The 123,209-nt window shown below is 48.3% G+C and overlaps 2 protein-coding genes and 1 long non-coding RNA gene across 4 annotated transcripts; 2 read left to right on the top strand and 1 right to left on the bottom strand.

Annotated features, from left to right (window-relative positions):
* Nucleotides 1–2,229: 2,229 nt before the first annotated feature.
* RGMA (repulsive guidance molecule BMP co-receptor a) lies at nt 2,230–45,621 on the bottom strand. The gene is made up of 4 exons (XM_084765686.1): nt 45,268–45,621; nt 27,506–27,621; nt 12,363–12,877; nt 2,230–4,695 (listed from the first exon to the last, which is right to left on the bottom strand). Exons 1-4 carry the CDS (start codon nt 45,279–45,281, stop codon nt 3,994–3,996), a joined length of 1,347 nt encoding a protein of 448 aa, XP_084621812.1. The 5' UTR covers nt 45,282–45,621; the 3' UTR covers nt 2,230–3,993.
* On the top strand, nt 45,454–87,573 carry LOC311578217 (uncharacterized protein; the record flags this gene model as incomplete). Its single annotated transcript, XM_084748017.1, has 3 exons — nt 45,454–45,644; nt 81,722–81,846; nt 87,428–87,573. The coding sequence occupies 3 exons, from the start codon at nt 45,454–45,456 to the stop codon at nt 87,571–87,573; spliced, it is 462 nt and encodes a 153-aa protein (XP_084604143.1).
* A 1,711-nt stretch (nt 87,574–89,284) lies between these two features.
* Nucleotides 89,285–98,555, top strand: LOC311588526. Of its 2 annotated transcripts, XR_014776235.1 has the most exons (4): nt 89,285–90,340; nt 91,544–91,843; nt 92,463–93,485; nt 98,371–98,555. It is a non-coding gene; the product is annotated as an uncharacterized lncRNA (long non-coding RNA). The 2 variants fall into 2 exon arrangements; XR_014776236.1 differs by lacking the exon at nt 89,285–90,340 and having other exon boundaries at nt 91,205–91,843.
* Nucleotides 98,556–123,209: the final 24,654 nt, after the last annotated feature.

Genomic DNA, 123,209 nt, shown 5'->3' with positions numbered 1-123,209 from the left:
TCAGCTGCTGCCCAAGCCCACACGCCACCCCTGCTCTGAGCCATGCTTGGGCACACGACAGATGGGCTCTAGTGCTGCCTGGCTCTCCTGGGCCTCCATGAGAGAGTTCAGATAATGATCCCCTCCAAACTTTCCCAGTCGGTTATCAGATTTCATTTATCAGCCCTTTTCTGTTTTGCACCCTTGCAAATTCTGGCTTGTCAAGTGAGAACTCTTTATAAGAATTCTTTCGCTTATTTGTTTTTGATTGGGGGCTGAACCCAGGGACCTGAGGTGTCTCACACCATAGGCAAGTGCCCTAACATTGAGCCACAACACCCACTGCACCCCATCTGTGTTCTAGTAACACAGGCAATTTGGGATGGGCCCGGAGAGGCTGTGCTAAACCCCTTGTGTAGACAGGCTGACTGGGACTGGCCTTGACCAGGTCTGCAGACCTAGACTGCCATGCACAATGACAAAATACTAAGCCTAAGGTGTGGGGCCCATACTCTTGAGATGCAAATTCCCCCCGTTCATGAAGGCAACTGAGTGGTGCAGTATTTAGGAAAGAATTCTTGTGGGTTAAATTTAGGGGCCTGAAAATTTTCCAAGCCAAAAATATTTTCTGGCAAGCGTCATATAGCGTTTTCATCTGATGGAGAATGAAAGACTTTTTCCCTGTGTGCCCGACTTTTCCACACTCTGTCCTGTGTGTGTGGCTGGTGCCAGTGGCCCTGCCACCTCTGTGCTGCTCTGCTTTTTACTTACTTATTTTTAACATATCCAACGGACCGCTGAGGGTGAGGCCTTCCAGGACTGACAATGCAGGAGGATGGGTGTATTAAAACCCTTCAGTGTTTCTTTAGAAGTTTTTGCTAAAATTAAAAATTTAAGGAGGGTACTTGACGGTCCTCCCCTCACATCTGGTGTTGGGGTTGTGTGTGGGGTGGGCACAAAAGCTCTAGATTTCTCCTCTTGCTGGCCTTTTCCTTTCATCTCCTTCCCCAGCTGTGTGGAGCCCTCCCCTATGGGGAACAGATAAAAGTCCTGAGTGAACGCATGACATTGCATGCACATAGCCATGCCAAGGACCCCAATGCCTTCGACTCACTGGCCTGGCAAAGCCTTTCAGGGTCCCCTGCAGAAGTCGTCAGTGTGTCCAGAAAGCCTCTGCTGCAGCTTGCTCCTCCCAGATGTTTACTGCGCCACTACTGAGATTAGCTAGCGTCCTTGCTCAGCCAGATGTAATAAACCTGCTTCTGACTCCGATCTATGAAACCCTCACCTGAGCACACAGCCCACCTGAGCCCATGTTTTCTGTACATGCGTCTGTAGTCTCCTCAGGCACTATTTCCCTAATGAAATCATCCCTTAATGAGGCAGGTCAGACACTCCAGTCTCTAACCTCCCAGTCTCTCTTGTACTACTGCTCAGACCCCCAAGTCACTTTGCAAGCATGAACTCACTGACCCCAAATAACCCCATGGGATAGGTACTTTCCAGCTGGTAAAATTGGGGATGGGTTTTTAGAGGAGTTTGATGACTTGCTCAAGATCACTTACCTGGGACATCAGCCTGGCTTGTAGTACCAGGAGCAGACTAGTTGGAGCAAAACAGACCTAGGTATGTGCCTTGACTCTGCCCTTGCTAAGGCACAGTGCAGGTGGGTGCATCTCACCTGGTTCTTAATCTGTTAAATGCTTTGAGTCCCTTGACACTGACCCACTGGGTAGCTTTTTTGTTTTGTGTTGTTTTTAGGGGGATGACCTATGACCATAGTCAGCAGTGAACCTGGCTTTACACAGGTCTGGACAGTGGTCCTACTATGTACTAGGACCCTGGGTTGGGTACAGAAGGGATGCTGAGGGTTGACTTGTGGCTGGGGCTCCTGGGCAACACTGGCTTGGATGAAGCCATTATGGGCCTCAGACCAGCCTGTGGGCCTCTCCAACTTTGTCCTAGAAGATAGACCACAGCCTTCCACCATTCCAGCGTCAGTGTGCACCAATACCTCTAAAGCAAGGGAAACCAGACCAACCAAGTCTTTCTAAGTGCTCAAGGTAAGGAGGACAACTAATCTCAGAGGGCTATGGTGATCAGACAGCTGCCGTGTCACAGGTCAGGACAACTGAGCACACATTTGCCCAAAGCACAGCCCGTCTCGACCCACTCCGCTGCGGGACACATCCACCTCACCTTTCCACCCCACAAGGACCAAACTCTGTTTAGAAAATAAACTCCAACATCTCCTCTAAAAGAAAATAACAAAACAAAACAAACTTTACTTGCATTTAGCCATTAATAAATAATTTACAGTATGTACACGCAGTGACACTCCGCACAGGTCGCAGACATGTGGACGCAGTGAGGGGTCCCCACTTCCAAGCAGACCGTGATCAAACACAACCAAAATAAAGTGCTTCAACTTTCTTTTTTCTTTTTTCTTTTTACTTCCAACATAGGGATTAGCTAAAAAACCAGCAGGGAGAAGGAGGGGCTGAGCTGACCTCTCCCAGCTACCCATGTGGTTTTGGCAGGGGGTCAGGACCTCCGGGAGGGAGAGGCAGGCTCTGCAGCCTCCTGGCCAGTGTATGAGAGGTCCCTAGGGAGCAGCAGAGGGCTGCTAAAAACATTGAGTATGGAGGGCTGTGGGGCTGCTGGCTGGGGAGCCCATGGGGCCAAGCTGCACCACTGTGCTGGTACCTTGGGGGGCCTCTGGAACAGCAGCAGAGATGGGAATGGCTCTGGGCTTTGTGGATGGATGCTCACTTTAGCTGAAGGAAAGCCAGGCTCCCATTGGCAGGCCTTCGGCCATGTGGCCCAAGAGTTTAAAGAAGGTTCTAGTGGGAAGAGACGCTGCCAGGGTACACGGTGCAGGAAGGTCTCTTAGATACTGCCCGTCCCCGCTCCCCCCACTTGAAGAAATCCAGACAAGAGGGCTCGGGGTGGAGCTGCTGACCAGCAGCCAGGGAAGTCTAGGAGGCAGGTGAAGAGAGAGCAGGGGATGGGGCAGGCCAGCTGGCCCTATCCACTGGATCTGCTGCTCACATGGAAGCCTCGGAGCTCCTTCTGGGAGACTCTTACCTTTGTTGGCAGGGTGTGGGTGGGGTGTGGGTGTGGGTGTGGGTGTGGGTGGGGGTGGAGCAAGAGATAGGGGGGGATCCAAGCCCACGAGTGGCACCGCTTAGATCTCAGGCAACAACACACCCTCCCTTCAACTGTGGGGCACCTCGAACTCACATCCGTGGTAGGTGGATGCACAAGGGCAGTGTCTGTGTAGCACCGGGTAGGAAGGTACCAGGAGGGCACTGCCTGCTGGCTACAATGTGACATCCGTTTGCTAAAGATGCTGAGCAGGTCCCTCTGGCCGGTGTCACACTGCTAAGGAGGCCCTGCCAGGGGAAAGAACCATGGAGATGTTTCAGTCTTGGGGTGTCCCGATGGGCTCAATGTGTGCGAGTGTGCTTGTGTAACAGTGTGTGCGCGTGTGTGGGAGGGCACAGGAGGCCCCAGAGTAGGTGTGCAGCAGTCAGCCGGGCCTGTCTCAGTGCATTGTGAGGGTGTGGAAGGAGCCGACTTTCCCAGTGTCTCTCTGGTGGTGGGGGTGGGACTTCAGCTTAGGGGGGGGCTCTGGTTTGCACATTCACACGGTGGGGTCGGGGGTAGAGGGAGCTTCTCTCCCTCTCGTATAACTCTACTGTCACAAAAACACGGCATCAAACACCACAAGCTTGTCGCGTGCACTAAGAGAGAGGGGAGGGCTGTCCCAGGCCCCGAGCCCTGGCCAAAACAGATGATGACATTTCTGAGGGAACTGTGTCTAGGCCATCAGCCAGAGGCCACCTCTGCTGCTGAAGGGTGCAGAGAACACTGGGTCACAGGGAACCCACCTGCTGGGCCACACCCTGATGCTGACTTGGGCCCTCAGACAAAGGAGAAGCCAAGGGCAGCAGCTGCCGAAGGCCGGGGGCAGAGTCTATGCCCTCTTACGTACCCTACACGGTCAACCATCTAGCACAACAGAGGCAGCAGGGCCAGGAGTGTGAGGGTGCCAATGAACACCTGGGGCGCCAAGGGAGATGCTGCTGCGGCCACAGCACCCGGCAGTGCCCGAGTCCTTTCAAACAGGTGCAGCTTGTCCTTGTTGGAATGGAGCATCCTGCCATCCTCCAAGGCATAGTAGGCGGCCAGCGTGAAGTTCACATCGCCGGTTGTGAGGAGGTCGAAGACACAGGCCTGGTAGTACAGGTCTTCCACGGGCAGCTTCTCCTTGCACTTGGCTACAGCTGTCTCATACGGGAATGTCTCGGGGACCACAGGAGAGGGGCTGGCAGCTGCCGGCCTACGAGGGCTTTCGGCGTCGGCACGGAAAGCCTGGAAGTCGATCTGCTGGTTGAGCGGGCAGCCCCGCAGGCAGAGGTAGAGGCCTTGGCTGTCACGGTCCTCCACAGCGTTGACTACCTCCTCGGGCATGCGGACGGCAAAGGTGAGGTAACGGCCCACCTGGCGGACCACGATGGTGGTGCCTATGTACTTGGCCTGGATCTCCACATGCTGGCCGGACACCTTCTCTGTGATCTTCAGGCTGTTGGCTCCGTGTTTGTCTCCACCGTTCTTGGAGCCATCGGCAAAGGCAGACGGAAGTTCGTCCATCTCAGCTTGGTACACTTTCTGGTCCACACACTCTTGGAAGTTCTTGAAGATGATGGTGAGCTGTGGAGGAGGGGACAGAAGAGGATGGGTCAGGATGTGAGGAGACTCGCCTTAGAGGTTTCAGGGACCCCGGAGGTGGCTCCATGTTGCTGTGGACCCTCCCTTCTCCATAGTGGTCACAGCTTAATACCATCTGTACTGTGGTATACTTAATATTTTTCTTTGTAACTTTTTTGCTTGTTTTTTTTTTAACATATTAAAATTACTTAGAAAAACTTCAGTTCAGTACTGTAATTAAAAACAACAACAACAACTCATTCACTATAGAGAGAGGTGAACCATAATGATAAAATTAAAATAAAAGTAAATGGTCCAATTAAAAATAAAAGTTGGTATATGCCTAGCACTCGAGAGGCAGGTGGATCTCTGAGTTTGATGTGGATTTCTAAGTTTGATGCCAGCCTGGTCTACAGAGTGAGTTCTAGGGTAGCCAGGGAGACACAGAAAATCCCTCTCTTGGAACTCCCCCCCCCCCCAAAATCCTTAGTCCACCACAGTCAGGATAAAAACTGCTCCTCAAACATTGGACCCCGATTCATTTGCCTCATGGGTACCCCCTGATATGGCAAAAGGGGCTCACGAGATGTGACTGTTAAGGACAGTCAGATGGAGACATACTGGTCACCTGTGTGGGCCCAAGGACAACCACAAGTGTCTACAGGAAGGTGGCAGCCAACCAAAGAAAGCCAGAGACTTTAGGCTATGGGTGCAGCCTCCGTGCAGGCCTGAGCAGGGAGGTCACTTCCAAACGCAGCCCACAGGTCTTCAGGCTGTCCTGGCAGTCAGACCCTCCCTGTGTTTGGCATTCCAGGGACTGCAGTTCCTATCCCTAGAGCAGGTGACATCGGCAATTCTACAGCTGCTCAGAGCACTGCAAGCAGCTTGCCGAAGGCTACCCAAGCCCTGAAAGGCAGAAGCAGGATTTTAGTTTTGGGTTTCTAACCTCCAGGGCAGCGGTTCTCAACCTGTGGTTCACGACCACTTTGGCAAACCTCTACCTCCAAAAATATTTACATTATGATTCATAACAGTAGCAAAATGACAGTTATGAGGTAGCAACGAAAATTATTTTATGGTTGGGGGGGGTCACCACAACATGAGGAGCTGTATGAAAGCGCTGTAGCATGAGGGGGATTGAGAAGACCACTGCTCTAGGGTCTTATAGCCACTAGTCCACAGGGTAGGAGACTGGGGAGTCCGGGAAAGGACCCAATGTGACTGTCATCCTGGGGGAGGTGTCTGGCTGTTTTCCAGGGATGACGATGCAAGGCCGGAGACTGGAAGAAGGCTATGCGAAGAATGGCCCCCTCCTCCAGCTGCTGCTCAGGGGCCAGCTGTTTGGCTGGGGGAAAGGTTGGGGCAGGAACCTCTCTGGGCACCATCAAGGCACTGCCCATGGGAGGGCAGCAAGAATCTGGCAACCCAGCCTGACGCCAGGAAGGGAGGCAGCATATGGGAGAGGTGACCCCTAGAGTCACCCCTCCAGCCCTTGTGCTGTCCCTTCCCAGGCTCAGTTACCACGGCCCTCTCTGTAGAACAAGCGATCTGGCTAGCTAGCTGCTGGGGCCTCCAGGGGGATGCTGCTCCTACTTCTACATCAGAGGATCCTCCAGGAATAAGGGACCCCGGCTGCTGATGGCACGTGGGCCTGGTTGAGGCTGGGTGCTCTGCCTGGCTGCTCAGTAGGTATGTGTAGCAGCAGAGAGGGCCATGACAGCCTGAGAAGGCTCACAGCATCATGGGGCAATACTGAAGTGCTAAAGGGAATCTCTGGTCCAACAAGTATTAAGGACGAAACCAGGAAAATCATGCGCATGGTCAGGGGTAAGAGTCAAAACACCTGGGTTTGGGAGGGTGGCAGAACAGTCATCCAGGAAGGCCAGATGTGAGGACTGGGGATTGACAGATAGTGCCTGGCTGCTGGTCTAGGCTCCAAGGAACCTAGGAGGCCTCAGGCCGGGGCAGTGGAGCCCGGAGTCTTCTGCCCACCACACACTGAGCAGGCTGACAAGTGCTCAGAACTTTGGGTGGAGTTCCTCGGCTCAGTACCATCTTGTTCTGGGGGGGGCCCCCCCCATGCTAACCAGGTAGGAAGTGGTGGCATCCAGGGGTCCTGGGACCCGAGAAGACCAGGATCCCTGTCGGACCACAGGCCCAGAGGCAGGAGGGGTGGCCGGACATCAGCAACGGCAGGCTGCATGCGTCTTAGAGGAGCTAGGGTATTCTGGATTTTGTTTTGTTTTGGGTGGGTTCCTTCCTCTTTAGAAATATTAAAAACCAACCCAAATATATAACAACCTCCTCCCGAAGCCCAAAACAAAACAAAAACCCCTGCTTCAAGGTCTTTTAGATTCTACGTGTATAAAAACAAATACAGGCCAGGCGGTGGTGGGCACACACCTTTAATCTCAGTACGTGGGAAGCAGAGGTAAGCAGATTCCTGAATTTAAGGCTAGCCTGGTCTACAGAGCAAGTTCTAGGACAGCCAGAGCGGCATAGAGAAACCCTGCCTTGAAAAGCAAACAAAAAAACCAAAACCACCACCATCACAACAACACAAGCACAGTCTGGGCTAGACCATACTAATATTTTCCTTCTGGCTTTAAAAAGAAACAAGCACCTTCCCATGGTGTGCACTTTATGTGATGAGTGACCAGCCCCATGTATTGCTTTGTAGAGAGAAAGGCTGGGGAGGGCTGTGTCCCCAGCATCTGAGCTCTGAAGGCACTCTTCACTGGCCATCCAGCTTTCTAAGCATGGGACTCCATTTCCTGGTTTCCTCTCAAGGCCTCCCATGGGATGTCAACAGAGCCTGTCTCCGCTTCAGAGCCATAAGCCCAGGGCCACATGAAAGTGCAGCTACTACTTACTCTCTGGTCCCTGACCTATGAAAACGGCGACTTCATATGGTTTGGCTTCCCCTTTTCTTCCCAGCCAACAGCTTGCCCACCGTGTTATGGAGGCACCTGCAGGAATAGAGGTGGCTCAGCTAGGGTGGTCTGGGAAGGCATGGCAAAGGGAGAGACGCCAGTGTTCATCTTGTGTACAGAGCCACACAGACATGGGGAAGGGGGCTCTCGCTTTCCAAGTGTCATCAGTCTCCTCAGAACAGGAAAGGCTGGTTTGGCTCGAACCGCCATCTCTCGTGGAGACAGCCTCCTGGAAGGCTGACAGGCTGCCTGACTCCTTGGCACTTGTGCCAGGGACGAAGCCACAAGTAACAACATGAAGGGGGCCTGCCGAAAGCCTGGCGGCCTGCTGCCAACCCACCATGGATGGATGTCTCTCAGCCTTTGGTACCCTCCTTTTCAAAGGGGCCCTCGGATCTCTCAGTGGGTGGGGTGGGAAGGGGGGGAGGGATGAAGGGATGGAGGGAGGAGAGGATGTCAGTGATGTCATCTGAAGCCAGGGGCTGGGGGATACAGGAGGGGGCAAGAGTCTATAACCCCTAGAGGCCACTGAAGTGTTGTAATAGGCCTCTGAGTGCTAGGGGTGGGGAGAGATGAGTTCCTTCCCTTGGAGCCTCAGTTTCTTTGCCTGTAAAGTGGGCACATCAAGCCAAACTGGGAGGAGGCATTGGAGTGGGAAGCTGGCTGACAAGTCCACCCTTCTGTAGGTGGGGCCATTGAAGGCAGAGGGGGGGGGGCCTGGAGGGCTAATGGTAGCATCCTGGGCTTGACCAAAGCCCCTGGGTGAGGCCCTGTCCGTATGGGGCTGGACTTCCTGTACGTGGCTTCCATAACTGTGGGTGGGCAAGGCTACCAGGTGGTGGTGAGGTCAGAGTAAGGACCAGGCTGGGGCTAAATCTGGCAAGTGGGGTGGGGGGTTAGGGTGGGGTGTGAGAGCTAGAGTCTGGGCTCTGGTGGGAGGAGGTCTCCAGAGATTACACCACTTGGGGATCAAAGTCTCTTCCGCCCCTTGCTTCCCTGGGGGCACTATGTCTTCCTATTCCTCCACTGGGGACTCTCATTGTCATCAGGGATCAGCTCAGTGGCAGGCCCTACGGGTTCCCTGGGCGGAGCCAGGAGCTGCCGGCAGGGAGGGCAGCTGGCAGGGAGGGCACAGCATGGCGGTAAGGGGCTGGCATAAAGGGGGAGTCCAGGCTGCTAAATCAGAGAGCACACATACACGTGGGGAGCAACAGGCTCCAAGAACGGCAGAATGCCAAGGCGCTGGGAATTGGCCACTGAGGGGGGTAGCTCACCTGGGGACCACAAGGCTCCCGGTCTGGTTTAAGCTTTGAGTTTGGCTTGGCTACGGACAGCAGTACTGTCACTGTCTGGTCTGTAGCAGAGCCAAGCTGATGGGGTCTGAGAGTTTTCTGCCCCCTGAGTTCAAAGGTCTGGGTCACAGAGGAAGGGCTGACCTGGTCAAGCTCTGCCACACAACCCCATAACCACTCTGGCAGCCTCCATGCTGGCCTGAGTCGGGGAAGGCATCCCATTCTTTTCAGGCAGTTCTTGGGTGCCCAGGGCCCTGCATAGAGCCTGAATTCGAGTGGACATCTGAAAGGTAGGCGGAAGGAGGGAATGAAGGCCAGAAACAAGCGACCAATTAGCCCAACCTGGTTTGTGGACAGCATTACTTGCTTAGGACTGGGTTCTAGGTGTGCCTCAGCTGTCCAGGTGTTTTAAGGACAGGCACATTGCCTCTGGTACACAGCCTAAGTGTGCCCAAGGAGGCATAGGTCCAGGTCTCCCTGGTCACCTCCAGCTCTGTATTTGGGCTCTGTTGTCACATTTGGTGATCACGCTTTCCTAGGTCAAAAAGAGCATCAGCCAGTTGGGGTCCCCAGCCCTTTTGTATCCTTAGGCCTCCCTGGGTGCCCAGATGCTGGCCCTCAGGAGGAGCCCACAGCATGGGGTGGGCGGGGAGGCTGGGTCTCTTCCAGAGCCGTGTTTGTTGCTGCATTTAGAATCCACCGCCTCAGGCTTCCAGGACTCATTTATCTTGGCTCTGGGGAAGGAGGGTGGTGAGCAGCTGAAAGCGGCAGGAAGGTGTTTGGATGCATGCCTGGGGTACCCTGAAGTCTTCTGAGGGCCAGGACGGGGAGGAGACTGTTCTGGCCACAGATCTCCTGCCATGACCTGGTACTATGAACCTGGGAGGGCAACCATGGTGAAGACCCATTTGTTTCCTACTCAGTAGGAGGGTCCAGAAAGAAAACACCTTTGGTAGGTCATGGCCACCAGAGCAGAAGGAAGTGGCAGCAATGGAGCATTTTTTTTTCTGGCTGCCAGGTCACCCCACTATCCTCTCCTAGGGTGTGGCAGGGAGAGAAGGGAACAGAAACAGCCTTGTGGGCCAGCCTGGCACTGCCTGACATGTGGTCTTCCAACACATTCCTCCTGGGGGAAATAGACCCACTGTCTCCTAGCCAGCCCGAAGCCCCAGGGGGCTCTGGTGACAGGGTTGGCAGCACACAGAAGCCAGGCACTAAGGAGGGCAGACATGTCCCCACTGCCTGACAGCACTGCCCCTTCACCTGGATACTGGACCTCCTGGCAAGTCTGAAGCCCCTGGAGACCTTCCCTTTTCCCTTCCCAGGCAGAAGAGAGCAGGGGGAACCTGGGGCAGGCAGGAAGGAGTATTGCCCTTGCCTGAGAAATGGGGCTATGTCACTTAGCTGTCCCTGGCACTGGTTAGTGTGCAGGACTTGAGCTCTGGCCCCCAGACACTGATCCCACCTAGGAAGGGAGAATGAATGGCCCTCAGCTGACTCCGTGGCAATGGAGATCTTGCCTGGCTCCAGAGTTGTCCTGGCTGAAGTCAAAGTCTAGCTTGGGGTTCCCCACCAAGTGCATTTTGGGTGGGGAACCTCCTGTTTGGTCGAGTGGAACTATACTAGGCAGACAGGGCTGGCCCTGTGGAGGAGGAGTGAGGGTTTCTGGACGGCCTCTAGGGTACTTGTAAAGTGCCTCCGTATTCTATTCTATCTTCCCCCGTTTCAGGTGTTCAAGGCTCCGTCTGCCCGATCTCAGTGTCCAGGTAAGTCACGGAGACACAGGGCACCTTAACTACTGAATGATTTGTTTGTTTGCTCGTTTGTTTTATTTGTTTTGAGACAAGGTCTGACTTAGTCCAGGCTTCCATAGTCACTTGTCTAGGCAAGGATAACCGTGAACTGACTCCTGCCCCACTCCCTAAGTCGTGGGATTACAGGGATGAGCCACCATGTCCAGCTTTATGTGGTACTGGGGACTAAATGCTAGGCAAGCAATCTAACAACTGAATCACATCCCCAGACTCCAGTGAGGGCTTTAAAAAAAATACCCCATGTCCAGCCTCATCCCAGATGTGCAGTGGTGAAATCAGCCAGGAGGAGTGTGTGCATCCTGGAGTGGGGACACAGACAACGCCTTCCACAACTGCTGCCTTTATACGTGCAGCTGGAGAGGCAGGTAAGGCCACTGGTCCAGAGAGAGGAACGCAGACCACAGACTCAATATGCTTCTACCAAGACAGAGTCTGGGGCGGTGAGACCATGCCAAAGGCTTGAGAGTGAGTGTTTTGAGAGCATTTCTGAATTCTGTACTTTGTGTGTGTGTGTGTGTGTGTGTGTGTGTGTTTGTATGTATGTATGTAAAGTGTCCCTAGGTCCATGGACACGTGGAGGTCAGAGAGCAGAGATCAATATAGGTGTCTTCTTCAATTCTCTGCTATCTTTTCTGAGGCGCTTCCCGTTGAACTGGGAGCTCACCAATTCAGCCAGGCAGGATGGTCAGCGAGCCCCAGGGGCTTTCTGTCTCTGCTGCCCGGAGGCTGGGATTGCAGGCACCTGCCACTGCATGGCTTCCCGAGTGGGCGCTGCTGATCTAAACTCCGTCCTCACACTTGCGTGGCAAGCACTTTATAGACTGGGCCATTTTCCCAGCATCCTCTGAACTTCTGTTTTTGTAGAACTATAAGGAAATTGGTTTCCCATCTTTGCCTGTGCCGCACGTTTGGACAAATGTAAGCACACACAGTAGAATCTAAGTTTCCCAAACACTGTACCCAGCCCACTCACAGAGGCCGTCTTGCATCTGTGCCGTGCTAGGCTAATTCTTTTTCCTGTTTTGCCCAGTTGAAAAGCACACGTGTTCTGGCTGACCACGTGGGACTGCATAACCTATCAGGGGGCTCATTTCTGGAGAAGACTGACTCTCCATCTCTCAGCAGCTATTGGTGGACTATATACACAAGTGACATTAAAGGGCCTTGGTAGGTTGTGTATATGTATCACATAACATAAAACATACGTGTTGATGTCACAACAATTAAACAGGGGTCAATAAATTGAGAGGGAGTGGGAAGGACACATGAGTTGTCATGGGGAGAGAGAGAGGGGTAGAAATGGCGTGAAAACAGTCTCTGTGTATTTACTCCTGTGTTTTCGAAATGCGTAAAACAAATTAAACAAGAAAATAGACTTATATATTGTATATGCTGGTTTCCAACACCGGAATAGGGTCTCACGGCTGTCTCATGAGCAGTATCTATAAGTCTGAGAAATCCACACTAGAGGAAAATACAGACATAACTGCTAGTTGGTTTATCTCCCGACAAGGGATCTTTAGAGCAGTCCTTTGTGAACCATTTGCCTCTTTACTGACCCTGGTGCCAGCACAGCCTGAACAGCGTGACCCTGCAGGCCTGGCCCAGCCTCCCCAGACCCCGGTCCGTACCTTGCTGGTGGCCGTGGCGGCAGAGCCCGGCAGCACAGGTGTGTTGGTGACTTGCACGTTCAGGTAATTATTGTCGATGAGAGGCCAGGCGCCTTGCACCTTGCACGTCTGGAAGTGGTCTGTGAAAGTCCTGAGGTGCGGGTCCCCAAAAAGGCCGCAGTGAGTGTAGTTGGGGGTAGCTGAGTGTTTGTGGAAACTCTTCTCATAGTGGCAGATTTCGGGGCTATCTGAGCGCTCTTGGCTGTCCCCAGCTGGCGGGAGAGTGCGCAGGCGTGGCTGTGAGGTGGGGCCATCCTTGGAACAGTTGTGCTGGCTCATGAGGTCATCTATGCCATGGACAGCCGAGTGGTAAGCCAGGTCGCCCCGGCAGGTGCGGGCTGTCCGCCGCGTGCACAGGGCGTAGGTGCGCAGGGCCGCACAGAACTCTGGCACGTCGTCAGAGGCAGGGGCGTGGCTGCCTGACGTGGCACTCCAGAACTCAGAGTTGCACTTGAGGATCTTGCAGGGGGAGATGGCTACGGAGAAAAACAGGCATGCCATCACACTGGGACCCTCGTCTATGGACCTCTGTGGGCTGGAGATGCAGGGAGACCGCACCTAAACTGTAATCACCTATAATATATGCTCATTGATAAGTGATCTGTGGAGTAACTTGCCCTGTTTAGCCTTCCAGATTCTTTTGCGCGGCCTGCTATGGCGAGGGTCTAGATACATGGACTAAATTGCAGGAAAGGGCCAGCATTTGCATTTAGTGGGATGGTGATTGGTGACCAACCATCTTTTTGCATTAAAAAAAAAAAAAAAGGCAATACATAAGAAAGAAAACAAAACAAGTGAACAAGTGAACAAGCAAGATACTTATACCTCTTGGCTATCACCAGGAATTCTTGCAAAAAAGCAACATGAATTTGATAGGAATTTAACCCCTGTTTATACGTGCGTCTGTTCCTGCAACTGTGAGACCTTGCAACTCTCCACATGTTTATAATACGCATTTGAAATGAGGCATAACCGTGAGATCCACAGTGTGAATTTGAGTGTTAAGCGATTTACCTCACACAGCTGTGCGGCCAAGGGCTCCCCTGCTCACAGCAGTTCCAAGGGTGGAGGCAACCTTATCAATCAACGCATTCCCCAGTCCCTCCACCAGGGGTCAATGACATAATACCACATTGACTTCAACCTTTCCTATGACACCGAGGTCCCGCCTCTAGCTGACTAGCTCCAAGGGACTGTTTCTTAGGGTGGGCAGGGAACACTAACAAATTCAGTCAGTGTCGGCTGCTATGACCGGCTTCCTGGATCATTTCTCTCTTGCAATCCGAGAAGCTAATAGTTACCTCAAATCTGCTCTAGTTATTCTTATTGGTTTTGAGGGTGTATGTGTGTACGAGTGTGCTTGCCATGGCTTACATGTGGAAGGAGGGCATCTTTGGGGAGCTGGTTCTTGCATCCTACCTCTCTGGTTGTTCCTGCTATGCGTGCTGCTTCAGGCTAGCTGGTCCATGAGATTCTGGCAGCCTCCCCTTCCCCCACCCCATCCCCCCATCTCTCTGTCGTGGTGCACTGGCATTGACAATCTGTGTGACTGTGGAGCTTCCTGTGTGGACTCTGGGGAATCGAACCCGTGTTCTCAGGCTTGCATGTCGCTGAGCCACCTTGCTGGCAAATGAAAAGTTACAAACCCTGAGCCATTAAGAGACGGCCACGCCTGAGAACTGAGCCTTCAACATGCCTTCATCTTTATTTGGACAAGCAATCTACTCTTTCCTGGTCTTCTAGACTTCTCCATACACCCTACAGTGACTAGGAATGGCCAGGCATATCCCGCTGTAGCAGAATAAACGTTTCTATGCAGGTCGCAGGATAAAGGAGCTGGAAGTCCAGTTAGAAGACTGAGGGGCCTTGCTCCAGCTACTCCAGGCCAATAACTTGGCTTCTAACTGTGGAAAATCCAGTGTGTTTCTCTGCCGTCAGAAATCCTTATAAAATCCAGCTTCACATCAAAACAAGAAGAAAACTCTTTGAGGGTTAAGGCGGATGGGAACAGGGTCCCCTGGGGATACCCTGGCCTGTGACATCATCTCCCATGGAGCTGTGACCTACTTTGGGGCTAGGGGTGCTTGCACCCTGCTGGCAAAGGCAGTCTCTGCCAGGCCACACACCTGTGTGCTCTACACCACAATGCTCCAGCCTTGCCTCACTTGAAGTTAAACCCTTTCTTCCTCTTCCCTGCTCCCAGAGGCCTGAGCTGTCATCCCAGGGTTCTGTGGATGGATCCTCATCCTAATCCTGACCCCTACATCACCCCAATTGGGCAGCTCCTTCAGTCCACTGATGGCTTGTACTTTTTCTAAAGCACTGCGGGGGTGGGGGTGGGGCACCTACGCAAGGGCCACACTTTCCTCAGGCACTGGTGGGGTGGGCTCACTGCCTCATGTTCCACCTCCTTTTCACCAGGCTGCTTGCTAGGAATCGAACTCCACCTCTCTGTGCAAATGAGCCCCATTCCCCCAGATAACAGCATTTGGATTGTGGCCTTTGAGACATGACTAGGCTTAGATGCGCTTATGATGGTAAAGTCCCTTACAAGAAACGCCAGACCTTGCTCTCTCTCTCTGCACTCTGAGAAGATGCTAGTGAAGATGCTGAAGTCAGCCATCTGCAAGCCAGGAAGAGCCCCTCATGGAACTGAAGCCGACTGTGTTGGCCCTACTTTCCAAAACCATGGAAGTAAATGAAATTGTGTATGACTACTGCCCTATGGTGCTGTTCCACAGCCTGCACTGACTGACACAGAGATAGAAACCTCACCCAACCCTCCCTCAGTTCCCTCCCGGGCCTTCTTTACGCAGCCCATGGCAATGGAGCTACATCCGGCCAGGTATCAAAGGTCTAGGCAGATTTAACTTCATAGAATCTGTTCTTCCATCACTGGTTCCATGGTGATCTAGGCCTGGCTTGATCCTATTTGCAAAAAGACAGGGTATGGATCAAGAAGTGGCAAGTAAGCTCTTGCCTGGTGACCCCTACCCCTCCAGCTTTGGTGACCTTTGCCCCGGCCTGACTCAGGGCACCCATTTCCTGCTTCCACAACCCTATCCTCTCAGAAGTTTGCGTGGCACCCATGAATGCCTTCCCCACTAGATGCTTCTTGGAGGATGGAGGAGACAGAAGGGTGGGATCCTGAACTTGGCAACTCGATTTTGTCCTTGCTAGGGAGCAAATGAAGAAAGCTTGGGTTTTACGCAAGACAGAAAAAAAAAAAATGGCGACACTTGCGATTTCTCTAGCCAGAGAGACTGAGGGGAGACTGAGTCGTCAAACAGCCAGTGATAGACTTGGGTCACAGGCACAATCTAGTTAGTCTCACAGAAATGGGGATGATAACTTATGGAGGTCTTTGGGTTTGGGGGGCAGGTATCCAGGGGTCAAACCCACAGTGGTGTGACCTCTCTGAGCCACAGTCATGCAGTAGGGGTGGGGCGGGCGGGGCTAGCAGTGCTAACCAAGCAAAGCACGCAGAATTCAAGAAAGGCTTCCCGAGAAAGAGAATTCTGTGCTGTTAGCGTTGTTCAACTGTCGTCAGTACTGCTAACGTGATTTGAAGATTTACCACGCGCCCGATGATGTTGCCTTTAATTCTAAGATGCCTCCAGGACTTACAATTCCCTTCAACAGACAGGCAAAAAGGAGTCTTGATTAGCTTTTCCCCTAGGTTCCTTGACACAAGCAGGATGTGACCACAGCTCCTAGTTCCTAAACTGCTGTCTTCTCCCTACCCCCACCCCTCAAAACCAAGCTGCTTTCATCTCAGGCCTTGGCTACTGCGGGGGGGGGGGGGGGGGCAGGAATTTTTATCTTCATTTTACCAGCAGGAGGCCTCAGGGGGTGGAGCTGCCCTGGGTCACAAAGCCACAAGTGTGCCTCAGACCTGTGGGCCTGTGCAGGTCTTCAAGCTGCCTCAGTGCTTTTCTCTCTCTTTCTGTCTTCCTTCTTTTCTTCCTTCCTTCATTCTCTGGGTGGGGTATAAGTGTATGGCGGTAACCCCTTTCCACCGAGGTGTGTGACCCGTGTGTGTGTGTGTGTGTGTGTGTGTGCGTGTGTGTGTGTCCTGTGCAGCATATAGGTTGAAGTCAGGTCCTCTATCTTATTTCTTGAGACAAAGTCTGTCCCCTGAACCTGGAAGCTGCTGGTCTGACTGGACTGGTTAGCCAGCAAGCCCTCAGGAACCCCCTGTTCAGATCCTCCCAGAGCTGAGGTTACAGACATGGGCTACCACCACAGTGCTCAAATGTTAAGGGAATCCTTGGGATCGGAGCTCAGTTCCTAAAGCTGACAAAGCAAGCACTTCATCTACTGAGCCATCTCCTCAGCTGCATTTCTGTTTCCTTTTTTTTTCCCATTGATAATATTCATATTACATCTCAATTGTTATCCCATCCCTTGTATCTTCCCATTCCTCCCTCCCTCCTGCTTTCACCCTATTCCCCTCCCCTATGACTGTGACTGAGGGGAGCGCCCCCCCTCCCGCCACTGTATATGATCCTAGGGTATCAAGTCTCTTCTTGGTAGCCTGCTATCCTTCCTCTGAGTGCCACTGGGCCTCCCCATCAAGGGCTCAGGTGCATTTCTATGCTTTTCAAAATGCGTTCACTGCAAGACTTCCCTTCCTCAAGACACCATCTGAGATGATCAGTTCCTCCAACTGGTTCTGTTGTTGTCACAGCACAAATGGATTCTGTGCCCTCCCATCAGAAAGGCTTGTGGCAGGCTGCTGGACACAGATGCTCCTGAGAAATGACCCATCTCTGACTCTGGAGGTCCCCCCTTTGCTGTCCCACAGCTCTGAGACCTTAAGCTAGCCTGGCAAAACCTCATTTGGAGCTTCAGAAAAAGGCTGAACTCTCCTACTGTGGCTGGAGACATTAAGAGCTCAGCAAGGCACCAGCTTGCAAGTCGATGCTGACAGTGTTAAGTTGGGGCCAGAAGTGGGTGTGCCCAGTGAGTCCCCTCTGCTACTTCTTCAGATGGTAACATGACCCTCTGGGGCCTGTCAGCCTTAAGTGATGTACACACATACAGCTGTCATTTCTAAAGGCCCTGGGGGGAGGGACTTCAAAGATGCCAAGGCTGAACTGTCTTCATGGGCAGTAAGCTGAGAAGCACCTGACCTCTACTCTATAGAGGTATCACCCAGCACCCCATGCGACAGCACTAAATCACCAACTGCAGGCCACTTAGCACTCAGGGACCTATAGGCAACCTGGCCGAGCATCAAAAGCAAAAGCTGCAAAGTCCCCTATCAGAAGTTCCCAAGATGTTTTTTTCTTCTCTCCCCCCCCCCACCCCCTCTCTCAAAGCAAGAGATTCCAGGCAGTAAATCGGGACTTCTGAGGCCAGCCTTCATACACAGATTACCAGGACAAATCTTATAAGCATCTTATGCAAACAAGGGAGAAAACCAGCCATTTTGAGCAAGCCCTCGATGCCTTCTGCTTGGCAGAAGGGCTCTGACTGCCACACAGTGAGTGGCGGGTGATAGCTCTTTTCTGGGGATTGCACATACAAAAGTGGGGCTCACCTCACCTTCTGTCAATCTCCCAAGAGCGGGGCCTCATGGCTAACCTGGCACCTACTCCACGTACCCACTGAAAGCATTTTTTTTTTGAGATTTCAGAGGCCTTGCCTCTCCCCGCCCCCTGCACCAGTGTCCAGCTCTGTCTCTGGTGGAAACCTGGGACAACCCCCCCCCCCAATGTATCCAGAGTTCAGGAAGCTTGCATTTGCCTACAGCTAGCCATTCCACAGTGCGTTTCTTTTGGATTGAGCCCTGATGGGAAGCCACACGGCTAGGTCTTAGATGTCATTATTTTCTGTGGATGGCAACCAGTGCTTCTTGGGAAGCAGAAAGGCAATGAAAAGACCTCAGAACACCAACCAGTGTGACGAAAAGTATCTACGCACCAGGACAGCCACGGCCGTTTGTTCCGGGAGTCCCGCTTTGAACCGCTAATCAAGCCCAATCTTTCAGAATAATGACCTGCTTATTACCACCCTGTTTGCATGACAAAGCTTCCCAATAAAGCTTATTTTGCCGGGGCTCAGAGGGGGTGTGAAGGATCAACCATGAGAAAGAAGTCTTAGGAATGTGGTGAGTCCTCCAGGGCCAGAGCCCAGGAATAAAGACAATGTAATTTGCCACCATAGAAAAGCCCAATAGACCAATAAATTACCCGCATGCAAGGGATTAGATCAGGTTTCAGGGGCCTAGGGGAGGGGCAGGGGAAGCAGGGAAAAGTGGGGGGTGGGAAGACAGCCTTGCCTTCTCTTAAAGAGGTAAGGATCGCTTAGAATGCAAGCCCCAGGGTCAAGATGTTTTCAGCTCTGCTTGCACTGATTTAGTTTGTTCTGAGTTTTGGATCCTGCCGTGTGCTGGGACCTGTGATGGATGCTGTTCTCGGAACACACAATGCTTAGGTGGGGCCTTACCAGATTCTGGAATGTTTCATTTGAGTTTGGATGGAGGTGTGATGGTATCAGGGAAGCAGCGTTTCCCTGAGATTGTCGAGAGGCAAGTACTGCCCGGTCGGAGGGTAACAGGCCGGGGAAGGGCCGTCAAGCAAACAGCATCCAACTTCAAATCAAGCAAGGTCCTTTGCTGGTGGAACAGGAGTCATTTAAACCCCCCGCTCATCGGCTGCCGTTCTGCTGGATTCTGCCACCAGGGGGCACTGGGTGAAAAAGGGAAAGGCTGAAGGTAGGAAAAAAGCTGTCCAAGAGTCCTAAGGCTGTTTCTTCAGAAGAGAGCCCTTCTCCCCCACCCTCGGGCAGCTTTGCGCGTGTGCAGCTCTGAGGTACTTAAGCCTAGCAGGTCCCTTCAGCTCCTTTGTCACTCGGGCCTCTGAGCTGGAAGCTGCATCCAGCTGTGCACCTCGGTGGTGCTGGAGGGCGGGGTGTTCACTTTCCCGGTAGGCTTACGAAAGGAGCGCGTGCCTGATTCAGATCCCAGCCTGTGAGCTTCTACAGAAGCCCCAGTGTCAGCGTCAGCACACTATTTTAGTAAGCAGTGTAACTTAAGAGGGCACAGGCGGGAAGCCACTCTAGGGGAGAGGCCGACCCTGATGCTTGACGTCCCGGTGTTCCGTTCCTTTCCTCACAGCCCTCCAAGTCAGGAAAGCAGACCCTAGACACGCCTCTGGAAACTCTCACTTCGCAATCTTGAAGGAGGTGGGGAGAGGGCACTAAGGAGGAGGACTAAATGCCCCTGAGTAGAACCCGGTGTGGAGCCCGGGTCTCCTGATGATCCTATCCCCTTAGTAATGACTCTAGGAGTACGTGAGGGTGGGGTGGGGTGGGGCGGGGCGGGGTGGGGCGGGGTGGGGGTGTTATGGGACAAGAACGGATGCCTGGGGCTCCAAGTTGGCGTCACTCCTGCAGGAATTTCACTCAATCATCCTGGCGTAAACACCCAGGTGTTGGGCCCCAGATACGGAGAAGGACACACCCAGAAGACTGGATTTTTTTTTGCCAGGTGCTGCACAGCCTACCTCACTTAACCTATCAGTGCAAGCAGAAGGGATCACCGCTCCTGTGTCACATTCCTGGCCCAGGCAGCCTAAGGGCCCCAGAACTGTCACTCTACCACAGTGTGTCTCCCACCCATTAGCTCCGCTGGGAATTGCCCACGCTTCCTTTAGAGTCTGCTCAGCAGGACAAGGCTGGGGGAGGGGGGACAAACGGGAGCTTGTGGGAAAACCTCAGGTGACCTAGGAAGAGAAGGCAGAAATGTTGGGGAGCTGGGTTCTGGAGGGTGAACTCACTGCCCAGCTAGCGTGGGCAGAGGTGGCTGTGTGCCACTCCCAGAGCTGGGGCAGGACAGTTCTGCCCCCTCTGTCACACCCAGCCAAGGCTACTCTGCCACAGCCTCCACACATGCCAAGTTGCTTGCAAGCACCGTTGATGAGTGCCAAGAAGAAGGGCACACCTCAGCTTTCCAAACAGGCCACCCTCCCCCAGCTCCCACGGGAGCCATGTGGAAACAGCTCCTGGGCAAGCAGGGTGGTGTGAAAGCTACAACTTCTCCCTCTAGTGGGAGGCCACGGGCCAACCTGTCAATTGAAGGCTGAGAGCATGTCTAGGTAACAGGGACCCATAGGGCTCAAGCAAAGGGATTAAGGCCCACCACACCAGGGACATCCTGCTTTGGGGAGAAATACAACAGCCCTGGGCACCAGAAGGTCAGTGGTAAGGGAGGTAATAAAGGTTTTCTCAGGGACAATGAAGCTGCAGGTGACTGGGAAGTGGTGGTGCTTCTGTTTGGAAGCAGGACCTCCTGTCCCTGACTTGGGGCTCACAGCTGAGGGGACAGCTTTACCTCCTGGCTGTCTCTAGCAATGCTGGGCTTTCTGCCCAGCTGCAGGTCAAAACAAGGTTGAGGAGAAGAAAAGAAAAAAGGAAAGGAAAGGAAAGGAAAAAAAAACCCTATGGCTGAGGCACATACTAGGCTGGTACCCAGGTGGGAGGCACAACCTTGAACTCCTTTCTGCATGGGATGGGCGTCCAAGACAGCACAAGAGTAAAGTGCCTGAGTGCCCTAGTGCTTGAGTGTGCAACAGGGCACACAGTGAATACATTAGTAAACTCTTGCCAGCCAGTCCTCCTGACCTGTGATGGCGCCATCTTCCTCATTGGAACACAAAGTCAGAGAATGCCAAAGGACAGGAAGGGCCCCTGGAGGCCAGGAAGGCACTGCATCTGTGGGACCTGGGAGGTCCCCCTTAATTCTGCTGCCCAGTGTCATAGTCTCATAGTTCTTTTTTGCCCACCCACCAATCCCCTGCCCGCCCCCCAAAACTTAAGCCTCACATGCTGAAGAGCAGGGCTGAACAGGCTACACAGCAAATTTAACAACTGTGTTTATCCAAAATCTGGAAAGGGCAGGGTTCTGGCATCTGCTACTGGGCTCTGCTTGGTGACTGGCTGGGGAACGCCACGCAGACTGTGCTCCTCATGAGCTGCCTCCGCATCAGGAATGACGGTCCCTGAGGATTTGCTTTAATTAAACCAGCTATCAGAAACTCCTGGTACCCCGTGGCCATGCAATTCACAGAAGAACTCTTTCCTCCTCCATGCAAGCATATCTGGGAGAGGAAGCCGTGAAGGTGTTCTGTTTTGAAGGATGCTGTTAAATGCTAATTAGGTGACTTTTTTGGGTTTTGAATCCCCTTTGGTTTTTTTTTTAAATGTCTGCTGCTTTTCTAATCAGAAACAATATTTGGGAAGATGCGGCGTGACAGGGGGGAGAAAGTCCTGTGGTCTCTGCCCTTTGAACAAAAGCCAGAATCAAGAGATACAAAAACCCTAGGGGCTTGGTTTTATGTATGAGAATAAGATATAAGGCAAAAAATTAACAAGGTACCAGATGCCAGATATTAGGATATATGAGGTTTATTAAATGAGCATGGGGGAAGAAAAGGAATGGAGGAGAGGTACCCTAGAGACAGAGACAGAGACAGAGGAAGAGAGGGGGGAGAGGAAGAGTAAGAAGAGTAAGGGAGTGTAGAGAGAGAGGGGGGTAGAGAGAGCGGGCCACGAGGAGGGTCTGTCCTTTTATATACTGGGCAGGGTCACGCCCTATGGCAGGTAGGCAGGGACATCACAGGCGGGCAGACTGAAGCAGAGTCCTAACACTTTGTAGTTCCAAGACAATGCTGGATGTACTTGGAGATGTGGAGGAGGGGAAGAGAAGAGCAGAAAATAGACTCTGGTCCTTAACGTATGGAATTAAGAGACTGAGAAAACAGAAATCCAAGACCTGGGAGTCCATAAAGCCAAGGGGACATCAGCCTGTGAGGCTAAGGTGACACATACTCTGGGAGCCCCAAGTTCTGTGTGGATCACAGTAGGTTGCTCTGAGTTTGGACTTCGATCAGATGGGAGGGGGTGCGGGGGATGGAGGGTGAGGAGCTAGGGGTAGTGAGGGGGGTGCAGTATGTGAGTGAGTGTTCAACCCAGAACTGGGTGGTGAAGGACAAGGCATAAAACATCCCATGGGAAAGGGGGATGTGTGGAGAAGTGGGGGCCGGGATGTGTGTATCCTCTGGAAATGAGGTTTGGGACAGAGATCAGAGATACCCTTGCTGGATGCTGCTAAGAGGACCTCAAGCTTCTGAGTGTGGTCCACGCGGCATGGGATCGAGGTGGGACACTGAGGCAGCTCCTGGGCTTGCGGTGTGACAACAGGAAAAGGCAGAGGAAAGACTCCCAGCCCTAGGGGACCGGACTTTATAGAGCCCATTCACATCCCCCGGGCAGTGGGGTCCTTGACACAGGTGAGGAGGGCCTTACAACTAGGGAGCCCCCGTCCCGGTGTGCCTGGGACCCGGGAGACATCCAGGGAGTCTTGACTTGAGTTTTAAAACTATAAGAAAATCTTAGGCAAACCGGTATGAGTGGGCCACTCAAGGAAACAAGGCCTTCAGGATGCACTTCAGCCCAGTGGCAAAACAGTGCAGCACCAAGCTGGTATACTCAAGTCAAACCTGAAGTTGGAGTCTAAGAAAGGCAGGATCTTTAGAGGGAACTGTAGTCCCAACAAATAAACAGGTCCTCACTTGCACTCACTGGCCTCTGCAGGACCCCAGGCTTTCCTCTTCCCCATCTCAAGCCTTGGGTGACCTTGGGTTACCTCTCCTACCCTTCTATTTCCCAAAGATCCCTCTTTTGGGCACCAGGGTGACTACTAGCAATCCCCCCCCCCCCCAACCTTGCAGAGGATTTTCTTCCACCAGAGCATCTTTGGCCATGGGAACTCTAGGATTTGACATCTGTTCTCCCCCTCGAAGGCAAAGGTCTGACCCTGTCATATCCTGGCTGCTAGTCACCTACCTGCCTCTTGTGCCTGAACATCAATTTCTCCCCTCTTCTGTAGACTCCCCAGCCCTCAGCTCACATGCTAAAACCTAAGGCTCAAAGTGATGGCATTCTGAACAGGATGCAGGACTTTAGAAAGTGTTTCTATCATGGGAGTAGAGGCCTTGTGAAAGTGGCCTTATGAAAAGGACCCCAGAGAGCCAGCTTTCCAGCCCTTCTTTCTTGAGGGGACCTGGTAACAAGGCGCCTGACACATGGACTAGAAAGGTTCTCTCACCAGACACCACAGTGGCTAGTTCCTTGATCTCTGACTTTCCAGCCTCCACAGCTATAATTGACAAAATTCCTGTTGTCTGTAACCCTCAAAATCTGTGGTATCTTACTATAGCAGCAGAAATGGGCCAATGCACCCTCCTTTTGGGACACAAAGTCCAACAGAGAGACACAACACGAGAAGCTGGTTACACATTCTTAAGTAGCAGCTGGTGGAACTAGTCTTATCTCTAGCAGATATATTTACATCCTCTGGAGAATCTTAGTTCCTCTGTGCCTTAGTTTGCCTACTTGAAGACTAACACTGCTACGACAGACAGGTACAGTTCAAAAGCACAAGGGAGGGGCTGAGGAGCTGGCTGAGCACTTAAGAGCATTTGCAGTTCTTGCAGAGGGCCGGGGTTCGGTTCCCAGCATCCACATAGGGCAGCTCATGAAAACAAACAACTCCTTGTTGTAGAGGCTCTCATCTTCTCTTCTGGCCTCTGTGGGGGCACTACATACATGTGGTGCCCATGCAAACATGCAGGTATGCGCACGTACGCATACATAAAAATGTAAAAATTAAATAAAACTATTAGGGAAAGAAACAAGGAAAAAAAAGGCTGCACTGCAGCCCTCTTAGAACTAGGCCTTTAAACGAAGCAGACGTAAGAACTGCCCCCCCCCCCCGGGGTGTTCTTAGAACACCGATTGCAGCAGGCACACTCGCTCACTAGCATCTGCTTGGACTAGGTCTGCAGTGGAGAGATCCCTGAAGGAGGCTGACCCCGCTGGCCTGCGGCCCACACTCTGAGAACCCTGCTCCAGCACGGCAAGCACTCAGAGCTATAGGAAACGCGTCAACCCCCACACTCTATGCCTTAGACAGGTTTCTCTTAGAAGTCTGTTTGAGTAAGTCACAATGGCCTCATAGCTTAAAACCTATCTATTTGCTGTGTTCCAGAGAGGATGCTATTTGTGGAAAACAATCGTCTAAGAAGTTTTTTTTTTCCCTGCCTCCCCCGCCCCCACCCCCACTCTTTCCCATCCTCTACCCTTGTCCTACAGCAGTATTCACCCCGCCCCCCCCCCACCCTTCTCTCTTCAGCAGGCTAAAGGCCGTCACTGAGGCAGGGACTTGGGATGTGGGCCATACACATTGAGTAAGTACACGTAAACACTCAAAAACACACAAACAGTCTCAGTCTGGCAGCGTGAAGGCACCTTTCTCCACATAACTATGTCCAATTTAATTTGCACTCCTGCTTGCTGCTGGCAGCCATCCAAACGGGCGAGCTCTGAACAAACCTCTGCTTTCACCGGGCTGCTCGGCCAGTTTCCACCTGCTTTTGGAGGGTGAGGCCGAGCCTTTCTTTTTGTCCCTAATGTCCACTCACTGTCTACCAGAACTACAGGCTTTCTGACCTTTTATTCCTGGGCATCCTTGCTTGCTGGACCAACATGTCAGAGTGTGACAGTTCATCTCTGCTTATGGAAATTACGCATCCAACTCGCCCCTAACGTACAAAACCGTCTTTGACCCAGGATTCATGAGCACCCACATTCCTGAATGTCCTCAATTTATTCTGTTGCTGGTGACCAGCAGCTCAGTTTTCACAAAGGTGGGCAGTTTTGACTGGATGCAACTGTCAAAGGCCTCCACCGAGGAGGAACCTTAGCCAGCTGGCATGAGACAATCCAGCTATCAGCTCCATCTGCCAGGATTTAGTTACCAGCCTTGAAGCCAAAAAGAAATGGGTTTCTTGGACAGGAAAGTGGCAGAATTTGAGTTGTGAATTATATAACCCACCAGTGGGCCTCAGACAATGGCTGATAACTTTAAAATAAAGAGAAGTTTTTATGACAAAGACATGAACGGGGAAACATCACCACCACCTCCAATCCCACAGAGCCCTAGAATTCCTTCTTTTCCTCTCCTTCCAGCCCCAGAGGTTAACAAGTGCTACAGCTTTAAGAGCAGGAAGGTGTTGTTTTAAGGGCCCTGGGAGCCCCCCTTCTCAATTTCAGCTCTGAGCTGAGCTCACATCCCCCACCTCAGCCAAGAGACAAAAGCCATTTATCAACCCATCTGATAAAACTTCCAAAGGGCTGGCTGGATCTTTATCCCGGACCAAACCAAGATGAACACAACTGCAAGTGGCTACGTCTCTGACTTTTTTTTTTTTTTTACTTTCTGATGGCTTTTTAACTTTATTATTTTAATTATAGAGAAGGAATAAGATCAGTCTTTCCAATGGAACATTTAAATCAGCGGTTCTCAACTGGTGGGTCGCCACCCCTCTGTGGGTCTAGCGATATTTTATGGGGGTCGCCTAAGACCATGGGGGAAACACAGATATTTACATTATGTCTCACAACAGTAGCAAAAGTCACAGTTATAAAGTAGCAACGAAAATAATCTTATGGTTGGGGGGATCACGACACACAAAGAGCTGTATGAACAACAGAAAGGTTGAGAACAGGAAGGATGAAGACCCGGGTCTCAAAAACATGACAGTTGGAGGGGGGAGGTTATTCCCCGCCCCCCCTGGAAGCACTGTGTGTGTGTGGGGGGGGTTCTGATATTTCCAGATTGTAGGCGGTATGAGGGCTCTTGGGACATACTGCCACCCCCTCCCCGCTTCTGGTCCTGGGCAGGGATCTCTGCAGAAGAGAGCTTCAGAAATAGGTTTTGAAAGTCTAGGATGCTCCTGGGTCTGGCAGTAGCTGAGGGAGCTGAGCTGCTTGTCTAAGAAGGGGTCCCGCGCAGCTCGGCTGAGACAAGATGGTAAGCTGACTCTTACCCAATAATGCTTGTTGTCTATGTAATGCGCTCCTTGGAAATGCCAACTTGCAGCCAGGCCTAGCCTGGACTGACTGGCCTGTTCTGTCAGTTCCTTGAAACCTAGTTGGCTGAGGAGGAAATCAAAACAACTCAATCCCAGTCCTAACTCAAGTCCTTTCTTGCAAATCTCAGCTGCGCAGAGGCAGCAGAACCACATCTGGCCGCTGCGAGACAGGCTGGAATTTTTAGCTCAGAGACACTTCTGAACCCCCGCAACACAATGAGAACAGTCCTGCCTTACAAGGAGGGCCATTTGGTTGTGACACTATTTATTCGTATTTTAAAAAGAGAAAAACGGGTGGAAAGCGTTTTTAACTGCTCCTTTGACTCTGAGCAGCATGAAGTAAAAATGAAATAAAAGTTTTACGAAACATTATAAAAGAAAGCAGACCGAGGATTTAAGCTTCGTTCATTCCCCCTCCCCCCCCCAAAGGGGAAAAAAGTAAAGAAACCGGAGCGTTTGGGAAGGAACAAACGCTTCTCTGTGGAGTTGGTCTCCCTTCCCCCAACAAAAACAAGAGGTCCGGGCTCGGAGGAATTTGAAAGCAGCGATCTGCCAAAAACATTGTGAAAAACTATGGGGGATTCATTGGAAACAGATGGGCTTTTTCAGCTTTAATTCTGAAATTCTCTCGCGTTCTGGCACAATAAAAACAAACAGGGGGGCCGACGCAGAATGTTATCAAACAGAAATTAGCTTGTCTGAGCCTGTGTCCGTGGGCTTTCCCGCGTGGGCCAGCATGGGGGCGGAACCAGGCGGTTGGGGACTCGTCTGGGACCTCCCCAGCGCCCCCAGCTCCACCCCTGGGCTACCAACAGGTTTTGTAAACTGGTGGACGAAGAAGGTAGAGAAAGTGTCCCTGGTGCGGAATCCGAGCCTCAGAATCTAGGACACCCGACTTCTCGGAAGGAGGGAGGGGGACAGAGAGGCATTCCCCAGCTCTACAGATCCGCCTCCTGCCCTTCGGAGCTCGGGCAGGGATTCCCTCACCTCCAGGTCTCCACTGACACGGATCACTCCCTCCGCAGGGCACGGGACAAAGACTCGTGGAAAAGGAAATCTGGGTCCTCCCCAGGGGGCTGGTGAACAGGGGCCCCCCCAACTCGCGCAGGGAGGCCCAGGAGCGGGCCCGGTCGGCTGTCCCCCGACCAGGGAGCTGTGCCTTACCTGCGGGGAAGCTGCAGAGTAGGAAGGCGAGGGTCGGCCACAATCCCAGGGCTGAACGTCCTGCCCCTCTCCCCATACCCATCCATCCAGCTCGGCCTGTTACCACTAGCCTCTCCCTGGAAGAAGTTTAGAAGAAAAGGAGAGGGGGGAAAAAATCAATCACGCTGCAGAGAAGAGGCAGCCTCGCTCCGCCGGCGGGAGCAGCGAGCCGGGAGGCCCGGTCTACCTCCGCCACCGGCGCCCCGTGTCCCCCCTCCCACCCCACCCCGCCGCCCGGCCCCGCCCTCGCCATCCATCATTCGCTTCCCCGCCAATGTCGCAGCGGCCCCGCGCCCCACCGCCGCGCGCCCCGCCCTCCCCAGCTCAGGTTTCACCCTGGCGGGCGGGGGAAAGGAGGGGGGAGTGAGGAGAGGCTGCCCAGGCGGTCGGGCGGATGGCCAAAGGGACCTGGGGAACCAGAGGCCCGCGAGCGCAGGGTGCGTCCCTGCCCCCCTCCCCCCCCCCCCCCCGATCTAACTGCTACTCCCCACTGACCCGGATGGCTAAGGCGCTCAGGACTCTCAAGGGAACCCTTTTAATCCTCCCCCCCGGTCAACATCCCATCTAAGTTGAAAGAGCTTGGAGACAAACTCCAGCCTCCCTTTGCAACCAGACTACCGCCCCAAAGCCGCCACCGACACCCTTTGGCTCTTTTCCCCACTTGAGATGTCTCGCCCGTGCAGAAGACTGAAAAGCCTCCTTCGGAGTTGTCGGGCTCTGGGGCAAATGACCCATTGCCCCAGCTGCACCTCAAGGATCACGCCCGCCTTGGTCCTGAGCCACCCAATTGGATTCTTTCAGGGGCCCCTCCCGCACCATCTTTAGGCACCCGGATGCTTAGCGAGAACTTGGCCCTGTTCACAACTGAGATCTCTCTCATGAACTGAGATCTTGCGGGCCTAAACTGCCTCCCAGGGATACAGCAACCAACTTAAGGGGATAGAGATACGGTGGTCCTTGCCGAGCCCTCTGGTGTTGAGACAGAAACTATATTCCCAAGGCCCATCTTGGAAAGGCTTCAGGGCGCTTGGTCTCCCTTTTTCGGTCACTTATTTTTCCAGGAGGAAAAAAAAAAGTCTCCACTCATAGGTTCCCTGGGTCCCTTAGCTCCTCTGTCTTTGTGGTTTTTAAGGGACTGGTAAGTCCCACTGAGAAACATCTTCTGGGTGACACAAATATGCCAGCACAAGTGTTTTTAGTCAAACGGATTCCTCAGCCCCACCCCAGCCCCAAGCCAGCCCGTCTGGCTCTTCGGAGGAAAAAAAAAAATTCTGGGTTTTGATCCAATTTCTTTTAAGAGCTATCACAGTCTTCACTTGCAGGCCACACAAGCTGCTGGGCTATGTCTCCATTGAGTACTGCGCTGTAGGAGGGGGAGACTAGGAAGAAGGAGGCTGGGGGGTGGGAGCGCTCTATGCCCCGAAGTCACGAGGTGGCTCAGTCAAGCTGCAAGACAGCAGAATGTCAGAATCCGGCTTTCCTGAAGCAGGTGAATAGGGGAGATTAATTCCTCAGCCACCGGTGCAGCCAGAGGCTGCAGTTTTCTTTGCTCACAAAACTTATGGTAGCAGCTGTGCTCTATTCCAGTTGGGCAACCCCGGTATTCCTCTCAAATAATTAGGTCTCAGACTAACAGGCTCTGCCTACTTACTGCTCCCCTGAATTGGAGCTTCCAAGCGCAGTGTAGGTTTATCTACGGGGAGCTCACAGTCTCAAATCCAGGGCTCAAACAGTTTGCTCTCAAGCCTGGCCAGTCAAACCCAACAATTGTGCAGAGTCACAGCACAGCAGGCTGTATCAGGAGCAGCCCTGGCAAACTGAGGCAGGCACAGAGCCAGATTGCCCAGAGGCTTGGGGTGGCCTTTCCACTCCTTAGGGTGCAGCAATGAACACCGTTTGCTGGAATCTACCTTTCAGGGGCTCATTCTAAACCTTTGCATAATGAGAGATCTCAGTAAGCTTTCCCAGCATCCTAGGGCACTGCGTCTCCAGGTCAGAGGGCCCATGCCTTCAGAAGGCTAGAAGGAGTGCCTCTCTAGTGCTGCCCTTGGCCCAGTGGCAGCAGACAATTTCATCTCAACACCTGTTTCTCCATATAAAAGCCAGGCTATTATTGTCACTTAAGACCACAACTGAATACAATTTGGGAAGGGCACCAGGCCCTGGGATTTCCCCAGCATCTCTGCTAGGGATGGGTGTTGTCTTGAGAGGAGACTCAATTACAAAACATTGTTTATGTATATGTATCTGTGGACATGTGCACATGTGTGCAGGTGCTGACACAGGCCAGAAGAGAGTGTCAGGTTCCTTGGAACTGGAGTTACAGGATGTTGTGAGCCTCCTACATTGGTGCCAGGAACCAAACTCTAGTCTTTTTTAAAAGTTTTTTGAGATAGGGTTTCTCTGTAAAACAGTTCTGGCTGTCCTGGAACTTACTCTGTAGACCAGGCTGGCCTCAAACTCATATCGGATCCCCCTGCCTCTGCCATTAAAGGCGTGCACCACTACTGCCCAGTAACTCTAGTCATCTTTAAGAGCACCAAGGATTTTTTTTGTAAACCAAGAATTCATAAGCACTGAAAAAGCCCTCTAGCCCAAGACCTAAGTTTTTATCTTTTTCAACTTTGAGTTTGGAGTTTCCTGGGTGTTTTGATCATCATATTGAGCCCTCCCCGACCTCTTTCCCTACCCACCCAAATCTGTGTCTTTCTTTTTTTAAACCCTTCAAGACCAATTTGTGTTGCCCAAATATAATTATGTGGTCTTCCACTGGCCAGCTGACCAGGGGATATACCCTCAGAGAAAGTGGTCTCTCGTCTCTGCAGACAACAACTGCCATTCACCCCATGGCTAGGAGCAGGAACGGTTCAGGGTGGACCCTATACTGTCTCCGGAAATAAAGAAATTAAGGCAATTCTTGCTGCAGTGCAGAGATGCAATGTTTTCCAGTTGCCCCCAGTGAAGGCTTAGGAGGCGGAGCCTGTGGTCCTTTTAGCCTTGGGACATGATTTGAAAGGGATTCTGAGACCCTGAGCCCTTTCTTTCCCTTCTTTGCTTCCTGGCCATGCCACACGCTCCCCACCATTGCCACTCTGCATGCCCCCCAGAGGCCCAAAGCCATGAGCCCCACCTGGTCACAAACTGGAAACTCCCAAACTGTGAGCCAAGACAACCTGTTTTCTTTGAACACCTGTGGTGCTTCAAGTCGGATCTTCCTTCCATTCCTCCCCACTTGCACAAGACAGCCTTCTGGCAAGTCACCACGAGCCCCACCTGCAGTTTTAGAAGTGTCTTCCAAATGCAGTTCATTTCTGCTCTGTCCCTTTCTCAGTCACAGACAGCCTGAAGGAAGACCACGCAGAGCTGCGTGGAGGAGGGAGACCTCCGGCCAGTGAGGTTCCACAGACCCTCTTGGTTTCCACTGCTGCATCTCAAAGCACTCCTCCCGCCTCGCACCGTGACCTGCTTTTAAACTCTTCTTTCTTGCCCGTGGATCTTGTTAGACTTGGTACCACTTACCTCTCATTCTTTTCTTAGTCCCTAGTTCAAATCCCATCTTTCCAAACCCTTTTACTTTATTTCTACTGTACAGTGTGTGCATTCCTGTGTCTGAAGACAAACCTTTGGTTTTTCTCTGTAAGTTGGTAAGCTCAGCTATTCTGTGATCATGAAGCGTTACATTTGGATTGCTACAAAAATGAAAAACAAAGAATAATGACTGAAAAGAGACGCGAGATGACTGTCTTGATCAAGAGGTGCTGTGACTTTTCAGGCATCTTGAAGGGTTTGTCTCTAATGATCCTGGCTAGTCTCTCTCTTCTTTCTTTCTTTCTTTCTTTCTTTCTTTCTTTCTTTCTTTCTTTCTTTCTTTCTTCTTGAGACAGGGTTTCTCTGTGTAGGCCTGGCTGTCCCGGACTCGCTTTGTAGCCGAGGCTGGCCTTGAACTCACAGTGATCCACCTGCCTCCACCTCCCAAGTGCTGGGATTAAAGGCGTGCGCCACCACCGCCCAGCTCTGGCTAGTATTTTAAAGCATTTTATTTATTATGTATACAGTGCTCTGCCTGCAGGCCAGAAGAGGGCATTAGATTCCATCATAGATGGCTGTGAGCTGCCATGTGGACGCTGGGAATTGAACTCAGGACCTAAGGAAAGGCAGCCTCTGAGCCATCTCTCCAGCCCTTCATGGCTAATATTTTGGTTTGTTCTTGTAAAAAACTTATTTTCATTTCTAATTATGCATATGCACGAGTGTCTGTGGGTCTACATGCATACGAATGTAGGTACCTGTACAGGTCAGAGATGTTGGAGTCCCTGCAAGTAGAGTAACAGTTAGTTCCGAGCCACCTGATGTGGGGATGCTGCGAACTGAACTTGGGTGCTTTGGAAGAGCAGTATGTACTCTTAACCACTGAGCCATCTCTCTAACCCCGTGACTTGTTTTGATACTATCTGTGCTGGTTTGCATTTTCAGACAGTTTCAGATAAGATAGGTTCCATGATCAGCCTTGTGCAGAGGAGGAAACTGGCTGAGTGGCCAGAAATATTCACCCACGCTGGGCGTGGTGGTGCACGCCTTTATCTCCAGCACTCGAGAGGCAGAGGCGGGCAGATCTCTTTGAGTTCAAGGCCAGCTTGATCTACAGAGTGAGTTCCAGAACAGCCAGAGGTAGTGAGATTCTGCCCTGCTCTGCGCCCCCCACCTCCCCCCAGTAAACAAACAAAATCTTTCCTGGGATAGTTGGGGGAAGACCTCCCCATCCCCCCTCAAGCTGTGTTCTTTCTAGTTTGAGACAGGCCATCAAGCACAGTCAGTTGTGTTCTTCGATACACTCCGGGATGAACTCAAAGGGGAATGTGGGTATCACTGCATCCTGGGGCTGAGGCTGTTTGCAGAGTGCCATACTGTTTTCATAGGTGTTGAATTTAACTAGTTAAGCTTTGTAGGGGGCTGGTGGAGCTCTTCATCCTGTGATTCTCCACACCTCCCCCCCCCCTTGTGAGGGTCTCCTTTTGTTCTTTGTGCCGCCACCATTAGTTACTCCAGTTAGGGCAAACCATGACATCCTTCGTTCGGCTCACTCTAGTCACGGTTTAGATTTCTCTCACTTACATATGAACAGACCCCTGGACATAGACGAAATGAATGGTGCAATAGTCTTCCCAGGTATTTTTGCCAACCTCGTTCATAGGGATGTGTTGCCAGTGGCTCTCAAGCCACTGCTCACCTCTCAGTTATGAGTCTGATACATTTTCTTGAGTGCCCTATGTATGCTCTCACTCTGCTTTGTAAAAGTAGGAGAGGGGATGGGGTGGGGGTGGGGTGGGGGGTGCTCAGTTGGCAAAGTGCTTGCCTCGCAAACATGAGGACCTGAGTAGAGCACTTGCCTAGTCGGAGCCTGATTCCAGAAACTAACATGAGTACAACGCAAGCACGCTCGCAGTTCACTTGTACTGTGCCTTGATGACCTGGATTGGTTCACTTTATAAACCCGAGTGTGAACCTATCCTTTTACATTTGCCCATCTGATTCCTCTTTGATACTTCAAGGGCTACTCTGGGTGCTGCCATCTCAGCGTTGATGGAGCAGTCTTCGTCTGCGTCCTCCGTGCCCTTCAAGTTTGCAGACTTTAATCCCATCACCTCTCTGTCCTTAGGTTCCCACGCCAAAGCCCCACAGGAACAAAGCGGGGCAGCCTCTTTGTGAAGGATGCTCTCCGGGATGACTGAAGGTTGCTCAGCTTGCCACAGCCTTGAGATAACTTTTCTGCAGTGGAAGGACATAAACTTCAGGTCTGGAGTACAGCCTGGGAAGAGTATATGTTTTTCGCTTGGTGTCCACTACCATTTCTGACAAAATGCTAGAAGTTTCTGAGTATCGGGCCCTGCATGGCCTTTAGCTAACAAACACACTACAGAGACCCTCAAGATCCCTTTGTGTGACTATAAACTGCCTGGGCTTTGGAGTCTGCTTCCTTGTCCATTGGAACTATGTTATTGTAAATGCATTGATTCGGGCATGTGCCTGCAAAGCTTCATTTGTGTTTTTGTAAGCTCGTCCAGTAGTTCCTCGCCATCTGTTTGCTGTCTCCACAGTCCCTGCCTCTCATCTGCAGGCTGGAACCATCTGACTTTTCTTTCTTCAGATAATCTCTGTAGATTTAAGCTAAATCTGGGCATACAATCAATCCTGGGGGATTCCCCCACTGCCTCTACTTCTTCATCCAGAAAAAGTACCGGCCTTAATCCTAATTTTTTGTTGACTCTGAGGATAATTCTAGTTTTTGGCAATTCTCTTCCCCTACTCTGGAGCCACTGAACTCTTATAAATGACCTTTTGGGTGACACCTTGTTGGGCGGGATTTTGAAGGTAATGTAGTGAATTCATCCGTAGGTTTCTTTGTTGCCTTTAGGCTTTTTGCCTTTTTCCCACTAAACTGCTGTTTCGCCTTCTTGTTATAGGAGCTGGTGTGCTTCATCAAGATGATACTCTATTGGAGTGACTACTGAAGGGGATGCTTACACAGGCAGGCTCCCTTCGTGGGTGTGGGGCACAGTGTGTACACAGGTGCCACATGAGAGGCCACCTGTACATGCTGGCCATGAGGGCAGCACTGCCATCCTTCACATCTTCTTCCCTGCAGTGGGTGATAGGGTAGGAGGCCACGGAACTCCCTCTCCACGTTCACTGCCACAACACGTTAGAAGCTCTCCCTATTTATTTGCTCCCAAAGCATTTGTAAGCTTGCTGCCATTGCTCCAGCACTAAGAACATCTTTGGGGCTTGGGAGTAGGGTTCAATGGTACCGTACTTGCCTGGTGCATGCAGTAGTCTGGGTTTGATCCAGCAAAACACATGCACACAACACATGAATGCACCTTCATGGGTTTTGGACACCTTTGCAACAGCCCCCTTGAGTCCTTTGGCCCATTTAATTTTCTTAGCTTTCCTGGCTAGCCTCTTTTTCTTTTTGTGTGTACATGCTATTTTTTTTGCTTTGATGGTCTGTTTTTTCTGTTATTATGAGGATAACTTCTTGGTAATTAAGCCGTGCAGATTTTTTTTTCTTCAAGATTTAAATGTTACTTTTTCTAAAAGAACATATTACTGTGATATTCAGTATCTCTCTTTAGAAACTGCATCTCACCTGGGGTCCTTTCACATGTACTGAAAAAAAAACATATTTGCAGATTCCAGCCACTTCTGAAAGTCTTTAAATATATATTATCAGATTATTAATGCTTTTCTCCTTACAAGAGAGATATTCCTTTTGTCCACGCACTGTTTTTCTTTTTCACTCTAAGAACTGAGGGCTCCCAGCTAGGCTTGAGGTTACCCGGTGACGAGCAGCAGAAAGTTCTGGTCTGTTCTAGGCAGCTCATTAGAGAACCATGCATCACAACAGAGGAAACAGTGCCCCAGGAGGGTGTTTCTGGGATCCTCAGGAGTCCTGAGTTTGCAACCCATTCCTACCTTCACAGGACAACACGGGCCTCTACAAAGCTGAGAGGCTTCAGGAGATGGAAGCCGGGCACTTCTTTTAAACAGGACCACTGACTGCAAAGCATGATGTCCTGGGTCACAAATGCACAGCTGTTACCCACAATGCTTTTCTCCACCAGTTTCGCCTCACATCATCTATAACAGCCTCTGTCACGATTTTATTTCTTGGACAAACTCTATCAGGCAGACTCTAGAACAGTCAGAGAGTTTTCAGGGCCTGAAGGATCAGCTCGGTGGGCCTGTGATGTGTGCATAAAGTGTTCTCATGGGGACCTCACAAACTATCCCTCCCCATATTTGCATGGATGTGTTTGTTCACTGTGCTAGGAAAAGAGAAAAAATGATTTCCAAGGACAGAAGATGCTGGGAGAACAAATTCTTGTGGCTTTCAGGTTCCTTCATTCCAAAATCAAATGGATTTATAGAAAATGAAATATAATGGAAGTCCATGTTAAAAACAATTCAGCATCTTGTCAAGTGACTCTTCTTGGATGCGGTAACAATTAACAGTTCATGCACAGATACACGTGTGTATAAGAACATATCAAGCTGGGCGTGGAGGCGCATGCCTTTAATCACAACACTTGGGAGGCAGAGTCCAGGACAGCCAGGGCTGTTACACAGAGAAACACTGTCTCGGGAAGAAAGTCCAGGGGAGGACATATCAAACCATCTGCCATCTATCTATCTAATTCTTTCTTTCTTTCTTTCTTTCTTTCTTTCTTTCTTTCTTTCTTTCTTTCTTAATATAACACTAATACTGCAAAAAAAAAAATAAACCTGTTCCCTACACAGTGGGTGTTTCCATTCAAATCATTGTTTTAAACTGCCAATTCTTCTATGAGCCCTCCTACATGGCATGAACAGAGAATGCTTGAGTTCACCAGTATGTATGTATGTACATATATACATGTAAATATATATATATTTACACACACACACATATACATATATATACACACACACATACACATATATATATACATACACACACATATACAGACAGAATGAAATGCAAAACAACACATATGACAGATATCAGGTGTTTTTAAATAATTATGTCCTTTCCTCTTCCTGGGCCTCAATTCCCACTTTAACATCACTTTTTCTCAGAAAGTTCAGGTTGGTCAGTGTGAGTACTGCTGCCACGATGCCACAGATATGGCACCAGCTGCTTCCCAGCCATGCCTCTGCTCCGCTCAGCCCATGGTGTAAGCTTTCTCTTGCTCTGAAAAGAAGCGAGGAGTTGCTTTGCATCCTCTGTGTCCCATTTTCCCAGCAGAATCAAGGCTGCATTGGCCTCCTCCTGATGATCTCCTAGCAGTCTCTATGGCCACATCTCCATCACTGTGTCTTGGTTCATCTCGCCTTTCCAGATGCTCAGCAAACTCTTGGATCAGCCATGTTACTTCTTCCAGCACATTCCTCCCCCAACGCCTCCCCACTGGGATTATAAACTGGCATGCCACTGGAGTGTCATAATCAAAGTCTCTTCCCCTACTTTTCTCTTGAGATATTTGTCGAAGATTCCCAAACACCTCACATTTAGTCTACAAAAAGGCCAATTCTTCTTCCTACAAAGCCCTGATAGACTAGCAGGGACATTTGTGAATTACCTGTCAGTGTCAAGTCTCAACCTTTCAAAGATATTGCAGTAAAGGTGAGGAAAGAGCAGTCTGGGCATGGGGACCGCCTAGCTGTGTGGTCCAATCATGGCCAGTCCTATCTTGGCTCTGCAGCTCCTACATTTGAATGGTGGCCTGTCTGCCTCTGGGGTGTGGTGGACAGACGATGGGTCTTCTAGTACCACAGTGCATCCCTCCCTTAGGGATGCAGCGAGCTCACGCTGCTTCTGTAAGGAAGTGTCCTCGCCCAGCACTTGCCTGACTTTTGAACAGCTCTGGGGTTTCATCTGTAACATTTCTGCATTCCCCAAGTGGAAATATTGCTGAGCATGTAGGAAAGGTTATTTGAGAAGTGTCATTTTTATGTTTTACTGTCAGCATGAAATTCTCCAACAATGATATTCCTGAAACCGTACCCCGAAGCTATTTAATAACCTCCTCTCACTTGAAGCAGCCAATGAGGTGGCTCAGTGGGTAAAAGCGCCTGCTGCCAAGCTAGCCAGACCGATTTCCATGCTTGGAGCCCACAGGGCAGGAGGGAACTGACTCCTACAAGCTGTAGTCTAACCCCTCCCTCCCTTCTACCCTGTCTGTCTGTCTGTCTCTGTCATTCTCTGTCTCTCTGTCTCTCTGTCTCTGTCTCTGTCTGTCTCTGTCTCTGTCTCTGTCTCTCTCTCTCACACACACACACACACACACAGATATCACATGCATACTGTAATAATAAAATTAAAACAGAGATGGATCAGCAGTTCAGAGCACTTGCTGCTCCTGCACAGGATCAGGGTTCGGTCCCCAGCACCCATATGTGATGATGATTCCCAGCCATCCTTAACTCCAGTTCCAGGGAATCTGACAGCGTCTTCTGGCCTCTAAAGCACCAGGCACTCGCATGGTGCACATCTGTACACAAAAGCAAAACACTCACACAGATAAAGTGAAAATAAATGAATCCTTAGAAAATGAAAAGCAGCTTTTGGATTCCTATACACCCAAAACACGCAGTTTCTGTAATGAGTTGACCACACAGCCTTCACTTCTCTTTATTCCAGTAACTTCCTGAGAGCAGAGCTGGCTCGAAACCATTTCTACGCCACTTGGCAACTGTGTAAACGGGACAGTGAGTGAGTCTATGTCTTTCTCCTCACCAGCAGATGGCTGCATTATTTGTATTAACGAACACTTCAGTGCCAAGCACAAATACCACGTGCATTTAGCAAGAGGAACAGGCAATCAAACTATTCGTCAAATCTAAAGCTGTTTGGGATGGTCAAGGCAGAGCAGAAACACAAGAGGTGAGGGGAGGGCCCACCCAGAAGGAAGGGTGCACATGGGACAGTCCCCTTTTAGTCCAAGATGGACAACATTTCTTCAACCTCTGTACGAGAGAGGAAATACAGTGTCCTGGGCTAAGACCATGTAGTCTGCAAAGACTGGACCTCAATCATTCTCATTTGTAAAATGGGGATGTACTTGTAGCTCCCTCAGAAGGTTGATCTGAGGATTAAGGGAATTCATACCCTCGCGATCCACCCAGAACAGACACCTGGAACAGAGGAAGTGTTGAAAAGTGGTTGCCAGCGTTAGTTGTGTATCTTGGGTGAAGACCACTGTTTGGGTTATAACAGAGTACCTATAACATGCCAGGTTCCCTTAGGGCCTTCGCATGTGTGGAAAATGGGGGGAACCCATAGGATCCTATAAGGGCCCCTAGATAACCTTGACTTTGCGTGGCTTTTGGGGCCTAATGAGTCCTCACTACAAGAAATAATTCTGTAGATACTGAAGAATTGCAGTCTGCAAGTGGATGTAGCCAGTTCCTGTTTATAAACGAGTCCGAGACTCAAGATGGTTAAGTGACTTGCCCAAGGTCCCCAGGAATGCAAATGTCAGGGCAGAGGCTAAATCCAGGCCTTGTGATGCCAAGCCCAGTGTTTTTCTCACCAAGCCACAGCTGTGCCTCATCTTCACCCAAGGTTTATCTTTTCCTGTCAGCTCAATAATACATCCCATATGTCTCATGATGGATTGTGCGTTAGAAATGGGAATATGTTTAGAGAAATACTATTTTACCGACACTAACACAAATAGAAAATTGTTCTAAGAAAAGGGTGATTTCCCTCAACAACCTCTCCCATCCCCCCCTAAGGACTTGCGGAAGTGGAAGGAGTCAGAGTATAGAGCTTTTCATCTGTCTTTCGGATGGCAGGGGTTTTTATTTGTATTTTTCTGCCAACCATATCCGTGGGTTAAACCATGCTCGAGGCCACCGAGTCTCAGGCCCATTTATAAACAGGAACTGGCTATGCCCACGTGCAGAGTTAAGGCGATTCTGCAGTCTAGATTGTAAATTATAAAACTTGTCATCTGTCTTTTGGATGGCAAGAAGTTTTAATTTTTTTTTTTCTGCCAAGTACTCACAGTGCCCTTTCCTGGGTTTACCCATACTCTAAAAATCACCCAACAAGAAAATGGCCGAGCTAGGCCACTCGCAGCATCAATTCTCTGCAATCTCTTTAGCACAGGATGATTCTGAGGTAGTCTCGAGTAAGCTTTGCACAGAGGGAGGGGACTCCAGAGGGCACCTGCTAGCCATGCGCTTCAGTTCCTCTCAGGCTGGGGGTGGGTAGGGGTCGGGGTGTCATCTGTTCCTTAACTACGCCCCCAGTCAGTGGACACTGCCAACTGCAGCCACTCACCTAAAAAGAAATCAGAGTCTGCAGTCTAGGACCTCTTTTCTCAAAATACTCCCAGCAGAGAAAAATGAAAACAATGTCAAACCCTTATATAGCCCAAGCTGGCTTTGAACTCATGATCCTCCTGGTTCAGCCTCTAGGATGGGAAGTTGAGCAGTCAGTTTAGCATTGCTATGATAAATACCAGATGATCACATTTTTTTTTTTTCTTTAAGAGGCAGTTTCACTGTGTAGCCCTGGCTGTCCTGGAACTCACTCTGTAGACCAGGTTGTCCTCGAACTCAGAGATCCGCCGGCCTCTGCCTCCCGAGCACTGGGATTAAAGGCGTCACCCTTCAGCTAGGAAAGCATGTTAGAGATTTATTTACTCTGGCTCACGGTTTCAGGGATGTCAGACCAGAATCATTTTTCTCTCTGTTGCTTTTAGGTCTGTGAGGAGACTGTTTATCTTGATGGCAGAAGCTACTCATCTCAGGATGGACAGGAAGCAGAGGGGGCCGATGGTGTAAGGGACAGGACACATCTTTCTGAAGTACTCTCCCAGCGACCCATTTCCTCCACTCAGGCCTTGTCCCCTAACATGTCCATCAGGACTCCCTCCAGTAAGTAACACTGCCAAATTATGAGTCCACAAATGGAGCAATCCATTATGAAACCAGAGCCTTCAAGAGCGGGCCAGTTCCTAAAATCTCATCAGCTGACATTCCCCAATGGGAGAACGTTGCGGACACAATTCAAACACAACAGACGCTATTCTGAAGCCTAAATAGCAAACTATTTCTGTGGTAAGGATTGATGTGTGACAAAGGAAACTCAACTCTTATGAATCTCATGTACTAGGACAAAAATGAGCTGCCCACGTCTAGCAGGGGTGAGCCTGTAGGAGATGTCACCATGAATTTTATAATAGCTGTGGGTGAGCCACCCTCTCAGCAATGCAATCACATTAAAACTCTATTTATTATTTATACTATATCTTCCCCATCAAAGGTATTAAATTAAATCAGAATAAAAGCACATTACCCATCCAAATGTCTAAATATTAATTATTATTCTTTTCAAGGTACCAATTATTTCAAAGGAACCCTGTAATTTTTGTGGTCCTGTCAATGAACTATGCAGTCCTGTGTGCTCTTCTGATGACCAGGAGGGGAAAAAAATCCTCATATGGTTTCAAGTGTCCCCTGGTTATGTTCTTGGAAAAGCAATCTGTTTTCCAGAATGACACCATCAAGGGCAGAAAATGCATTCTGGGAGTTTGAAAGCCAGCCTGTAAACAGATAAAATGGGTGTCCTTGCCAGGGGAAAAGTTATCCAGCAAGACCACCAAGTTGGCTATCAGACGTTGGCAGACAGAATCAAACGCAGTGAAAGCAACCTAGTATGGTGTGACCTCAAGGACCCTCAGAGGGGAAGAGCACACACCAAGTGCAAAGTGCTGGGTCTAAAAGGAGAGGGAGTCCCATGACGGAAAGGATGTACAGTGACGAATGTTTACAAGGCTGCCACGAGTCAGTCTTGGCGTGTCTGTGTGTGGAACCTAACAAAGTATCAAGGAAGAGATTCTTCAACATGCCCACGGACAAGCAAAACCTGTTTGTACACACCCTTCGTAAGGCAAGCGTGCCAAGAGGAACGGAATCGTACAGAAACTTGCGTGGGGAACTCCAGCAGATCAGCTCTGTGCACATAAGACAAACAGAAAGCCCTACCAGGTAACAGGACACATTGTTACCGTCAGCCAGGGCAAGCTCATACAAGGAACTCGAGATCTCAGCATCCTGGAAGGTGAACATACATGGTAACTAGTAAAATGCTCCAAGGAAACACAAGGTCATGCGCTGTAGAGTGTTTCTCTTGTATTTGTTGCTCTCTGCCTTGACCCTCAGAGGACACAGAATCTAAAAGAACTGGCCTTGTTTTACTATTTTCAGGGATTCCCCGCCCCCCCCCAGGGACAACACCCCCCACCCCACCCCCCCCAGCCTCTGATTTTCACACTCTGGCTAATGCAGTACTTTGATTTCTGACAATTCTACCTCTGGGCAGCAGTGCCTTAACTAGATATTTGAAAAATCAAAACAACAACAACAACAAAAAAAAAAACCACAGAGAAAATCCAGTGGGGGGTTCTGTAGTTAACCCTGTTCGTAAACTGTGCTTGACACGCCTTCACTCATCATGCGGAGGGCATGCGTTTGCAGGATTGTCAATTAGCAGTGCCCTTTAAAATGTTTCAAATAAGAGACTTTTGTATTTACATAGTCAATTGCTGCCAAAAATTCAAAACTGCTTCTTCTCGTCCTTGGAATTATCAACCTTCATACCTCACCAGGTTTCCTGCCTTTGACCTTTGATTATAGGCTGTGTGCAGCATGCTTCACTCATAGGACCAACAAGAAACTAGGTTTCTTCCTTAAAGATGTTCAGTTGTCTCCAAGGAAACTGAGGTCTGCCTGAAGCTCCATGCGTGCTTGGTAAGGCTGACCTTAACTAACTTTCCCATTAGCTCTGTTCAGTTGCTAAAGGAAGGGAGGATGGAACCCAGCTGTTGGTTAAAGAAAGGGGAAATCTCTCATTTGGGCTGGAAACCAGACAAATGGGAGAACCAGAGAGCCCCTTTGTCAGGCTAACCTCAGTTAAGTTTGTTGAATGACTAAACAATGAATAGTTTGAAACTCAAAGCAAATTCTCCTCAAGAATTCCAAGAGAAACAGAAACAGACAAAAGCAATTTGAACAATTATACTTAAAAGGTTTGTGTCGAATGTATTTAGTAGAATTAACATTTTCCAATTAGTCTATGATATTTTCTGATAATCCTCCTCTGGCTCTGCTGTTTCACTTGGGTGCACCCATTCCCTGCTCCCCCACTCCGGGTGCCTTCTTTTGAAGGTTCCAGGGACACACCTGCTTTATTGTCTACCCTGCATACTTTAAGGCGTGACCAAATTCTGCAGCCATGTATGTTTCAAAATGTGCTTGAAGCTAATTCACTTAGCAAGGCTGGAGCAGAAAAGAGTCCTTCAGAGCAGCGGTTCTTAGCCTTCCTAATGCTGCAACTCTTTAACACAGCTTCTCATTTTGTGGTGACACCCTCAACCATAAAATTATTTTTGTTGCTATTTCATAACTGTAATTTTACTGCTGATATATATATATATATATATATATATATATATATATATATATATATCAGCAGCAGCAGTAAAAAAAAAATATATATATATATATATTCTTTTTTCTTTTTTTGAGACAGGGTTTCTTGGTGAAACCTTGGCTGTCCTGGAACTTGCTCTGTAGACCAGGCTGGCCTTGAACTCACAGAGATCCACCTGCCTTTGGCTTCCAAGTTATGGGATTAAAGGTGTGCACCATTACTGCCTGGCTTTTTGTTGTTGTGTTGTTTTGTAACGCAAACATCTAATATGCAGGATATTTGATATGTGACCTCTTGTGAAAAGGTCGCTCAATCCCCAAAGGAGTCTTTGACTGACAGGTTCAGAACTGCTGCCTTAGACTCGGAACCATGGCCACGCCCTTACACCTCTTTGGAATCCTTTTCCAGGAAATGAGAATGTCAGCCTGCTTCCTGGTAGCAGTGAGCATCCTGGCAAAGGCGGCTTGCTCACTCCCTGTCCTACTGTCAGGGATGGGCTACCAAAGGCTGCTGAAGGTCAGGCTCCAGGGATCACATGCCACGCCTTCCTTCTGTACCAGCCCACGTACCCGGAAGGCGGCAATGCAAGTCAGCTCTGCCTTCCTTTAGTAAGATGCCAAGCTAGTCTAGGACCCCGCTTGTCATGATTATTAAACACGAATGTGGGAGTGAAGAGAGAACCAAGACAGAGCGACGGGGTAGGATGGGCAGACCAGCCACAAGCCTGCTAGGAGTGAAAGCACTGGTCTTCATCTGGGAAGGAAATGATGGGGCAGGGATTTTGGAAAAAATAAAAAATAAAAGGAGGTTGGAACTGGGGATGTGGCTCAGCTGATAGAGTGCTTGCCCAGCATGCGCAAAGCCTTGGGTTCGATTCCCAACACTGCATATATTAGATGCCAGCACTCAGATGGTAGAGACAAGAGAATCACAAGTTCAAGGTCATTTTTTTTTTTTTTTGGCTGCATAGAGAAAAGTCAAGACCAGCTTGGGATACGTATGACTTACAAGGCAAGAAGAAAGAAAAAGGATGTTGGATCCTTACTTACTACCACTGCAGTCCAGAGGAGTCTGGGAGGGAATGTACCTTACCCCAGGCAGGAAGCCACAGTGCTCTCCAAAGGAGCCAGAGCGCCCTTCACACCAGGAGCACGCATTCCCTGCTAACATCAGCTGGCCTGGAAGGTGGCAGCACAATCCAGCCATAAAGAACTTGCAGTCCGCCTGATGTGTGGGCGCCCCACCCAGAGCCTTTGTCCACTTCGTGCCATCCTAAGAGTCAGTCATTTCCGTGAAGTAGGCTTGCATGTCGCATGCTGTGGTAGTGGAACAGCAGGAAGTCTTCCCCTTGTGTGTGCAAAAAAAGAGGCCATTTGGGGGATACACCGTTCCCTTCCAGTGGGGATGGCATGGCGCTCTTTCCCAGTTCTTCAGTTACCCTTAAGAGCAGACTTCTATGCCTCATCTCTTTTCTAAGGGTCAAGGCTTAACACTAATTCCTCAAGTCACCTATATAGATATAGATGCGCTGGAAAGGAGTAAGGTGGCCACTCAGGTTTGTCAGATCCCTGGGTCAGGTGCCTGGGAGAAAGGCAGCGGACAGTTTACCTTGTTTTTGCTAGATCCTAAAACTACACAGAGAAGGGAGTGGAAGGAAACCCTGGAGGTGATTCCTGCCACTTGTACAATTCGCCACTCGGTCCCTGGAACTAAGCTCCCGATCTGCGGGATGGCAGGAACACTTGTGAACTAGTCTTTCTGACATGTTGCCTACCTCCCACCTCTCCACCACGTACAGCTGTCTTCTTTGAGGACGCCCAACTTTGTGGCTTGTGAGGAAGGTAGGGCTAACCATTTCCGCTAGATGGCGATATTTCCCCTAATCCATCCGCCTCAAGACACCCAATTTATAAAATAAATACAATCCAACGCCTTCTGAAACCACACCACATAATAACAGCACACAGGCTCCCATTAAAATCCCAGTCTGGGGAAATTGACTCTCCCTCCGAGCAAGTCTAATGCAATTACTTTAGTAAGATGCAATCCAGAGCTGCATCCGAGCGTCTTTCACTTTTGCACCGGTCCCTCAATCCACCTGTCCCTCTTTCTTAGTTATACCCAGAGTGAGCGGTGGCTCAAGTCAGGCGCTGAGTCCTTGCGGTGCCTTGCCTTCCTCTTAAGGAACGTTGGACCTTTCGGGACTCTCACACCTTAGCACCCACCCCAAGTCTTACACCTTCTAGCACACCGGACGCTCCCAGGCAATGGTCACCCACACTGTACAATGTACATACGACGCTGACGCCTCCGGGAAATCGCGCAGGTTTCCAGCCTCTGAAAACCCGGCCTGGGTGAAGCGAAGCAATTGGGCTTCACGGTGGGTCAGCGGAGTGACAAGACCTGTCCAGAGCTCTGCGGGCCAGGCGGGCCTCTCGCTCCAGGAAGAGGGTGGCCGCGCAGAAGAGAGAGAGCTCCAGGCTGGTACACAGTGGGTGGGATAGGTGCCGGGTCTGCGAGCCACGCGTAGCGCCTGATGTCCGCAGGACAGAATTTAAGGGGGTTAAAAAAGAAAAAAGAAAAAAACACCAAACCACAAAACTTTCCTGTTGCCAAAAGCCCTATTTGTGAGATGAGACACCGGGTTAGGGGACCGCTGATCAGTAAGGGAGGTGGCCTTAGCAAGTGTCGGCACCGCCTTGGGGATGTCAGGACCCCGTGCCCCGTTGTCTGAGCTTACCTTGGCGGCTGCATGAGCCCCTCCAGCCCGCGGGGGGTGGCGCTGGCGGGGCTGTGAGCGAAGACTAGGTGTAGGGCGGTCGCTCGTGGGCCCCTGGGCGAGGTGGGAGGGGCCCGGCTGTCGTTGGTCCCCGCAGCTCCGTGGATTCAGTAGCGGTCCCGGGCGCGCCGCCTGCACCCGGGCTGCATGCTTGCGAGCGCCTGGAGGAGCGGGGCCCCGGGAGCGTCCCGCCGGCCAGTGCTTCCTGGGCGCAGGGCTCGGAGGCGCAGTCTGCGCTTCCGAAACGCCTACAGAGTAGGGCGGCCCGGGCTAACCTGCTCCCTCGCCCGGCCCCTCTCCGCTACCGCCACAGCCACCGCTGAGCGCGGCGTTGCGAGGTTCGTTTGCGCGCGGCTGGGAGGGGGGCGGGCCGGGCGCCGGGAGAGCCGGCGGGGGGCGAGCGCGGGCGGGGCGGAGGGAGGGGCGGGAGAGGTGAGGGTCGGGGCTTCGAAGGCCCCGCCCCGCCGCGGTCCCACCCTTGCTGATCCGCGCTAGTGGGGTGTGTGAGGACTTGGGGGCGCGCCTGCCAGAAAGCGCACACTTTCCCTGCAGGCTCGGGATCCCCGGGTGCGAGCAGCAAGTGCGGCGACCCTCCCTCCCACCAACGCAGTCAACTTTCCTAACCCTGGGTTTTTTAACCTGGGGGCCCATGGTGGTCAGAAGTTTCTTATCATGTATATATATTGACCTTTGCCGAGACGAACCTTTGTTCCTTTGGGATTTTACTTTTGTTTAAGAATCTTATTGGAATAAAAATAAACAATGTCTATATTGCATGTAGAGTGCCCGAATACACTCGACTACAGTTACACACTTGCAGGGTCTGGAGTAGAAAGTCTGTCTTGCACGCCTTCCCCACTGTGGTCCAGCCTCAGAGGTAACCTCCGGTCACAGCGTCTCCCCCACCCCCAATCGTACAGATTGCCAGAGGAAACTCCCAGGTTTCTCAAAAGGATTCTTCATGCAGCTCACGCACAAAGTGGTGAGCACCGCCAGCCCGCAGCGCCTCATTTCAGGGTCTCACCCCAATGCCACGTGTAGGTCTGAAACCCTAGCTGGGGTGTGAAGTAAGCCAGGACACACAGCTCACACTCAAATTAGCATGCACAGTTAGCGCTGCCAGGACATTTTATACAGGGTTACGACCTGACCTTCCCTTAATCTGAACCAAGCGCTTGAATTTTGATAGGATGAGAACTCTGTCTTAAATGAAAAGGCATTGTCAATTTTAAGACCCCACCGTTATTTACGCTGTGGTCTTCAGGGATGTGGTTTTGAACTCAATGTTCTCAGTTTTATTGGCCAAATGAATTTGGATAATCTATAACCGAGCTATAAATAAACCCCATGTGCTTTTAGCAGGAAGGGATTGGGTGTTGCAGTTGGCTGGTTTCTATAATTAGCCTGGACCTTAGACAAATCTTTTAGGTCAGCTGAGCCTCAGTTTCCTTGTCTATAAATAGGGGAGTTTCAGTAGTGTGTGTGTAGGGGGGAAGGGGCTGTGTGTGTATGTGTGTATGTGTGTGTGTGTGTGTGTGTGTGTGTGCGCACACACGCTCTATTTCTACCTTCCTTTTTCACATGCTATCATCCTCTGCTTTGGGACACTCCCCCAAACCCATCCCCAATTCTCAAATCCCAGGCGTTGTTTTCCCCAGCTGACATCAATCTGTAATTACACCTTTGTTTGTGGCCTTCTCATCATACTGTAAGTGACTAGGAACCACTCCCATGCCATCCCCGGCACCCAGGAGAGACTGATGGTCTAGCACACACACAATAATGGCTACCACTTAGGACTCTGCCCACCCCCCTTAAAAATGCTCCTTTGGAAGTGTCTGACATTTCACAATATACATCTTATTTTCCAAAGTCATCATTGTAAAGCGGTGGGTAGTGTTTCCTCGGTTTAGGGTACAAACAGCCCACTTCCTAGACCAGGAGGGATAAAGCTCAGCTCAACCTTGGTTCAGTGGAGGAAGCCAGAGTTATATACCTTGATGAACCTGGCCAATGACAACCAGTAATATTGGTGCTACTTGGTTCATACTCATTTGCCATGGAACTCTGCACATGAGCACCGGCCTTAAATAAGGCCATGGGTGGGGTGAGGGTGTCAGTTAACAACTGTACATGATCTAGAAACATTCCTAATAGACAACTCCAAGGAACCTTTGTTTTTCTTTTAACCCTGAATTCCCTTGTGTTCTAGCAAGCTAGAATAGGGAAACAGCAACCACAACTCCTCTTCCTCTTCCTCCTCTTCCTCCCCCTTCCCTTCCCCCTCTCCCTCTCCCTCTCCCTCCTTTGGCTTATTTGTGAAGCCCTTGGCTGTCCTTGACTTTGCTCTGTAGACCATGCTAGCTTCGAACTCAGAGAGTTGCCTACCTCTGCCACCATAGAATTAAAGGGGTGCGCCACCATATCTGGCCTCTGAGGGAGAGATAAAATCTGGCTTCATAGAAGGGCAGCTGGGCCTTCTAACCCTTCCAGGCCACTCTTTCCTTCCTTTTGTGAGAAGGACTGCTTGCTCGGAGCAGGGAGCCAGGTCTGTAGCGGTTAGGCGAGCAAAGAGTCAACGGCTGGTGAGAAGGGCCCGCATTGGCGCACCAGGGAGGCGGCTCTTCTCCGAGCACCACGCCCCGCGGGCGGGAAAGCTGGCGGAGCTCCCGGGGTGTGGAGCAATTTGCTGTTTCTGTCTGTTGCAAATGAGTGGTGGCACCTGCTGGGCGAGAAGGCGCCCTCAGAAAGTGAATTCAAGATGAGTGGAGGATTCCTTCTTGCCTCGCTAACAAAACAAGCACATGGCGGGCTGTCTCTTCCGGGTTGGAGTACCCGGCTTATCTTTTTGGATAAACTCAAGTTTAGGGTTGTAAAAGTGTTGCTCGAACTCAGAGTACAGAGTCAGAACCTTGGCAAAACTCCGTGTCAGAAAGAGAGACACTCTGGCTTACCACTGGTCCTAGTGACCCTGGGGAAGGCAACAACAGGTGTCCTAGGTGGATGTCTCGGCAGGGGTTTTGTGTCAAATGCTTACTTTACCATCAGGCACTAGGTGGGACCCTGCATGGAAATCCTGATTGCAAAACAGGCTTTGCCCTTAGGCACCTGTAGTGTAGCTGGAAAACAGGACTAGAGGGATCTTTCTGGAGAGTGGCAGGCTCCTTGACCATCTATGTAGACACCCCCCCCCCCCCCATAAAACAGTACCAGTAAAATCTGCACTTGTAAACGCAACTTTAGTTCAGCTTGCTGGCCTTCCTTTCTAACCAGTGACCTTATGAAGCTGCAAACTGCCTAAAGAAGCAAGCGTGAAAGCGCGGGACATAGCTGCATTATCTAACATCTTCAGTTAGATTTTATTGTGGCCAGCAGCTGTGGGGTGTGTTGGGTTTTGGGGGGGGGAGAGGTCAATGGAATGAGGAACACGCAGGCCATATGGCAGCAAACCACACAAAAGGGAGGTGGCAAGAAACAACTGAATTTCAAACAATTTACATCACGTCTAAAAATGGACGTCAAGGTAGTAATTATATTAAGTAAGTTTACGGGGACGGCTGGGATGCCTCGGCGGGCTAAAAGTGATCGCTTGCAGAGGCTTGCTGCCGAGCTTCAAACCTGAGCTCAATCTCTGAGTTTAATTCCTGGGACCCTCGTGACAGGAGGAGAGAACTGACTACAGCAAGCTGTTCTTTGCCGTCTATGCTGAAGGGTGAGCAAAAGAGAACCAAAGAAGGAGGTTGAGTTGAAAAAGATTATAAACGGGTGAATAGAACTTGCTTTGCAGAGACAAGGGGCAGAAGACCAGCCAGAAGATTCTATTACTCTTTGGCATCATGTTATTGAAAGCATATTCAGGGTGCTAAAAGGACACCAAGAAGGAGCTGTCAGAGACCCAAATATTTTTGCAGAATTGAGAAATAAAGAAATACCCAAGTGGCAGAAGAGGGGTGGGCAGATAATTCTGTGGCAGGGCGCTAGCCTAGCAAGTGCAAGGCCCTGGATTTGAGCCCTAACAGCACAAAGGATGAAAACATACAGGCATCATAAAGTTTTGCTAAGAAGAGCTGAAGAAGGGGAGACTTGCAAAGAGAGAGGTGAATGGTAACCAGGCTCACAGGGCACCCCAAAGCACCCTTTGAAAGACATTTCGTGTTCTATTCCTGATAATATGTGTGAATGTCTAATCTAAACACCCAGGGCCTATGCCCATGGGTATGGGTCTGTGGGTTAAAAAAAAATGCCATGTTAGCCAGATAAACTGAACTCTATTCCTGGAGCCCATCTTAAAAGCTGGATGCAGGGCCACATCTGTCACTGAGTGCCTGCAGTGAGGTGGGAGGTGGAGACACAAGAACCGCCTGGAAGCCAGCAGGTGGGCTAGCTTGGGGACACAGTACAGCAACAACCAACAGGAACTATCTTGCCTTGAAAGCAAGGCAGAAGGGAAGAACTGACTCCAAACGTTGTCCCCTGACCTTCTCATGCATGTGTGTCACATAGATGGCGGACACCTTCACATAGGCACCACACACACACATTAGAAAACAAGACCAAATTAATTCATAAATTTCACTATCAGCTTTTTAACCTCATTTGCTACGTATGGTAGAAAGCAAAATGAGTCAACTATCAGTTCTAGGAATGGAAAACAAACACCACATTTCTTCTTCTTCTTCTTTTTCTTCTTCTTCTTCTTCTTCTTCTTCTTCTTCTTCTTCTTCTTCTTCTTCTTCTTCTTCTTCTTCTCTTCCTCCTCCTCCTCTTCCCTTTTATTTTTGTCTTTGGTTTTCCTTCTTCATGAGTTTACATAGCAGAATGAAGTGTCTTGGAAGTCGACTTTCCTGTGACTTAGACATGAGAATAGCTGGAGGGTTTGGGCAGCCGCAGCTGAAGACCAGCTGGAATGTGGTCACTGCACACATCCTCCCGGCCCACAACAGCACCCACAGAAGCTAGGCCTTGACAATCTAGAGGCCTTGGGACCAGCTGGCAGGCCACATTCCCTTCGTGGTGGTGATCTGGGAGGTGGAGAGGCCTGCTGGGGGCTTCCTCTCCTCCTCCTCTTCCTGCTCCTCCTCCTTCTCTTCCTCTTCTTCTTCCTTCTCCTCCTCCCGCTTCTCCTGGAGCTAAGGAGTGGATCCATTTGGATTTCGTTTTGCAATCATTTACTGAGTTCCTTCCCCACAGTATCTGTCAAAGGTATTACCTGTGCCCCTGTGCCCATCCTACCAGGTAAGAAGTAGTAGTTGCAATTTCTAGCAAACAGGTTCCAAAAGTCACTAAGCAGTCAGGGTCCACCTGAATCCAAAGTCAATGCATCTCTATTACCAGACTTGTAGCGTTTAATCATTTGTTTGTTTGTTTACTTACTTGCTTATTTATTTATTTATTTTGATTTCCTATTTCCCTGATTTTCTTGTTAGGTTTAGGACAGAAATATTACACATCCAGTGTCCTAGGGAGTCATCACAGGATATCTACTTTCTATAGTGCTGCCAAAGCCAGTGGAGTATAAATGCTATGCTGTCACCTGCAGTGAAACGCATCCAATGTTTATGGATGAGCTCCACTCTGGGCTCTGAGGACTCTGAGTCATGTGACCCATAGGGAAGCTCAGAGAGACACTGTATTTCATTAAGCATTCTGATGAGTGTCCCCAAGAATGACTGAGTTATACGTGGTTCCTTGGCTCTTATTTTGGTTGCTATACTTTGGTTCCTTTGGGAGGCATCCTAAAACAGGATTTTTTAATTTTTATTTTTATGGTTTTATTTTTTGGAAACAGGGTTTCTCTAAGTTATCTTGGCTGTCCTGGACTCGCTTTGTAGACCAGGCTGGCCTCAAACTCACAGCGATCCACCTGCCTCTGCTTCCCTCGTGCTGGGATTAAAGGCATGCACCACCATGCCCGGCTCAAAGCAGGATTTATTGAGTAGAAATAAATCCTACTGCATACAGGGAGATCTTATTTTCCAATGGAAATAGTTTTTAAGGTTCCCTTAGGAAAGCATCAAAAATTAGCCATGGACAGAAGAGGGGTGCAGAGAGCATTTTAGGGTGTCTTAAGGATTTATCATTATTAGGAGGTACTACTTGAGATTTTCAGTTATGTATGTATATATGCATGCATGTATGTATGTATGTATGTATGCATGCATGCATGCAAAGTGGACTTGCTATGTAGCTCAGTCTGGCCTTGAACTCTCCATACTCTTGAATGCTGGGATTACATGTTTGTGTCATCATTCCTGGATTCAATTATTTTATAACTAAAAATATCACTAGTATTTAGAATGTATTGATGTGATACTTGGTTAGGGCAAGGCTGGACTGCTATAAGGAAGAAACTCAATAATAATACTTTAAGAATAAAGTTTATTCATTGCAATCCAGAGTGGGCTTTTTGCATTGGCACAAGACTCTGCTCTGTGTTGTCATTCAGATTCTGGCCAGTCACTGTTTTGTTCAGTCTTCCTCCTCAAAAGCCTTATTGTGAGTGACATAAATAGTTGGAGCTGGAGTGCAGCATGCCTGGGTTGCAGATATAAGTAGGACAAAGCATGTAGGGGAGGCCTGGCTGTCCAACACCAGCCAATCAGGTGAGTATTCACAGAACAGCCAAGAGCATCTCTAACTGCCTTCCTGGCCTTCAGGGAACACTTTCAGTGGTTGAGGTCTTAGCATAGGTGGTAAGGATCACTGGTTTCAGGCTTAAACAGAGAACAGGAATCCACAGCTAAGTAGTAAATTAACATTTCCTCATTAGGACTTTATTTCTCTGTTCTTCTATTCCCCAGAGGCCAGGATTTCCACCGGAGCTGATTCATTCTTAAGCTTGGGGTTCCTGGAGAAGTTCTTGGCAACAACTCCAAATCTGAGACCTAATCTTTTCTGTGAGAAAGGATGCTCATAACGTCTCATGCACAACCAGGGAGTGGACTGGTACCCAAACCAGGGAGATGAAGAGATTTAGCAGGAAGCTGGATGTGATCGGTTAAAGCATTGCTTTTTATCTGAGGGTCTCTCTCCGTCCTTCCTTCCTCTATCCCTCCTTCCTCCCTTCCTCTCCCTGTTGTCACTCTTTCCTTTACACTTGTATATACATGTGTACAGGGCTCAAGGTATTCTTGTGATAAAACAATATTAAAAGTCATTTAAAAAATATCTTGGTCAAGCAAAAAAAACTACTAAATGTGTATTTGTCTTTCTAATTTCTTCTGGAAAACTCCCAGACATTACAGATGCTGCTTTCTGTGACACTGGGGATATGATGGGTGCTTTATCTTACAGTAAAATCACTTTTGCAGAACTCTCAAACTCACTTCTCCAACACCCAAGCCTACAGTCCCTTCCTTCCTGGTGGTAAGAGCGGGGACCTCTACCGTATCACCCTAATGGGGAGCAGGCCTGCCAAGTTCAAGAGGGCTGTGGTTGGCATGACTAAGGACACTTCTTGTTTGCAACCTCTAAGGTTTTAAAATTGCATCTGATGAGATCTTGCAGTCTCTAATGGCACACCAATGGCACCAATGGCATCCATCCCATTGGCCTCCAGAAACAAAGCAAGAAAGAGAAGCCAGCCAGCGTGGGCCACTTAGTCTTGGCTTTGACACATGGACGGGGCCTGCAGTCTAGGGACCTGAGTGAATTCCCAGAGGGAAGTACCAGGAGGAAGTTCAGGTCACGTGCCCTCCCACCCCCTAGCATCTTCAGATTGGCTTCATTTCAGGAACTGCAGATCCTCCAGGGAAAGTACTTAAGGGGCCCTGCTTTACACAGCGGAAGTTAACTTGCTTGTTTTTAAATAAGCAGGATCTGGACATCCGATTTTTTTTTTTTTTAATTTTAGAAAACTCAAAAATAAAGCAAAGAGAAAAATATAAATGAAAAAAAAAAGCCTCACTATTTACCCGGCTGTGGAAAAACAACAAATGCATAAGCATGGAGCCTGAGAGGCCAGATCAGCAGAACAGAGGCAATCAGCTGAATGGATGCAGAGCCTGCAGGTCAGGTTTGCACCTCCCCCCCCCCCCCCCCCCCCCCCCGCCAGCCATCCCTCATTCTTATTCTCAGCGCTGGGGACTTCTGAGATATTATTAGGAGACACGCCACGAGGTCACTTTCATATTCCTGGGAGGAAAAACTTCCTGATTTGCAGTAGGAACTTGGATTTGACCTGTGGCTTCCATGCTACCCAGGATCAGTGACTGTAATTCAGGGGATAAAGCAAGGAGGGCAGGCTGGCTTTTGCTCATTAACCTTCCTTCCATACCTCGAAGGATAACCTCAATTTCTCTGGGATTACATTGGAGCGGCAGACGTATGAAATGCCAGCGGCAAGGCTGCGCTTTTTTGGGGTTTGGCTGGACTTGCCTGTGGGCTGCCTTGCATATTAAAAGGCCTGGCCGGGCGGCATCCTTTGTGTTTTCGTGCTGCAAGTCTGCTGTGAGGGCCCTGGTTTGAATATCTGCTGCTGTCTTCACGGCTGGGCTGGTTGGCTCCCTTTACCCGCGGCATTATCTGGAGGCTAATGATGTGGGTGCTGCCGGTGTGCCTTGGGAAAGCCTTGGGAAACGTGATTTTAAAATCGGGAGGCTCGCAAAGTTCCCACAGCTGTGCTTGAATCACGAGGACTAGAGACCTGTAGAGAGGCTTTCCGGATGACAGCGTTCACCAGGGAAGGCCACGGCCGAAGTGATGAATTCTGGGTCTAAGGGTGCGCCCTCAGTCCCTTTGGGCTTCTGTAATGTGTGCGTGGAGGGAGAGAGTCTCATGGTCCAAGGGAAGGCTTGCAAACCACCTGTGGTAGCAGTGTGGAGGCCTAGGGGCGGAGCAAGAACTCCAAAGGAAAGCAAGCCAGTGGCCTTCTGCCCATCAATACCCAGAGGACCAGAAAGCCAACACTCCTGAGTTGCCTTGACCCTGCTCCCCAAGAGACCAGCCAGCTTCCAGAAGTCCCAAACACTTCTTCAGGACTGAACATTTTGCAGGCTTTTAAACCAGCTTTCATTCTCATTACCCGATGGAAAAAAATAATCGCAGTGGGGGAAAAATAAAATAAAATGTGTGTGTGTGTGTGTGTGTGTGTGTGTGTGTATGTGTGTGTGTGTTCGTGTAAAACCTGTAAATGTCTATCTGGAGGCCAGAAGTTGACATCAATACTTCTTATATCTCTACTTATTTTTTTAAATGTTATGAATTCTTTGAGAATTTTGTGCGCACATAGGATTTATTTTCATCACATTCACTCCTCCCTCTAACTCCGTTCAGTTCCATTCCCCATCTCTTCGTCCCCGCTGCCCATCCCCCAGGCCTCCAATTTCATGTCATTTTTCCTTTTCATAACTTATCTGGTTCAATTTGTGCTGCCTATGCATCTTCTTGGGTGTGGGGTTATTCACTGAAGCGTGGTGGACCCACCGGAAGCCACAGCCTAAGAGGAAACTGCCTCTCTCCTTGTTGAGGAGCCATCAGCTGTCACTGCTCCTCAGCTGGAGGTTGGGGCTCAGAGGCCTCCCCTCTCGACGCTGGGCTGTTGACTGGTTTGATCTTGCACAAGCAAGCACAGCTGCTAGGAGTTCATAAGCGCAGTGGTCCTATCCTGTCCAGAGGGCACTGGACAGAAGAACAGGTGGTTTTGTTTCCTTTTTGTCCCTGTCTTCTCTGACCCCGGCTCCTACCTCCTTCCCAACATCCTTCTGGGATGATCCCTGAACCCTGGGGTCTCCACCGTAGTTTTTTATATCAGACCTTTCAGTAACACTAGAACCTTCCATTTCTACTAACCTGGCTAGCAAATTGTAGAGATCCATCTGTCCCTGTCTCCACAGTGCTTGGGACACACACACATACACACACACACACACACACACACACACACCACCACCACCACCACCACTACCAGGCTTAGCTTTTTATGTGGGTGTTAGGGATTTGAACTCAGGCCCTCGTGTTTGTTCAGCAGGCTTTTTACCCACTGACTCACCTTCACAGCCTCCAAGTTTAACAGTTCATTTTAAAACTAAACATACAACTACATTTAACCCTATAGTTGTAGCCTTCAGCAAAAACCACAGAGGAAGAAAACTCTATTCACATGAGCCCCTGTGAAGATAATGTCCAGAGAAACTTCATTTTAAATACTGAACTCCTTTATTGGCCTGGAACTCTCAAAATAGGCTAGGCCAGCTGGGATGCCCTAAGGATTCACCTATCTCCACCTAATCCCACTCTGGGATTACAGGCATGTGTCACTCCACTTTAACTCTGGGATTACAGGCATGTGTCACCATGCCTAGTGATCTTTGGTTTTAAATTTTACGTGGGTTTTGATGCACCAAACTTGGGTCCTCGTGATTGCTAGACAAGCACTTTACTAATTGGCCTGTCTCCCCAACCTTATTAATTATTTAAAGTTAAATCAAAATGTATGTAGTGTAACGTTTACCATCGCAATAATTTTTAAGCCCCAGTTCTGTGGCATGAAGTACATATTTTTGGAGTGGGGGACAAGGCCATCTTGTGCAGCTCTGGTTGGCTTCAGACTGTACAGAACAGGCTGGCCTTGAATTTGTGGCAACCCTTTTGTGTCTCTCGCAATTGCAACTTTGTACCCATAAGTATCAACTTTCTGTTCTCCAGTCTTTATGGTGTGTGTGTGTGGGGGGGGGGGGAGCTGGGAACCAACAAAACAAAACAGAAAATGTTACCTCAAAACCAAAGCTCTTTCTAAGGCCCTTGTCACGCAGAGGCCAAACTCTCTTCATGCTGGTGAGCTGAACTTGCTGTGGTGCTACTGTTCAGGTGCTGGCTCTGCTGTGACATGGAAGTTATCTCTGATCCAGCTGTGGGGCCTGGAAAGGGGTCTGAGAAGGTGACCTAGAAAAGCCCCCTGGCTCTGGTTGAAGTGTTGTGATTCTTTATATGTGACTCTCTATGTGACTGCGATTGAAGGTCACCTTCAACTTTCTCTCCCTTTGTCTTCTTCTTGGCTGTGTCCATACGTTGCCTCTGTATCATGACTTCTTTTCAGGTTTGTTAAGACTGGATCTTTCTTTAGTGAGTGTGCTGTGAGGGTGTCTGCCTATAAGGAAATTGTTCAAGCCTTACGACATAGGAAGACATGTCAAGAACTGGGAAAGATAATTTCAAAGATTTGGAAGAAAGCCTGAACAGAGATGAGAGGCAACAGGCATATTGAAAAACTTGATAAGGCTTGAATATTCATAATTTTGGAATTTGGAAACAGTTTAGAATATTTGAATAAAAGAAGTGAGAAGTTACAGACTTTAATTTGGATGCAGATGAAAGGGAAGTTATTTTGTGTTTGTTAAATTTGTTTAGTAAAGAATAGGGCTGAGGTGAAGTTTCCCCGGAACTCAGGAATGAGGTGCCAACACAGGCAGCATAGCAAGACTCTGTCCCTTAAAAAAAAAAAAAAAAGACTAAGTTGAAACAAACGGAGTGGTCTATAAACAAAATTAAACAGAAATCAGTGAAATGAATTTGACAGTAAAAGTGCTAATAGGCCTGTTGTAGTGGTGGATGCTTGTAATCCTAGCAACCTGGGAGGCTGAGGCAGGAGGATCACTGTGAATTTGGGGTCAGCCTAGTCCCTGTAAAGAGGTCCAGGTAGCAGGGCTACAAAGCAAACCCCTGTGAAAGGACAAAACAAAACAAAGCAAAAAAAAAAAAACAAAAAACAAAAAACAAAAAACAAAAAACAAACAAAAAACCAAAAAACAAAAAACAAAAAAAAACCCTCAAACAAACAAACAAACAAAAACCTGTAAGACAGGAATTAAAGCTATATTATCAGAAAGCCATTTAGTGAAAGGCATTTTGCTTGTGACAGAAGTGATTAGTGACCCCTTGGGTATTTTGATAGCCTAGTTAACTAAGCGGAGTGAATCATGTGGATGTTTTGGGAAGAGATTTCAGTTTCTTGCTGATTTTCCCCCAAATTGTGATATTAGTCACATGACTACATGCCTTTTTTGTTTTTTGTTTGTTTTTGAGACAGGGTTTCTCCTGTAGCCCTGGCTGTCCTAGAACTTGTTCTGTAGACCAGGCTGGCCTCGAACTCAGAGGTTCACCTGCCTCTGCGTCCTGAGTGGAGGAATTAAAAGCGCGCCCCACAACTGCCTGGTTATGATGACCATATTTCTAATACACACAGTCATGAAGACACCAGCAGCAGGTTGACCAATGGGTTTCACTTAAAAACCCAAAAGTTCCCTGAAAACTTATATAGTTTTTATGGAACCGTGAAAGCTTCTCAGTTTTGACAACTGCCTTGGACACTTGCATAGCCACATTGGAAAGTGGACAGCCTCTTTCCTTGAACAGTTGGCGAAAGACTCCACCGAGGCCCTGCATAGAAGTACCAATTATGTGGGCTTATGGTCACAGACGATGCCCTGCATGCCAGAGAGCAGTTCTAGAGGTTTCCATCTTTCTCGTACGCAATCTTCCCTTAAGGAAGCTGGCCTGCCTTTTAGAAACACACAGAGACAGATGATACCGAGTGGCTCCCAGCTGTGGATGGTGCTCCTCCAGGAAGCAGTAAAACAGTCCATCTCTGTGCAAGATGCATTTCTCTCTGTCTCTGTTCTTTCTCTCTAGCCCTCCTTGTTTCCTCATCTTCTGTGTATTTGGAGATGGGGCTCTCACAAGGCTTGCCTTGAATTTGCTCTGCAGCCACTCAAAGCTTTAACTTGTGATCTTCCTGCCTTTGCTTTCTGAGAAGCTAGGATTACAGGTGTGCACCGCCAGGCCCAGGCCCGTTTCTTTTTTCTTATCAGATGCCAATCATGTCTCCAGGACAGCTGTTGTGGGCATCACAGAAGCAGAGCAGCCCAATCTGTGCGTGAAGGAGCAAAGCCTTTGGGGGCGGAGAGATGAGCTGGAGTCCTCACGCACACAGTCTCAGGTCCCTTACTGCCTACAGGGAAGCCACGCTTGCCTTATTCACACTTTCAGAATTGTGCAGAGTGGACGTCGTTCTCACTATTGTCCCTAGTCCAACTCTTACTGGCTCAGGTATTGATTCAACCCTTCCCTGATTAACCTGTAGCCTTCTTCCCTGCACCCATCACCATCTCTGGGTCTGTTTGCATAGGATGCGGCTGGAAGTGGAGAGGCTCCAATATCCCTCGAAGAATCATACTGTACAAGTTCAGGGGGCAGAACAGTCCCTGAAATTGCTGGTGACACTGCTCCTCTCTTCCCAGCTCACACCCTCCACCAGCCCTTGTCAGCGTGCAGGATAAGGGGCAGAGCTCTGGGAGGTAAGAGCCAGGGCCTACTCGGGTTTCTGAGACTAGGTATTCCCATCAGTCAGGGGCCATAGGCACCGGTCCAGTACCAAGCTGTCACCCACCCTACACAGCCAGGAGAGCCAGCTATGGGCATCTCATTCTTCTATCCTTGGAGGGTTAGAGGGAACTGGAGCCTATAGCTTTCACCCCAGGACACAAAAGACAGCCCGTGATGGAGTCGAAAGGTCAACAAGAAAACGAAGGGCAGACTCCTAGGGACCTGCTGTTCTTCAGCTACCATCTGCTGCAAGCTGGGGTGTCCCAGCCATATCGTCTTGTCAGTGTCTCCTTCCTCCCAGGTGGGGATGTAGCCCTTGAATCAAGAGAATGATTCAAGGACCCCAATCAACTGCCTTGTGCAGGTGTTCCCTGCTCACTTATATTGTTCTGTTACTTGCTTCCCCCCCCCCCCCCCCGTTGTGGTTTACAGAGGGTATGGACAGTGAGAAGGCACACTCATGACCGGATACACCCCTGCTCACGCTCAGAAGGAGGGACAGTCCCTCCTTAGCTCTTCGCAAGATGCTAGGAAGTTAGAGCCTCCAGCATCAACTGGACGAGCCTGTGTTTAAAGTGGCATGATCTGGGTCAAGTGCAAGAGCCGATCATTTTGTTGTTTGCTCACATGACTGACAGCTGCTGAGCAAAATACATCCCTATACAAGGAGCGTTAAGGGAAAGAAAGAAGGAAATAGAAAATCAAATAGGACTCTTTACTCCGGCAGGATTTGTAAAGATGGCTGGTGTGCAACAGTTTTCCTCCGGGGTGAAGCATTCCACCCTGCTGTGAAGTTCCTTAAAGAGGAAGGTGAACAAGCAGGAACAGCTTCAGGAAGCCCCTGAAGCTGACCAGATTCACTAGGTGCCCTCTGCTAGAGTGAGCAAGGAAGCGGGGGAACTACAGCGGGGACACTGAATCCAGACCAGCTGCCTGGAAGAAGCAGAGACCCACTAAGCTGCCAGGAAGAGGTTCAGACCAACTGAGGCACCACCTGGAAAGGACCCTCTCCAACCCTACTGAGCAGCTTGCAGGCTGTGCAGTGTGTTCCAGATTCCCAGCTTTGGGAGCTGTCACCAGTGCTGGGGTGCACCTTGGTGATGCAGCTGCCTTTGAGTCATTTCTGCTCCTGTAAGGAACCCCAATAAAACTGGTTTTTCACCTCATGGGACTTTAGTTGTATCTTTACTCTCGTGTATTGTTGGGTCCCTGTCTGGGATGAGTAGACTTGTGTTTGTCACATAAATAAAGGGGGGAGGGGACAGTGAAAATATCTCCAGTTTAGTTCCAGAAGGCAGAGTTGCTAAAGCAGAGAGCTTGGCGGAGTCGGAGTCCTTGAGAGGGAAGTAGAAGGCCCTAGTAAAAAATGTGACACTGAGTAGAGATAGGCCAGGTGCAGGGGATCTTGTTGAGTCATCTGGGCGGGCATAGAAAGAATAGCCTAAAGAAAACAGGAGAGCGGTTAGGATTCCTCCTGAAGTATTGTCACGAGACCAAAGAAACCATGATAAACATTCTGATTGCTGGTTGCTCTGAGTAGGAGATTCCCTGTCACTAAACACGCTTCTAACTCTTAACACTTTGTCCTGGTGAATACATTATTTATTTAGAAAACAACAACAACAACAACAACAACAAACAGTGCAGCAAGGTGGTTTAGTAAGCAAAAGTGGTAGCCACCAAGCCTGATGAACTGAGTTCGATCCCCAGGCCCCACACATGGTAAAAGGAGAGAACTGATTTCCCAAAATTGTCATCTGTATGTATATCACCCATATTATAGTATGCCAACATGCACACAGGCCATGCACATGCACACACAAATAAATAAATGTAATAAGACTATTTTAAAAAGAAAAAGCAACCAATAGATAAATTCATGAATATAGAAATGAGTGGGAGTAGATTCAGAGGAGTTTATTGTCGTGAGCAAAATATACCAGAAAAGCTTAGATTGGGAGAGGGTTATTTTTCTGGCTTATAATGTTTTGTTAAGTCCTACAAAGATTTCAAACATGGTCATTTTGGCTGCACCACATGAAATTACTGTATTTGAGATCAACGATGGTAGGATTATTGGCAATTTCACTTTGCCTAACTCTGGGTTTCTCAACTTTGGTGAGGTCGACATTTGCATAATCCTATGTGTAGGATGCTTTAGCTGTGTCCTGGACTCTACCGACTAGAAACGAGGGACACTTCCCTGGCACTGATAACCGTTCACTCTTTTTATGTCTTTAGCAGTCCTGGCAACATACTTTGTGGGATCTGAGTGCAAACAAAACAAAACAAAAGAAATAAACAAAACAAAACCCCACAGGGTTCTCACACAGGCATTTATTAAGAATTTCAAGACAGAAAGCTGGAGATGTGGGTCCGAAGTAAAACTTTTCCTTGACATTTCAAGATCGAGCATCCAGGCTAAGGAGACTGCCCAGGGAGTGAAAGTGCTTGCTACCTGACGTCCCAGGTATTATCCACAGACCCATATAAAGAGCCGGATGTGGTGGCACCTTTGTCATCCTAGCACGACTTCTTGGAGATGGGAAGCCGAGATAACCTGATGCTATTAGGTCTCCATACTATATGTTTAGTGTTATAGGGTGACTTAAGGAAAAAAAATAAAATTGCAGAGAATCTAAAACATACACACACACACACACACACACACACACACACACACACACACACACACCACACACACACACACACACACACCACGCACACACACACCACACACACACTCACAGTGTTAACTGACAAAAAGTTTGGATGGCAGCCATATCTGGCCCGCCACCTGTTTTTGTAAATAAAGCTTTCTTTGGACCACAGCCATCCTCATCTGTTGCTTTTGTGCCATAACGGCAGAATTGAGACGTTGCACCAGAGACTGTATGGCCCAGGAAGCCTAAAATATTTACTGTCTGGCCCTTGCTAGTACAATTTGCCAATGCTGTTCTGGATGGTTGAGCTTTCAAGTCTGTGGTGGTAGAGGATGTGGGGTGGGCGAGAAGCCCCCGGGTGTGTGAACGGCTCCCCCTTCTTATCCATAAGGCCACAGCAGATAGAGCTCATGACGGGAGGTAAGAATATACGTGAGCACAGGAGAGGAATGTGTTCAAAGGGTGAGGAGGGCGACGCTCACAGAATCAACAGTGGCTTAATGCATTAAGTAGATACCGAGGAGGAAATGCATAGAAATGCACGTTCTTCTGCTACCTCAGCTCCGTTGGTGCCCAGAGACCATGAGAGAATATTACAGGGATGGAAAATAATTCGAGTATTAAGAGAGTTTCCTAGGTTGAGAGAAAGGTACAGTGCACATTAATTTTCCTGTTGTCCAGACAGGTTCACTTCATTGTTAATCTGCTTTTGTATTTTTACTGTTTTTCATTTTGAAAAAATTACCTTTCTTAGGGGAAGTGTTTGAAAGCAGTTGAAAGGAAGGAGGTTTGATGGCAACTCAAGTAGTTTTGCATGAGTAATAATAATTATTATGATGATGGTTTCCTGCCTAAGCCTTCTCAGTGGGTAATATTTGCAAATTAAAGACACTATAAAATATTCAGCCCCTTGCTACGAACTCGGGTGATTTGCATAATCCCCCCTGCATGGGCTCCGGAGTGAACTGTTCTCTAATTAATTATTTAATTCCCATCTGTACAGTGTGAACAAGCTAATGAAATTCCAGCAGGCTGAGAAAAGCTGAGGATCCCTTTTGGAGAAGGGTCCTGGTTTCCCCGGGCATGGGTCTTTCCAGCCTGGGGCCACTTCCCAGCACACCCAGGACTAATTGTAGAACTGGCTAGTCACAGAAAATGCCCTGACCTTCCTGTAACCCAGGATGCCATGGGGCAGGCTTCACCTCCATGCCACACACAGCTGGGCTACAGAGGACGCACCAGGGGCGTGTCTAATGTGTCTTTATAAGGAGATTTTCAAAAGCATTCTTGCTTTGGCTTACGGACAGCCCCGTAAGGCACATGGCTATTCCCTTTTGGGGTGCGTTTTTTCCATGTGGCAAAACATCACATTTATTTTCTAGTCATTTAGCAAGGAGTTGAAAAGCTACGTTGTTTTCTTCCTTACTTCAAAGTTTTGGGTAAGCCAACGATACCCTCACAGCAGGCCCAGGGCACTTAGGTGGAACGGTGGGTAGGTGTGCTGGGTGAGGACCAATGCAACATCGGAGGTGAAGAGCAGGTTGGTACCTGAGGCCATAGGTCAGGTCAGGGGCCACCCAGTGCACTGTGGGCCACACGGGTGGGTCTTGTTTCAGAGCAGTGTCTCAAATTAAAAACACAATAACAGAGGGCTGTGCCAACAGTGCAGGCAGGGAAGTGCTTGCTTTGCAAGAAGAAGGACCTGAATAATTTAATTTTCTACAACCCATGCAATAAAATAAAATGAAATGAAATAGAAGTTAAAAGCTGGGTGTGGTGGCGTGTGCTTGTAATCCCAACACTGGAAGGTGGTGACAGGTAGATACTTAGGACTCACTGGCTGGCCTGTCTAGACTGCTGGTGGAGTTCCCAGTCAATGGAACACTCTGGAAAAGAAAAGAAAAGAGAAGAAAACACGGACAAGTCAGGCGTGGTGGCACACGTCTTTAATCCCAGCACTCGGGAGGCAGAGGCAGGTGGATCACTGTGAGTTCAAGGCCAGCCTGGTCTACAAAGTGAGTCCAGGATAGCCAAGGCTACACGGAGAAAACCTGTCTCAAAAAACTAAAAAAAAAAAAAAAAAAAGAAAGAAAGAAAGAAAGAAAGAAAGAAAACATGGACAGTGTCTGAGGAGTGACACCCAAGGTTGTCTTCTGGTCTCCACATGTGTGTGCACAGACACTCAGACACATAGACACATAGACACATAGACACACACACACACATACAAAGACACCTCCCCCCCCCGCCCCCCCCCCATATTTACTAGTTGAGGTGTCTTTGAATGAACCAATGAGATTTGTTCTTCTAATTGCTGCAGGCTGAACTCTCTTGGGGTCCTGTGGGTGTCCAGCTTTATTCTCCACCTCCCCCGTCCCCCTCCCCCTCCCCCCTCACAGAGCTTCTGCTAGAATGTAGTCTTGATTAAGTGGCATTCCCGTCATGTGAGTGAACTCACAGCTAGCTGCTGTGTGGTATGGAGAGCCTGGGACACACATACCTATGAAAATGGTAAAAAAAAAAAAAAAAATCTAAGTTCGCAAACGGTGAACGGTGAGCATAACAGCGCTCGTGTGTACTTCTCCAGATTTGAATGAATGGCATATTCAGGAAGGAGTGGAAGAAAGGTGACATTACACTCTCTTTGACTTTGAGTCAGTGTGTGTGTGTGTGTGTGTGTGTGTGTGTGTGTGTGTGTGTGTGTGTGTATCATCTGTGTGTACAGGAGAGGTTAACCTCTCTGGTCATTTCTCAGGTACTAGCCACCTTGTTTGCTTGTTTGACAATACTATAGTTTTGATCCTGCATGGCTCGATCCTTGAATGTAGAACTCATAACGTGAAGGGCTGAGTGGATAACGAGGCCGTGGTTGGAGTGGTGAGTGGTTGGCTCAGCCTCGTGGGTAAGGTGCTCATGTGGGGTTTCGTGGAGTGGATGAGCCGAGACTTGGAGGAAAACGTTGACTTTGCCAAGAGTCTCAGATGATAGAGAGATGCTGGCTAATCAGTGTGCGTGGGTTCCTCGGAGGGCCTGCCGGGCAGGGGACTCCTGAGCTGTAGATTGTTTCTCTGGCTGTGGGGCAGGAGGACTCTAGCCAGATTGCTGGGCAACCCTCCAGTGCCTGGTGGATGCTGACAGCAGGGGGTGGGGTGGTGGTGGGGGGGTATGGTAGGGGTAGGGTGGGCCTGGTTTGGCAAGTTCACTCTGCAAGACTGATGATTCCCCAGCGAGCCTCCTTTGTGGCTGGTGAGAACGGGAACAGAGCAAGCAGGGCCTTCAGGAGAAAGTTCCAGTCGTGAGTTTGTGTGGCAGTCAAGAGAGAGTTAAAAGCAAGGTTGTGGCCCCTTCCATCTGGAGACATGCTGCGCATTGATGACTGGAGAGACTAATGCAATCTGATTGTTCCATTGGGTCATTTCTGGGAATATGAAGACATTTTTCCAAAACTGGAAGTCTGTGTGCATTGAGAGAGAATTTCAGGGCTTGGTCCTGTATCCTCCCTTGGCCTGTCTGACAGACTCCTGCTTCCAGGCTCCCTGCTCCACAGTGGATGCGTGGTCCCCCCGTATAAGCACTACGTTAGGGGACTCGGTTCTTTTTTACACTGGGCTGCGTTGGGGTTGGAGATGCCTCTGAAGAGCCTTGTGTCAATGCGGCTTGCTGCCTCAAGCTCGGCAAAACATCTTCTTTAGAAGGAATGTTGAGAATTTCCCCTTTCCGTCATGTCGGATCATCTGGCCTGGGCCTGGCCAGTCCCATGAGAGTCCAGTGGATGCAGCTGGAGCAGGGTGGGGCTCTGAGCACTGAGCAGGGAGTCTGGGGGCCTCTCCTCCTGCTCGAAGGCCAAAGTGGAGCAGGCTTGACCAATGCCAGTGAGTCCCAGGAGGCATGGGTGATGGGGTCCATGCCTCAGGAGCCAGTGGGAGGGAGACAGGAAAAGCAAAGCTGCACTCTGTGCCTCAAACCCAGGACCAAACCTCTGTGCTCTTCAGTACTCATTACCAGACTGGGACGACTCCAAGATAAAGAAGTCATTTCTGTTGGGAGGACCGGGTTGGGGGAGAGCAAGTTCAGAGGATGTTTTAAGATATGTATTTGTATGATGCATGTATGGAGAGGTCAAAGGTCAACCTTAGGTAGATACTGGTTCTACTTTTTTTTTTTCTGAGATAGGATCTCTCAATGGTATCTTCAGCTTGCTGGTTAGTGTGGCCAGCCAGCCCTAAGTATCTTCTTGTCTACTTCACTGAGATTACAAATGTGCGCGCCACCATGTCTGTTTTTATTGTTTATTTTGTTTTGTTTTTATGTGAATGTTGGGGAGTCTACTCAAGTCCTCATACTTGTGCAGTAAGTGCTTTTTACAGATAGTGCTACCTCTGGCCTCCATTTTTTTTGGTCTTACTTGAAGAAACAGTGTTATGAGTGTAAAAAATAAAAAAAATTAAAAAAAAAATCAAGAAAAGACCTTACAAGAAGCTCTTGCAAGGGAAGGAGGCCCAGACAGGTCAGGGTCATGGTGACTCTGTCACCTTAGATACTATTGTTAGCTGGCTGGAAATCTAAATCTGACTTTGGGAGGCACTGGGTTGCCCTTTGGCAGGTAATTTGAGACTCTTGCATTTGTGGGAGGGACACTGCATGGCCAGGGTGAGAGTGATGTGTGACAGAGTGGGCCACAGCCCTGGGGGGGCTTCATATATGAAAGCTGCCTGTGGGAGCTAGTACACCTGACAGAATGCCAGCAGATTGGCTCAGTGTCAGATACAATGAGACCAACCAAAACACGGAGTGCAAAGGTGCGGGCTATGACAGAGAGGCCACCAAGCTCCACGACCAGTGTCAATGCTCACAGGGGAAAGCACGTCAGGAGAGAACTGGGGCAGAGTTCGGCTTGCTGGGGGCTGGAGAGATGCAGTGGCCTCAGGTGGCGCTCATGAGCTTCTCAGCAGATGACTACATTACATGGCTTTATGACAAGATGCGCAGATTCACGTTAGAGCCCCATGGTGCTAGCACTGGCAGACTATAGCCACGTGCATGGAGCTCTCTAGAGGTCTGAATTGAAGTGTGGTCCCTATCACGCCTGTGTGGAGTCATGTCTTTAGCTCATACGGACTTCTTAGGGAAAGATGGCTGCCTGCCTTTGGAAGCAGGTAGTTTGAAATCTGAGAGTCATGTTTCTGAGCCTTGTGTTTCTTAAGATCGAGACGTGATTTGGGGATGTTAACACAACATAATTGTAGATTAAATCGTAGATAAGAGGAGAGTCATATTGCTCTAGTTTTAAACACGAGCCTTTGGAAACCAGACCCAATGGACACAAATGGGTGGGCTCCTTTCCTGTTCTTTAGTTCTTCCACCTTGCACTGAGGTGTACGTAATTAGATGGCTGGGGATGCCTTCTGAGGAGTACCCAGAACAGTACCTTAGATGGCAGGGGTACCTTCTAAGTAGTACCAAGGACAGTACCTTAGACAGCTGGGTTGTTTTCTGAGGAGTACCAAGAACAGTACCTTAGACAGCAGGGACACCTTCTGAGGAGTATGCAGAACAGTACCCTAGAAGGCAGGGATACCCTCTGAGGAGTACCCAGAACAGTACCTTAGATGGCAGTGGTACCTTCTGAGGAGTACCCAGAACAGTACCTTAGACAGCTGGGTTGCTTTCTGAAGAGTACCCAGAACAATACCTTAGATGGAAGGGTACCTTCTGAGGAGTACCAAGAACAGTACCTGTCCTTGGCTGCTTAGTCTTCATCACCAACTTGCTGGATTTAGAATCATCACAGAAACACTTTGAGAGGTGTCTATGAGGATGTAGGCAGCAGCACCATCATGTGGGTTGGGAACTTTGCCTGAGTATAAAGAGGGAAGCAAACTGAGCATCAGCATTCATATCCACTTCCTGGTTGTGAACACACCAACCAGCTGCCTCCTGTTCTTGCCCCTGAGCTTTTACCACCCGAGGAACTGATTCTTTTCTTTTAACTCTGAGCTGGAATAAACTCTGGGTTCCTGCAGTTGTTTAAGCCAGCTATTTTGTTACAGCAACAAGAGAGTAACTAATCCAGTCCTCTGTAACCTAAGGATCTGGGAGGCTGCAAGGGCACTGGAAATATCAGAAGCAGCAAGCCTCACAGGGTGGGGAAATGCTGGTCCCTCTCTGCAATGGGGCAGCAAGGCACTTTCCTGCCCAGCTCAGCAGATACCCGCTGGACAAGTCACAGGAAAGTAGGCATTCCCAGCCATGACGTTGTTTGATTTTCTGGATATTGTTCATTGGTACCTACTCTGATTTTTTTCTTGGGCAGTGCACATTCTTACTTTTCTTGGATAATAGTGAATCTATCATGCAATAATTACATGACTTACTTTCCATGGTGATTTGTACATTCTGACTCATGATATTTTCCAAGGGGCCTATCTTAATCTCCCCTAGTCCTGCAGCAGCTGCTTTCTACCATATCTCATTGTAGATAAACTAATTATTCTTTCTATATTAATTAAAACATGAAATTATGATGGCAGCAGTTTTCTTTAACCAGCTAGTTCCCCAATGACGTTCACAGAGAGACTGTGATTATTAAACTGTAAGCACTATGCTGGGCTGATTCTGAGCTATTCTAATCCTGGTACCTTTAAAACCCACATAATAGCCAATCACTTGCCAGTCTGATGATTCCTCAGGCAGCTTCTGCTCCATCAGCCTGTCCTTACAGCCACATGCTCATTGTCCATCCTGCTTCATGTCGACTCCTTTCTCACCGGCTTCCTCTCTTCCTCCTCCTCCCTCTTCTGCTCCTCTCTCTTCTCCATCTTCTTCCTCTATCAGCCCCAAGCCATGAACTTCAGCATCTTTATTTAGCCAATCAGGGATAACTGGGAAACATTCCTTATCATCACATAGTTACAGGAGATAGTTCACCATTTATAACAATGCCCACGGCGGGATAACAGTAACCAGATCTCAAGGCATGGAAATCAGCATCTGAAAACGCAGTTGGACCTTCCTCCAACTTCTCATGACATGGAACGTTTCTTTATGAAAACAATGTATTACACTTTGAAAACAAAGCCTTCTTGGGTTCAGCTTCATTAATTTGTCTTTAATGCAGCTTGTAATTGAAGGATACCTATTCCATTGTCATCGGAGGGGATTTAAATCCTCTTTGCACACATGCTGTTAGGTAGATTAAAGACACTTAGGATTCCAGCTTTTATGGCTACGAACTGGGGAGCCATGAGCTTGGGCTCCAGAGACCTGCTCCAAATGTGCAACGGACTTTAGCCTCCTCAGCTGGAGAGAGCTGGCAGATGGGCAAGCACTGAGAAAGAGCAGACCGGTGGGAACAAATACCTCTGAGGCAAACCCAGTGGGAGCTGTGCCACGTGGACAGCCTCTTCATGAATATAGATCTGTGCCGGCCTGTGCATTATTTACCCAGCTGGGCCCATTACCACTTCAATAATTTAAGGCAATTTATTACTGGGATAACTTGACTGATTGTAATCAATAACCGAGAAGTTGAGAATCCAATTTAAATGGCATAAGGGCCCCAGCTGATTCTCCTGTGTTAAGACAACCCTTTCTTAACCCTTCTTACCCTGAAGTGTCGGCAGGTATGTCTGGTGAAGAGTCCTCAGTGCACTCAGCCCTGGGATGCACTTGACAGGTTGCGTTCCCAGGGTGCTGCTCACAGTGAAGTCTATTTCTACCTGGCTTTAGCATAAGCACCTGCACTGTCTGGACCAGTGGTTCTCAACCTTCCTGATGCTGTGACCCTTTAATATAGTTCCTCATGCTGTGGTGACCCCCCACCATAAAATTACTTTGTTGCTATTTGATAACTGAAATTTTGCCACTGTCATGAATTATACTGTACATATCTGATGTGCAGGAGATCTGATATGAGACCCCTGTGAAAGAGTCATTTGACCCTCCCTTCCCCCACTGATCTAGACTTTGTTAGCAATGTAAAATTCCAGAGTGGCTAAATTTGGGACTCGGGCTTAATCCCAGAAATCTGGGATTTCACAAACCTGTCAGATGATTCTGGAGGCAGTTCAAGCTGAAGGTGGGCTGGGTTTGGGGAGGACTAAGTATCAGGATCCTAACTGAAAGTGAAAGCACAGTTCAGTTTCAATGTCTATCCAGGCTGCTTTGTTGAAGCTCGCAGCAGTAAGAGAGGCTAGTTAGTTACACATCTTCTCAGTCCTGAGTGCAAACTGCACCCCTGTGGCTTCCTGCGTCTTCTCTCCATCCATCGCAAACTCTGGCTCTCCTCAATTGCAAACCTAGCTCTCACTTCGACATCCTCCGGGGGAAGCTTTGTTTTTGTGCACATTGCAACTGGCAGAACCGACAGGCATTTATTGTAAAACGCGAGCTTCGTTTGATTATGTCTTCTAAGCAACCGACTCTGACATCCCTTCCAACCCCCAAAGAGACCTAGGAAAAGAATGAGTTTGGCACTCTGTTTTGCTTGAACTGTTCTTGACTCATCTCTGCCGTCTTGTGACAGGGGAGTGGCTCTTATTCCAATAATGGAGTCAATAGCCTCATTTTCCATCATTTAGAATTAAGCAGCATCTATGATCAGCAGCGATGTGTACAACAAGAACAGCTGCTTCGGGCACTTGAGAACTGTCAGCTTTTGTGAAACGTACCTCACATTCCATACAACTCAGTGACGATTTTAGTATATCCCCTTAGTACTTTGCAGCCATTTCTTCAATCAGTTTTGAAATGTTCTCATCATCCCCGACAAAACAGTAAACCCTCTCGTGGACCCCAATTTACCTTTCCCCTGTACCCCTAAGCATCCATGAATCTATCTTCTGTATTTATGGATTTGTTTATTCTAGATGTAAACTCTATTTCATAAGAATGGAATTATATCTTATGTGGCCTGTGGTAACTGGCTTACTCAATGTAGTAGTAGTAGTAGTAGTGTGTGTGTGTGTGTGTGTGTGTGTGTGTGTGTGTGTGTGTGTGTGCTCGCATGTTCATCTTTGCTGTGGCATGTACAGGCTTCCTTCTTTTATATGGTAGAACCCCAGCGTGCTGGCCATCTCACACCCTCTTCACCTCCATGGCATTTCCCCGCATGGGTTTTACTTCCAGATCCTGAGCCTATTTTGAAATTGACAATTATTTACAGTTAATTTCAATATCAGCATCTTCTCTGGCTTGCCAGACCCCTTTCCTTCCCTCTGCATCCACAGCCTCATGTCCCATAGAAGGAAGTGCCCTTGGGCCTATCGGGTGGTGAGCAGTTTGAATCTTAGTGCTAGGCTCAGAGCTTGAGGACCGGATCTAGTAGGTCATTTTTTTTTAACCTTTCTCTTTGTAAACCGACAGGAGCTTCGCTCGCAGCACAGACAGCACAAGAGAAAGTGATAAGTAACACTTGGCTGCTCCCACCACAGGAAGCATCTGCCCAGCATCAGAGCCACTCTAAAGCCGAGGAGTAGCTCACTGAATTGTGGGTTGAGAAGGTGAGAGAGCATGTTGGGAGCTATGCTGTGTGAGCCATCTGCTAGGGTCTTTGCTATGGTCTTTGTGTCTGACTCCTCCAACTTTATGGAATAATTAATTCCTCTTTTTCTCTGCTTCTTCCCTCCCACCTTTCTCTAGAGACAGGGTCTCTCTGCATACCCGTGGCTGTCCTGGAACTCACTATGTAGACTAGGTTGGCCTTGAACTCACAGAAGATCCACCTGCCTCTGCCTCCTGAGTGCTGGGATTAAAGGCGTGCACCACAAAGCCCAGCCTCGAAAGACTGTCTTGATGTGGGGACCTGCTGAGTATTTCTATGTGCCTGTTCCCCACAGTCCCTAGCATTGTCCCTGACTTAAGGATATGAGCCCCAGAATGAAGCAATCGCAGTCCCATCACCTCACACAGCAGGACACTGAGGCTTCAATATATGTGTGCCACGACCTGTCTGAGGCCTTCAAGGGTGTTGGCTTGAAACAGGGACCAAGGGACTAAGCGTCCTGATGGATGGTTGTTCCCTCCTCCTGCTTTCAGAGCACAGGAAATCTGAAATTTGTTGAAGTCCGTGATATAGCTTCTTCAAACTCCTTTCACATTTCCATGTGGAAACAAGCTTGTCTCTTGAGTGGAGACTCTGGGGCCATCACGTTGCTTGGTGCCTTGCTGGGACAGCACATAACATCACATCTGCTGTTTCTTCCTCTAGCTCAGGCTCCCCGTCCCAGCACGAGCTTCTGCCTTGTGTGACCAGTTGAGTTCTGCCTGTTAGCAGTTGGACATCTCAACTGTAAAATAGCCAGCTCAGTACTGATGCTTCCTCCCTGGAAAATGGCTGTTCTTCTGACTCAACCCTTCCCACCTCAGAGACAGTATGTGTTCTGCTGATTGCTCAAGTAGATAACCAAGGGGTCATCTGGCTGCTTTTCCTTCTCTTTCCTCCTACATGGAACCCACTGGGAAACTCCAAGGAAGAGCATAACTTCATGGCAACCTGGACCTTGTGGACCACCACTGTATTGTTCTGCTGTGCTGGATCTATTGTGCCACCCCGAGTTAATCTCTTGACCTCTCCCACTGCCTCCAATAACCTATGCTTTCTGTATCAGCCAGATGGCACATACCAAACATAAATCAGATGATGCCACTTGCCAACTCAAAAGCCCTCCATGACTTCCGTTTGTCCCTGAAGTCAAATAGAAACTCAGCTGGCTTCGAGGCACTCCACAGACCTTTCCGTTGTGGGTTACCTGACACACAGTAATATAAGGGGACAGGTGTGTTCTGACTTATCTACTTCCTCTGCAAACCCTTGCACATAGTGGGAGCTGCCACATAGTAATAGCTGTTGGTTGCCTGGGTCAATGGACTGTTGGTTTCTTCCTTGCCTTGGCTTCTCTGCTGCTTTTCTTGACTTCTTGGCTCTGGAATGGCCACTGGCTGTGGATTCCAGTGTAAGTGAAGGCTGTTTAGCTAGGGTGATTCGTGTGAGAGGTGCAGGAAGGTGATTGCATTGATGTGATAAAAGGCAAGTGTGCTGTGGGACCTTACCGTTAAACATAAGTTGGTGAGTTGCCATGTGTTGAGTAGGATTGAGACTTCCCTTTCAGGCCTTACTGTCTTTTCCTGTGGAAAGTTCTTCTCTGAGGCAGAGCCCCTGGGGTTTGAGATTTACTCCCCTCCCCTCCTGGTGTTTCAGTCCAGGGGTCATGTGGAGGGTTTTGGAGCTCTGTCCTTCAGATTACTTCCAGGTGGAGTGACCTACTGAGAATGAAAAAGACTGTCACAGTCAGGGGCCACTAGCATTTCTGCATGTGAGAAGAAGAGCAGCTATCAAACCATCCAGTGTTCCCAGCTAATGAGACAGAAGAAAAGAGCCCGCTCCTCTTCAAAGCCCTAGGCTGCCTTTGGAGGCTTACCGTGGCAGCGGCCTCATAAATACCAAGCCTGTTTCCTGGGTGACCACAGAGAATGTGGGTTTTTGGGGGTGGGGTTCTCTGGGTTTCCCTAGGGGAGGGGAGGAGTTGTACCACTCACTTTTCTCCTTTCAAGAGTAGGTTCCCCTAGACAACTTTTGAGGCACCGTCTTTTAGACTAGGAATGGCAACTGCCCATTGGTTTTTGTCTGTGCACCAAGACCCACATTTTCAGAGGTCATTTGCAGGGGGAGGAGTCATTGGGGGAATAAGGGAAACATGAGTAGCAAGTTTGGAGATGGAAACTCTTTTGTTGATCTTTAGGTTTTTCTAATAGTTGATAGTGTGGTGGGGATTCGGCTGGGGGTAAAATATGGAGTTTGTATTCCTAAGAAACGACACCAATCGAGTACAGAAGACTGTAAGGCAAGCGGAGATCATAGCATTAGAGGAACATTCAAGCTCCAGGAGGTGTAGAAGAGGATACGTAACTGTGAGGGTAAGGATCAGAGGCTAGGAAGGTGACCTTCTGGGTGGTAACAGAGAACCAAGGGCCTGGCAGTAGCTGGAATGTCCAGGGGGAACTGTGTGGATCTGGCTGCCTGGGATATCTATTTGGAAAGTAACCTGACTCAGGAAGATCACAGTCAAATGGATGAGACTTACGTGGCAGACAAGTCCATGGCTACGGGGGTGGTGATGGGAGACCAAGGCTACTGCGGGATGGAGGGGAGGAGTGGAATACAGATACCATGCCTGCAGTGTCAACTGGGCACACACGATTTTCATGAATATGTGTTGAACACGTGGGGGTCAATAGACAGAGCTAAGAGGTGGATTAGTTGACCAGGTTTTGGAAGAAAATGCTGGGTTCTGCTTTGAATACACTGATCTGGAGGGATCTGTGGGTTATCATGAAGATGGGCAGATCCGGTCAGTTTCAGTGACATTGTCACAGTAGATGTATATTCAATCCTGGGACCCTCCAGCTTTAGGGCAGGAATTAATACCAAAGTGGTTGGGAATACTCAGAGAGATGGCAGAAATGAACGCTGGACCTGCTTAGTTAACAGTCTGCATTCAGGTTTCTCACACTCAGCATCGTGATAATGTTGAAAGAAGAAAGCTAAACTTGTGTAGGCACACACCTGTAACTCCAGCCCTGAGGAGGCTCAGGAGGGAGGGCCTCCGAGCTTGAGGCTATTGTGAGCTCTATAGTGAGACCTTGTCTCAAATAATCAAAAAAGGAAAAGGAAAAAGAAAAGGAGCTGGATTCCTTGGCCTGGCCTGAAAATATTCCTTTGAGTGCCTGCGTGTTAGTTAGGTGAACTTTTCCTGAGGAGTTGAACAAATGTCTGTTTATCCCAGATAGGACAGGAAGACAGACCACAGCAGCAAGTCTACGTAAGCCTGGTTGAGTGAACCAATGAACATGGGTGACTGTTCTCACTGAGGAGAACAGCTTTCCTCCACCTGTCCATAAGTCCTCAGGGAGGGGTGGGGTTTCATGAGCTATCCCTCCAACCCCCTACCTCATGATGGAATGATATTAGCTTGGTATTATGAGAGTAAGCACAGATTGTTGAGGGTTCAAGAGGGCAACAGCTGTGCCGTGCATAGACGAGAGCATTCCAGAACACTGGATTGGCAGAGGCAGTTTCTTGAAAGAAATGGAGCAGGGAGGTTTGCACTTAGTGCATTGTATTTGTGAGGTGAACAGATACCTAACCTGTGAGGTCTTAGTGAAGACATTTTGGGCAACTGGGACCCAGGTCATTTGAAACAAAGGAATTAAGAGAGGAAGTGCATTTACACGGGACTCTGTTGCTTGTATCACAAGGCTAAGGTCTGCCCTCTTTCCTGTGGTCAGTACTACACTGCTCTATTTGGATAGAAGCAGGTGGCTAAACACACATGCAGAGACACTGTCAATATTGTCAGCTCACCAACTTTGGAATCCCCCTACTGGCTCAGACTTCCAAAACTCCTTTCTGTAAGGACAGGAGTAGCTGACAGGCAAACTTGGACATTCGATGATGAAAAGAAGTGTGTCAAGAGGATTCGTTTTTTCTTTTGTTTTCTTTCTTTTTCTTTTCTTTTCTTTCTTTCTTTTTTTCTTTCCTCCTCCTCCTCCTCCTCCTCCTCCTCCTCCTCCTCTTCTTCTTCTTCTTCTTCTTCTTCGACAGGGTTTTTCTGTGTAGCCTTGGCTGTCCTGGAACTTGTTCTGTAGAAGAGAGCCACCCACCCCCAGCTCATTTTCTTATAGTTTTGGTTGTGAGCCTAGCCTTTAATGGCTGAGCCATCACTCCAGCCCCAACTCATTTGCTTTAAGTCCCCTGGCCTGGTTAACACAGAGAAGCTGGTGAGATGGCATTGCTGACTGCAAGTGGGAAGCAGGGCCTAGCTACTTGTGACAGCAACTGCTGGAGGATGAAAGGGCTCATGAGCTCCTAGATGTCCCAACAGGCATGGGCCCATGGGGCAAGGTGCTGGGGACATCAAACTGATGAAGCTGTTTGAAGGAGGATGGGCAAGATGTATTCTAATAGGAATTGTTGGACATACAGCCTAAGGTTAACACAAAGTCAGGGCTACTATAGAAACTGGAAAGATTGTATGCAAACCCAATTAAAACAGCATCAAGCCAAAGGGGGGGGGGCAATGTTATTACCTTTTATCAAGGAGAAACCAAGGGTAAGTCAGCTCCAGGGATGATTAGATGCAAACGTTTAGATGTCTCAGGATGTGTCTGTCTTTGTTCCTTTCCTCTTTGCTTGGAGTGGAGTCATTTTTGGACAGGCTTCCAGCACAGCAGCTACCAGCAGCTATGTCTTCTCCCTTATTGCTTAGCAACATCAGTTGAAAGAAAAGTTTTGGGCAAAAGCCTTGCTACTGAACCTCACTTGTATCAGTTGGCCCATTCTTCCATCTCTTATTATTTGGAACGGTGATCCTTTGAGAAAGAGAAGAACCAGGAGACAGCCACTGCTGCCAGAGAGAAGGATGCTCTGACGGACTTGACTTGGCTTGGGTGTGTCTATCTGTGGAGATGGAGAGAGACGGAGTTGTCTTTAGCCAAATGACACAGAAGGGGAATGGGGAGCAGGCTGTTCTCACAAGGAATATCAGGTTCTGCGTGAGTCACACCTACAAAAGTGGAAACAATGAGTCTTGTAACAGGGTAGGGAAAGGCTTGGCGCTTTGTGAGCTTCAAGTTGCCTTGTAATGTGCACAATCTCTCTTCACACCAGGTCCCTAATGTCCTAAAGAGCACGGTCTAACAAGATAGATGGGACCTCTGAATCTCTGCCAACTTTTAGGGTTCAGAATGGGACCCAGGATTCAGAAAGAGTGCCTCAGCATTTCCTGTGATCAAGACCTGAGTGTAAAGATGGGTGTGAGGGTAATGGATTTGGAGGCCATAATCAGTGTCACATGACTTGGTGGTGGGCACTCAGGGTAGAGGTGACCACTGAGAAGGGGACTAGTACAACTCCACCTAGTTTCCAACAAAGTCACATCGTATACTATTTTTAACCATAGCCTTCTTCTTAGAACATAGGTGGAGTAGCCCCAATGCCTTAAACTATCCATTGGCCAAGGGTGGTGGGAAGTCTAGATCTTAGACGACACATTTAGGATAAATGAGAAGAATCATGATTCATACAAAAGAAGGTGGTGACGCATAAGACATCTACCTGTGTTGTCATGACAGGCCCAGGCTGTGACTATTTGAAAACAGAGACGGGCCAGGAGAGAGGCCAATACAGCAGGAGGGAATGACAGTTCTTCACAGTGCTACCAGGGACCAGGCTGGAGGGCAGACTCTCTCTAGTGATCTCTCAAGGCTTTAATGATTTGACAAGAGCCATGATTTCATGACAAATAGGCTGCAAGTTGGGACCCCTTCCCCCGTCACCATACTTTTAACACTCAGTGGACACTTTCCAATACATGATTTATTATTATTATCCTTGTTGCATGGTTAGACATCATTGGCAAGGTGCCCAGGGACCTGTAGAAGGCCTCTCACTCTTGCCTTTGTAAGTACCCCTAATGAAACTTAACGGGACACACACACACACACACACACACACACAATATATATATATATATATATATATATATATATATATATATATATATATGATGAGGACTGGTTAGGAAGAGGGAAGAGGTTGATAAATGGAGTGAGAGTGAGACAAGAAACGGTAGTTGGGGTGCAAATATCAAAAAAGATTAAATACAGGTATGAAAATAATGCCCTAATGTTGGGGGATGGTCTGATGTGTTTTGATGCTAATTACTGCTTGCTGTCTGACCAACCTTTTGCTTAATAGAAAGCCATCCCACCTGAGTAGGGCAGAGGAGATAGGTGGGGCTAGGAGAGTGAGGAATTCTGGGAAGAAGAAAGGCCGGCCAGGACGAGGAAGGAGAGAGACCTGAAGTAAAGAGAGGAAGGCCGCCATGGGTTAGATGGAGGAGACGCACTAGCTGGCATGGATGGAGAATCCGGCCCAGATGAAGAACATTAACAAGTATTTGGGATTATGGATGGGAGGTAACTTGATAGAAGTTATTAGAAGCAGATGGCATGGGATTGAGAGAGGGATCCCCTGCCTGAAGTCCTACAGTGGAAAGTAGTTTAGAGGATTGATATCTGCCCTGCTCCAGGTTAACTAAGGCTATTTTAAAATATTACAAGTGTCTGTGTCTTAATTGATCACTAGCCGGGCCCGGCTAGTGATCAATTAAGACACAGACACTTGTAATATCTACAGGTAATACAGATAATTTTTAAAACAATATCCTAATAAGACCCATTATTATGAATAATTATTGTATGCATTAAAAAAGAATTTTCAAATCATCCAATAGGAAAATAGATGAACATAGTTGAGTAATCCAATTATTACTAGAGATATACAAAGTTAACTGCATGAAGGCTATATTTTTTTGTTTGTTTTTTGGTTTTTTGAGACAGGGTTTCTCTGTGTAGCCTTCGCTGTCCTAGACTAGCTTTGTAGACCAGGCTGGCCTCGAACTCACAGCGGTCTGCCTGCCTCTGCTTCCTGAGTGCTGGGATTAAAGGTGTGTGCCCAGCTCGGCTATATTATTTTTTGAACCCTCAAATGATACAGATGAAACCAAGTCACAGCCAGGCACGGTGGCACAGGCCTATAATCCCAGCCCTCAGGAAGGCAGAGGCTGGAAATAGCTGTGAGTTTGAGGCCAAACTGGTCTACAAAGAGAGTTCAAGACAGCCAGGACTACACAGAGAATCCTTGTCTTGAAAAACAAGCAAAGAAACAGAAACAAAGTCACAATCCTAATCTGCCGCCAGTCAGCTGCTGCTGCAGTAATGCTGCTGCACCTGCAAAGCCGACCCCTCAGTGTGCTGCAGCAGCCTCCACACTCTGTTCATATTTTCAGGTCTGCACCGTGGTTTGGATTCTGTTGATGTGGGCTGTGCTCACCTGGTCTTGCCTGGGAATTACATAGCCCTATGGCTCAGGCTGAGCCTGGCTAGCTTCTTAAATCTTGGTAGTTTGGGGGCAGCAGTTATGCAAGACAAAGTCCACTTCCAGGGACTTTGAGGGATCAGACAGCTCTCTCTGGGCCAAGTGAAAACCATACAGGCACTGACAACTCTTCTTGCATCTGCCAACACGGCAGTGGCTAAAGCAGGTCACATGGTCTGGATCAATGAAAGAGTAGATCCTCTGGTGTTCCTGCTTGTCCATGCTACAAAGCGTTATATCGAGTATAACGTCAGATATCCCAATTGGTCAGATAGGAGGTGGGTGCTCTAGAGAGTCTCAGCAAAGAATTACACAGAATATAATGTTAAACTCTTACAATTCAACTACTAAATTTGGAACAATAAAATGTAATTATCATGAATTTTTAGAGGCATTGAGATTTATTATTGGATCCCAGAAGTTCGTTCTATAATGGTAATATTTGATTCCCCCGCCTCTATTTAGGCTTATTATTGATCAAAAAGAAAATGAGACAACTCTTGATTCAATTTATGGTTGACCGACTCCCAACAGAGCCTTGCGCAGTCGGGCTGGCCTTGAACTCACTACAGAGCTGAAGACAGCTTCAGGTTATGATCTTCCTGTCTCCACGTCCCAGTGCTGGGATTACATGTGTGCTCCAGCATGCTTAGGTTACTGTGCTGGAGTCGGAACCCAGGCAAGCCCTCTGGATTCTCTTGGCCGCATCTCTCGAGGGCTGGATCGTGGGCATGCACCTCCACTCCAGCCTCTCTCTATGCGTATTTGAACACGTAGAAAGCTCTTCGACTTAAAAACGAACAAACTGTGTCAGTCAGACATATCTGAAGCTGTAAGTGCATGCTCCAAACAATAGCACACTGTAGGGTGTAATCACTTTTCCTCCAAAGCAATATTGCTGACTGGCCCGAGACTTGTATGGAGTATCGACTGTGCTCCCAAGTCCCCCACATCATGTGCCCTTTGACCCCGTTGTCCCTTCTCTTTTGGTTCTCTGCTTTCCTAGGCTGCCTGCTCAAGACCTCATGACACCTTCTTCCTTTACAGATCTCCTTGGAGGAGTCTCTTCATTGCTCTTTCTCCTTTCTGGGTGATCCTTGAGCACTGGATCTCTAGGACCATCACCTGGGCCTGACTTCTCTGCTGGGCCTGTGGATGGAAGCCACCACAGGCTCCTCTGTCTCCTCTCCTGCCATGTTCCTTCTCTATGCCAGCTGCTGCAGGGATTGGTGCCACAGGGTCCCTGGTCACGACAGCTGCCCTTCTATGTTAGGTGAGCGGGTCTTTGCACTTCTTCTTCTCTTGTCTGCATTCTCTTCAACTTTGACTCCTGTCAGCCGTGCCCACCCGGTGCCTACATGGTGGCCAGGGCCACAGGCCCAGCAGCAAATGGAGCCAGGGCACAGGACCTTGTTCTAGCCTCTGATACCCCTCCCTTCCTGTAGGAGTGCAACCTGTAGACCTGGGCTCTTACTGCAGGTGCATGCAGATGCTGTGTGGTCTGGGTTGGAGACGTAGCTCAGGTGGTAGGATGTTTGCTTAGCGGTGTGAAGCGCTGGGTTTGATAACCAGCACCGCATAAACCCAGCATGATGGCCTGCCTATAATCTCAGTGCGGAGCTCCATGTTTAGTGAGACTAGCTGTTTCGGTGTGCTCTGGATTCAACTGAGACAGCCTGCCTAAAGTAGGAGCAATTGGGAAGGCACACATGCATGTACACATACACGTGTGCCTAAACACATGCAAGCAGGCATGCGTAGCGCGTGCATAGTATATACACACAGAAATGCATATTATCAGGGCCACAGACTCCTAGATTCTGTCTGGTTCAGGAATCTGTGTTTTCCATGTCCGCTTCTGGGGACTTTTTGGCTGTTTTGAGACCTGATGCCTTGCACTGTGCAACAAAGTCAAGAATCTTGATGTCACCGAGCCTGGGCAACGTCCTGACATGTTGCTCTCCTGTCTGTTCCTTTCCCATCTCTCCTGTTCCATGTACTCGACAGTCCACCTATCATAACCAGTCTGTTCATAGTTGGAAGAAATGCACTCACTCAAGGAGTCTTTCTCGACATATCCAGGTGGCTTATCTTTAATATTCTCAGTATATCCTGATAAGAAATTTGCACATAAAGAAATTGGGCCTCAGAAGAGTTAACAAGCTGTCCTGTTCCCTTGACTGGGAAAGCTCCATAGGGAGGGAGGAGGTCCAGTGGGCATGCGTACTTACTTCCTCTGGTTCTCGGCTTGGACGGGTTCCTAGGGGTGATGGATTGCAGTGTGCCCTGAAGCTGAGCTGCTGAGAGACACAGCTTGCGCTGCATTTAATGAGAAAGCGCTCCTGAGCCAGCTGGAGACAAAACCTTTCAGGAGATCTGCAAGGCCCATGAAGGAAGGTTTTATTTCCCTAGATACATTTTCACCCAGTGGGCTCCCTGCAGGAAGCCTGGAGAAAAATCTATCTATTATTATTATTTTTTTTAAATCCTGACTGTTTGTGAAATAGAGTATATTTTTAGCAAATCTGAAAACTTTGGAGACAAATCTCATTTGTCGGGTCCCGGCTCGAAGCAGGCACTCCCTCAGTAAACCTTTGTTAGACGCTGCTGGCTGTTGCTCATTGAGGGAGCTGAATGATGAAGATGTCAGCCAGCCTGACCGTAAACCATCATCTTTATGACTCCATAAAGAGGAACTCGGACAATAGTTGGGATGTCATCTGTGAATGTAAGAACCGTTTCCCTGAAGTCCTTGTGTCCATCAGGAAACCACAGCGCACTGTGCTCTCAGCACTGGGGCCTATTTTAACTTTATGTAAAATGCCAGCTTTTTATTGGAGCTGATCGAGTTTGCAATGAACCGAAGTGCACAATAGCTGTGTCTTCTTTGGTTGATGTGTGGCGTATTGGATGTGATTTAGAGACGTAGGAGTGTAGAGAGAGAACCAGGGTTTGAAACACTATTCCCAACGCAATTAGGGTAGTTTCCAAACACTATGATGGTATTTAAAATGAAAGAGACATGTTTACAAGGTTGGGGTTTCTTATTGTGCCATTTAGTGAGAGTCCGCTTGAGCTGGGCTGGTGCTTTGGAGACCATGTTGAGAACAGAGATGTCATACCTTAAGATGCTCACAGCAGGCCATGTCAACGGCGTGCGTAGGGCAACAGAGAGTGTGCAGAAGGTCCGGTAAAATGTGATTTGGATGGACAAAGAGAAGCTAAAAAAAAACTTGGCTGGGTTCTAGAAGGATGTTGCAAAGAGTAGTGTGTGCACCTGTGGGTCCTAGAAAAGGCATTGACTCAAGGGATTGGGAACATGGGTAGCTGCATGAAGGGTTGCTGCAGGGGGCAGGCGCTGACATAGGGGAGACTTCTTGTACTTGAGGAGGGTGGGGCCGGGGGAGGGGTGCGGCGGGTACCTGCCTGATAGCCTAACTGCTGCCTAAGGTCATCAGTCCACGAGTAACCACGTGGAGCATTTCTGTTACTTTAGGGGAGTCTGTATGCTGCGAACGCACAAATGCTGCATTTCAGGTCAGCAGATTCATCACTTGACAGCTCGTGAAAGGCCCATCCGCCTCTTAGCCCATGGCTGTGGGGAAGATGTTACACACTCAGGTAAGAGTTGTGCCACTCTCTCCCTGCAGCCTTTGAAATCAGGGGTCACTTGGGCTACATGGCCTCTGGGGGGAAGGGCCCTGCTTGATGATGTCGAGAAAACTGGATGCCTGTGGAGATAAAGCTTGGAGGGAGCCTGTGCACATAGCCACCTGTCCCTGGACCTTGCCTTGGAAGGTGGCCAGCCTTTGGCTAAGAACTGGTTGCTGATAGCTTTGGGGCTTGGCTCCAGGCTCTTGTCTCCTGAGTGCTGACAAATGCAAAATCCCTGGGCTTCCTTGAGTAAATGTTTGGGGACTGCCAAGGAACCAGAGTGATCGTATTTGGCCTCAGAGAGCAGTATTCCCAAGACCACTGGCCTTGTACTTGTCTCCAGTGCCAGGCACGCTGGCTGGCTTCACTGTGGTTCTCTGGGGGTAAAAGTTGCTTTTAAAACCTGTGTCCCACCTCCTTTACCCACCTCACCCCCCCTGCTCCCCACCACTGCCCTAGAACCCCAAGCTTGCCTTTTTAGGACAGCACACTTGTGCCTGATCCAGGAGTCTGCTGAGATCATGAGCTTATGTGTTTGAGTCTGAGGCAATCTCAGGTCCACAGTATTTACGGATGGATGACACCAGTCGCGGGTTATTCTTCTCAGCTAGACGATGCATGGACCGAAAAGGAAGACCCAGCATAGAGCAGCCAGCGGGAGTCCTCACACGGCACTGTGGCTGCTACCTAAGAGTCAGCACCAGGCAGGCAGCTGACTTTGTCTCTTTGTATAATGACAGGTGTGTTGTCCTCACTTGGGGTAGGACCCTGTCCCCCAGAGCTGGAAACCAATGGCGGCACGCTTGTGGCATCTGCAAGCTTCCAGATGAAAGCTGTCCTTTCCTGCAAGCGTTATTAATGTGATTTGTAGCTAACGTGTTTATGGACTTGGCAGTTGCAAAGGATACTACTCCAGATATGCCGGGAGAAGTCCAAGCCGTCTTTAGATGAGAAATCACAGTCGACTCCCGACTTTCCGTAAATGGCAAGCTTTTCCTTTCCATATAAGCCCCGAGTAGCCAGTGTGAGTCTTAACCTTTCTTCTTATTTATAAAAGCAATACATGCTTGTAGAAAAACCAGGACAACAAAAAGATTAAAAGGGGACTGATATTGCCAGCCTTGTTGCCTAATATCTCCCCTGCCACATGGCTGAACTCGTGAAGGCTACCTTGTTTTGCAGATTTTGGGACGCCTTTGAGTTAGGAAAAATCTAGGCAGTTCAACACTGTAGTTTCAAGGCTAACCAAATTCCACCTGTCTTCTTTTAAGCAGCCTGTGCTGAAGAGGCCTTGGTGTGTTCCCCTTACGAGAAGGGCAGGCAGTCCTCAAGTACTGGGAAAAGGAAGGCATGGCTTTTTTCTCCTTGTTGGATGGGGCTGATGCCATCCTCACTTCCGGCTGTTGGTGTATCTGTGTGGCAGGCCTGTGAGGGTGGAAGCCACTGCTGTGCTATCTGGTGGTTCACGTGGCACGTGGATACATGGCTCACAGTGCGAATGGCTGAACTGATAAGACAATTGGACCCTGACTCTGCCTTGAGTCACCCTGCAGCTCCTGTCTCTGTCCCTGAGATCACTCACAATGACAAACTGTGGTTTCTGGATCCCTGCGGAAACTGTCATTTGGAGAGTGACAGCTTATCTGTCAAAGGGCAGAGACTGCAAAAATGTGCAAGCGCTTCTGTTCATGGTCAGGTGGGCAAGGGCTGACGGGAGCACAGGAAGAGCTCCCCTTTCAATTACATGTGCGTCTCCTAACATGGCTTCCCTGGGCTGACAGGGAGTAATGGAGCACAAATAACATGACATTCTTTATCGAAATAGAGCAAGGTTCAAATCTGGTTCCAGAATTTTCTAGTTGTGGGATCACAGGCAAACATACGATCTTTCTAGAACCAAGAAAATAAGAAAGAAGGGAAAAGAAAAAGATGAGCATACGATTACATTGGTTATTTAAGAAATTCATGTGGCCTTGGCAATGGAGCAGGCGCCTCCCTGGTTTGTGGGCAGGTGTCTCTATCTGTTTGATGATATAATAATTAATTAATTAATTTGTGGAGTGCCCTGGGAAGGCATCTCGTTTCTTGTAGCTTTGACTGTGGGAGATGACTGGTCCTATAAGCTGGGCACCAGGTGAACAATTATATATATATAATGTGTATATATATATGTGTGTGTGTATGTATATGTATATGTGTGTATATGTATGTATATATGTATTCATATATGAAACTATGTGCAGTAATCTTTTCTATGCATTTTTTTCAGAAAAGAAAACAAAGGCACAGGGAGGTTAACACTTTGCCCAAAGCCCAGGGCTATCAGCAGTGAGCCTACAACTTGAATGTACTTGACTCAGCTTTAGAGCCAGTGCCTTAGGCTCCGTTTTAGTGATGTCAGTGGGTATAAGGAGGGTTCGGGGGTAAGAAGAAAGTATTTTTGTCATCTTTCAAGTCAGCACCCCACAGCTCAAGAGCGACGGCATTTCCTGACTCCATGTGCCTGAATCTGTGTGTGGACAGCAGGAGAGAGAGAGGGAACATCACCTTGTTTCCTTTGAATCCGCATGGACTCCCTCCTCTCACACGATGAGGCCCTGTGTTGGCCATGCTTGTCGCCTGCCACGCTCCACGTAGAGCTGATAACCGACATGATTCTTCTGTGACTTTAGTAGATTGTCTTCAAGCCCTGACATTCCTGTGATATTCGAGTGTCTGGCTTTTGTTTGCTTGTTTCTGAATGTTCCCAGTTATATCCCTGAGATGGATCCCGCTGAGGGACCTGCTATATTCCCCCACAGGGGCTTCGGAGTGGCAGGCTCCATTTTCCACAGCCTCTCACAGCTTGGCTCCGGCCTGTGGCCTGGCTTCCCCCAGGCAGATCTACCTCATGGGATTTGGATGGAGCGAGTGGACAGCATGAGGCAGGGCTGGGTTTTCACTGGGCCTACAGGACTGTGGGCGCTCTGGGCTTACCTATGACAAGTCACAGCAGAAGTGTCATTGTCAGGAGGTGAGGACTTGGAGCCCACTTCAGGGTGCCTTGCATCAGCAGGGAAACAGTGGCCTTCTGGTTAGCTGGCTCGTCCATCACAAGCAGCTTGTTATCTGGGAATTGTAGCTAAAATCTCAGGCCCCAGCCTGTTTAGCAAGCCTGTTTATCACTTTTGTAAGGATCTGAGGAGTCCCCATATTACATACCTTCCTGCATAGACCAAGCATCAAATTACATCACTGAGCTCGACCCTGCTGGCTGCTATGGGTCTTTCATTGTTGTAGAAACTTAGTGAGGAGGAAAAATAAAAAATAAAAAGAAACTTAGTGAGAGTTTTGTTATTTTGGTTTTTCAAGCATCGTTGATTCATGGTATGTGAGAAGTCTTCGAATTCTTTTTCCCAATTAGGATGCATGTCCTTCGAACCGGCTACACCTGACCAATGAGCTTCTTGCACGAACCGCTCAGCCTGACAGGTGAAATCCTGTTTCCATGGGAAGCCGCCGAGAATCACAATACTCCCATTGCTAAGATCTGGTCTCGTGGCTCCGTGTTGCTGTCTTTAGCTGCTGTTTCTGCCAAGGATTTTCTTGGCTTGTTCTCGCCTGGAGAAGCACAGCCTGTCCTCTGCTGCTCCGTTCCCCCAGAGAACTCATCAACGGACCCACCTTCCTCTCTGTGTCTCCTGGGGAACCCTGACACTGATCCCCGAAGCCTCCCCCATCTTTTCTTCCGTCGGCACCTCTTCAAGTTCCTCTAGGGCTGGCCTGGAAGGCTTGCTCGGTGTTACAGGGCAAGACCTGAGCTGGATGCCTTTTCCCCGGAGGAATTCCTCTTAGAAGGGTGTCCGTACCCGGTTGTCTGTTGATCACAATGAGCCTCAACCCCAGAGCCAGGCTGGAAGCCTCAGTGCATGCTCCCATCCACTGATGGCTTCTCTTTGGTTTACTGCATGTGAGGTGTCCCAGGGCATGGCTGACGTCACATGCTTAGAGGAATGACACATCCACCGTAACAGGAATAAGCCTCAGCCTGCTTGCTTCTGAGACTTGCATCTTCGGTGGCACATGCATGGCCAGTGTACTTATCACTGAATATAGTTTTCAGACTGTAGCTCTTGACCCTTCTACAGGATATCAAGTTAGTTCAGGGTTTGTTCAGCTGGGAGCATACAGGACTGATACAAACAAGAGTGGTTTAAGCATTGCCCTGACCAGCTTTTGCTAGTTGTAGGCATGTTTACATGTGTGCTAGTCAGGCAACACCAGAGAACAAACTAGTAGGATCCACATACACACACATGCATGCACCTGCACACATATTTAGTGCAAGGAATTGACTTACGTGATGCTAAGGGCTGTCTAGGCGAGGCTGAAATCCAGTAGCCAGGCCAGCAGCGAACAGGAGAAACTCTTGGGCACAGGTTGAGATCTCCATCCATAACTAGATTTTCTTACTCTTCAGGGCTCTTGTGACATTTTAAAGCAGTCATTGGATAGGCGTGTGTACCTGGGATTGTGATTTAACAATGAACTTTGAACTGTGATTAGAAGGGTAGGATGCAGTGAGGAGCTCGTTACCTTCTCATGCTTCTGTTTTGGGGATGACGCAGTCAGCCTTGCTCTTTCCCCTCTGCCTCTTACTCTAGGTTGTGTAGGCCCCAGGGAGGGAGGAAGCAAGCAGACTGATGATGCTTATTTTAGTTATTATAAAAGCTGAGTGCCTCCAAGGCCATGCATAGTGACCCTTCACACATGCTAAGTGGAGGTGGAGTGAAATCAGTGATGGTAGAACTCCTTGATGCTCCTAGCCCAGCTGACAGTCTCGTAGTGATAACCGCTATTAACAGAAGGAAGACCCACTTCCTGTGGGCTTAGGGTGGATCCTGAATTCCAGGAAGCAAAGTCCCACAGGAAGAAGAGACAGGTAGTTTCTGTGAGTGGAAGAGTCCATGATCACACACACAGTCTCCTCATCCCCCAAATCCAGAACATTGAAAAGTCAACATGAGATGTGGATGGTGATACAGGTTTGTAATTCCAGCACTTAACAGGTGGAAGCAGGAAGATCAGAGTTCACAGTCAACTTTAAACTATGTAAAGTTTAAAGCCTGCCCTGGCCCTGGCAGCAAAGACCTTGCCTCAAAAAGTTCCCAAATAACCAACACACACACACACACACACACACACACACACACACACACACACACAAACATACACACATTTTTTAAAAAATTGAAGCCTACACACACACACACACACATACACACATGCACACACACACACACACACCAAATCCAGAAGAACCAAAACAACCAAATGAAAACCCAGCGTGTGCAGGAAACAGCAGGTTCCCTCTTGTCGCATCTCACCGTGCCCTTTGCAGCCCAGCTGTTTTACAAAGGAACAGCTTACTCATAGCTCCCAAGCTGAAGGTACTTCTAGAAGGAACATCTGACGTCACGGCTAAACAAAGAAGTCATAAATTGTGAATGTATATGAAAAGAGAGCCTCCTAAGTGGGCCTTCTCTAAATTGTATGTGTCTTCCCACAGGAGCGATCCATTCATCCGTAAAATGTCAGCTGGCCAGACAACACTCCAAGTGCCGGGGAGAGAACACTGACAGAGACAACGCAGAGACGTTCCTCAGGTGGTACTGTGGTCTGAATCCTTGTGAACTCGCCAAACTCATATGTTAAAACTAATTCCTGGAGTGATGGGATTAGGCACAAGGGAGGTGACTGGGTCATGAGTATAGAGCCAGGAGTGGATGGGATCAGATCCTCTAAAAGAGGCTCCGGAGAGGCTCCTTGCCCTTCCCACCAAGTGAGAGAAGTCGAGAACATACCATTTAGGAAGAAGGAAGCCTTCATCAGGCACCCGCTCTGCCGCCGCCTTGATCTGCGGCTTCTAAGCCTTCAGAATCACGAGCAGTACATTTCTATTGCTTTAAAGTCCCTTGGTCGATGGTGTTTTGTCACCGCAGCTCGAACAGACTAGGGCAGTGGTTCTCAACCTTCCAAATGCTGTGTCCCTTTAACACAGTGCCTCGTGTTGTGGTGGCTCCCAACCACACAACGATTTCCGTTGTTACTTCATAACTGTCGTTTTATTGTTGTTATGAATTGCAATGTAAATTCCTGATACATAATCCCCAAAGAGGTTGTGACCCACAGGTTGAGAAGCACTGGGCTAGATCTACAGGCAAAGGAACTGTAGCCTGCCTGGTGAGGGCTGGGCACATGCCACAGCTGGGCAGAGAAGGGCAGCAAGAGGAAAGTCTGCAGTGTGTCTGGTACAACGACACTCTGGAGAGGCAGTATAGCTGCACGGTTAGAGGCACCCTTTACCTGGAGCGTATGCAGCATGTTTAGTGAAAGCCGCTGACTGTCCCATGACTCACACTGCCAACTTGTTCCTCCAAACCAGCCACTGGATATGAATGATTGAGCTTGGTTTTTTTTCTGAAGGCACAGGAGCATAGCTAGATCTGTACAAGATCAAGCCAGCCAAGTCTAGGGCACGGATTGGTGGGTGGGTGGGGGCACACCCTTAGCTGAGGAACTGTTGAAAATTGATGGCTACTAAGGAAGGGAGAGTCGGTTTTCTTTGTACAGTGCTTCGGATTGGCTGCGCATGTCCCAGGGGATGGCCCTACGCCCACGCACATGCACTAAGTGGACTCAATGGGTTATTTTAAAACAGTACATGGCGGGGGGGCGGGGTTGGGGAGAGGTGAGTAAGGAAGCTGTGGGAGGGAGGGAATGGGGTAGGCTTGATCAAAATACATTATATTCATGCATGAAAAAAAAAATCTAATCAAGGAGGTGACATTCCCAGGTATTGAGTTTCCCTCAGCTGGCAGGTTCCAGTGGCCACGGGATTCTCCGTGTCGTTACTCTAGACTGTTCTTCTGGTTTGCAGCACTCCACCAGTGTTTTTCTTCTTCATCCCTCCAGAGAGTTTTCTTGGCCATTGCATCTGAATACTTATTAGATTTTGCTTCTTGACCCTCCCCTCCAACTGTCCCAAGCTGTCCTATTTATAACTTGCAGCTGTTGGCAGGTCTGCAGTGTTAGCCTTTGGGGAGACATACATAGGCTGGGTTGCTTGCAAGTTGTCTGGGAACACAGGCTGAGGCAAAGGAGACACCCAGGCGAGCTTTTTCTCTCAGAATTTATGATGAAAAGTTGGATTTCTTGAGCCAGGAGTTTACGATGGACAACAGCCCTGTGTTTGTAATTTGCAGAAGGATGGGGACGGCACATTCCACCTCGGCAGGAACTGGCTAAAACCAGCTTTTTGACTCACAAATTAGTCAATAACTCTCTAGCAAAAATTAGAAATTGTGACTTAGTTAAAAATTTGCTTCTCTTAAAGGAAGAAGAGGAAGAGGAGAAGGAGGAGAAGGAGGAGGAGGAGGAGAGGACCCAAAATGGAATATTCGGGGCAAAATTTGAATAAGAGTTTTGGGCTGAGTATTATTCTTATGAAGTGTACATCTTACTGTGCATATGGCATGTGCTGTGGAGGGGGTTAGTGGAGGTGGAGATGGATGGATAATTCAGGCTGGCTTTAGGTATAAATCATCCACACTCCATCCACCTGATAAGCGTATATAATTTCATGTTGACCTCTAATGGGCTTCCAGGTGTTCCCCAAGCTCTGCCCTCCAAAGACTTTTCCTGCTCACCGTCAAAGCCTGAAGTGGGTACCTTTGGAGAGCTCGCCTCCTCGCTCTGAAAAGCTGTCGGGGGCTTGCCTTTCTGCTGAACGGTTTTGTCCCTGGTTCTATTAACTAACTTGGGATCGTCGACCATGGACGAGAAGCTGCCGCTGACTCGTGTGCCCTCGTTTTAACAGCACCTGGAACCTTTCTCCTTCCCTGTTGCTGTTTTTGGGACTTCTGCCCATCTCACTCTCTGCTTCATGGAGGCTCAGACGGAAACATGTGTTTCTGATGCTCCGTATCGTGGCCTGGGAGGGACCCGAGGGGAGCCTTCCCTCCTCCAAATTTGTCTCAGACTTTAGCACGTCAGAACTCATTGCAGTCAAAGTCAGAGGAGCCCCAAGCCTCTAGTTTACTCACTTCCTGACAAACCCAAGGGCTTCGGAGAAGCCTCAGTTCCTGGGTGGACCAGACAAGGTGGTTTGACTGGAGCTGGAAAATGCTGCTGCCTAAGAGCCATTGCTAAGCTCTGTCTGTTCGCTGCAGGGGAGTAGCAGGATTTGTCACCACTTACGTAACAATGCTCTTTCAATCTTCTAACAATGTTCTCTCTTTTTGATGCCTTTTAAAATATGAGCAAAAAGATGCACCCCCCCCCCCACCATGCTGTCTTGTTTATAGAAGCTGATAAGTCCTTAGCTCAGAGTCAAAGCTGGTTGAGCATCATCACGTCTCTCTCTCTTATGCCAGCTCCTTCTGGCTCCTGGATGGCACGGGCTGTGGATTGGGTTATCCTGGTGAGTGTTGAGGAGTTGGCATCTGCAGAGGGCTCTGGGATTACTGAGTGATCCAGCGCTGGTCTTTAGGGGGTGGGGGTTGGGCGATGTTGTTATGCTGCTTGGTCCAGTTGGGACCTGGTTCTGGGCTGGTAGCTATGGCTGCCAGTGGCCAGGCCAGGAGGCGAGGGATGAGGAGAATGGAGTTGGCATTTCAGCCTGGCTTTTCAGCACCTCTGTCTTCTCTTTTTAAAAAAGACCTAATAGAAGAAAATAGTTTCCAAGAATTCTAGCACAGAGAGTCCTTTAAAGAGCATGTTGGCCATCTCGGTTCTTTTTATAATGTTCTTGTTAAACAGGGGTGTGTGTGTGTGTATGGGGGGGTGGCATTCATCTGTGCCATGTAGGAATATCCATGTGATGGTGGTGGCTGTGATGGCCAGAGATACAGTCCAGGGACAGACGTCCTTACCCGATCCACCTCCACTCTTCATACACTAATATTGAAATGCTCCATCTATACCCCCAAAGTGAACTGGATTTTAGACTGCTGTTTGCTTGTCCCTGCCTTCCCTCCCCCCGGGCCCCCCCCCCCCCGCCCCATCTACTGACTGACAGAGCCACACAGTGCTCCCAGAATTCAGGACACTGACGTAGGAGCAGCATCTGGAACTCAGGAATTTGAGACCAGCCAAAAAGAAAAGCAACAGCCTCAAAAATCACAAAAGATACTGCTCTTGCTGTTGTCTAAAAGCTGAGTAAGAGCACCTCCAAGAAAATAATTCACATTAACAGCGAAGTAGAAGGGTTTCAGTGACTGGATTCTACCCTTATGAGAGATAAATTTAATATTTCATTGGACCATTTTCAAACTCTAGCCATACATGACCCTTTGAAATAGGGGCTAAACATGTGTAATCCTGGCTGTCCTGGAACTCGATCTGAAGACCAGACTGGCCTCAAACTCAAGAGATCTCTGCCTCTGGAGTGCTGGGATTAAAGGCCACCACACCAAGCTTGGAAACTTTAAAAAAAAAATTACTTCCTGCTGGGTGCAGTGGTGCATGCCTGTAGTCTCAGCATTCAGGGAGGCAGAGGCAGGTGGAGCTATGTGAGTCCGAGGCCAGCCTGGTCTACAGAGCGAGTTCCAGGACAGCCAAGGCTACACAGAGAAACCCTGTCTCGAAAAACAAAAGAAAAGTACTTCATTGATTTATTTTGTAGGTGTATGTGAGATGTGTGCCATGGGATGTGTGTGGAAGCCAGAGGACATCCTGCAGGAGCCACTTTTCTCTTTCCCCGATGCACATCTGGGGATTGAACTCGGATCGTCAGACTTGACAGGAGAGGGCTCCTTTACCCACTGAATCATCTCACCAGCCCTCTCATGCACTTAAACAGTGTATTTATTAACTGTCATCTATTATCATTACAATTCAGATAGTCACTAACTGGCAAGGGTCTCGAAGCAATTTTCAGATATGAAGAAACTACAAACTAGGCCCGCAGCGAGGGGGGAGACAGGTAAGTGTACATTGTTGGGGAAATAGTGTTAAGGTAGCAATAGGAGGTGTAGATTCCCATGAGACATCCTCTTGAACAAATCCCTCAAGCCTTTGGCTAAATGGTCCAGTCTTTGCAGTCAGGGGTCTGATCCAGACACCCTGGTTTGGTGGGGAGCAGGAATAGCCAAAAGTAGGTAGGGAGTTGGCACTGAGGGATCTAGTCATCCCCCTCAGATATTAATTAATTATAAAATAAATAAAGAATACAATCAAGAAAGAGGAGAGGACAGAAAGTAAGCCAGAATAGAGTCCTCGGACCAGGCCATGTTTGAACATCATTGTGAGGTAAAAACGCCAAGGAAGGACCCTAGAACTGTGTAGGGGAAAGTGAAGACCCTATGATCAGAAGGAGCCGCTGTGGAGGACAGGACCCTGTGCTCTGCAGCTTTCTCTATCTGCTCTAACCCTCATACTGACCACTGACATCCCCTAACTTACACCGGGGTAAACTACAGCAAAGAAATGGGAAATGACCAGTCCAGCTGCACCCAGGTGGGACTTGGGGGTGGGGGTGGGGGTGGGGATGGGGGTAACCAGAATCCAAACCCCATTAGTTCCTTTTCTCATTCTTCTCACAGTGACGTCACCTCTCTGAAAGCAGCTTGAAGGAAGACAGACTTGTTTGGGCTCATGGACTCAGAGGGTCAGCCTCTTGGCTCTGTAATGGCAGGAGCACCAGGGTATCAGGAGCCTGTGGCACAGGAGCATTTTTGTTTCCTAGTGGCCAGGAACCAGAGAGAAGGGGAATTTGGGAAGGGGGCCCAGGTGAGATATAGCCTCAGGGACATTCCTATCCTACTTCCTCTATCTAAGACCCCACTCTTAAAGTTTTCAGAACCTCCCCTATGGTGCTGAGTCGCGGATCAGCCTTTCAATGCACGTGTGTCTCTGAGCGGGGGCAGGGCTAACCATGACAGAAACCACACAGCTGTTTGCCTGCTGAGGCTGTGCTCCAGCCATTAGTAATTAAGTTAAAAACAATTGTGCTCTGAATGCAGTGCTCAGAGGAAAATGCTATGAAACCCTCAGGCCTTCACCTGACACAGCTGAGGTGGGGACTGTGACGCCACTTGCCCACTATGACCCTTCCAAGCAGGTGGAAGACCAAAGCCAGCAGCAACTGCCCTCCCAGACCCCATCAGCCATGATGACCCCCTTCACAGCCCTATTGTGAAGATGGGATATTGATTATTATGGATTATGCTTCTCAACAAATCACAACTTATTCCACAGAAGAGATCTCCCTGAACAGCTGAGTAAAAGGATGAGCAAAGAAACCACGTGTCCAGTTTATTACATGGATACAGTGAATTCAATATTAAGATGTAGGGTGTAACAATTGGATTGCATCGCTGATGTTGGGGATTCTGAGCTTGGCTCAGCATCTCAGGCCTCCACACGGAGCAACAAGTCCTATGGTCTTCTGGAGAATTTCCTGGCACGGAAGCAAAAGATGAGTTCCAACATTACCACAGCACAGAATGAAGTCAAGCCTGGGCTAATCAGTTTCCTGAAGTGCTTCTTACAGGAAAGACATGAAACCTGCTGTTTATCCTGGACTGGAGGGACACTAGGCTTTGCCAGTCTTCAGGAAATATCAGGTGATATGCAAACCCAAATTAACATTCACAGTCCTATTGAGGCTGTGGTTTTGTGGTAGAGAGGAGTAGAGGGATGTGGGGAAGCTGGGAGGCATGGTTAGAGCCCCTCCCCCTTTACTTTTTTGTATTTTTCAAGGCAGGGTCTCTTTGTGTAGCCCTGGCTGTCCTGGGACTTGCTTTGTAGACCAGGCTGGCTGCAAACTCAGAGATCTGCCTGCCTCTGCTTCCTTAGTGCTGAGATTGAAGGCGATGTGCAACTACTGCTAGGGAAAGGCCTCTCTCTCTCTCTCTCCCCCCCCCTCCTCCCTCCCTCCCTCCCTCCCTCCCTCCCCCCTCTCTCTTTCTCTCTCCCTCCTTCCCTTCCCTCCCTGCTTTTCTCTCTGAGTCAGGGTCTTATGTAGCTCAGGTTGACCTTGAACTTCTGAGCTATCTGCCTCTACCTCCCAAGTATGACGCTTATACCTGGGAAAGCATTCTACCAGCTGAGCTACACTCCATCTCTCGGATATATGTCCCTGTCCTGCAGCAAGCAGGAACGAGCTGGTAGTGCATCACACCTACCCAGGGCTTGGAATATGGAGGAAAGCTGGCTTTTAAGGATTCTGACTCTGGAGGCCACAGTCTCATAGGCAGTGCTATAGAGCCTAGGGAGGTTTTGTCAGAAGTTCCACAGGTCTGAGCACTGGAGGGAACAACAGGACACTGCCAGGAAGGGAGCTTCAAGATCTGTCATTGTAAAGCAGCAGCTCAGGAAAAGCCTTGAGGTGGTGACCAGAGCTGATGACAGCTAAGTCTTGATGGATGAGTGTCCCCATACCGGTCACGAGGACTGAGGGTACATCAAAGCCTTGAGTAGGTGACCAGAGCTGGCAACAGCTGAGTCTTGATGGCACTGTGGCAAAGCCCTGGATGTTGTGGGCACTGGGGAGACACTCTTCAGTGGTACTTGCTAGCCACAGAATACGGCAAAGTCACCAAGGAAAACAACTAAAAATGTAAAAGATGGCTCAGTGGTATAGAGTGTTTGCCTAGTGTCCTCTAAGCCTTGGGCACACAATCTCTAGGGACATAAAAAAATCTGAAAGGTCCTTTTCACGCGGGTTCTATCCGGAGGGAACCGGGAGGACTACCACTCCATGGGCGTGCTTGGCTGGGGAAGAAGGACATAGACCTTTTAATAGCTGTGAACGATGAGGTGAACAGAGCTTGGAGGCTGAGGGGGTCAGGAGACAAGCTACTCTGGGAAAGGCTGCCTCTTCCACCCAAAGCTAATTAGGCCTCTGGTGTCCGTGTTTGCTACCGCCGCACTGCTGCATGAGCGTTAGCCCAGTAGGCACACAGCGCTTCATGGATGGATGAGTTTGGGGAGGAAGGAGGCAGTTGACCATGACAGGGAGGGAAGGAGGTTAGTAGAAGGCGCTGCCTGCTATCTGAGGATCGGGCGAGGTTGTGCTTTGGCTTGGGTTAGTACAGAGGGAGACTGAAGTCGCGGTTGCTCTGGCACATTTGAGCCCGGAGTGGCTCAGAGTGCTTCTTGGAGGCATTTTTAATAGTTCCAGTGTATTCAGGCATGTATACGACACTGGAAACTTTGGCGATATGGTCAACATGGAAAAGCCAGTCCCTCACCCTACCCCCCCAGTTCTGGAAAAATAGCATTCTTCAAGCGCAGACAGATGGGCAGGGGGACGGGGACGGGGCTCCAGCACACACCCAGACCAGGGGGACAAGCTCGGCAAGCGCTCATTCCTGCCAGAGCTTTCGTTATGGCCTTGGCAGTTGTGTCCTAGAGACATTTAACTCTGTACTTAATTTAAGTTTAATAGGCAGCTATTATGTTAAATAGAGACCAGCTGAGCTGATTATTTAACACAGAGTTATGGTCACTTAACAACTATGTGGTTTGCCTGTTGCATCTCAATAAAGGATTCCCGGCACCCTGCTATTAGTACCATTTTGCTTTTAGTAACTGTTCCTTTCTTTGGTGCTGGCCTCTCTTTAACAACTAACTGCCTGAGGGTTCAAGAGCTTCCTGCTCTACTTTCCAGCCCCAGACGGGTTTCTTTGCCTGGGCCTGAGGTTCCATGAGTCCCTACGGTCTGCACAGAGTTCGGGGAAATGAGCTAAGGTGGCATGTGGCCACGAACGAGGCTGGCCTCGAGGACAGGAGTGGGCTTGTGGCTGCAGGCCAGCACCTGTCAGCAGAGTTTGGGACACGTCTCCCTATGGCAGCTTGGCTTTGCTGGGAAGCTCAGAAAGTGCAACTGGGCTCCTATCGTGACAGAGTCCCTCCGGATTCTTCTAGAAGAAAAGAATCTATGCGTAAGAAAGAAAATCAGGAGGAGAACTAGAGGGACACTGATTCAGGAAGTGGTCTCTGACGCCATATTACTTACGGTGTGGTTCACGGTCCTCTGCGTGTCTACAACCTGTTTTAACTGGTTTGCACATTGAGTATGGGAAGGTAGGAATTTGTGTGCCGTTATGTGAAACTGCCATGATGTCCAAGCAGGGAGGTTAACAGAGCCAGTGGCTGGATGGAGTAGATCCACTCAGGCATGACAGAAGACCCTGTCATGTGTGGTAGCACCAAGTGCTTATCCGACAAGGACTGGAAGCTTAAAGGTCAGTCTTTCAGTTCAGACACTTTCAGATCCCTTGCTTTAACCCTTTATGTCCCACCTCATCTGCTTCCATCCCTGGTACAATACTGTGCTACAAGCCAGGGCTGCAATCTCCCGTAAGCAGATCAAAAGCGGGTGAAATGGCAACTCTTATGTATATTTTATCACAATTAAAAAAAAAACAAACCAGCTTGTCCTTAAGATGACGCCTCCTGTCTTCAGGACCAAATGGAACCCTGTTTGCTTGTTAAAATTGACGATGACGATGATTAAAATAACAAGAACTGAACCACCAAGCTTCAGACAGATGGTTTCTGTGGAATGTGAGTCATATCGCAGCACAGCTCTGTTTTTTTTTAAATAAAGATTAGATAGATGACGTGATACATGGATGGGTACGTGACTGACAGAGAGATCGATGATGCGTTGTTGATGCCCTTGGATTGATGGTAGATGATTCATACGGACAAGCAAACATACAGAGGCTATAAACATAGGTAGTGGGAAAGGTCTATCAGGAGAGCCATTTGAATGAGGGGGACCAAATTGGAGCTGTGAAGTAGCCAGCTCTCGTGAGAGCAGGGAGCTGTTAGTGGCTAGAACTGGAGCTGGTCTGTGGGAGGGAACCCAGCCACCACCTGGACTGGACTGGGAAGGTGCAGACAGAAAGAGCTCCCCCACCCAGAGGGGGCTCATTGGCTAACCTGGTTAACCTACTTGGTGAGTTTCAGGGGTATGAGAGACCCTGCGGCGAAAATAGAGTGGGTGGTGCCTAAGGAGCAGCACCCACGCTTGCCCTCTTTGCCTCAGCATGCACCCTGCCCTTACAAATTCAGAAATGGTTGTGATATACTCTGCACGGCCTTACCAACGGAGGATGCGCTTGTGCCCCAAGGCTCTAAGCTTCAAAGTTCTACACCATGTGCTGGAACCACCCTGTAGAAGCACAGGGTCCCCACAGCACTTGGGTTGGGGGTGGGGCAGCCCCAAAGGAACCCCAAGTCTATTTGCTCAGCTCATGTCTTTCCCCAAAGTCCTCTAGAGGTTGGTCCACCCACCCACACTTCAGAACCCCACAGAGGCAAAGCTGAGCCCTGGAACCTCAGTTTTTCCTTTCCTTTACTCCCCAAATATAGCCCAGATTTTCTTTTTTTTATTATTAATTTATTCAGATTACATCTCAATTGTTATCCTATCACTTGTATCCTCCCATTCCTCCCTCCCTCCCGCTTTCACCCAATTCCCCTCCCCTAAATCTATGACCGAGGTGGGCCTCCTCCCCCACTATATGGTCATAGGCTATCAAGTCTCATCTTGGAAGCCTGCTTATTCTTTCTTTGAGTGCCACCAGGCCTCCCCTACCAAGGGAAGGTGGTCAAATATGGGGCACCAGAGTGCATGTCAGAGTCAGTCCTTGCTTTCCACACAGATTTCTTAAAGATCTTAAATTTCATTAAGTCTAAAGGTCAAGATCTTATTGGATTTGAGTATATGGTATATGTTCAGAAAGCCCACTAATAAGGAGAATGTGGAATAGCCAGAGATTTAAATACTGGACCATTTTCATCTTATTATCAGTTTCACATGTCTCCTTTTTGAGTATATTTTATTTCTTTTCATTTTAAAAATTTGATCTTGTGTAGCCAACCATGATAACGCCTGTCCCTTCATGAAAATGGATTCAGCCATCTAAAATCACTGTCCAAGAATATTAAATGGGAAATTCCAGAAATAAACCATGCAAGCAAGTTTGAAATCCCATGCCTCTCTGGGCAAGGCAATGGAGCCCCGCCCTGTGCATCTCAACACTGCTCTGGATGTGAACCGTTCCTCCGTCCAGTGACTCCACCATGCTGTTTGTGATGCCTGTCAGCCACTTGTCAAGTTGACAGCAGCGGAAGGTGGACGGGAAGGCTGCAGAGAGGTGGAGAACCAGCTCTCTTCATGCATGAGCTCCTGATGGGTTGCCTAGTCCCAAGTGGTCAGCCCTAAACACATGTACAGATGGCAACACTAAATAGACTCCATAGGTTCTGTGTGTATGTGTGTGTGTGCATGTATATATGTAAAGCAATAATAATTAAGAATAAGAGGTCATGAAATTTGAGGGGGGAGGGGAGACACAGGGGGAGTTGGGTGGGGGAATAGAAATGTTGTAAATATAGTAATCACATGTAAAATTTTCAAAAGATTGTAACTGAAAAATGTAGAGGTTGATTGTGGTACTCAGTGCTTGTAGTGATGGTATCCTTTTCCTACAGGAACAGTGATGCTGGCACTAGGGATATGTCCAAGGGAAGCTATGAGCGCTTCCTAAATATCAGCCCACATCATCTGCACAAGAAGGGTTGGTACAGCAGAGAAGGAATTTGAGAGGGCTAGAGGATGCCTCAGCGGATGAAGTACCTGCAGCAGAAACAAAGAACTGGGGTTTGGATCTCTAGAACGCATGTAAAATTCAGGCCAGGAGGCAGGCACGAGGATTCCCAGAGGGAGCTGGCTACATAGAGTAGCTAAAATTGGCAAGCACTGGGTTCAGTGAGGGATGCTGCTTCAATAAAGTGTCTCCACTTTACTCAATGTCAACTTCTGGCACACACACACACACACATACACACACACGCACACATGCACATACACACACGTGTAGAGATAAGAAAATGAGTACACACTCACCCACCCATACCATGCACACAGACATTTAGAGAAAGAACAGACACATCCAGCCACCCATCCATACTATGCACAGAGACATTCAGAGAGAGAACAGACACATAACTTTTAAAACAGTATGCTCATGTAATCCTTTTGCTTTCTTATTGGAATTTTGCTGTTGGTCTCTTATGTGTCTAGTTTATAAACTGAATTTTATTATAAGCATTTATAGAAAAATACAATCTATATAAAATTTGGAACCTTGGTATCATCCAAGGTTCTTGGGACAAATGTCCCAGAAGTGAGGGGGTACAACTGTACACTGTACCTCACAGCTGCCTCTGCTGTGTGTCTCAGTGCATCTCTTTATTGCAAAACTCAGCTTCTAAGGAATTCCTTTTACTTGTGGTCCGACACACTTCAGTGGGTACACTGCTTTATATAAATATATCCATAGTTTGTCTTGTCCTTGCTTGTCTCTTTGACTTTTCTTTTCCCTGCTAGAAACTGTATTGTTTTCTTTTCCAGATGATCCTGAATCTGTGATGTACCCTGTCTAGAAGCATTGTGTGCAGGTCCAGATCAACTGTTCTCCATCCTATGAAGGGATGTGGCTAATGTGAGCATCTTCACTGTTGTCGTGACAACACGGTGATGAAGGATACGGCATTTAGTGGCCAAGACACAGAGATGTCAGCTGTCTGAATGCATAGACCCCTCCTCAATAACCAAGTCATAGAGACAACCCCTCCTCAATAACCATAATCCTGTATGACCTCCTAATATGCTTATAGCGATATCATGGGGGAAACAAAACAAAACAAAATAAAACAAAACCTTCTGTATATTGTTGGAGTTGAAAACCTAAGTTTAAGTTAGATGGCTAACCGAGTCATTGTTTATATGGATTTCATTTTTCCAAGAATACAGTGGTATGAAGAATCGTCCTTTGCTGGTTTAAAGCTTCCAGGGCTTAGTGAGATGGCTCACCTTGCTGCCAAGCCTGAGGACCCACCTACAGGTAGGAGAGTGCTGACTCCTTCATGTTGTTCTCTGACCTCCACACATATCAGGACATGCATCTTAAATGTGCATAAAAATATAAAAAAATAATAAAATTAAAAAAACTTTTCCAGGAGTCACTCTTGATTTCAGGTAATCCTGTCAGCTTCAGCTGTGCCTCTAAGCACCCCACTTCCTTCTAAGCCTAGCTGCACAGCTTTGTGGCTGAAACTATTGCACTCTCAGTAGTCTCATGACTATGTACAAGTAGCCACGTGTAGGCCCTATTTCAAGTCCATGCATAGTTAAATTTTCAAAATTGTTTACTGAATACTAAATTACCTCTCACAGGTGCAAATTTATTCACCGAAACCCTTCTACTTCCTTGTTAAAACCTAAGTTACGTCCCTGGGCTCACATGGTGTAAAGAAGAGAACGGCCTTCTTTCTGCAGGTCGTCCACTGATCTCCACTTACACACTTCAGCATGTGTGCACATGTACACATATACAGATACAAAAGTAATAAATATAAATGTAACAGAACTTTTAAAAAAGGCAAATGAGATGGTAAAACCCTTGTCTTTAAAATTGTTCCTTTGCTTGTAGCTCAGTGATGTCTAAGCCCTTCCTGGTGACCTCCTGCCTGCTTTTGATTCTATCTGCCCCTGTGGGCAGATATTAAGGGCCTCTGGTATTGAACCCCTACCATCAAGTGAAATAAGCACACATGCAGGGAATTCATACTGTTTTTCAAATATCAGTGTTTTCCTGCCCAAAGCAGACCATCAAAAAATATCTCAGTTTAGTTCATGAACAGAAAGAACTGGTATTCCAAAAGCGAGACTGATGCAGGATGTAGGTTTATATAGATGATAAATAAACCATGGCTAATATTGCATTCTGTCAACATAACTTGAAGTTGTGCATCCGGGGAGTGAGGGAGAGTCACAGGAGTTCAGTGAAGTCCCTGACCTGGGTGCTAGAAGATGCCAATTTTCATCTTAGTACTCCATGATCAAGCCTCCTTGAGCCTATTTATTCACCTTATGAAGAAAGCACTGGGCTAGGTCAGCAGACTCCAGCAAAATATTTTGAAATGCTGTGGGGACATTAAAAATCAATAGTTGGTGCACATTTAACTACTTCATTGTCCTTTGACAATTTCATACTCTATATAATGCACTGTGACAACTCTTTTATCCTCTCCCCTCTTATGCCCCCTCCTTTTGCTATTAACCCCTTCCTCATCACAGCCCCTCCCTTCCCTATTAGCCCCTCCCTTACCACCACCATTCCCTTTCCCAGATTTTTGACTTTGGGGTGTTCTTGTGATCTATTTAGTTGATCAGGCCCCTCCATGCAAACATTGGACTGGAACTATCCATTGAAACCTGGAGGTGTCACCACATGGGTATACAACCGAAGGCAATTCTCTGCCCTCTCTGAATCTGTCAGTAGTAAATCTATCAGCAGTGAGGGCTAGGGTCCCCTGAGCCAGAAAAGGGCATTTTGATGTTCAGAGGATAAGATGGCGCTCTAATAGAACTTAGTAGGAAGGGGATCTGAGAGTTGTGGCATCCTGTGGTGGGCAAGGCATCCTGGACCAACATTTTCTACTAGTTTTTCAAGTGTGATAAATAAATTGTTTCTAACTATCTGGGCCTGTGTTAGCTTTTTGGTTACTGTAATCAAATGCACTGGGGGGTAGGGGGTGGCAATAAGGTTTTCTTCTGCTTCCTGGATCCTGCTTAGATGGATTTCCGTCTATGGTTGGCTGGATTCATTGCTTTTTAGGTCCATGGTAAGGCAGAAGCATCTTGGAGGATGCTCATGGCAGAAGGAGGCTGTTTACATGATGGTAGACAGCATACAGGCAGGAACCAGGGCAGGATCTAGCCCATAAGGCTATGCTTGAATGACTGACCTACACTCTCCCGCTAGTACCACCTCCTAACATTTGAACATCTCCCAAAATAATATCACCACCTGGGGTCTGAGAGGTTAACACGTGAGTTCATGGAGAATAATTTCACATTCAAACTGTAAAAAAGAAACTAAGACTTAGATCATTGTTTCCTAACTTAAATCAGCACTGAGTTTTCTAGGAAAGCGAGTACTATTCAGATGGAAGAAGTGTATTTTTTTTCTCCTTTATTAATTTATTCTTGTTACATCTCAATGGTTATCCCATCCTTTGTATCCTCCCATTCTTCCCTCCCTCCCATTTTCCTCTTATTCCCCTCCCCTATGATTGTTCCTGAGGAGGATTTCTTCCCCCTGTATATGCTCATAGGGTATCAAGTCTCTTCTTGGTAACCTGCTGTCCTTCCTCTGAGTGCCACCAGGTCTCCCCCTCCAGGGGACATGGTCAAAGGTGAGGCACCAGAGTATGTGAGAAAGTCATATCCCACTCTCCACTCTACTGTGGAGAGTGTTCTGTCCATTGGGAAGAAGTGTATTTTATGTGCTTGTAACTTTTCTGAGCCATTATGCCTTTTGACAAGTCACATGATGGGTGACAATGCCATTCCTGGGGTTTGAGATGCCAACATGCTATTCTCTTATTCTGCACCTGTGGGCATTGAGTTCTTGTGATTCTACACCTATCATTAATGTGCTTACTTAGCCGTTATTCTCAAATGTCCACCGGCCAGGACAAAGTGGACAATACAAGCAGGTGCATGACCTGATTCGCTCACTATGGTTTCCAGGTGGATTTGTTCACAAGTATTAACATAACAGAAATTTGTCGAATTTTTATTGTCAACTACCTCACTTCTCATTTCTATCAGAAAGGACTGTATTTATTTAAAAATATTGTCTTAGATTGTATACCCGTAGTTTCATTTAACAATAGGCAAGGGAGCTGTTGCTGATAAAGTATTTGTTGTACAAATGGGATGTTGGATCATATAGTACTAAGGAACTTTGGAACAAAAAATTCCCAGCACTTATATTTTAGGAAAGTGAGACAGCATGAAATTAAACAGAAAGACCACCAGAACAGCTAACAAGAGAACGGACAGCACACTACCGGAAAAGTTGCTCTACTCACTTCATGGTGGCATCCTTCCCTCCACCCTCTCCACACAGATGTGTTATCTATCCCTGTAGATCTTCATTCCCTTCCTCCAGCTGGGTCCTCTCTTATAGTTTCCCTTGGTAACTGTTGCTAGGAAAATGATGCCTCATGAGTTGACCTCCCAAATGCTTGAGGTCACAGTCAATCAGCTGTTGTCTCCCAGGTGCTGTAAGAGGATCACTGATGCCCAGCAGAGTGATGGAGACACAAGCAAGCAACACAAATTGCTGTGATGGCCCATGGGATGTCAGGGTAACATGCAAGATACAGTGGTTATGGACTTTCTTGTTGGTAAGTGCTATTGTCTTCCATTCTGGGAGATATGGAAGGCAACAACTGCCACCACCCCAGACTTTTACAATAGATCACCCATGGTACTTTCTTGTTATAAGAGTAATGAAGACATTTTCAGTTCTGCGAATTTGGCCCATCTTGGTAAGTCTGTACTCAGAAGCTAGGCTGGTCTTCCAGGCAGAACAATGCCATGGTCACAGCTTCTACTGTGGCTGATCCACTCTGATGTAGCTGAATAGCAGTGATAATTATGATAGTGCTAATGATAGCTGTCCTTTCTTGGGTGATACTTCCAATATTGCTTAAATGCTTCTTTTAATTTACTTCCTTAATCTCTCAGCAGCCCTGGGAGGATGATAGCACAAACTTCTCTATTGTAGTACTAAAGAAACTGAGTGCTTAGAGAGTAAATGGCCTGTCCAGCCTCACCCAGCCAAAAACAAAACAAAACAAAACAAACAAACAAACAAAAAAACAGCAGGTAGGCTCTGACTTCAAGTGTGGTGGGTTCCCAGGTTGGCCATGGAAGCTCAAGGCTGGTGCTCGCCTTCTATTGTCTGTCTTACCCTTCGATTCTAAGACATGTTCACTGCTTTGTTTGCTTTTGATTAGAATAGATTTAGGCAACGGTGCATACAGATTCATTCATTCTTTCTTTCGATCTTTATTTGGTGAGACCCACACCTGTCCTTGCTGTAAAGTTCACTGGAAACCAGGTTAAGATCCTAATTGTTTTCTGGCAGTTTGGGGCATGGCTCTGTGGAGACCTAAGTGCCCACTGAAGACCAGTCTTGGAAGCACATTGCTTTCTCCTCCTCCTCCTCCTCCTCCTCCTCCTTCTTCCCCTTCTTCTTTCTCCCTTTCCCTCTTCCTTCCTCCTCCTCCTCCTCCTTTTCTTCTGAGACAGAGTTTCTCCGTGTAACAGCCCTGGCTGCCCTGGAACTCACTCTGTATACCAGGATGGTCTTGAAGTCACAGAGATCCACCTGCCTCTGCCTTGAGATTAAAGGCCTGTGCCACCATTGCCAGGCACATACTGTCTTCTTGATATTGTTGGGTTGGTTGCGGGTAGACTGTGAGGAGCTCCCACGTGTGTTTTCTAGACTGTAGGAAGATGCTTTACCACATACTGTCCTCAGGAAACATTGGCTCACTTCCATCCAGGGTTTCCAGGTCAGGATGAAGACATTAGGATCAAGGGCCAGAGCACAAACTATATGTCAGCAGCCATGTACCTGGAGTCATGTGGTGTCAGATACTGCACTTCTTCCTGCCTGTACAATGTCATAGACATGGCTGTGAAGGCTTTGTGTGTCATGTGATGGGGGAAGCTGGCTGTCCACTCGACCTCAGCAGGAACTCAATGCAGGTTGCTCAGTCTGCTGTGAACATCTGGCATTTGTCCTGAATTCCATTTGCTTCTCATGGAAGGCTCGAGTCTAAAGGACTTGAATCGTAAGGCACGGGTGCAGTCTCTACCTGTCAGGTGCATGGAGCTTGGTGGGATTCAAAGGGCAGAGGCAGAAAGAGCTCTTTCTGGCTTTTCACTGAAGATGGCCATCGGCTGCTCCCGTGCCACAGGCTACCTTCTACCCACAGGCTGGTGATGGCCCATCAGCTTCCCACCATAGTCTCTGCTTTTGTACACAACAATGCTGGATTAGACCCAAAGTGGTACCAAGAGGACACTTTATGGCCTGTGCACTGGCCTGGCCTCCCTCCAACTTTCCCTCTCATCCCTTCTCCTCCTCATCCTTTCCTTCTGGTCCCTTCCCCTTGTCATCTTTCCTTTCTTCCCCTCCCTCTCTTTCCCTTCCTTCTTTCTCTCCCACCTTCTTTCCTTTCCTTCTTCCGACTCTCTCTGTTTCTTCTTTCTCATTTATATTTTCTCATTATATTATATATGTTTTTACATGTTAAGCCACTTGCTTGCCTGTGACAGCCATCTCTCTGTCTAGCTTGGTCTGGAATGACTTTTTATTCATCATTTGACATCCAGTGGTGTTCTAACCAGTGGCTAAAGAGTATTTGAAAGGCTGAATTCAGCACAGCTTAGGTACTTTTCTAGACCTGTGGTTATGGTCTGTTACAGTCTGAAATCAAGTCTAGTCCCTCCCTCTGCTCTGTCACTGTACTGTCAGGCTAAAAGCCTGTCCCCTTCAGTCAGTAGGTGACATCTGCTGCTGAGTGAGAAGGCACTGGTCCACTTACTTAATGATGCTATGAACACAGGAAGTGGTATGGGGAGCAAGTTGGGATATGGAAGGATTTCTTGGTTCCTCCATAGACCCGGCTTCTAACTGTGACAGTGGAAGGTATATGGTACGATGCAGGGAAGGCTCTGGGAACATCACCTGACCCTGAGACATGCTTGACACTGAAATCAAATCAGCATTTTCAAGAGCAGTGAGAAACAGAGCAGAGGGATGAACATCCTCAGCATCTCAGCGGACTCGAGAGCTCGCCCACTTGTCAGAATTCTTAGTGGGTTGAAAGCCACATTCCTCACCCTCCTGATCTTTTTTTTTTTTCCAAACCAGGGTTTCTCTGTGTACTTCTGACTGTCCTGGATTTGCTTTGTAGACCAGGCTGGCCTTGAACTCATAGTGATCCACCTGCCTCTGCCTCTGCCTCTGCTTCCCGAGTACTGGGATTAAAGGCATGCGCCACCAAGCCTGGCGTCACCCTCCTGATATTAAAGATGTTCTTTCTGATGCTCATTGCATTTAAGTCACAGATGGGTAGAAAAGGATCAGACAGCCATGTGATCTTTGGAACAGCATTTGAACATTCCCCGGTAAAATGGCCGCCTGTATTTTGGCTATTTCTCCATTGATGTGATTCAAACCCATGAGTCTAGAACTCTGAGAGAATAGAGTCTCAGTGAGCTCTTGACACTGTAGTGGTTTGAATGGAAATGCAGCCCCCCCAACCCCCGTCTGCTCATTGATAGTGGCACTGTTAGGAGGTGTGGTGTTGTTAGAGTGGGTATGGCCTTGTTGGAGGAAGTGTGTCACTGCGGGTAGGCTTTGATGGTTCAGATGCCCAAGCCAGTCCCAGTGTCATTCTCTCTTCCTGCTGCCTGATGATGATATAAGAACTCTCAGCCCCATTTCCAGCTCCATGTCTGCCTACGTGCCACCATGCTTCCTGCCAAGATAATAATGGATTAAACCTCTGAACTGTAAGCCAGCCCCAATTAAATGTTTACCTTTACAAGAGTTGCTATGTTTTTTCTTCACTGCAATAGAAGCCTAAATAAGACAACACTAATAAACAAGCAAACAAACAAAAAACAAATCCTATTGTCTTAAAGGTTGGAGACAGGCAGACATAAAACAGCCTAGATTTTGCTTCCAGGCAGCTCACATAAACCAGTGGCATGGACCACACTCAACTGATAATTCCAGAACTGTAGAAAGAGGTGCACAGAGACTTGTGTCTAAGCTATTCTGGAACTATGTGGAGGCAGTGAGCTGAATTTTGAGGTTGGCTAAATAAGCAGCCAGAGCAGGAGGATAGGAAGAGAGCATTGTGGGTAGAAAGAGAAGCCTCAGATGCTGCACAATTGCTTAATGCAGATAGATTTTGAATCCCGACACTCTGCCTGGCATCTTCCTGTGTGTATGTTGTAAGGATCTCTTCTTTGTAATGCTCAGTTGGTCTTTCTGGTGTTTTCCAGCTCTCTTTTTTTCACTCCACCCTTTCGAAACACACAGTCTGCTGGGAATGGGACTATTAGGAAGGATGTTGAAAAGTCCCCCAAGAAGAGACTGCCAAGCCCAGGAAGATGCACACACATGTCTGTGTGCCCCAGAGGCTCCAGCTGATAGCATCTAGCACAAACTAGAGGCCAGGGCAAAACTGAGACCTACCCAGATCCTCTTCCAAGAGAGTTTTATCACAGAGCTTATCACAACCTAGGGGCTCAGTAAAGTACTCGGAAATAGAATCAGATAAACTCATTGATGTCACGCAAGGACAGCTGGGAGATGTCTTCACTTAAATGAAGAGAGTTTATTTTAAAAATATATTTAGGATTGGCGATGCTGCTCAGCTGATAAAGCTTGCCTCGCATGAGTGAAGCCTGTGGTTCAATTCCCAGTTACAGGTAAACCAGGCATGGTGACACATACCTATAACCCTAGCATTTAGGAGGCGGAGGCGAGACTCAGATGCTCAGCATCATCCTTAGCTACAGAGCAGGTTTGAGTCCAGCCTCAGATACATGCCTCTCTAAAAATTAATAAACACAAACAAATAAGAAGAAAGTAAAGAAAGATGTTTGAGTGAACCAGAGAATAAAACAAACAAATCCCTCATGTTTACAGAGCCCTTCACCATTTGAAAACCAATTTTTAACCTTCGGGTAGAGTAATGCTCTGCTTGCAGATGTGAGACGGAGGTGTGAGGAGACAGAGTGGATTGCTGCGGATGGATCGGACTTGAGCCAGGGCTCTGACTCAGCTCTCACAGTCCCACTGTACCATACATGCCCAAACTTCCATAGGCCTTGTTCCCTGCAAAAGCGCTTCATGGCTCTGTTCTCCAGAACCTTCTGTTTAAGGATAAAATGAGCTCTCAGTCAATAGTCTCAAAATTTGTCACTCAGAAGGGTGTTATGCGCACGTGTGAAAATGTCAAAATAAAAACTATTATTTTGTAGAATTACTATGTACTGAAAAAAGGAAATCTTACTACATATGAAAAATTGCCACTTAAATCTTCTAACTTCAGTTTGTTTTCACAATTAGGAGATGCACCTCGGTTGTTAGTTTGTGGTGAACCATTATGGTAACAGGGCAAGGAGAGGAAGGCTTTGGTGTGAGATTTGCGTTTCGCGTTCTCTGTGGTTTTTTTTTTTTCAGAAAGAAGAAGGGGAGAAAGTGGGAAGGCCCCGTGAGGATGCTGAGCACTTAAGAGACGAGAAGTCTTCCGAAGAGCTGGAGAAGCAGTTCTCAACTGTGGGTCATGACCCCTGGGGGGGCGGGTCAAACCATCTTTTCATGGGGGGGGGAGGGTCACCTAAGACCATCAGAAAACAGATATTTATATTAGAATTCATGACAGTAGCAAAACTATAGTGGGGGTGGGGGGCAGGTCACCACAACCCGAGGAGCTGTATTAAAGGACCACAGGTTAGGAAGGTGGAGAACTGGTCCAGAGGAGGAGGAGACATTGTACGTCACTCCCACTCCTGCTTCCTCATCACTATTTACTAGGCACTTTGGTGGCAGACCTATTTTACAACGGGAGGGGGGGGTGCGGAGGGGGGGACTGAATCTCGGGCTAAGATGTTTGTTCAAGTCCATCCAGTAGCAATCTGGAAAGTCAAGATTTCACCCCAGGTCTGTTTGAGGGAGGCGGTTCGGAGGGTTGCTTTGTCCGGTGTCGGATACCGTGGTGCGTCTTAGTTTACACGTAGCCAGATGCCTCTTTGTTTGGGTTTGTGAGAGGCTCCTTGTGGGCTGCGACGAGGACTGACAGTCTGTTTCCCTTTCTTTTTCTGCCTTCCTTTCACACATTCTGGATCATATGTCTTCTGTGGTCAGAACAAATGAAACTGTTTTAGGTCCCTCCTCCCTTTTCCTGGGCTTTGGAATGTAAGTGTTTGCACACAGTTCTGGAAGCAGATGGAGCCTGACAGAAAACCCATGTGATAACTCAAACTCAGAAGCTCTGTGAAAAACCCTCACAGGCATAGATAGACATCTTTGAGAGCCTGGAAGACATCAAGATGAAGGGAGAGGAAGAGACAGACAGAGATACAGACACGCACTGAGTGTGACCCAGGACCCCATGGCATTTCAATAACGGCTTAATTTCTAATTGATGGCAAGTCAAGGTGGTTGGGTGCTGCCTTCTCCCTGGTGCTATCAGCGCACACCTGCTGAAACTCTCTATAGGTCTGGGTTCTGTACAGGCGAGGCGGACATAACTCCTTCTTCACAGAGTCTATCACTCCATACCAGCGCCTAAAGGAAATGATAATGCATCTCCAGGTGCCCTGGGTAGACTGCGGCCACATCCTGCCTTGGCTAGAGAGCACGTCTCCAGACAGTTGTTTCTAAAGACAACTTCCCTGCATTCAACGAGCTCAGTGCTCTCTGCTGGAATCGCTGAAGCTCACATTGACTTGGAGCTTGATGAGGGTTCTGGTCCATAATATAGCTCCTGGGAAGCAGGTTTACAGTAGTGTGTTTAGCCCGAGGGGAACTGGCAGGCTTGGCTGCATTACTGGGTGTGTGTGATTTCGGATCTGTGAGAACACAGGCGTGGAGACTTCAGCATTGATCCCCATTCCAGAAGGAATGGTGGAAAAGGTCCTCGCTCCCCCCTTCTCCCCCCTCTCCTGGCTCTGCTCCATCACTTGATTTCCTTAAAGGTTTCCCCTCACCTCCTGTTTGCTCCTTTGTTCTGTCGATAGCTCTTTGGGCAACTCAGTGCCATTGAGGAGGTTGGTGGTAGAACTCGGGCCTGAGTCTGCTTTTACCATCGTCTCCATGACTTTTCCTTGGGGCCTCCTTGGTAAGTGGGGGCTCCTGTGGCCTTCTTGCTTTGCACTCAACGATGCTTGACAGAAAGGAAGGACTGAGTCACAGGAGTCCTTCTCAAGGAATAACCTGCTACTCCTTGCCTAAGGTTTCTGCTTTTGTGGTCATTATTGGTGGTTGCTTTTAGGGATGGGTATTGTGGAAGATGGATGTGAGGGGAAAGGCAGAGAGTGTTAGAGATGTGGAATGCAGATGTGTCTGCTGGCCTAGGAGGGAGTTAACTTCGTTTTCCTCAAGAGTAAAACCGAAAAGAAAGGAAAAAAAAAAAAAAAGAGTTCCCAAAGTCTGAGTAAAATTTTTTAAAATTTTCACTTAAAAATTAATGCATTGATATTTCTTCTTAAAAACAAGAATTAATCGTATTTTTCAACATAAAATATGGAGATGTTTTGTTATGAAATGGAAAAACAGAAACTCAGGCATAAGTGGTTGATACAGAGACACACTGGCTTTGCTGCCCTGCCCTGGTCAGCTACCTTAGGTTCTGAGGTGGTTCTGGGAGTGGCAGGGGCGAGGACAAGTGACCAGAGTTGCTTGTGCTCTTCTTTGTGGCAGTAGAATAATTTGCTGGCTCAGGTCCTGAGGTGGAATTGGAAGACATCGGCATCATGGGTGGTTCACCGGGTCCAGCCATCTTCCCGGGCTCCACCGGTTTATGCTCACAACAAGCACACTATGGAGGGCATGTGGCTCTGCTCTCTCTAACCTTCATGAGGTATATCCTACCACCCAACTTTCTTTTCCCAGAGGAGAGTGGTCAGGGGTCATTAAGAAACCACAGTGTAGGACTTGAACCCCGGCCTTTGGAGTTCAAAATTGCTATATTGTGTTGTTGTCCTGGGCCAGGCAAAGCAGGAGCCCTCAGGCAGCAGAGGTAGTTAATACAGCAGGGCCAAGAGAGAAGCTCCCTTCCCTCTGACCTCTCTCCTAAGCCCAGCGGAGCAGACACACCACAGGCATTTGCCTTTGATTGGAGCCGGCAAGGCTGGCGGAGACAGGAAACATACCTGTGGTCCAGAGCCTCCCTCCTACCCTGAGAAATGCCATTTACAGATGGAGAAGAGGAGAAAATATGAGAAGTCAGGAAGCTGCAAATTCAACAGATGCACAGTAGCATCCTGGGAGGTAGGGTCACAGCCCACTGAGAGCAAACAGCCCGAGCCACAGGTTGGAGTGTAAACACGGAGGCACCAAAGCCTAGTTTGCTCAGAGGGACCACAGGGGCTGGGCTGGGGGAGAGAGAGGTTTGCCTGGTGTTCAGTGGCCCATGCAGGAGCCCTGTCTGGGAGAACAGGCTTCTGAGCTGAAAAGAAAACAAGATTATGTCTTCCAGAGCTGATCTGGGGACATCACTGCCTTTTGGTTTGACTTCCCACTGGGCCAAACACAAGGCCCCAGGGACAGGGGCAGTGGTGACTTGCCAAAGTGTCAAGGAAGAACATGCTGACTTCAAGTGACCTGAGGAAGAGACTCAAGGAATCCTGTGGATAAATTCAGGGGATTGGAGGCATAGGCTAGCCACCTCTTTCTTCTTTGCCATCTGTAGTTAAAACTGATGCTATTGAGCTGTGCTGTGGCTGTGATGGAGACATCCCAGGGCTCCATCCAGGGTGGGGACTAACTAACTGACCCCCGCCCAAGGCAGAAGGAATTCAACTGAGGGTTTAGTGTAATCCCCTAACCCAATTGTGACCAGTGTCTTTATGAAAAGATTAGGACAGACAGACACTCACAGGGAGAAGCCGGTCATTTGGAGGCACAGAAAGGAAGCGTTTGAGAGATCAGCCAATATTTTGACCTTGGTCTCCTAGCCTTCAGAGTTATAAGAACAATATGTATCTTTTGTTCAAGCTACCCTTCCTGTGGTCCAACAAACTAAGACAATGCTACAGTCATGGCTCTGGACCTGGGGAAGGGGCCGGCCAGTGCCTGGGGCTGTGACTGTCTGGGGACTCCAGAGTGGGCAGGACAATAAGGGGACAGCTAAGAAAGGCCTTATGTGGGCACTATGTGGGCACTGTGATCCATGCCTGTCATCCCAGCACTAGATGAGGCAGAGGCAGGCCGATCTCTGTGAGTTCGAGGCCAGCCTGGTCTACAAAGCGAGTCCAGGACAGTCAGGGATACACACAGAGAAACCCTGTCTCGGAAAAAGAAAAGAAAAGAAAGGCTGCATGGAGGTGGAGTTAACTCACTTCACTTACTGCTCTGTGAAATGGGGAAGACAGCGGCTCCTCTATCCAGGGCTGGCTGTCAGGAGCAGTATGAGGAGACTCACTTGGAGGGCTAGGCAAAGCCACCTGGTTCTCCCAAGCCAGCACCTATCTGTTCTGTACCACTCACGAAAATGGAGAGTCCTCAACGGAAGCTACAATACTGGTGCTGTTGTGCGGGACCAGAGCTTCAATGCCCTGCTAGAGTCTGCTGCAGGCGAAAGCCCTCATCTGGGACAGGAGGGCCGGCGGTGGTTTACTGCGGCCTTGGTTTTCTATTTATCACTTGATTGTCAGTTCCTTTCTCCATTTCACAGTCACTTGTGTTTTTATCTGTGTGTCAGAGATGTGGCAGGCTGTTGTGCCTCCCAACACACTCAGCTTCTACTTAGCATCGTGTTTGATTGCCTCTATTTTTGTTACAGGCCTTTGCCTGCTCCTGTGTAGGTCCCCGGCTGAGCCTGTGTCTGTTCTAATGGGCCTTACACAGCCCTTGTCTGGACTGCATTGTTTAGGGTGTGCTTGAAGGGAGGCTGTCAGGGCTAGCTAGCACTGTAAGAGAAGGCCCCAGGAAACAGGTCTGGGAGAGCTGTCATCAATAACAGACAGGCCTTTAATTCTGCTGTTTCCCTTAGTTTCCTATTCTGTAAAATGGAAAGCATCATTGTACTCCCCTCATAAGCCAATAGGAGGATAAACTGAGTTAGGACATTCGACATGCTCTGACTGGTACCTAGCCGAAGTCAGTATAAACATACACCTTTCCTTTTGTTGTCTGTGAGAAGGAAGGGCTGTTCTCCAACCTTCAGGATAGCCCAGAGTGAAGCAGCATGTACTACAGTTAGCACTGTATGTGACCCACACAGTTTTGCTTATTCCTAGCTCGACTGCTTAAAACAAAGTCTCCCTGAGGGAGGGTGGCTAGACACCAATGTGCTATCAGTGTCAGCCTCAGTGATGCTTACCTGGAAAGGGACGTCCCCCGCTGGGACCATTTGGTCAGGCCCAGGGAGGCTTTTTGGCTTGTCACAGCTGGCAAACGTTGGGGTTGCTACTGGCATCCGGGGAATTGGCGCTGAGGCTGTGTAAACATCCTACAGTGCACGGCATCGCTCCCAACAAAGAGTTACTCGACCTCACATGTCGAAAGTGCTGCTGCCCTGTGACCTCACAGCAGGCACTCTTTATGTGGGAAAAAAATCTGGCCAAGAGCCAGAGGTAGTGGGCTTGCTCTCTGAGTGTTCAGGCCTCTGCTAGGAGGCTAGAACCTATATTTGCAAGCATATGGATTCCTAAGGCCTCCTCCGGAAGGCTGCTGTAAAGGATGAGAGACAATGTACACAAAATCTCTCTCTGTCTCTGTCTCTGTCTCTGTCTCTGTCTCTGTCTCTGTCTCTGTCTGTGTCTCTGTCTCTCTCTCCCTCCTTCTGCACCAACAGAGAGACTCTTGGTGTGTTTAACTTCCCATTGCTCGTCTCATTTTCAAGTATTTAATCATCGTCATGGTGTTCTGATGGAATCTGCTCATTTTTCTTCAGGTCTTTCTGTTGTGGAACTAAACCAAGAAACAAATTATAAGCAAAATGACACAAAGGATCATTTAAAATAAGACAAAATGAAAGGAAGCCTCAAGGGAGACCTTTGGTAGGCAAGAGAAGGCAGCCATATAATGGGGTGGTGGTGGTGGTGATGGTGATGGCGGTGGCGGTGGTGGTGGTGGTGGTGGTGGTGGTGGTGGTGGTGCAGCCTGGTCATGTGACTCAAAGCAGCTCAAGCTGCCTCTTTTATCTCAAGGCTGACCTGTCTTTTGAATCTGCAGCATGAGACGATAGGCTGTCTCTACCTCCTTGGCGGGAAGCTGTAGGAGAAGGCAGCCACCAAAAGCCCGGGTCGAACCAGCGGGACCTGGATGTAAAGATAGCTTCTTTGCTTACTGTACTGAGCGGCCAAGGGCAAATGAGCTAGCTCCCTCTTCTAGACCCCAAAGTTGCAGAGGTGATGTAAAGTGGATGACGGTCCTAACTACCCCACTTCCCAGGAATGTGTTCTAGAGCAGTGGTTTGCAAACTTCCCAATGCTGTGGCCCTTTCATACAGTTCCTCGTGTTGTGGTGGCCCCTCCCCCCACCATAAAATCGTTTTCATTGCTACCTCATCACTGTAATTCTGCTACTGCCACTAACGCAAGTATCTGATATACAGGATATCTGATATGCGACACCCACGGAAAAGTCCCTTGACCCACCAAGGGGTCACAGCCCACAGGTTGAGAACCACTGTTTTAGAGGGAGCTATGTGAAACAGCAAATGTGGCATTGGGTGTGCCTTACACGCTCAGTTTATGTGGTTGATGCTGAAGATGCTACTGGTAGTGGTGACAACATGACTGTGTACTTGTAAATATCTGCTTAGTTTTTGTTTTTTCTGGATATATATATGTCTATATATATGACCATGTCTGAGAAGTTAGAAGACATATTTATTTGCATGCATATCTATGTATGTATGTCCACACACATCCACACATATATGCATGCATTTTACCTTTTCTCATCGATTCAGTTGTGTCCTGGAGCTAATCTGTGCACATTATTTTCCAGCTCTTGCTTGACTTGATGACATCATATTGGTGCTTGCCCATGGTGGGAAGGTGGGAATGTGTTGTAGCATGGAACCTGGCAAGCCTGTGCACCGGAGGTTCTTTTTTCCCTTTCAGACAGCCAATTTACCAGGATGGTTGCTTATACGTACCTTGCATTTCCAATTAGACAGGGAATTTCTTTAGCACTCAGGATGTACCGGAGGCACTCTTTGATCCCCATGGGGCTTCATGTGCATTTTTTTTGTACAGTAGGGCTTCAAAGGATAGTTAGTCAATAGGACAGAAGGCGAGTGGATGAAAGCACCAGAGGAGATAGCAGAAATGGGCTCAGGAAAAGGCGAAGAAGTTGCCTCAGAAAAGCTGGCAGGCGAGCAGCTGGTGAGGGAGTAAAAGACAGGAGGGGGCTGGTTTGGATGGGTGAAAGGGTTTGGTGACAGGCAAGAAGATCATAGAAACCAAGGCAAAGAAAAAGAACGAAACGCAGGGGAGAAAGGATTCTACGCAACTTCGGATCACTGCTGGTGCGTGCTTCTTAAATCCTATTTTATTAAATATGAGGACATTAGACAAAAACTGAGACAATTAGATAATTGTTCAAATGCAATCAATACAGTGTTCAAAAATGAAAGATAGGGCCAGGCGCCCTTGGTGCACATCTTTAATCCCAGCACTCTGGAGGCAGTGGCAGGTGAATCTCTGAGTTCAAAGCCAGCCTGGTCTATAGAGTGAGTTCCAGGCCAGCCAGGGCTACACAGAGAAACCCTGCTTTGAGAGAAAAAAAAAAAAAAGAATAGGAGGAAGGTAAAATAAACCAGATGTATCTATCTTATGGAATATTTCCAAGTCATAAAATTCAGAAAGTTCCAAAGATGAGCATTTGGAGCAATGATAAACCTGGAAAATTGGCAGTGTTCCTCACAACATGGCTCGATGAGGGAGGCTGGAGGCAGTACATGTGATCTCACTTTTACATAAACACATATGCATAGAAGTATGTCTGGAGGGGTATACATTAAGACACTAAGGTAGTTTATTTTTGGATGATTTTTCCACCCCTTTGCTTATGGGTATTTCAAACTTTTTCTATTATAGTACTTCTTTAAATAAACACACACACACACACACACACACACACACACACACACACACACATGTTACCAAAGCATTAATAATAGAAATTGAGCTAATAAAAAATTACCTTTGACTTACAAATTTATCCAATCAAAAAACTTTCATCAGCACAATGAGTCACAGTTATATTGGCTGAATGTCTTGAGAACTGCCTTGCTAGAGGGATGTTGGTATTGTACCCTGGGCTGCCTTGAAGAATCAAGGAGTTTGCATCAGGATTCTGGGCGGGGTGTTGCATTATTGAATGGTGACTCCACAGAGCAGCTAGGGATATCCAGAGGGCCATAAGCATGAAAGAACAAGTCTAGGGTTTACCAGCCTCAGAGAAATATGGCTCTGGCTATCTGAAGACCTCTTTATCCCAAGGTAGCTCTGCCACATGGAGTCTAGTGAGTGTCAGGTTTGAGGGTGTAGGCAAGCTGTTTCATAGATGGAAGACGCATGTAGCCCACAGTGAAGGAGTAGCTGGTAAGAAGTAGGCAGTGAGAGTTCCAGAGAGTCGGAGTCGTGGGTGAGCAGGCTCAGCGAGAGCCCAGTCAGTGTTGGCTCAGTTTAGTAGAATGGGCAAGTGTTGGGAACTTCCTCCTTTTTCCATTTCCCTGAGAGGTGGGAAGATGAGGTGGCTGAGGAAGGACTCCGGAGTCACAGTGAAGAGGCTTAAACTCTGGTTCTGTGTACTTCTTGGCTAAGCTTCATAACCATCTCTGCCTCCATTTACCGGCCTGTGAGATGGATACTGTGGGAGTAACTGCCTTATGAAATTAATGTGAGGACACAATGAAGTTTAAAAAAAAAAAAAAGGAAAGTAAAAATATAAAATTGTGTCCTGAAAGCAAACAGTGTGATGTGATGTTCTGATGTACACCTTGGGAGATGATTATTGTTGTGGCCCTAATTAACATCTACCATGGAGCTGCTGTTTAGTGTGTGTGTATGTGTGTGTGTGTATGTGTGTGTGTGTGAGCGTGTGTGCCTGTGGGTGTGTGCACTCGTGTATGCACATGTGTGTGCCTGTGTGTTCACAAGCATGTGCTCATGTGCCTCTCTCTGTGTGTGTGTGTGTGCCTTTGTGCCCGAAGGAAACAAGCCATTCAGAAGGGCCAATATGACGTCATTTCCTTCACAAGTGGAACCTGAAGCAGTTGGATTCACAGAAGCACAGGGCAGAAGAGCCAGGGAACTGCGGCTCAGCGGGGTCACACTTCAGTCATAAGATGACCAAGCTCTGGAGAGCACAGTGGCAACAGCTATTAACAACGTTTAATCACATTTACAGGAAGATTGTAAAAATAGTTTGTATAGTCTATAAACTTTTCACTATGGCCTGAGCATTTATGTGCATCTCCTCCCTGATTCTAACGTGACTGAACTCATAGACTGAGCTTAAGAGAACATGAGGAGGGCCCGGTATGGCTGCAGAGTGCCTTTATTGGAGAAAGAGACACTGTAGAGACACAGCAACAAGGTGGCTGCTTACAAGCAAAGAGGCATGCCCTTGAACTTGCCAGAGCCCAGAACCATGCCAAATATATTTCAGTTGTTTAAGCCACTTAGTCTGTGGTATTTTCCCTAGATACCTATGCTTTTCACATTCTTTTAACTTTTTACATGTATTTATTTATCCAGTGTGTGTGTTGTGGGTGTACATACAACACTGCACATGTGGAGGTCAAAGGACAGCTTTTAAAAGTCTCTCTCATTCCACCATGTGGGTTCTGGGGATTGAACTCAGGTCGTCAGGCTTGGTGGCAAGTGCCTTAACCCGCTGAGCCATCTCAGTACCCCTTTAACACTTTCATAGATTTTTTTTTGTACACGTTCCCAATTTACAAAAATATCAGCAATTACATCTTTATTCTTTTTTTTTTAAATTAGAGAGATGAAACTAATTTACTTTTTATGTGTGTGGGTGTTTTGCCTACATAGTGTCTGTGTACCATGTGTGTGCCTGGTGTCCACGGATGCCAGAAGTGAGCATTGGAGCCTCTGTAACTGGAGTAACAGGTAGTTGTGAGCTGCTATGTGGGTGCTGGGAACCCAACCTAGGTCCTCTGGAAGAGCAGTCAATGGTTTTAACCACTGAACCATCTCTCCGGACACCTACAGTATCAGAAACATGTATACTATCTTTCCACTTAGGTAGTTAACTTTTAAAGTTTGTTTTTATTTTCATATGAATCTGAACTGCTTTCTCATACTCTTTTATTTTTGCTCAAAGGGCTGTTATTTCTTTTAGAGAGGATCTGAACACACTTCGGTCTTAGGTAGATAGTGTATACTCTGCACTAGCCTCTCCTACCTGCTTCTGCTGGCCCAGGATCACCAAGCTGAGAGAGTTTACAGCTTCTCCAATCTTTACTGGGCATGCACTTTCTCCTGCCTTACGCATGCATGTGGGCTTCCACGCCCCCTGGAAGATGGTGGGTAATTCTAGACCCTTAAGGTCATCGTATTATTCGGCTTTGTCAGCCATCTCTGCCTCGGGCAGCTTCAGTCTTCAACAGTTGCGGCTGACTGCTTCGGACGAAGGCTTGGGGAAATGCTGTTTGTATGAGCAAGATCCCTAGTGGGATTGTCCAGAGAAATACAAGGTAGGACAAATTAGGACAGACAGATTGTTGGGACTGGGACTTTGGAGGAACCACAGCCAGTTTCTTTTGGGCTCCCAGGATAGATTCTTCAAATACCCTAACTTCTCTATCATATTTAAAATCTGTCTCCTTTCTCTGCATAATAAGAAATTTTAAAAATTCATATCCTTCACATTCTTGGCTTTCATTAAATATATAGGGATCTCATCCCCCCTCTCCCTCCACCTCTCAAGAGCATGTTTTTATTGGCATATATCAAGTGCATAAAATAGTGGGTTGCATCGTGACATTTTGTGCTGATTCTTTTCTATATGCCAGGAGTTTATAATATCTTGTCCTTTTCTTTTCTAAGGGAGGGTTTCTTGTTTTTGTTTATGTTTTGAATTTATATAATAACAATAACAACATCCACAAAAATCTGAGAGAGAGAGAGAGAGAGAGAAAGAGAGAGAGAGGAGAGAAACAGAGAGAGAGAGAGAGACAGAGAGAGAGAGAGAGAGACAGAGAGAGAGAGAGACAGAGAGAGAGAGAGACAGAGAGAGGAGAGACTCATGCTGTAGCCCAAGCATGCGTCAAACTCATGAGCCGCCTGCCTCACACCACTACACTTAGCTCCTCTATAATTTTCGTGAGAGGGAGGACTAAGTGGAAGAAGGATGTGGGGGAGCAAAGAAGGGGCTGGGGAGAGGGATGACTCACACTAAGGATGTTTCAGGAAGACATTTTGGAACCTACTGTTTTGTTAGCGTCTTAAATATGTATGCACACACATGAAAGAGTTTAAATGGAATTCCCCTAAGTAGGGGAAACCCTCAAGACCCCAGTGCCAGATGTAGCATACCTGCCCTTGAGGTGTCTGAGACCCCCCCAAAAACAGATTAAGGATATTGCTCTTGGTTGTCCACCACCACTTGGTGATGGGGCCCTGTTGCTGAAGACAACACACCCTTTGGTCCCAGCACATGAAGAAACCAAACTGGTACTGACCTGGAAGCTTCCTCTACAGTGGCTATCTCTCACAATACCAGAAGGTGATATGCAAGCTTCTGGAGTGAAAAGTCATCAGCAGTTTTATCCAGCTGTGAACCCTTGAGCTATCGTAAGGACTAGTGTGACAAGATTTGCCCATGGGTGCAATAATGGCATGAATGCTGTGGGGTACTGCTTTCTGAGTAGATTTAAGGCCCACGCCACAGGAGGAAACACATGCATAATAGTATAAACCTGGCTGAGAGCCCGTGTTTGCGAAGCTTACAGGCCCCAGGAGTGAACCTATTACTGTTATTTTGCTAAATGGACATGGTATCAAATTGTCTAAATCTGCGTCTCTATTCCTGTAGACTGGTACAGCTCTCAGACCATCTCTCTCTGATAGGTATTTCACTGTGCAGTGGACTGAGGTTCACAGAAACTCACAGCTAGTCAAAGTGAGGAGGAGACTGTGTCTGTGGGGGTACTCAACCACAAATGGGACCTTTATACTCTAGTCCTCCTTCCTAGGCTCGGGGACCATGACGTCAGAGGTATGTGGTGGTTTGAGTGGGAACTATGACATAGTAAGAACCACCAGTGAGTCTATGGGGGGCATAGACTCCTATGTTTGAATGTTTGGTCCCCACTTAGTGGAACTGTTTGGGAGGGATTAGGAGGTGTGGCTTTGTGGGAGAAGGTATGTCACTGGGGGTGAGGGGGTGGGTTTCCTAATTTCAAAAGCCCAACCAAGGTTGCATCCTCCTTGCCTGAAGATTAGAATATGTCACTCTCAGCTACTGCACCAATGCCATCGTGTCTGTGGTCTTCCTGCTGTGATGATAATAGATTAACCCTCGGAAGCTGTAAGCAAGCGCCCAATTAAATGCCTTCTTTAATAAGAGTGGTAAGTAAGACAGAAATGGGTATCAAGAAAGTACAATATTGCTGAGACACACACACCTGTCCGTGTTGTTTTGGGGAGGATTGTGGAAGGATCTTGGAAACTTGGGCTCGAAAAACCATTGAGTGTTCAAAGCTTGGTGAGCTGTTTTATGGGAATTTGGGTGATAAGCACATTGAGAGAAATGCAGAAAGTGGGAGCCTGGCATGTGAACCTCCAGAGGGAAGTCTGAGAGTCCGTTATAGATTCTGTTGGGGCCATTTGCTACTGTGAATTAGGAATCTGTGTTTCTGGTCATCTGGGGCTGAAGAATCAGCCAGGATTAACAAGAGGCCAGCCCCACTAAAGTGAAACCTTTGCTTTACTGGGACAAGTGATGGAGATGAGGAAGAGACCAGCACCACTGAGGTGAAGTCTTCGGGGAAGTGTTTCCCCAGGGTGAACATACAGAAGCTGTGTTCTAGAGGGGGCAAAGCACAGTCTCCAATGCTGGTAGCTGGACTCGGTCATTTGTTAGAGTCTCCCAGGTGGTCCTGGTTTTAAAGGCACGAAGGAACCATGGAGAGTGTTTGTTTGAGGCTTGACACTGTTGAGAAGCCAAGGAGGGCATTGGTGGCTGTGCAGCCTGGGCAGCAGTTGAAGCTCCAAGGTTGAAGGGGTCATGGAGAGAAGTTGAAGGTTGGCACCACAAAGAGAGTCCAGGAGTGGCCACTGGTGGAAACGCAGCCCACTTGCCACGGAAGACCCCAGTATTTTGGAGATGCAAGCACCATAGCATGACCACCAAAAATGGCAGCAAGTGTGGAGCTGGCCTGAGCTTAGGAAATAAGGTGTGTGGGGCAGGGGAGGAGCTGGAGAAGGGACCTCAGACCTTTAGCGGAGCCCAGAAGATGGTGTGTGAAGCCCAGGCACTGGACACTGAATTATTTACACAGTTGGAGTTTGGTTTGGTTTTGTTCAGATTGTAACCATGCTTTGATTCTTATCTCTTAAAGTAGCAAAGTATTTAACTTATTTTTGATTTTACAGGGCTCCAAAGTTGAGGGACTTTGAACTTTTAAGTTGATTTTGGAATTTTACAAAGACTTTGGATTTTTAAAATTTTATTTAAAAGACAAAATTTAAAGAGACCCAGCTTTTAAGTGCTTGCATTTTTAAAGACTGTGGGGGAGTTTAAAATTTAGAATGTTCCTATTGTAATGTTGATATTAATGTGTAATCTTGGGGATGAACAAGAAAGGAAAGATTATGGCTTACTTAATGATGTGTTTGTGTGTCAGGTTGACAAAAGGTCAGTTGTGCTGGCTAGGTTTTGTTGTTGTTTGTTTGTTTTTCAAGACAGGGTTTCTCTGTGTAGCTATGGCTACTCCTGGAATTCGCTTTGTGGGTCAGGTTGGCCTACTTCTACTGTGATTAAAGGCATGCACCATCACACCTGGCTTGTGCTGGCTAGTTTTCTGTCAACCTGACAGAGGCTATAGTCATCTCAGAGGAAGGAGCCTCACTTGAGAAAATGCCTCCAGAAGCTTAGGCTGTAAGCAGGCAATCTTGTACATAGGGCATTCTCTCACATAGTGATCGGTGGGGGAGGGTTCAGCCCATTGGGAGTGGGGATATCCCTTGATGGTTGGTCCTGAGTTCTATAAGAAAGTAGGCTGAGCAAGCCATGAGGAGCGAGCCCGTAAGGCAGCACTCTCCCATAGCTTCCAGGTTCTTTCCCTGTTTGAGTTTCTGCCCTAGCTTCCTTCAGTGATGAACAGTGATGTGGGAGAGTAAGCCAAATAAACCCTTTCATTCTGAGGTTGCTATTGGTCGTGCTGGTTCATCATAGCAGTAGGGACCCTTGTTAAACCAGGGACAGAAAGGTTGTAAGACTGAGAAGTCAGGGAAGCCTGGAGTGAAACAGTGTCTTCTGGGCAGAGCAAGACCATTGCACCCACGGATGCAGCAGCTGCGGATGCCTGTACAAGACCTGTACAAGATCGAGCCAGTCTACACTGCAGCATTGAGGAGGAGCTCGAAAACACCAGGAGCTGAGGAACTACTGACAGTTGATGGCTTCTATAGGATCGAGTGAGAGCCTACAGGATGTAGCAATTGAACTGCCTGGGGCTTGTGAGATGGAGGTTTGGGGCGAGGGCAGTCAGGGAAAAGGGGGGTACAGGCTTTCCTTAAGGGTGTGGCCCCTGATAGGCTGACCATATTCCAGTGGCTGTCCCCATACCCATTAAGTATACTTGTAGTGTAAATTGGGATTTGTAAGTTATTTTTAAAAAGACATGATGCTGAGAGAAGGCAAGGTGTGTGTGTGTGTGTGTGTGTGTGTGTGTGTGTGTGTGTGTGTGTGAAGTGAGAGATGAATCAGAAAGACATCGGGGAAGGAGAGAGAGTTTAAATACAATTATCAAAGAATTAATAAAAATACTATAGTTTGAAGAGTCACAGATACCATCATTTACTTTTTTTTTTTCTTCCCAAAGATAGTTATAAACTCCCTGGCCCAATAGCTTCTAAAATCCACACTGTCTGCAGAAATTCTGTAAAATTGAATGAAATATAAGAGGATAAACAATAGCACCAATCCCTCCCCTGTCCTGGAGATCACATTGTATTTTCTTGTTAATCCTTCTCCCTTTTACAGTATTTTAAAAAACAGACTGGTAATGTCCACTCACTCTTGTAACATGGTGAGATTGTTTCATTTGCTGCAGACACACCTGTGTTTCTCACTCAAAGCATTTGCACACTGTGTTACTGATGTATAGTATTTCATGCACACAGCAACATACATAGGCTTAGTCCCCTCATCAGTGAACGGTTTCTGTTCTTACCACAGCAGAGAGCAGCCTCATACAGGCTCTGTGTGTGTTCATGCCCATTGTTATTTCTTTGTAAGATCTGAAGGAAAATTTTTAGGGGTGGTTTGCCTTTGTAATTTCAAACAAGTGTCTAGAGGATCCCAACCCTCTCCCAACAAACAATGAAAAACGTAAGCTTTCCTCTGCTTTGGTTGGGAGGTAGTCATAAAGTGTAAAACTTACTTGCTGCAGGGCTTTCTGAAACCTGCCACTTGTCGGAACGGTCTGGGGTACTTTTTAAGTCA

The sequence above is a fragment of the Acomys minous genome, assembly GCF_964271855.1.
Source record: "Acomys minous genome assembly, chromosome: 2".
Classification (NCBI taxonomy): Eukaryota; Metazoa; Chordata; class Mammalia; order Rodentia; family Muridae; genus Acomys; species Acomys minous.
This window is presented reverse-complemented; position numbering and strand designations above follow the sequence as displayed.

Bases quoted from the DNA above. Each gene is read 5' to 3' on its own strand.
- RGMA (XM_084765686.1), bottom strand. The intron at 12,878-27,505 runs GTAAGGCACAGC...TTTTCTCCGTAG, and splicing joins ACTCTGCAGCTTCCCCGCAG to CCATCTCCCCCTGCAAGATC. The intron at 4,696-12,362 runs GTACGGACCGGG...CCTCCTCCACAG, and splicing joins CCGCCACGGCCACCAGCAAG to CTCACCATCATCTTCAAGAA.